Genomic DNA, 144,179 nt, shown 5'->3' on the forward strand with positions numbered 1-144,179 from the left:
TTGTCCTTGTCGCATCTCCCTCTTCTCCTCCTGTCACAATTCCCTCCCCAGTCTTAAGGGTTTGATCACTTATGATATACAGTCTGTGCAGTCTGTGTGGAGGAACAGGCTGTGTTAAAAACGTGGTGTGTTCTTAATCGCTTTAGGGTTGACTAGGCAGTAATTCTCAGCAAAGGTGGTAGAGCACGATGCTGCTGTGCACTGGTGTCTGGCTGCTGCTCTGCTGGAGATCCGTGAGCAACAATAGCATTGCAAGTCCTCTTTCTTCTTTCCTGACAGCACCACAGTACCTGTGGCTTAATCAGTCAGTGTCAGACAGTGTCACAGGCTCTGAACGCTCCCCTAAGCAAAGCACAGCACAAATGCCTCCCTGCTGCTGGTAGCTTAGGTTACCATTACTAGGCTGAGCCGCCTGATGTAACACTCCAGTGCTCCAGACAGGCTGAAACCTTCAGAAGTGTTGGCACCAACATGTGTTCAGACCAAGACACCTCTAGCCCTGGGCCAGGTGGTTTCTGTGATCCCAGAACTCTGTTGGAGGCTGCCACCACAGCTACCCTGGTAGTGACAGCACAGACGGGAAGCAGAGCTGCTCCAAGAGGGTTGACGAAAGAAAAAGATGATGGTTGTGATCCTTGATACAGTTTTAGTCCCATATGTTACAGAAAAGCACAGATTTATCTATATTTTATATGAAAATATTGCATGCCTCTTGGGCTATCTGATTTGTAACTTTTTTCACGGGTATGATTTAAATCAGAAAGGATGAAGGGGGAAACCTACCCAAAGTGAAACGGTGGCATAAATAAAAGCTTTAGAGGAAACAATGGACTAGCTGACTATAGGGAATAATTGTAGCTCCATCAAAGTTACAGTGGTTTACTATTCCCAGCAGTGAGTCTGGTATCAAAGGGAATCCTAAACCTGAAGCCCTTGGAAAGAAGTGGGTTATCAGCAGATACAAACTCATTCATGTAGAGAATAAAGAGAACATTTTGCGAGTGGGACAGCCTGGTTTTTCTCAATTCTCTTCCTGGAGAATAACAGCATTCTCTTCCTGGAGCACTGAGTGGTTAAGCTTGGCCTTTCACCATGTTAACGCATTTTCCTCAGGGCCCTGTGCCTTCAAGATATGAATATATATTTTGTTGTTTGTTTGTTTGTTTTAAAAAGCATTATATAAGTTACATCTGTTCAGACAGGAAACTGATGGAAAAGTTTTCAAGTTCCATAAGTGAGGTAGAGCTGTGGTGTTAACACTGGAGTGAACCATGTTCACCCATGGGCACTGAGTGAGTATTCACAGCACCTTCAGTAAAACTGTGGTGTTTGAATGCTTTACAGAATAAAGGCCACCAATGATAAACTTCAAACACTTCATGGGCCCCCTTGATGCCGTATAGGCCTTTGCTGTGCATGGAAAACAATTACTTGGAGCTACCCTGCTAGTAACAGCACAGACTGGAGGCAGAGCTGCTGCCATAGAGCTGATAAGAGGAAAAGATTGCTGTGGTGACTGATATAATTCTAGTTGCATTATGTTACAGAGAATGAAGAAAGTAGGTTTAATAAGCGTGGAAACGCAGAGGAGCAATGACAACTTTACTTGATGTGTTCCAACTTGGCTGGGTCAGTCTTCCACCAAACAGAGGATCATTATGTGCAGGGCAAGGTATTTGGGGGCTCAGATTTTCATGAGGGTATTCCTTCTCTGGCCTTTTTGAACCAAAAGCCTTCCTCCCCTGGGGTTAGGGGTGTGCCTCAGTGCAGAGACTTGTCTTCCATAGCGTGGTCCAGCACTCAGAGTTGCCATCATATCATGCAGCAGGAAGACACATCTGTCTCCTACAAAACATGTACACAAATGGATGGAGAAATCAGTGGCACATTTTTTTTACAAGCACGAGGCCATTCACCCATTTGAGCTGTTGCAGGATTGAGATCTTGTTTAGAAACAAGATATTCAGTAAAAATAGTAAGTTAAATTTTATTTTTTAAAATCCTATACAGATTGTAAATATTTTGGAAATTAGAAAGGTACAAAAATGCTCAAGTTCTGCATATTCAGAGGCTTCAGCTTTAGTAAAATGTTTTATGAGGGTACCTTATAATTCATTTCAGTTGCCCCAGAAGTAAGAAGACAGTGGTGTTTCAGAGGCTGATTGCAGAGGTCATAACCTTCTGCATACAATATATTGAACAATTCCATCATTCCTGCCTTCAAAGTGAATTTAGACTGACATAGCAGAATAGAAAAAAAATGCTTAATAAACTAAGGGTTTTATTGCACACACACAGTCTCATAGGTATGCATTCAGCAAAGAGTAGACATGACTTTATAATAGGTGCACTAAAAAAAGCCATATGTTTGTATTAGTATCCCCTTTCAGTACAAAGCCCTTTCCAGTTATTTTACTCTCTATCCTCATCAGCTTTACATTTGTTTGACTATAGTATTACCTTAGTAGAGAAACTTTGTCATGCAAAGTGATAAAGATGAAATTTTAGAGAATGAATCTTTTATGGGCAGTGCACTGAGCCAAGTGAGGGAGTCAGGAGACAGTGCCCTGGCAAGCACTGGCCTGTGCGTGTCCTCTGGCGAGGAGAGAAACTTTCCGTTTTGCTGCCCCTCCAGCCTCCTCAAGAGCAACCAAGGCAAGTGCTTTCAGGGGCCAGCTCATCAGCCCAGATGCTGAATCAGCCCAAGAATATTTAACTGCAGCAGAAAAACGGATCACACCAGAGGGTTTTCTCCTTGAAGAGAACTTCACCCCGTTCTGATTAGAGATGGAAATTTCTGAGGTATTCTTTAAGAGGTCTCAGCAGTTTTAGTGTGGTCCAAAATGGAAGTCGTGGTCATGCATTTTTCAACTCAGGCATAAACATCAGTTAACCCTTTCATATGATAAGATTTGTAAGGAAAATCTATCAGACTTTCATCCCTTTGAAAAGAACCATAGCAAAACTATTTGATAAAAATTCCCAGTCTTTAGTACCCTCCCATTCAAAGTACCCCCTATGAGAAAGAAAAGCTTTGGTACCCCTAATTTCCAGATGAGCAGCTGAACTCTCAGAGGCTTAGACCAAATCCTCCAGGTTATCAGAGTGCCTCAAAACATTTGAGAGCCTAGGCCCACCTGAGCCTCTAAAAGCCAAGATGAAGGATGGGAAGCAAAGCCTTAAATCCAAGGCCTTCATGACTTAAATGTTAATCATAAACACAGCACCATCCTTGCCCTATAGAGAAGTTCCTCACTGTAAATAATTCTTCATAACCAACAAAAAGCTAATTGCTTTTGCTTTGCAGTCTCGCTGTTTTGTTATTATGTTGTACAGCCACTGCAACCTTACTTTTCAGCCATATGTTGTCAGTCATATTTTTGCCTCTTATAGCATTACTGTCAGGCTCTAAGCCGTTTATGAGTCCCTGAAATGTGAAATCATGGTCTTACTTAGTTTTCAGCTAACACTACTCCTTAGATACAAGAATATCACATTTACCATACAGAGAGATTTATTTAAAAGCCAATTGTGAATTACACTGAGGAATCTTCAGTAAACCATGACAATAAATAATGAGAGGATGTTTGCCTGTAGGACTTCCCTAATGAGTTTTGGTCTTAGGAAGGCATTCTGTTTGGAGGTCAGATACTTTTGTTTCTTGAGATTTTCATGTTTCTCCCAATCTAGCTGGGCTTTCTGTGAGGTTTCATTAATAATTGACCGTGGTGTCACTAATGATTATATAATGTGGAAAGGCATGACCATGGACATGCCTAGGGAAAAATAATTTTATGTACAATTCTAATGTCTAGTGTTTATTTATTTGTAAACAAAAAATGTTAAGATAGAACAGTATTTTGGAAGTAGACATAGACAAGTGTGCTTAGAAAGAGACTATGGACAGTTGTGAAGCAGAAAACAGTATTTTGGTCCATGTTCCTTACAGAAGGGTTCTTTCTCTGAGTTGCACCTCGTTGTATTGTTAGTCTTAGGTTCTGTTCTCAAATGAATTTTCCTAAATAAACTCTCTCACTTTTGTAACTGTGGCATTTGCATTAGTTCACCCTCCAAAACCCATGTTCCTTTGAGAGTGCCAGCCCCAGTCTGCTCCTTCAGTGGCACACAGGATCTAGATAATACAGGATTGTTGCAGCTATGTGAGTGAATATTGGTGCTCCCAGTATTCCATCAGTTCAAACCTTCATCACTCTGTAAGGTACACAGAAACAATTTTCCAGCATGGTATTTTGGACACTCTATCATAAGGAGATCTGTGCAACAGGAGTAGAAGTATTTACAAATATACAGGTATATGCAATGCATGTGTGGGAAGAAAATCAGTAGGGAATGTTGTACAGCTTATTATGTTTGAGGGCGATGGATGCAGTTCTGCTGATGGTCATTGAAACCCCTGGTGTCCTGTATTACATCTGTTCATATTTCCTGGTAGGTTTACCTAATGCTTGTTACAAATAAGAGAGCGAAGCACTTCTTTACTTGAACAGTGAGAGGCACGAGTGTAATTACCTAGAGACTCAGGGTCCTGAGCTGGTTCATTGGGCCTGGAGAGTTACTTACTGGATGTTTCTTGGATTCTTCAGAATAAATGGATATCCAGGTAGTGGGATAGGAAAATCACCAGACCTAAGGATTCCCCTAGGGACTAATCCCCATCCATCTTAAAAGGTAGCAAGAATGTACATAAGGCAGGCCACAGTTATCAGGAATAAATGTGTATGGCAAATAGGTCTGGTTGGATCTTTCAAGCTGAAATAACCTGCACTGTGGTTCTGAATAACTATCCAGGAGGAAGTCTTCCTCCCTAGTTGAGATATTTCATCTCTGCTCATTAATAACCCACTGTCATACTGGGAAGAACTCTCCTTAAAGCAGAGTAAAGGGGAAAAATACTGTTGTTAGATTCCTAAATTAATAAAGCCCTCACCTGATGTAAAGCAGCCCAACCATTTACTTAGTGCATACTGCAGCATGTCCTCAGTGGAGATGCACAATGGGAAAATCTGTGTTTGCCTCAGCTGCACATCTGATAGCCCTTAGGCAGAAGACAGGTTTGAAAAGCATCTAACCAGGAGCTGCACACAGTGCCTGGTTCTTCAGGTAGTGCAAGGTTCAGCAGCCAAGTTAAAAAAGAATGCACAGCTCCTTTCCTCCTTGCCTCCGGCAACATCTGCTCATGTGACAAAGGGAAAGCTCAGTAGTTCTGCACTTCAAATACTAGTTTGATGTCTGACTTATTATCAAAGTGCTCAGTAACTCTGTGCTTTGCACTTACCCAACTGTTTTAATCTCTCACAGTGCAAGCAACTTGATAATGTAATAATCAAACAAAAGATTGATGGAGGATGTAGCAAGCTCAACATATCCCTCCAATTCTTCTACTGAGGAGTGATGGATACTTCAAGAAGTGAAGAATTCCCCTAGTGGCTTCATTGTTTTCCAGGCATCTTTCTAGATGAACTTTTCCAATGGTAAAAAATCATTACAAAATAGAAATGCAATCTCTCCAAGGGCTAACTAGGAAACCCAGTCTAATATATGGTGCCATAATGCAATAATGAATCCCATAGGCAAACTAGGAATTTTTGTGAGGAGAAGAAATAGGGGAAATGTTACGTTAGGAGACTTAAGCCAGTGTTATTTTTAACCACCTTATAATTTGGGATGTTACAAACCAAGGTCTGTCCAAAAGCTAGAGCCTAAACTGCAAAATGAAAAATCCTTGAACTCTTGAAATGTGAGCTCTCATCTATATTGTACTTTTCAAAATGAAATGGCAGTGCTGAAAACACTGGTATATCTCTGATCTTCAAATCTTGAACTGGACTCAAATTTTACCTCTCAATCATAGCTGCAGCATGTTCTGCTTCTGTTCCTTCCAAGGTTATTGCAGGGTGCATAATTTCCCAGTTACATGGTGAAAGAGGCTGGGGGTATTTTATGGCTACATCAGAAGAAAGTCCCTTCCCAGTCAAACTGAAGCTACATCAGGCCCTCTGATGAGCAACAAAATAATGCTTAAACTTACTTTGCCAGAGGAAAGTAGAGGGAATTCAGGCTGGTATCATCCCCTCTGAGATGGCTTATCAGGAACTTTTATATGCAAAAATATAAAAAATTCCAGACCATCAGAAAAAAAAAAAAAAATTAAAGCTTGCTACTGGAGGAGAAAATGAGTGAGAAAAAATAAATCTTAGTCTAAAAAGCATATTTCATTTCCAGCATGACAGAGAGGAAATAGTTATCTAAATTATAGTTTTAGAGTGAGAGTTCAGCCAACAGAAGGTGTTGAAAATGAGAGACACTTGAAAGAAATATTATTTGCTTTCATCTTTCTTAGGAAAAAAAAACAATTGCAATCAATTATGTTGTAATTATAATATTGGCTTAAAACTATTTGTAAGATTACTTTGCATTTAATAACAGAGTTCACACTAATAGAAGATAAAAGCTCAGTTTGCCTACTTTGGAAAATAAAACTTAAGAATTGCCTTATTCAAATTGGAGTGAATCCAGTAGTCATATGTGTAACAACCCATAGGGATAGTTCAGGGCAATGGAATTATCTTCTGCTTTTCTTTTTGTCTTTGTAATCAAATTGATATGGACAAATCCATTTTCAATTTACTATTAATTGACTCCTTGTAAATACTAAAATTTTTGGCAGTCTGGGATCAGAGCATTTCTACTGTCCTCACAAAAGAGATTATAACAGGATTCAGTGCCCTGCAATAAATCTAAAGCCAAGCCAACACAACCGTACTTGGCAATTGTACCAAACTACTTCCCAGCAAAACAGTAAACTGAGAAAATCCCACTGCTACTAAAATTGTACTAGATGAAGATGAGGGCTCAAGTCCTTGAATGGAACATGCATAGTGTGAAAGAGTTTCTCTTTTCAGAAGATTTGATAAAAATGACATTGTGTTTTACCTAAAAAAATTAAATGTGGTTTTAATCCAAGAATTATAAATTACACAAATTTAAGGGTCACTGAAAAAAAAAAAAGGAACTGGAGAATATAGAAATCAGAAATTACTGTAACTTTGTTACTAGACCACAACCACTCGCAAAAACCCTTTTGGGAGAATGTCTGGGTTGCTTGAACCACCCCAAAATAGGTGATGAGACAAGGAAGAACTAAAGGTGTTTGTTAGTGAGCCATTGTGTTACCTGCAAGCTCACAAGAGTCAGCCCACCTTCCTTCAGCATCCTTTGAGGCAGTAAAGTAGTAATGTGCCCCCAGTGTACCCACTGACCCACCAGCTGACTGAATGGGCCTTAAAGCTCTCTTTTAAATCTTGTTCAAGTTGCTATTATTTCCTTCCTTTTTGTGCAATAAATGCTACACTGCTAGGAACCTGATGTGTCCCCGCCTGGTATTGCAGCAGTCGTTATTAGGAAAGAACATATTTTTCGATAGATAGATAACATTATATATTATTGTTTATACATTTATTACAATTGTATTATTTGTTTTTATAAGCTATATATTTATATGCATATTTTATACATTTGTCTTTTATATTACTTACATTATTTATCTAATGGTTTTTTCCTTATATTATATAACTTGCTTTATATAGTGGGTAAATATTATATATGTATCAAGTTATATTATGTATCAAGTTATGTGTTTACTTCTTTATATTTTTATTCAGTTTGTATACATATAAAATGACAACATGAAGGCTTAGGTCCTTTCCACCTATTTGGATGGGTGGGAAGAAGAGGATAGGTGTTGGGAATTCTTTTTTTTTTTTTTTAATTGAGTCAGTAATAGCTGATGCTGCTGTGTCCCAGGCTAAGGCTGTCAGGGAACTGGAGCAAAAGGTTTGACTCTGCAAGCAATGCAGCAGCAGCAGCCACCTCTGAGCAGCAAGCTTGTGCTGCTCTCACAGGTGGGTGGGTGATGCTGGGGGTGTTTGGGTGGTTAAGCACAGCTTGGCCTTGCCCTGGTGCTGCAGGTGGGAGCACAGTAACCCCAGGTGAATGACCTGCGACAGCAGCCAGCCAGCCCCTGCCCAGGGATGCCAGCTCTGCCCCAAGGGATGGCTCTGCCCCTGCTCTCTGCAGGGGGACCAGCCCTGCCCCAGCAGGGCAGCCCACACCCGGCACTTCACTTGCCCAGCGCAGGGCACGGCTGATAAGGAGGAGGCTTTTGATGTTGCAAAATTCTCCATCTGTTCCCAGGATTTCTAATTACATGCAGCTCGCTGTGCACCTCCAATGAGCCATAATTGGTAGGCGTTTGCCTCATTAATCATTCGGGTGCTGAGCTGCTCCGTGCACAACCGCAGCAGTTATGGCCAAGTGCACGCAGCCGTGCCGGGGTTTGTGTCCTGGACCATTGCAATTTTTGGAATTGTGGTGGATTCCGAGGACATTTGCAACTACTGTAGCTCAGGGGCCTTTTAATATCCTGAAATGCCACAAGATGGCACTGACTGATTCCGAGGACCCTCTGCCCGACTGTCCTGCTGCCTGGGCAGTGGCTTTGCCATGGCCACAGGTGCACTTTGGGCTTCTCAGGGCATTTTTTACGAACTAGCTGGTGGCCAACAGCACTCAGCTTTTCATGGTTTGTTTTGATCTGGTTTGTTTTAAGCTGTGGCTATGAAATGCTATGATTCTGTGATGCTATGTTTGTTTGTTAAAGGCCTGAGCCAAACCATACAAACAGAATATGAAGCCCAGGCTGCACAAGTCCGCCAACAGCTGATATTTGTTATTTGTTGTTAAATTGGGTGAGTTCTTATCAAAAGGTAGAAACTAGCAGTTATGGGACACTAACAAGAGTAAGTTCCTCTCCTCAGGTGAAGCATTTACTGAAGCAGTACTCGTAACTCTGCAACTTTGTGATGTGCTGCTGTGGTTGCTTCTTTCTGGAGTCTCTTCCTGCTATCATACTGATGAGTCCAACACAGCTGCTCATTTTGCAATGTTTCTTAAGCCCCTACTGTACTTTAGCATTCAACACTCATCTCTAGACTCGCCAGCTATCCCCAGCTGGTTCATAAAGTCCCTTGCTGCGTTGCTATAATAGTAAGGTATCGTTCACTACTTTTGCCCAAACCGTGCCTTTCAGGCTGGCTGTAGCATCCTGAATGCTGCTGCAGTGGCTCATCTGACTGATGAGCAGCAATAACTGCTTTTGAGTCCCTTTGTTGTTACACTGGTTCTGAGTTTCACCCATGTATAATGAATAGCCTAACAAACATAATGTATTATTTCATTCCTTTATTAAGTCATTTATTACACTGCAAGTTCTTTAACTGCATCAGAAAAGTTTCTGGATAAAAATAATTTAATGTCATGGTGTAACATTGGGCTGCTTTTCAGTAAACCCATACATTGCAGAACCTGCCCAACACTAAAACAATAATTTTTTTATTCAAGAAACTTCTAGTCAAAATTCTTATTTTGCCTGGAAATTGAGTTAGTTTTGGTTACCGAAAGGGAAAAAATTCTCTTTTAAATACCCTTCTCATCTATGAGAACATACACAATGGCCAACACTGAAATACTAAAAAAACTGTCTTTCTTTAAAAAACACAACAAATCCCACATTTTTTCTGGGTTTGAATCCAACTCTTAGTCAAAAGAAAATATAGAAATAAAAAACACCGACAGTACAAACAGAGAACAGATGTTTACATTTAAACATATGCCATTCAGCAGTTAAAAAAATGATTCAGACACCAACATATCAAAGGCATATTACTGGCATATGGTGTCTGACATGCTTCTGCAAATGAATACATACACTGGCTTTGATGACAACCATGCAAATTGTATCTTTCCACATGAACAGTTTATCAGGGAACAGTCAGATTTGTGCCTGTACATGAACATGTATTTTGGATTTCTTCTGGATGACACACCACGTTGTAACCATACAGTATGTCAAATCTGGAGAATGTGTGTCAAATCATCCTCCCTCTTGTTTCCTTTGAGACCCAGGGTAAGACTTTAAAGCATGTGAGACCCAGCAAGCAGGTCTGCTTGGCAACAAGGGCCATCTGGCAGCTGTGCTGCACAGGACTGCATTACAGCTCCAGGAAACACTCCTCCTTCTGGGACAGCGACCTTGTCTCCAAAAGAAGGGCCAGGGCAGAGAACCCTCTAAAACAGCTGGACAACACAGTGGCAAGTTTCAGCCAGCCACATCAGGTTGGTTTTTTGCCCTCTGCACTGTAGTTTTGCCCTGATTCCTTCAGTCCCTCAGCACCACTGAGAGTACAAAACCCAAGCAGAGTCTCCCATCAGTTGTCACAACACAGTCCTCATTTGGTGCATTTGCTAAAACCATTCCACACCAGATTAACTCACCGCGCAACGGGACCCAGGAACAGCAGAGCACAACCACTGAGCTGCTGAGCTGCTCTCCCAGAGGCAGGCGAGCACAGTGAATTGGACACAATGCACTACTCCCAATGCTCTTCTCAAATCTGACAGCTTGATCTCCTTGGCATATGGTTGGCGGTTCCAGCACATGGGAGGTGACCATTTCACCATAGGAGAAATAAGTGTTAAAGCTTATTAATATTATGGGGAATAGTCAGGCTAATATGAGGTTACACGTCAAGGTATTGTCTAGACTTCAGCATGTCTCAGGGGAAAGAGCATCATCTCGGGCGCTGGAAGAGCTATGCTGGCCAAGATTTGAGGTACCAACTCACAGATTCTGGAGGGCCTCCAGGATCAGATATAGGGTTAAGAAAACTTTTAAGATTTCAGCTTTAGAGCACAATACCTCAATTTTGCCTGTGTTCCTTTCTAGAAAGTCGTGAGGACATAATTGTTCAGCTCAGAGCCTGTGAAAGCGAGAATAAAATAAGCAAAGGTCATACTGAAGTTTACACAAATAGCAGCTGAGGAAGGTCAGGCTGTTGAGAGAGAGACTTTACTGTGCTCGTATACGTAAATAAACAAGGAAAAAAAAACCAAAAAGCCCACTTACTTAAAAAAAGCTAAGTTAACCCTGTAGTCCTCGCTCCCCCAAAACAGGTCCAGCTCCAACGCTGATTTTGAATTCAGGGACACTACCTGATTTGTGGGTCCTAAATACATATCTTTCTCTATTAAATAACTAACATATTTCTACATCAGAATATCCTTGAGCCTAGCAGTTGATTCATCATTTTAAACAATCACAATTCAACCAGGGAGAGTTTCCCACGAATGCCCTAAATCAGGAGAAATGCCAGTGTTATTCCTTCTCTGGCTACATTTGGAGCCTAACGGGGTGCACACGCTGGTCCCACTGATGCCTGGGTAAGGCTTTCAGCTCATAGCTGGCTCACATCCTGTCACTTCAGAGCACAGAGAGCAAGCTGTCCTCCCTCTCTGGGGACAAGAGTACATCTGTTCCTCAAGCCAAGGTGCTGAAGACAGGCAGCAGCTAACCAGTGTTCAGCATAAAACTGCCAAGCAACTCAGGCTAGCCTCAAGTTGCAGGTTTGATTGCAAGAGCTCTGCCCTGACGTTTTCTGTACTTCTGGTCCCAAGCTTAATGCCCTTAAATAAAAATACTGTTAGTGTTCATAGAATTTCCAGTTTATTCTATCAGCCTCTCCCGTGTGTTCTCTCTGGTATAGAAAAGGGGGGAAAAAATAGCCATATATTGTCTTCTAGTCACTAGTTGGTCCTCCTTTAAGGACCTTGTAAGACATTTTTTGTGTATTGTTTCCCTGCATATGTGGGCAGCTTTACTACTTCATCCCCCTCAGGACCACTTAACAACATCAGCAAAGCAATTAAGTGTAGTTTTCAGGAAAATGCCAGAGGCATTACACTGTCTGGATGGGAGTCTCAACCCAATTATTTTCAGCTAGTTGTGAACTGTGGAAAGTGGACTTTACTTCATTATAACTTCAGTTCCCACTGATTAAAAGTCTAGTGTGTTACAGACGGTAAGGAAAAATGAAACAATTAAACTTTCCATCAATAAAATTGCTGCATATTCTTCAACATAGGGGTTTACTTCTCTCCAGAGAAGTGATTAAAATGAACTGATTGAACTATAATTTGATTGACTGAAGAGCTGCAATCTATTGCACTAAAGCTTAAATTCCATCTTATTGCTCTATTTAACTCTGAATATAAAAAATTACTGGCGGTCTTGCAAACCCCTTATGCAGTCATCCAGCTGAAATTTCTTGCTGCTCACAGGCTGCAGCAGGTTCTGTTCTTTCACTGCTGCGTCTGCATGATTCACAATGGATCGACGTTGAAAAAGACACAATGATACCTAAGAAATTACATTAATACAGCCATAGAAAAAATCAGAAAAGGCCTGTTATATTATTAGGTATCTTCCACCTATTACATAATCATCTGGGACTTCTAAACACAACCACAGATAAAGTTAACCCAAGACTGGAGAGAATAACTGACAGGTTATATACAGTTGTTACAGCAAAAATTAGCATATTCTCCTGACGAAAAATGCAGCTGTTTTGCACCTTCCTACTGCAGAGCTGTGTTCAGGAAGGTGTGAGGCTGCCAGATGCCCAGGTTTGTAGATGTGCATGCCTACGTACGACTCTTTCCTTCTAGGAGAGACCAGAGGTGCACGTTGGGTCTGGCCTTGAGTTTAAGTTGTGCTGGCTGTGAATCAGGATGCCTGGGTTCCAGTGCAAAGACTGTTTCTTTGGACTAAGGACAAGTTTTTATAGTTTGCTTAGACTAGAAGGGCTTCATCTGCACAGATGAAGAAGCGTGTTGTCAGGGACTCCTATTGCACAGTGAGGTCTGACAAACACCACTTAAGAAACAATGAGCTCCTGGCTTCTGTCAGTTGGCTGCTATGATGTTTTGATACAGGAAACACAAAGAATATCGATGCCCCTCTGAAAATTTAATCAAAATGCCATTTCCTATCATGAAGTTGCCCCTCTGTTGTATGACACCTGTCTTCTCTATTCCCACCTTTTTATTTGAAACAAAGCACAGTATTTGGCTGTACCATAGTAGCATTGACTAAGAATATAATATAGTATTAAGTCACAGCAATAACACCTTATATTGGTAATTAAATGCATCAGGCTGGGTAGGATGTGTGGTTAAAGATGGACAACATCTGGGTTAAATACTTAATGCACTTCCTCTAACAGGCAGCTCAAACTCCAAATGAATTCAATACATTTTCCCACTAACATCACCAAGAATCAGGGCATGTACTCCTTGATAATATTTACTACTGAGCTCAGTTTGCTGTGGAGCTTTGCACTTCTGGCTGTGACTGATCTATGAGGTAGCTTCGCAGCTGATCAGGCCATGTACATGATTTGTGCCAGCTTCAGCCCTTGCACACTGCCCATCTCAGTTTTACAGGGATGTCAGACCACAGGCAAGGTCTACTAATCCACTAAATTCTTTGGCCTTGTTGTTTATGCATAGGGCATACCACAACTCTTCCTGTTTGTTAGCCAAAAGCCACCAGAACCGTAGGGGAGTCACTGAGGCAGTATCGATCTGAAAAAATGCTGCCTCCACCTAATTTAGAAGGAACACCTTTGACAAATTATATTTGGCACTTAATGATTGTCTTGCATTATTGGCCTTTTCTTTTGTTTCCTCTTTTGATTCCTAATTACTATCCATGTTATCCTCTACTCCTCCTCACCATAGGTAACTTTGAATAAAGCTGTGCAGCAACAGTACAGAAGCCTTTTAAAGGGAGACAATAAGGCAAATACAGAACCAAAAATTTGTAGGTGTCTCTGGAGGCTGTAGAATGTTTGCTATGTTCCCTGAGCCCAGCTTTACACACACCAGTGTAGTTTAAATGCCTACTTAATGCTTTTTAGTCTTTCATTTCTTACAAAGACAGATAAATTCTCTCAATTATCGCACCTTTGCATAAAAGCTGCAGAAGAAGGTGCTGTGTAATTAATATCTTGCTTTCTTGCAGGATGAGAAAATGGCAAAAAAAGGAGCCCCGAGTGTGAAACTAGCCTTGAGACTTCTCTAATTCCTAAATGGGAATGGCTGTTTGTCTTGCTGACACGAGTCGTAAGAAATCTGAGGAGAGGGCAAACAACATCAAGAGCAGGGCAGGACCTTCTTCCAAGCCCAGCCTGTGTTGGCACATGAAGGAGGAGGCACAGACATCTCTGGTGACCCAAGGAATTGCTTAATGTGGTTCCCTAGAGAAGTGTCAGCCAGTGCATGGACAAGAACTGGCCAACAGTTCCAACAGACCCTGCTGGCCTGGCACACCAGGGGAAAAGTGAAGAATGATTCAAGCTGGATCTGTTTTCCATACCCGTTGGCCTCCTGGCAGATGCACAGGAATAACCATTTGTAACTACCAGAAAGAATATAATTTTGCTACAGATGCTGTAAATCACACATGTGACTTCTCTGTCTTTATTCTATTATGGAGAGGCAATAGAATTTTCTGCGTTTTAACAACAAGTTGATTTCAAAATCTCCAATTACAAAAATACAGAAAAATGTATTCATCAGCAGATTTATGTTTGGAAAAGAACAGCATTTTAATTACATAGATACCGTAACTCCCCCCTTTTATGGAGATGTGATTACTGCAATTTCTTCATTAGGTAATAGCTTCGCTATTTAAGAAAACATTATTTAAAAGGCATGGTGTTATCTATTTATTCCACACTGTTAAAACCCCAGCAAAATGTAGGCAAACACTTGAATACTTTCCTCCTAGCAACCAAGGTCTCTCACATCAGAAAAGCAGCATATTTGTCTTTTTTCTGTACCTTATATTAACCCAAATTTCTAGTTTGTGACCCTTTGGCCATTCGATATCATCAAGTTCCTGGAATATAATTTTAGGCAAAAGCCTAAACCAGTGACTAAATCATCTCTTTGTTCAGTTTCTAAAACAATTTAATTTTTTTTTTCCAAAACACCACACAAGTAACAAGAGGGCCCTCAGCTTTAATGTTACAGGAAAACCATCTACCAAACTATCCAAAATTACTTTGTACCAAATTCCACATTGGATACATCCAAATCCCTATGTGAATGCCTCCGTCAGCACTACCTGAATGTAACAGGGACAGATTTTCAGACTTTTGCATGTCCACTTGTAGAAATATCACAAAATTAATTTTTGGCACTAAACTTCTTTACATTTACTAACCTGCTGCGTGACTTAACTCTTCAAATTACAGCAGCATTTCACAAAGTGCTGAGTTTCTGCAATTCCCACTACAGTGAGTATAAAACACAGATACTGAGTACTCCCCTGGGATTTAGCTCTGTCTTTCAAGGCTGTGATAACGGTGCTGTTTTTGCTGAAGAAATTAAGGTTTCAGATCTCTTAAGGTTTTTGTGGAATCTGGGATCCAAAAAACCCCAAACAAACCAGAAAATACACTACCAGAATCCTCTCATTCTTTCCATCCTTCTTTCCTTACATAAAGGTAGGTCCTCCTTTCTTTCTTTTCTTATCTAAGGGAGATCTATGGTCTCCTTGCTAACTCTTCAAGAAAAACAGAGGAGCAACAGGGAAATCTGTCTTCCATGGAAAAGATGAAAGATACAGCTAAGTGAGAGGATGTGTCCTTCCCGACACGGTGTGGTCAAAGAGACAGCTCCCCCTGACTTTTCCCAGAAGAGTTCACAGAAAAGTGTCCAGAAAAGTCCCTGTTCTCCCCAGTAGCTCTGTGAACAGCAGGATATGCTGCAGCACTCTGGGCTGCTGCTGCCGTGTCATTTCAGTGCCTCTGAGGTCAGCTGAGCGCGTTAAATTAACAGTGTTCCCAGGCAAAGCAAAACGTCTGGGAACAGGATGGCGCAGCATAATAATGGGAAACGAGCGGTAGATCCACACCTACATGCTAAAGGATGGGAAGGAGTGGGGGACACTGATGTGAATCTGACTTATGTGACTTAGTGCCAAATGTATGTTATCACACAGATCTCCCAGCAGATTATGTGTCTCTTCACCCCCACTTAACATTTTCATAGCTTATTTCAGTATTTTTGCCTTTGTTTCACCCATAATAATTTATTTATGAGTTTAGGATTATTAACAATTTGAGGCTTCATTATAAACCATCCTCAGGGAATCTCACCTGCCTCATCCCATTACAGTATTATTCCCTAATATGTAATTTATATTTAATAAGACATCAATTGAACATCAATAAAATAATAATGAATTAATAAAATATAGCTTCCTAGAAATACTAGTAGCTTAAGTATGTATGCAAAAGGCAGTGCACAGTCTGTGGGTCAGCTATCAAATCTCTCTGAGACTATTTCTCAGAACCATTTAGTATTTAGAATATGATAATAAGCCATAAAAATATTTAATTGCTATGGTCTTCAAATAGTTCTTGTGATAATTTTGACCCATACCAACCTGTGAACCTGAGCTGGGAAGTAACCAAGAGTTCCACATATGAAAGCCATCTTCAAACACTGTATTGCCTAAGGGGCTCCGTGTTTCCACAAACTGAAATGGCAAAAGAATTTTAGTTTGGGTAAATATTTTACTTTAACATGACCTCTTAAACTGAAATGTATTTTTCTACACAGAAAATCAAAATAAGTCTTTTTTTCTTTTCAAACTGACTTAAATATCTGCCTATGGACACTAACATAGCATAGTTCGACATTACTGGTCTGGTGTTCTGTTTTAACAAAATACCAACCCAAAGGACAAGCTTTGGCAAATGCTTCTATGCAGACAGAAATGGCATTATTTCACCCTGAGGAATTTCAGTAAAGGCTGTGCTCCTATCCCACCCTATCGCTCCACAGCAATGATTATCACTAATTAGTGATAAATTCCTCATGAGGGGAAGAAGAGGGGCAGGCACTGATCTCTTCTCTGTGGGGACCAGTGACAGGACCCAAGGGAATGGCCTGAAGTTGTGTCAGGGGAGGTTTAGGTTGAATGTTAGAAAAAGGTTTTTCACCCTCAGGGTGGCTGGGCACTGGAACAGGCTCCCCAGGGAAGTAGTCACAGCACCAAGGCTGACAGAGCTCAAGGAGTGTTTGGATGATACTCTCAGGCACAGATGTGACTCTTTGGGATGGTCCTGTGCAGGGCCAGGAGTTGGAGTCAGTGATCCTCGTGGGTCCCTTCCAACTCAGCATATTCTGTGATTCTGTGAATATTCACTGACTCTCTTTTCCTTTTCATCCATAACACATTTGTCTTTTTTTTAACTGCTCAGGTCCACTCTTTGGCTATCTGCATTACACAAAAGAGGATTATAAGGCCAACTGTCCTCGGGCATGCAACATATGTTCAAAATTACAATCCCATTTGAAACCTCAATGCCACTTGGGATGTTTACCAGTCCACTGAGAAGTGCTATTCAAATATAGAGAGGTTCCAGTTTAACATTTAAAATTTGTTAAGCTCTAAAAGGGCCATCAGACACTGTGGTCTGATCTCCTACAAGAGATTTTTACTCTGTTACTTCTATACCAGTCCCCACAACACCTATTTGATGAAAATACGTCTTCCTGAAATACTTCCAAATTTATTCTGTAAATGGAAAATCCATCGTCTCAGCGCTTTACACGAGCATCTATTACTCCACACTTAAAAGCATGACTTCTTCTCAACTGAACTTGTCAGGCTGTCACTCCCACCCACTGACTTGTAGTTCCCTCTACACAGTGCTTTGGCAGCCCATATTTTGGTCCCAGGAGGGTGCTGGTACACCACAACCTCCATGTGCTGGACTCATCAAAGGCACGAGCAATTCTAGCACTCAGAAAGACACAAGCAATTGCGTCCTTATGGTCACATCCTTGGCAAGTCTTTTTACCATGCAGGATTCATCAAAGCTCAGAATGGAGGATATGTCCTATGTTCTTCCTGAGCAGACCCAAATACATTTCATTTTGGGACACTCTCATAGGGAAATGATGACTAGTTTAACACAGAGAGCACCTTCCCACACCTCTGAGGGGTGGTTCTAATTTTTGGGCAAGCCGCTTACCAGAGTTTCCATTTCCTGCCATGCAACCACAGTCAAATTTTGAAAGAAAAATGCCACTCACCTCTCTTTTTAAAAAACTTCCACTATGGACCAGTTTCACTGCTCTCATTTAAACTACTCACTGACTTGAAGAGATCAAGTTGAAGAGATTCTTTTCATGAGTAAGAAACAATAAAGTCTTCTGTTTCTGGGTGTTCTTTGCAATGGATCCTGTAAAAATCAAGATAAATAATGTACACCAATTCACCTTTAGTGAGCACACAAACAGTCACCCAGAGTGACAGCTATCAGTTTGTCTCCAGTGAGAGCTGTATAACCTCTTCTGTAAACATGATGCTGAATAACGATCAGTCTCTTATTCCTTGTGTCTCTCTAGTGTGACAGACCCTTAATTATGGCTATTACATTAGTAATTGCTTCAGAGAAATCTACATGGCTAAAGCTGTGTTCTCCTCTGGACATCAAAGACAGTATCAAAACCCAGCTTAGGAAACTCCTCAGAAACATCTGCTGATGTTCAGCCCAACTAAGGAATGCTCTACTCTGTACAGAAAGCACATACCTTCAGCTCACTGTCTCCTACTCCTGGATGATAAGGCAGCCTGCAAAAATTGATACATCATTGCAAAGGGAAAGATTTACACCTGAAAGCACTGATAGAAAAGAAAACTCCACCTCTCATTAAGCTCTGAAAAACTACTAGAGATTTTGGTTATCTCACCCAGACCTCTAGATCCTGCAGAGTTCACCCATCTTTAATAAGTCCCTGACTGATGTATTTGCAACACAACAATGCAAAAGCAGTATTACAAATTATGGCTGTGTAACAGAAAATTGAACTAGAAACCACCCACTAAGGCACTGTAACACCAGCATCTGTCACTGCACCATAAGCAGAGCTGTAACATTTTAATTCTTTATGTGTAGCACTTATAAGCACCCTTCAGATATAAACATGCTTCTACAGTAAACTGTAGAAGGATCTCAATGCAAGTACCCCAGAGAGGGAACAACAGGGCAGAATCAAGATTCAGGTTTGCACCAAACAATAAATAATTCATAAACCCTTTACATGTAATTCTTACATAGCAGTTACTAGAAAATTAATGTAACTGCCTCTCAAGAGAATTGCTAGAAAACACTGTTATCTTCTGTAGGTATGTACATGTAAGCTAAAGCTCAATCTATATAAGAGGTGATGACACATCTTATGATGACTTATTTGGCTTCAACTTGTTTTGGAATATGTAGCGACCTATTGATAGACAACCTCTTACAACACTGTCTATGTGGAAAGTAATGCCTGGCAAATTATCCATTCTTAATAAAGCTCTGTGCTTCTAAGTATATTACTGTTGATGCTGCTCTTGATTTAGATTCAGCTAATTTTTGTCTAGGCTCAGCACTGTGCCTCATCCATGTTTCTCCAGCTCCCTCAGGATTTGGAAATACAAATTTCTACTTAATGAGCCTATTAAAAAATTAAGAAATGCATATGCAGCACTGCCCTTGTCTATCCATGAAAATAACACTGGTTCAGGATGCTAGAAAGGCATATATGTGTACTAAAAGCATAGATTCCAAGATGAACACTGTATTATCTACAAGCAAGTTATACTGTCCTAGAAGAACACTGTCAAGGTGTACTACCACACTCGAGTAAGCCTGTATGTGCCATGCAGGAAAAGAATATTCAGATGAACCACACCTGTAAAGGTAAGTTTCTTCAGAACTTCATAGCACTGTGGTGATGATACAAAAATCAGTAGATTTGAAACACCTATCTGCCTGTTCCATACCTGTACAATAATCATTATTTTAGATGATTCTAAAGGAGGACTGCATTTCCTGCAGAGTTCATGTCACACTCACTCATCAAGAGCTGCTGTAAGCAATTGTGATATACAAAGACATGTATAACCTTAGCAGCAGTAACATTTCTGTGTGAATGCTTCCCTTTCCAAATATCTTTTAACCAATACCACATCTGCTGCTCCATAAGCCACGATCCTCAGCTGTGGGAGCTTAGCAGCTTTCCACTCATTTAGTTATCTGTGGGGACTGCTAAAGACCAGGTCTCACGTAATTCTGAGTTCAAGAAAGTGTTCTGAAAAAGGACATTTAAACTATTTATGATCCTTGTAGCAGTTCAAATCCTGCATAGTATTTTTGATGAAGCTTTTTTACTCCAAAAATCCACAACCTAAATGAAGGTCTGATAAAACCCCTCTGATTTGCCACGAAAAATCGATCTTCTGCTGCCCAATTCCATTCTTAATGAAAGAGACAATTTAGAAACCTACAGGAACATGCTTTATTGATTCATTCACAAGTCACTAAAGCCTGTGCCTGTGTTCTCTTCAATAAGACTAACCACATAGTGCTTCTCATGCACTGAATTGCAGGAAAAGACAATGACCTCAGATCTGTTCTGCTGGAAGTCCAGTGAGACTAAACACGCCCAATAAATGTAAACACAGTGCACCACTAAGTTAATGATAAAGGTGTGTAGGAGACAAAGAGACTTATATTTCCTCTTTATTATCCCTTCATTTGAGCCTCTGCCTTCTTTGTAATCTATTTACCCAGGACAGTTGTGCCCAGATGCACACCTGTTTTTTCATGGAGGTGCTTGTTTTTCTCAATTTTGTGGATGGGTTAAACAAACCAGGAGGAGGCCAACCTACATGTGTGAGGTCACACAGTGAACTGTAATCTGAACTGCAGCAGATGCCTGAATTCATTCAGGTTCAAGACCTAATTTGGCATAAACCTGCAGTGTAGCTGCACTGCACTGTATCTTTTATAAATATGTCTTTCAATAATCTCCCACTCTTCTCATGAAAGCAATAAGAAGCAGTAAGAGTCAATACTGGGCAAGCTTTCCTATTTAATTCCACTAATGCATTTCAGCTGTGACCTGTGGTAATTTGGGCAATCTAGTACAGCTGAATGCCCCATAAGAATTTGGGATGATACACCGTCTACAAGCAAGATACAAGGAAGTACAAGAGAGCAGCTGGATACCAAGAATCATCTAGAAGTCAGAAAAAAAAATGAACTTAAAAAATAGAGATTAGAAAATACAGGAAAACACATTATCAAGAAAATATGTTTTAGACAGTCCTACAGGTACTTTCAAGTACCATCAATTCAACATTCATGTCCAATTCAAAACATTACATCTGCTTGTCCTGCTCAAGGAAATATGATACACTCAGATTTAGTATCAGCTTTTATGGTAACTACAGTTACTACAATTATTCCAGTAGAAATACCTCAAAGTATGGCATGATTTCAGGTTCACTCAGGTTTTGCCAGAAACCCAAAGTCTTCTTCCTTCTACCTTATGACAGAATAGATTTTAGGGAGTCCATTTTTCTTATATCACTCTAATATTCTTCTCCCTTTACATATGTTTTTGGTAAGTGTCCACAGACCCAGTCAATAACACTCTTCACTGCAAAACTTGTCTGTTCACTTCATGATTTAGTGGTTTTAGTACAATTCTATGTAGAGAATGGCTTCAGAAAGCAGCCTCTGCTCTCAGGTAGCTGTTACTTGGATAAATAAGGTAACAAGTAATTTAGTGGTGTATAGAGGAATTAAAATATTTTGTTATGCTCTTTAATATTTCCCCTAATTCTAAAATCGGACAAAACCCCAGCATAAAAATCACTTTTCCCTTAGAATTGTCTCTCAGCAGGGTAGTGTGCACAAGTTATCGCTTTGTGCCATACTGTATGTTCAAAGCCATCAGTACTCAATGTGCTAAGAAGTGACACTGAATCCCACAATCAGAAATAAAACCGAAAGTTTCAAAAAGATTTCAGAATTTAGATGCATATAAATAGCTGCTTTGAAGATGGAAAGCATTTTACAGATTTACATTTTGGTCTGGTTTGAACGGATAAACAGACAAAAATATGTTTTTAAAAGGAGCAATATGATTTCCAGTTTAACACTTTCCAGAATTAGATTGTAAGAAATACTAGGAGCGACAGAAAGAATAATTTATATTCACTGTACAGAAAGCTTGTTTTGCTTCTGCTTATTATTTGAGCTTCTGAAAAGCATCTCATTTTATAACCTTAACAACCATTAATGTAAGCCACAAACTTTCTGCAAATGTACATTTCCACTATCACCTTTCCCAGCTAAAAGGATTCAAAATAATCACGGTGCTATCATTGTTAAGTCAAGAGATTCAGAGGGTTTATCAAAGGTTTCCTCTTCTTTTGAAACACACAAGTAATGTTGCCAAAGATTTCATACACACTTAGAATTAAAAATGTTGGGAAAAGGGCCCTGAAAGGAAAATTAATTGGAAAGATCCATTCTCTAACACTGCTTCCTGTCACTTCACTCCTAATGACTGAAGTGTTTTTATAGTTTTCTGTGTTCTCCCTTAGTGCTGTATAATTTGATTTCCAAATCCCCTGAGAGCTCTGTGACAAACCTCCAGGGTGTTTCCAGGATGTAAAGGTCAGAGCTGAAGACAATGGGGATGGGGTGTGCAGAGGACAAGTCTCAGAATCTCTTGCTTCAAATCCGTCACTGACACAGAAACCAGGGTCAGTAAAGCACAAAGGGGAGTCTCTTATAGGAAAATCTTAAAGGAACCTCTTAAAGAAGTTAAGAGTAGCTGCCAGCAGAATCCAAGTGACATCCCTTAAATCAAAGGAAGAAGACAGCTTTCTCAGAGATCTTCTGCATGGAAATCAAACAGGCTTCCAAATTTCTTGAATAAAAATCACTTGGAAGCCCAAACTGTGGCTTGCACACGTGTCTCATGTATAATGCCTGGAATTTCAGGAAATCCTCCTGTGCTATATTCCTGGACTTCTTCCCAACCCATGCTCCAAAGAAGTCTTTTCCCAGTCAGCTCCTTCACTGCCCTCACAGCAGCCTCCAATTTCTGACAAGACATTGCTGTTTTGGGCTAAATATCATATGACCTTCCCTATGCTGGCTCCATTACTGTTAAATTAGTGCCAGCCAATCTCTATCTTAGGGTTACCTAACAACCTTATTTTCCTTTTTATTAGTTAATTAACATAATCACTTCCTAAGAACAACTGTAATGCTAGTTAGTGGAACAGGTGCTGTAACTAGTAAAAAGTCTATAAAGAGAAAAATCAATATCCCACCAGATGTATGTAAAGGATGTACCTTCCAACATCACAAATTCCCTTTTGGGGACCTGAAAATATTCTTTGCTGCTTTTGCATGATTTGCCTCAGTTTTAACTCATTTTTTATTCTTTGTTTAATCAAGTTCTTCTGTAGTATAAACATGAACATCATTATGCTAATTTCTGCACTAGACATGCAAATATATAAACATTTGTGTGCCAAATTATTAAGGTTCTGTCTATAATGTTATGCCCCTATTTACTATCTATATTTTATGTCTTATGGATTTCTAAACATTTAAATTTGTATCAGTGCTGTCACATATCTGCAAGCAGAGACAGTTTTATGAGCACTAAAAAAGCTGCAACACACAGCCACTAAATACTAATGACATAAATGGTATCCACTAATGGTCTCTATTTTTATTACAATGCAAAACTTCAATACATTGCAATTACCATTGCTCTAAGGCTGAACCATACACACTGTATAACGCCAACTTCCATCTCCATAGTATAAAATGACATTATTTGTTGTTCAGCCCTGTACTGCAAATGTTGACTGAATGCCCAAGTCAGCAGTTGTAGCTAAAATTCACTCTATTTACAGAGTCTCACTGTTAACTAATACCCTAAATTGTCAGATATGCCAATGCATTAGACATTTTTCAAAGCCTGCTGCACTAATAGCATGTAAGCATAGCACATGTCTTGTTGTACCTGTCAACAGCCCAGTAACTTTGCAAAGGTAAAGTGTGTCAAAAAAGGGAATTATCTTCTTATGCTTCTCTGTTAAAAAAATCTTTAGTGAGTGATTTTTCTAAAATATTGCAATACAAAAGTGTATTCAACGAAGCTTACTGTCTTGTAACTGGGTTTCTATTTTTCCTTTTTAATGTTAAATTTTAAATTCTTCATTCATAATTAGAACAGTGCCTCCTTTTACTTCAGCTATCAAAGAGACAAAAGCTTGCTCTTAGAACTTTGAGACAGTGGAAACCTCAATGTTGTTCATAAAACTGGATGAAAACAAGTGCATGGCAAAATCTCTGATACATGAATCAGGGGGTGGAGAGGTAATTTAATTTCATCTATGCATTTTGCTTGCCAGAAACTTTCACCAAAAAAAGGAGAGCTAAGTTCATCTCAGACTTTCTCACGCCAGTTCATCTCACATAAAACAAGTCCAGTTGGGTTCCCTTCCACTGACTTCAAGAATAACCTCCAGAAAGCCAAAACTTTTGTTTGAAACAAGAGATATTTTTTCTATTTCCGTGCAGCTGGGAAGTCATTTACACAAGGAAAACACTGGAGACAAAGTAGGTGTCAGACTTGGTAGCTTTTTACATGCATTTTGTGACACAAGGCAGACAACAGAAACGTGCACACAAAATATTTCTTTTCAAGGGCTGGCTAGTGAGAAGAGCAAAAACTAGGAGACAATAATGTAATTATTACAGAGTTACCAAATACTGCTGGTCCTTAAAATACACTCCAATTATCCCCCATAACTTTAAAGCACAGAAAACCATTCCACCAGAAAGCAGTACTTTCTTTAAATGTTCTTACTCAGTTTGCATAAAGCTAAACACACATGACTAACTACAGAAGAACAAATGATTTGAAGTACATAGAATAATAATACCTAAATCTTACAACTGAGGATACTGACAGAATATTACTTATTTTTGATTCTTCTTTTCCCTGCCAATAATCTTGAACAAGGCAAGTGCTCTCTAATGCAATCTGAACCCACTTCAGTCTTCTAATATTTTGACTAAATAGGTTTTAACATGGATCCCAGCTAACTACCTCTGTTCTACAACTGCAGCAATAAAATATTCCAACTGAAAATTAAATGGCAGTTTTAATTTCAGAATACAGGATTTCTCAAAAGAACAAATTCATTACTTTAAACATTTGTAGTAAATCCCAGCTTTTCTAAATAAGTAAAATATGCTAGCTCATTTTCTTAACTGGGATTTAAAAATAATAGCTCCTTTTTGCAATTCAAAATGGTAGGTGAGGGGTTAATTTTTAATCCTCTTGACACATCTTAAAACTTGAAACAAACCAGACTGACTGACTTCACAATTGCAAAAATTAAATATTTGAGTATATGAAAAGCATTTTTTTTTAATTAATTCCCTGCTTTTCTTGAGGAAACTGTTGGGTAACCACAACCCATTCTGAGGAGTATTTTGGACCTTTTGAGATGCCCTCTTTGACAACCTGTATTGTTCACTGTAATTCTTTCTCCTTGCTCAACAATCACATTGTAACAAAGGAGGCACTGAGCTCTTTTTAGTAAGACCTTGGACAAAATCTGAGGCCTATCAACTTGAAAGAAAATGTTGACTTTGTTTCAGTTTGTAAGAGTAATGCCTCCAACAAAAAAGTAGTAATAGGCCACAGGTCTGCTAATGTCAAGCCAACAAGTGCCCAACCCATTTTTTGTCATTTTGGTTTTTTTACTGTGGTTTCTTTGCTTGTTTGGGAGATATTTTTTTGTTTCTTTTATTCTCCCTGGCTGGGGGTTTACAAGTTTGCCTGTATATCTCTCTCTGCAACAAAGCCCAATGTCATTCCCCTAACAGACCACACTTAAGTGAGGTCCCTAATTAAGAAAGCAGCTGCCCTAGAAACCCTGTAGTATCAAGGAGAAAGAAAGAGACACCTGCAGATGCCAAGTCAGATGGTCTCTACACGAGAGTGCTCCCAAGCTCCTAATGTAGATGCCTTAAGATAGCACAGCTTCATAGTCTGAAACCAGCCCAGGATCTAAACTGTCCTCCCCTAAAAGTCCGTTTCTATTTCAGCCTAAAAAGTGTATGTTCAGTGAGGGCACTGAAATAGAACACAGGGAGGAGCACAGCTGCTGCCTGGAATCAGAGTTACAAAGGTCTCTCTGGCTATTCTGTACGTTCCCAGAGTATGTCCGGTGGGTTTCCAAACTTATACACTTGACAGCTGCCTCTAGGCACCTCTCCCACCCTGTTGCTCAAGTCTCATCTACAGGAAAAAGAACATAAGCTCTTGTGGAGCATATCTCTGCCTGGTTATGCTCCTTCACTGAAAAATATAAACAATCATGGAAAACAACTAGAGGCCCTCTGTACTCTTCTATGGGTGGTCAATCCAGCCCTAAACCAAAAGCCTCTTGCCCCTGTTACCTGCTTGGAATATCTGGCTATAGTTTTGGGGGGTTTTTTAACGTGTAAAGACACTATTTTAAAAAGCACTCCAGGAAGGTTGGCTGCCTGTACCTGTGTTCCTTCCAATGGGAATGGGGTGGAATATTTACACCTAAGGCAATGGGCTTTCTGAGGTGTTTCTTCTGATTACGACAGGACAATGAAACAGCTATAATATCTGAAAGCTTTAGACTTCTGTCTTGTAACCATGCAGATGAATAGCTTCAACCTTTGCAAGAAATTGCAGTATGAATGTCTGTTTTATTCCACAGTTGTGTCAGAGCAGACTATTAATAGAATACTGATAAATGCTACAATAGCTATTCTTTTTCCTCCCCTTTTGCTTTTATGCCATTGCCAATACCTATCCTTTCCCTGGTGCTGTCAGCTGATGCCTGTCTCATAACTCTTGGGGTAACAGCATTAGAAGAAAAAGAAATTAAGTTCAAATAAAGCTGCCAGGTGGAATTCAACATTATGAGATTATGGACTGAATTGTTTTCTGAAGCAGGCACCTATATGCAGAGTTATACCACTAATGACCTACAAAGAACTTACATATTAAAATTTAATTACTATAATATTATTTAAGAGAAGGGAAAAGGTACTAAAGCTAGATGTATTTCTTTTTCTCGTAGCTATGTGATTTTTAATGGCAAGTAATAACTACCTTCATCTTCTCTGTACATTTCCTAGGGACTGTGTTTGTGGCACCACACATTGCACCGTGCTCACATGAATCCAAAAGGGGTTACAAAGTCTTTGTAAAATATGCATGTGACTAATAGGACATTTACCCAGGCCTTTGCCAGTCTGTGTGCCATTCTTGGGCACACAGCTGCATTTGTACAACTCTCTTGTGTTCACTCTTGTGTAGTAAATCTAAAGAGATTGGGAGCTGCAACCATTGGTCCTGTGAGTAAAAATAAATCAGTGACATTATGAAGAAGAACAGACAACATAAAGACTACACAATAACTATGAAGAAACCTAAAAAGTTGGATTTCTTGCAAATACTTGTACGCCATACAAGTGAAAATAAATGATTACTTCATTACGACACCAACAGCCTCAAATTATCAGTGTAGAACTGTTTGGATGCCTTTGTTCAGTAAGTGAAATTGTTTAATATATAAAAGTTATCCATGCTATAATTTATGTCACAAATCCTAGAACCACAGTCAGATACTTCATTCCAATTGCAGCAACTGCCATTGCCATCAGAAGCAACCAGCTCCTTAACTGGCTCTTTCAAGAAAGCCAAATAATGAAGTGCCACAGAGAACAAATATATTTTTTGTTCCCTGAAGCAATGTCTTCAGTGAGTTAGAGGAAACAGCTTTGTTAGAGAAGCCTCTAAGGCTGCAACTGATGTTTTGTCTGCTTTGAAAATTTGTATTTTCTATAGTTCTCAGACTATTAAGGTCAGAGTAAAAATAACACATGTAAAAGAAACTAAGAGAAACAAAAATCTCATTTTCTCAAAAATATCTAAATAAACTTGGGAAGAATTAGAAACATCTAGATGTTTTTCCAATCTGAACACAATCCAATCCACAAATATTTTGTTCAAAAGGCTCTAACATGTCCACAGTTAGGAGTTACAGTTCTACTGAGTAATAAATATTTATCTTGTAAGACCATGGTGGCAAGTACTGTTGAAACATGCATGCACACATTTTAGGAATTGCTAACATTTGCTCATTACTGGAAAGCCATCTTGGTGAGGACAAACAATCTTATAAAAATGCTGTAATAAAACTAACAAGGAAACTATGGATACAGTATGTGTGAAGTGAGATAGTCAAGGAAATGAAGAAATTATGTGGTGTTTTCAGGAAAGCTGAGTTGGCTGTGGTTCTGATAGGTGGAACCCTGGACAACCACAGACATCACAGGGAATCCCGTGTGTTTGCCCACCAAAAGAAAACTGATTAGTGGGAATTTCCATGCACAAAGGACTAGACTGGACACTAAAACTGTATTAAAACATTGTTTTGGGACTGGAAAAAAACTAGCAATGTCAGTGGCTGAATGCCAGCGAATGCAAATTGTAGGAAATCAGAAGGATGCAGCAGTTATGGTGAAACAAATATCAAAAGATGAAAGGAGATCTAAGGACATCTAAGTAGGTCTGGGAAGGCAGGTAAAACTGACAAAGGGTGCATAAAACAGGAGCTGATGGAAGAGAGGGACTGGCAATTAGTACACAGAAGAAACAAAAAGAAGCTGGAACCTTTATCAGGAGACTTATATAAAGTGATTTGTAAATATATCTTGGTGTGTAAAAAGGCACTGGTTTCTCTTCAGCTGGTTTTCTTGTGTACTTATCTGCAGTTTTAGACACTGTCAGTTTTGGAGATTACATTTTATGCATATTAATCTTCCAACATATTGAAACTTTTTTTGACCTTTTCTGAATAATAAAAGGTATTTTTATGTAATGTAGTTTTTTTCAATCTTTGTTGTGATATCAAATACCTAAAAAATGTTGGTCATACTTCCCATAGCACAACTATTTCAAAGAACAAACAAACTGAGAGTAAATAAACACGGGTGTTAATTTTAACAATTAACCAAAGGGACACTCAGAAACTGTATTTTAAATGCTTAGAAATTTACAGTTTCTCTCAGAGAAGTCAGAAAGCCAACACTTTTCACATCCCATGGCCACTTGCATCGATACCTGCTCCAAGAAAACTTGAAACATTCAATTCTGCAAAGTCAGGCTGACAGACTTGGCAAGCCACAGTGGAGAAAGTGTTTGTGGCGTTAAGATCAGCACTGTTGAAACCTGTTCCTCACTTCCTGCCTGCTGGCTCTGTGGAAGCCTGGCTGTATTCCTATGTATGTAAGCATGATACAGAGATGGAACATGGCACTAAACAAGAATGCTGTTTCCCCTCATGCTTTCTCACAAAAACTACCCCCTCACATGCCCCTCCAACCCCTACTTCTCCTTTATGGTGGCTAAATCCAGCAGTCACAGCCTTTCCAGAAAGCTGTGGCAACTCATAATCTCATAACAGCACCTGACAGCCTTGAGAAGAGGTGACTGAGAGAGGAATGTCTGTCAGCATCTGAAGGGAGGGTGTCAGAGGATGGCTCAGTGGTGCAGAGCAATTGGACAGGAGACAATGGGCAGAAACTGATGCACTGGAAGTTCCATCCAAACATGAGGAAGAACTTCTTTACTGTGCAGTAACCATGCACTGGAACAGATTGTCCTGAGAGGGTGTGGAGTCTCCCAGACTGGAGACATTCAAGAACCATCTGGACACAATCCTGTGCCATGTGCTCTGGGTTGACCCTGCTTAAGCAGGGAGGTGGGACCAGATGACCCACTGTGGTCCCTTCCAACCTGTGCCATCCTGTGATCCACAGATGTCCCTGCCACCAGATCATTCACGTGACTTCAGAAAAGCTCCAACTGATTCCCTTATCCTGCCCCACTTGTACTCATGTTGCAGACATAGCATCCAAGGTTCCCTTCTCCTCATCCCCACTTTTAAAGCTAGAAGCAGTTTGAACAAGCAAAACACTGAACTGAGAGCCCACTGGCTAACATCTGGTTACTGTTTGCATTCAGTCTTTCCAATCTGTGTTTAGAGTTAGCAGGAGTTTACCTGCTATAGCCCACCTTCACCTGGAACCTTCTTCACCTCTCCCTTTCATATTTACCTTAAACCCCAAATCTCTGAGATGTCTAATCATGGGAATGGATCAGAATAGATTTAAAGAAGTCTGCACAATGAAGGTGAACAGCTACAGAGCACATAGCTGTGCACTAAGCAGTAAGCAGCTGACTTAAATGCAATAGTAATGCAGAGCTGAATTTTCAGATGCATCCCCTCCACTTGCTATGTCTTTCCTAGTAATAGAGATACTGCTCAAAAACATAAAACCTAACTAGCTGGTATAAACTAACTTTACATAAGCAGTTATGACCTAAACAAAGTTTGAACAGTACATAGCCTCTGGGTACTCTTTTGAGTACATTTTGAGTTTAAATTTAGATTTTTATTGCCCTTGGAATGCTGAAATAAACTTTCAGTCCCACTGGTGCAACTCCAGGAAGAGACTATATTAAATTTCTCTGTTCGTGAAGGTGTGTGCCTTCCTTCTATTCATTACCAGGCATGCAAGTCACACAATAAAGCTGAGCTGGTTTTATTCTTATACAATGTGCACCTTATTATGGTTAGCAGAATTCTGCAAGGGCAGTTCCCATTAGCAAGTGTTATCACGTAAGAGCTGAGAATCACATCAGGGGGCTGTGGGATTGAAAACACAGATCTGACACACACTGGGGCCTATCAGGGAATGGTCACAGATTTAGTTCTTTACTTCTCTAGCCTGGGACAGATATCCCAATTTTCCCTGTTTCTGCATAACAACATTTAGAACTAACTCAAATCAGACTAATCAGATTACTAAAATGGCAGTGGGAAAACAAAACAGAAAAATTAAACATCTGAGTTTTGAAAAGCCAAGCCAAGGATTTGCTTATTTGACAAGGAAAAAAAGTCTTGAATACCCTAATATTAGTAACATGCATGAGCCTTATGCATCTAACATTTTACTAGCGAAAGAATAAAGTAGGCATTGTTAGGTACAAGTAGCATTAACAACTCTAACATGGGAACAACCTGACATACTAGTAAAATTAAACATGTATTGTTTTGTCTGAGGTTTCTTCATCACTTCCCAAAACAGGTCTGTCTTGGAGTCAAAACAATTTAGTTAACTGGGAACAGGGAAACATTTCTCTTACAGATCACAAGGAAAGATTCACCCATTCCAGTAGTTGTTTAGCTGTGTAACTGGAAGAAACATTCCTTGTTTCAAACATACAAATCCATAATGCTGCACAGGCCCTGGGCAGAACATTTAAGGTAGCAGTTTTAATATACGATGAAGCAGAGACTCCTACACAGGAGAACAGGTGCAAATCAACACTTGCCTAAATAAATAAACAAATAAATAAAGTAAGTTGCTTTGTGAGTTTAAAGATAGGCAGATTTCAATGAGCTGAAAATAATCTTCGGGACAAAATAGGAGTAACCACGCCTATGAAAGAGAAACTATAACTAATGTATCTCTTGATGCATCTTATCATTATCTTATTTATGTTCTCTTCTCAAAATCTCATTCAGTTCTGTTTTTATGTCAAGCAAAGGTCGTCAGTCTCCAAGGCACTGTGCCCTTGCCATAAGTTGTAGAGCCAGATTGGTGGCAGAAACACATCTGTCGGGGGGAAACTGGACAGAGGTTACCCAAATCTTTACCCTGCTAATAGCAGCTGCAGCTGGTATGAAATTCATGTTAACTTGGAGCATGAAACACTTTATCAATATAGTTCTCCACTGAATTATTTGCATTTCAAGGTGGCATGGAAGGGAACACCTATCGTTCTAACCATGTTCATTATAGCAGAAGAGAATTTGTGATCTAACATCTAACAGTAAGTTTAAAGAAGAAACTGTCATTTTGACAGCTCATTTTTGAGATTTATATTTTGTCGTGGGTTTATGGAGTTTTTTATGTTATTTAAAGACAGAGAGGAAGTTTGAGGAGAAAGCTGGGAGATTGTTTATTTTTAGACAGTCTCAGCAATACAGTCAAACTGACAGTGTTTCTCCGATCCCCTTTACCCAGAGGAAAGTTTGTAATTATTTCTTCTTTTTCCATACAACATAAATGAAAATCACTTAACTTTTCCTTCCTCTTCAGCTCCTAACCTATTCAGCCAAAACTGGTTTAGATGAACTTCTCTTTTGCTGGGCTGGGGGGGAGTCTTCCATCTTTTGGCTTCACTTCTAGATGTTTCCAAAGTTGTTTTTTCCACAATAGCCTGCAATTTGTGGTTCTGGCCCTTTCTCCTTTTCTACAGTATTTTGAAGTTTAATTTTATATCTTTTACAAGGCTTTTGATTTATTTTTTTTTGTAACTCCTACTGCTGCTTCTTCTTTATGCTTTTATAGGCATTGATAACATTATGAATTACATTATGCTGCACAGAAATAAAGCTCACTAGAACTGAAACTCGCTGCCATTTTTTTTCCAGTTTTTGCAAGGGGTTGAGACTCCCTATGAATTTATTTTAAAATCTCCTTTAATCCCCCCACTGGACTGATGTTTCCTTTCAGAAAAGGAAGACGTTGTTCCAGCCAGAAGAAATGACATAGCGTGAAGGAAGTGAGAAAAAAAAAGTCCTGAGTCATGAAAGCAAAGAAATACAAGTGAAACAGACTTGAGAAAGGATTAAAATCCACAAACTGGAAGGGACAGAAAAGTAGGATGGAGCTCTAATTGAAAGGAAATAGAGGACTGACTCTACGTAAGAATTAGGTAGATCAAGGAGGGAATACTTGACCAAGGGAGAGCTGAACAAGCAGATAGCTCTCACCTTTTAGCTCTATTCATTATTCTCCCTCTGTCTTCTGTTCCCAGGGAGAGCTGGGAGCCCTTCTGACAAACTTTCTCTGGCCACAGTCAATGTCGAAGCTTGAAAGAAAAGTACTCGGGACAGGAGCTGCTCTCAGAAGGTCACACAAACACTACCTGCATGTAGTGATGGACCTGCACTCTCCTTCCAAGGGGGGAGGAATATCTGGGCTCCAAGGAACGTAAGTCAGGTCTTGTTCCCACCTCACCAAGAAAAGGGAAGACCTGTATCTAAAGTCTGCCAGTTGATGTGTTTTGTGAATAAGTGCTTCCCTTCTTTCCTGGTACTCTGGAAGTCTGACTGCTGTGGAGGCAAAAACCCACTGCTAAGAGCTGGGCACACTGCAGCTGTGTGTCAGCAGAGCCCTAAACACAGCCATCAGTAATGAACCCCCACCCTGGACCACTGACCACAGCCCCCGTGCCTCCCTTGTGTGCAGCCTGGCTGACTCCCTGCAGGCCTTTTTGTCAATTAGAGAAGCAATTTTGGTTTTTCGGTGTTCATTTACCTCCTTTCTCCTCCTAAACACTATTTTCAAAAAATCCATGTTTACAGTAACTAAGTGCACTGTGCACTCATCAAAATGAGTACTGTAGTTAAATCAGGGCCCATGGTTACAGATACACTGCTCAATCCACCATTTTTGACCATTCTGTCATGTGAGCTAACAGCACTTAAAATGAGAGTTGTGCCAACTAAAAAAGCTGAAAAGGCCAATATTTTCTGCAATTATTCCCAGAGAATGCCCAATTGGATTTTAAAAAACTATGATCTTTTAATATTCATCCTTCTGAATAGGATGTTAAAAAGTAAATTCCCCAGAGCATCATGGCTATACTTTAAAGATGATTCCAGCAATAAAAAAGATTTCACATGGATAACTGATATATTTTCTACTAGGTGGAGGGGAAAAAAAAAGAAGAAATACCCCAAGGTATGACAAGTTTGCAGTATAGGTGATATATGATAGTAATTGACATCCTAACAATAGGAGACTATAAAGATACCCTGAAATTATTTCCTTTTCTATTTCTTCCCTACCTGCTCTTCCTCCTCTGTTTCTTCAGTAAGGCAGATCTACCAGCAAGGCAATTTAATCTTCCAGGGATAAAGAAAGGCTTCCTTGTCTAAGAAAAATAAAAACTTCTACTGGTCAAGGACAGAAAGCCCAAGAGAAGGAATTATCTACTGACAGTGAGCTATGTTTTTTTATCTCTAGGAACGGAAGCAGCAGTATTCTGGAAGAAACAACATTGATTTAGCTAGAACGTAAGGAAGACGTCTTCTGTTTGATGTATGCAGCCTTCTGGACAAGGGTAGGACAATACCTTGTATTCCCTGAACAAAATACCTCCTACTGCGTTTTCACTACCATTTACTGAGAAGAATTTTATTCCCTTGTAACATTTAACTCTGAACCATAAGAAACTTCATGCTCAGTCATGAGCCTGGATGGATGCTTATGTAAGGAACTACCAATAGGATAATTCTTCTGGGCTCTTATGCCATGTATAACCGGGACAGGGAAGAGTCGTTGTCCCATCCTGTATGGATAATAAATTAATCCACGCCAGCCAAAGAAACAGGTACAATTTACCTCCTTGGTAAAACAGATACAGAAACTAAACCTCACGTATTGCACAGCTTTACCATGCAGAGCAACCTTTTTTTAATGGTTTTTGCTACTGCACTTCACAACATAGCAGTATACCAGTCAGGGTCAATAACAACCAATGAAGTAACTTATTAGTCAAAGAAACAAACTTGCTAACTTGGGCTTATGTGTAAATACAGAACAAGCCTCTACATTTGTCTTCTTCACAAATGCACATTTGCCTTCTTCACAAATGCACATTTGCCATCCACCTTAGAAGCAGCTGAGTATTCCTTGTGATTCCTTCTAAAGGAATGTTCCAGTTTTCAAAAGGCCATTTTATCTGCTAGTTTAGATATAAAACAACTCTTGTACTTCTGTTATCTAGCCTGAAGGCATACATAGCCAGTAAGCTTATGCTTAAGTGCTTTAACTTTGAGAACATGAAGCACCTTGTTGCTTTCAACTGGATGAACATATTTTTCACATCAAGCACATTTTTAAGTGTTTTGCAAAACAGTAGGCTTCTCAACAGAGTAACTAGATATATTGGTATCTATCTCCATCCTCTCCTGAGGAACCAATCACAGATATGGGTAGTCAGTACTTCATCCAGAATTAACGTATTACTGGTTTCCAGCAGAGACCATAATACTGTGTATCAACAGGGTTCTTCTAAACAAGAAAAAAAAATTAAGTTAGAAAAGCAGAAGCACAGCACGAACAACCTATAAAAATAGTGAAAAAAACTGGAAAGGGCTACTAAAGGCAAGAATTATTTTAAGTTAATCTCCAGGATGATAGGCAGTCAACACACAAACAGGCAGGCACAAACCCAGTTACCACACTAAGAGGCTCTCCTCATGACTGGCAGTGCTCAAGTATTGGGCCTTAGGAGAAGAAAGATTACTAAAGCAGTTAAAACTGAAAAGCTGCACAACTTGTAGAGGAAACTCAGCAAATGAGCAACTGCAGCAGAAGGAATGTACAAAATATGTCTCCAGATATAAAGGACTGTACTTCTACAGCACATTACTGATGTTGCAGGCAAAGACATAAACTGCTGTGGCAAAGGGTTTAAAACTCTGCCACAAGTGGTCACATGTGGCCAGGGCTTACCTCGCTTGCTCAAAAGTGTTTAGTGCTTCCTACCGTGCAATAGTCCTTCTGCTTCAAGCTTGCAAAAACACCTTCCTGATGTACAGCTGCAGGAAGAAGTGTCTTGCAATCTTCCTCTGGCCCTGAGAACATACATAGGGTTAGTCCAACCTGGCCACAGTGTAACAGGAGGAAAATTTCCATAAACTGCAGGGGCTGAGTGAAAAGCACCTGAGTCAGACAGGAACTCACTCAGCTGCACTGTGTACAACAGCCTTTGTGCAGAAGCATTCATTAGACACTACTGTAGGTACAGTAAGACAGAAACACAGTGTGATATGATGTGCTGTCACCATTAAGGTAGGATGTGACAGATACATTTGGAAAATATAAAATATGTTCACACAGCTTCAAATTAAGTGAATACATGTGAAGCCAACGTGAATAAACAGCCCTGCCTTCTTTGGAACGTGCTGACACTAACAGCATTGATCAGACCACCTCCTAATTATATCAATTTACAAACAACACCCCAACGTTGTATTTGCAACATCTTTGGCTTTGTTCAAAGCACATTACAGTAAGGGAACATTAAAAACATACTTAAACATTAAACTAAAATTACCATTTTGCAGTTGATCTGTGGTTATACAGAACTCATCTTTGCAGCTGCTGAAGTGTAACCAAAGGGATTTGGCTCCATTACCACTGTTATGAGCATAAAGCAGTCACGACCAAACCTGTGGGTAGGGACTATTTGGCCTAGGGAACCCGAGCATCAGTTTGCCTGGTTTCTGAGGAGTGAATACGATGACCATCTCAGCTATAGAAACACACAAAACTGTATCAGAAACAAAGTTTGTATTTGTCCTTTATATTCTGTTCTATACATTTTTGTAAGCACTTTACTTGTTTTGTTTTAAAACAGCTCTAGAACAGTCCAACTATTTCCATTCCCACTTCCCAGGACAAGTCTTCAAATCTTAGGTACCCTCTGAAAGACTGCTGGTAGACAGAGGGGAGATGGTTTCTTCATAAAACCATCTATCATTTCAAGGGAAAATAGTAACAGATATTATTTAAATAAATACCTTACTTGATATGTTAATTTCAATGGATTTTATTCTTTTTCTGCACCTTTAATATAAATATTTTAAGCAGGTAAAGTTTGCCATGGGTTATGCACCAAAATCCCTACACTGATGGAACTTAACATGACCGTCAATATAGCACTGGACCAGTTTGTCCCTGTGACATTCCAATGATTTTCAAAAAAAAAAACCACCAAAAACCAGCAAACCTATCCTAGGCATCTTATTTTTTTGGACAACAGAATCCTTCCACCATATGTTTGCCACTAAAGCTATTAAATGCCTCCATACTTGTCCATAAGCTTTACACAATCTTGAAAACATGGCCAAAAGAATTAAGCTGTGTTATGTAAAGTCACATGAAAAAAAAATAAAATGGGAGAAGAAATATGAACAGGTTTCTTCAAAAATCCTAGTAATCCAAATAATCCTTGTCTCGTGCAAGTGTATCTACTGTTTGCAACAACTGAGGAAATGGGACTGGGATATATTTCTGTAACAGCACAATTTCCTGGCTTCTGCCATAAGATCCCATGGGCAGAATAAGTTGCAAGAATCTGCACTGCAACACAGCTATGCAAATTTATGTCAGCAGAAAATCTCATTTAATGACCCACTGGAATTTAAAGCCATATCTTATAAAATGAGCCCTGGCACCTCTACTTTAAAAAAGAAAGATCCTTTCACAGGTCAAAATGCTATGTTAAACCAGTGCTCCAAGACTCAGTGATGTCTTACTTCAGGATGGGAAAATAATTTAATTCTGAGTTTGGTCAGAGCTGTGCAATTTTTCATGTGCACGATAAGCTAAGTGCAAAGCTGATAAGTTTATGTATATTAATGGTGGTTAATTACTAGCCGGGCTCTCAATTAGCTTAATCAAGCCACAATAGGGACCTGGGAATATTGCAGGAAACTCAGTGAAGATCTCTGCTCAATACATCACTGCAAGAAGTTGGCCACATGACAAACCTCACAGCTACTCAAATTAGTATTTCTGTTATGTATATAATAACTGCTGAGCCTCATCTCACTCTTCTGGATAGAGCTGGACCTGCCATTTCAAAAAAGGCATTTCAAAACTAGAGACTGCAATTCTCCGGGTTGTATGAACAATTGAGCCTCTGGAAAGGCTCTTTGAAGACTAAAATAGTGAGATTAATCACTCAGAAGACAGCAAAGGAACAATAAAACCAGATTAAAAAGAGAGACATCAGAAGCTTCTCCTTCCCCACACCTGAACAGACAGAGTCGTAGAGAAATTCAACTCTATTGACAGCTGGGAGATGCAAAACCAAGAAATTGTAAAAATATTCAGAAGGGAATTATGAGTCCATGCCAATCAATAATTTTAAAACATAACTCAATATGTGCCAAAGAATTCAGGAGAGTCAAAGTAAGGAAGGATAACTGACCCATCTGGTCCTGTGGACCAGATTTTAAATATTATGAAATCAGGAATAGTACCACATGCATGGCAAAGTACAAAATACTTCTCCCTTTTTTTCCATGGAAATGGTATTTATAAGGTCAACATAGCAGGCAGTCTGACCAATATCCTGTAGTGTTTTACAAGAAATTTTGAAGGAAAGAACTGTAGAGTTAGTAACATGACATGTTCATAACTTTTTTTTTCCTGAGACTCAGTATTTTTATTTCACAACAGAAAGAAATATTGACCTGCTTTGGTGACAGCAACACCAAAACCAACTATCACGCAATTAGTGGCATGGCGGTTTTATTATCAGAAAAGATGCAGGACAATGTTAATTTCCATTTTAAATACCTTTTTAAAAGGGTTATTACTACTGGAAAAATCGGAAAAAACTGTCAGTACAGAAGCAGCTCAAGGAGGATGGCCCTGACTTGAATGACCCTGAAGCTCAAAACATTGAAAACACATTACAGTTATTAGCATGAAGCCCAACAATGAAGTGAGAATTTCCACTACAAGCTGCATGACTATTAACTGCAAACAAAGCAGGAGTCCTCCTGTGAACCTCTAGTCCTTGAATGAGTGTTGTGTAGATGAAAAAAATGCTGGAAATATAACTGAAGTTGAAGCACCAATATTTCATTTAACATACTCTACACGACATAAATTACTGATATGAATGACAATTATTCACATGTTCTGTCTTCATTTTGCTCAAACTCTTCCAGCATCTCTTCCTCGTGTCTTCTTTCTTCTGATAGCTTAGCAGAATTACAGTCAATTAGAAGGTCACCAAAAACAAGAGTGCTGGGAGCAGCATGCTGCAAGGAACACTCAGTACTGTTTGAACCCGTTTTTGTTCGTGATCTAGGCAGAAAAGACAGGAGACCCTTGGGAATATTTTTCCAGTCTACATGCCCATGCAATGCTAGAACCATTCTCCAATAGCTCCACAATTCCTTCCTGAACGAAAATTTTCCAAGCAGGGCTTTTCAGCATCCCAGATACATCCTGGAACAACTGTTTCATTTTAGGAATCCCATACCATAAGAAACTAAGTGCAACTGGTGACATGTGACAGAGCTCATTATGACATCTCCCCACCAGCACATGAACACAGCTGCAAAAAGGCAAAGGGCATTATCTTGCTCACTTGCCCAACAGAAGGTGCAAAGCTGTCATAGGGCAGAGGGAGAATGCTCTGCACCCAGACACACACAGCTGTTTACACTGGAATCAACACTACTGTTGACCCAGGGCCACCAGAGCGGTGGCACTCCACTGCCCTGTACCCCAGGAAAACATCCTAGGAAGCCTGGAGGTGCTAGTGGAAGGTGGGGAAGTGTACCTAATGCCAATACACCCTGTGCAGGCAACACTGCCTCCAGCCCATACTGGGTTTTCGGTGAGTGCTGAAAGTACAGAGGTGCAAATGCCCCAAGACACAGGGACTGATTACTGCTAGCCTTGCCCAAACCCTCTCCTCCCACAGCAAGGCACACAGATTGTTTCAGTCTCCACAAGAACACAAGGCCTCTTTTCTTTTGGGGCAAGCAACAAGAGAGGCCTTTTGGCAACTCTTAGCTTGGCAGAGCATACGCCACACTTCACCCACTGACTCTGACCAAGTGGAGGCAAACAAAATAGTTCTACAAGTTTTCCCCCACCCCTGGGATTTCTGCACTATGAGGTTTCCCTCAGAACCTGAGCTTTCCCCCTGCATATCTCACTGGAGATGACTCCAACAAAATGCTCCGATGTCTCCACTCCCAGACTACCCTTCTTTTTAAGCGGAAAAGAGTCTCAGAGGTCACCCTCACGGACACAGAGCACAGAAGGGGTATGCAAGCTGCTTAAAATCTGCTCACCCCCAGTCCTCACGGTACTGTCCCCTCCCTCCATTGCCTCTAAAACCCCACCCGGTGGCCGGCCCAGGCAGTCCCGCTGCTCTCCCCTTACCTGTTGCAGCCCTTCGCCCTGCTGCAGCCAAGGCTCTCCAGCACTTGCCGGTCTCCAGCTCCAGCTCCCAGGAAGGATGCGGGCAGCGAGGCGGGCACGGCGCTCCCTGCCGGGGGCGGCACTGCCGATGCCGATGCCGCAGCTGGGCGAGCTGCCCCCCTGACCCCGGGCAGGGCTCAGCTCTCCCCGCCCGGCAGCGGCTCTGCCTCCGAGCCGCGCAGCCGCCGGCGGGGCTGGAGGGAACCGCCTGCCCGGCCATGCACGAAGCCCTGCCTCCGCTGGCTCCTCGGGAACGGCCGCTTCCAAACGAACTTATTGGGCTTCCAGCTGTACCTGGGGGGCAGACGGAGGGAAATTATGTTTTGCAGTGTCGAGTGTGCATTAACTATTCCCAGAGCTAACTGCATTTGACTTGCTCTTCTGTTGGACCAAACTCGCCGTCTCCTGCTGGAGTCATTAATCTGTACATTCGCATCGTTTGCGCATAAGAGAGTTCGTTTGTTTCTCCCTTTCCACCCCCTTGCCCCCAACACGCACTCCCTAAAACCCCAACAATTAAAAATGTGGATTTTTCCTTTAATTCCCCTACATTGTGTAATTATATTCACATTAGAAATCAATCAACACTGGTCATTACCATTAGTGATATGCTCATAAACCAAACACTAGACATGCTAATGAACTGAATAAAACATAATTTCTTGTTGTGTAAACTGATGCTCAACGCTAATCAGCAATAAATTCAATCAGACATTACTTACATCAACTGAAAACACATTAAAGCCGGGTACGGAGCAGCGGCTGCTCAGTTCTGAGGGCAGCACGGCCCCGTGCCCGGAGCAGCCCAGCAGTGCCACGGCCGCGGGAGCCCCGAAGGGACACGGCCTCGCTGCGAGGGACCCCTCGGTGGAGGGGCCGTTCGTGGCTCCCGCCCGCTGTTCACGGGTCGTGGCGGGGGCACCGAGCAAAGCCGGTCCCTTGTCTGTCCCCAGCTCCGCGCAGCCCGGACGGCGGTGCCCGCAGCCAGACACCGGGGCCTGTCTGGCTCCAACACTTAAAACGGCACCTGTGTCCAATTACTTCCCCCTGGTCACCCCTTCAGAGCCCGTTCTCCTCCTAGAAACCGCCCGCGGCCCTGCGGGTCGCACGGCCCAGCATTGTCCCAGGAGGAAAATAGCGTTGCCTCGCCCGCCCGAGTGCGGGCGGTTTCCAGGAGGAAAACGGGCTCCGAGGCGGTGCAACCAAACGCCCATTTGACATTTCTCTGCCAAAAACACGGGGTCAAAGCACCGGCGATGGCCCCAGGCACGGGTACGACCGGCCGGCCTGGCGGTGCCCCGCGCCCTGCCCGCCCTGTCGGAGAGAAGGCTCCCCCCGCCGCCCGATCAAGGGGCACCTTCACGGCCTTCTTCTCCCGGGGCCGGCGCCCTCTCCCCTGATCGCCGGGGTCATAGGGATGGCAAAAAGGGGCAGTTTTTAAACACGGCCCGTTTGCTGAAGTAAATAACCGGGCAGCAGCCCAGACACATCCCTCGCGCTTCCCAACGCCGCCGTCGGGGGAGCTCCGGGCGGGGCCGGGGCGGGGAGGCGGCGGGACCCTCCCGCCCCTGAGGAGAGACGGGGCAGGAGTAAAGTCCCAGTCCCAGGGCACCGGTATGGGCTCCCTGGCCCGGCGGGGCAGCCGAGCTCCATGGGGTCCCCGGGCCGGCGGCTTTACCTCCCCAGCAAAGACGCTGTAACTCACGCCCCTCCCCGGGGCCTCCGGCGGCCCCGAGGTGCGGGGGACTCGCTGAGCGCGGTGGGGGGGGGGGGGGCGTCGCTGCGCGGGCGCGCAGCAGACGAGTCTGTTTCAAGCAGCCACGGCGGCGTTTTGTAACAGCCGCAGAGCAGCGATTTGCTGCGATTGGAGTAATGTAATTTCCAGCTGCACAATATTAATGAGACGCTCAGAACCAGGGGAAAACTTTCAGCGGAAGGTGGCGGGTTTATTTGCTTCGCGTTAAGGGAGACGAGGGAAAAAGAAGGGGAAAAAAAAAAAGACAAAAGACAAGCATCAGCATCATCAGCCCCCGCACCTGCGGCGATGGCCGGGGGTCCCCCGCGGCGGGCCCGGCCGGGAGCTGCCGCCTGGCCCCGGCGCGGTGAGGGCACAGGGCCGCCGTCCTTTCTCTTGCAACCTATTAATTGTTGTTTCGTTCCCCCCTCCCCTTTTTTTTTTGCCTACTTTGCTCACTCGCCGCGGTCACGGGAGGAAGGAGCGGCTCTGCTTGCCTTGACCATACCTTTCGCTTGCGGGGGGGGACGCGAAGGGGGCGCGGCTCTGACAGCCGGGCGGGTGGGAGGCAGCGCGGTGCGGGAGCGGTGAGAGCCTTCAGGGCAGAGCAATGAAGTCTCGCATTGAGAGAGGAGCGTGCGGCCGGAGAATGAGACGTGTGGGCTGTCTTGGCCAGTTTGTAACTCCAGGTGAACACAGCCCAGCTGCTTTCCGTCATTATTCCTTCTTCAGAAATCTCCGTTGTTCCCTCGCACGGCTCCTGGCCAGCGGCAAGGCCGAGGGGGCTGAGGAGGGCCGGGCCGCGACTCCACCTCTCCTGCGAGGCGCAAATCGCAACATGCGCCAGGCAACCGCGGAGCCAGAGTCAGTTTTGGCCCCCACACCCCTGGGCGACAGAGGAGCAGGAACTGAGAGCAGGCTGGTGTGTTCCTCTTGGAGTCCAAGGGCCGCGGCCATCCCCGGCTGCGGCTGAGCCCGGCCGGCCCCTCTCCCCGCCGCCGCCCCTCCGCGGAGCGCGCTCCCGCCCGCCCCGCCGGTCTGTTTCCAGGGCAGAACCTGTGAATAAAGCGAGAAGCGTTGCTTATTGTGCTCGTATTAATCCCCCCCCAACTGCTTGGAGCTAATTAAATTCCTCCGCGGGAGCCAGGGGTTCGTGCGGCTCCGTCAGTGCCGCAGCCGGGGCGCGGGGCAGCCCCGCGCCGGCCGCCGCCGCGCCACGCACACAGCCCGGGGGTCGTTTCACCGGTTTATTTCACATTAAAGTTTAGATACAATCGAAATCCTCGTACGCACCTTTTAATAAAAGTAGTAATCTCTTTGAGTACTGCAAAATTATAGCATTTACATCTTTAAAAGACGGTAAACAAATAATACTAGCGAATCAATAGTACCAGCATCGAGAGCACATGGTCGGTTGTTTTTAGGCGGCCGTATAAAATGCGATCTTGTTTATAGAATATAATACAGATAAGTGCTATAAATAAGTGGATATCAGAGTCGGTGACAAACTTCCTAGAGACGGGTCCGCTGGGGCTGCCGGCACCGCCCGCGGGGCTTGCGGGACCCGCGCGGGGGGGCTGCGGGGCAGGGGGGCGCGGGGGGTGGCCCGCCCGATCCGGTCCCAGCACCGCAGCCCCAGGACCACGCCGGTCCTGCCCCCACCTACCTGCATTGAGGAACCTTATTTCTGGTTAAGAAAAATAAAAGTCCCATTTAAACTTTATTGAATTAAAGCAAAAATTAATTTTCGATATTCACACATTATATTACAGAGTAATAGTAAAAGTTCAATATACTTCCTGGCGTTTGGTTGGGCCACATTGTACAAGAGCAAAACAAGCATCAAAACATTTAGCAGCCTTAAATTTCACAATCACTCAGAATTACATAGAAATATTGAAATACTCTAGTCAGCCTTGGCTGTGAATAGTTCTTCATGTAGAAATTTTTCCTTTTGCCAGCCAGTACACAGCAAGAATTGCATTTTCCCTTCCATCATGGTATCCATGTATTCAAAAAATACTTTGCTTTTTTTTTAAAAGTTAAACTCAGAGAAAGAGTCAAGATTAACATGTTTTAAAAACAAAACTACAAAATATGCTGTAAAGGACAATGAAAATATCTAAAGTCTACTTGTGTGAGGCAGAAGCCATGGGGGAACAATGGCAGATTACACCAGTGACACAGAGATGGGAACTAATTTTGTGGGAGGAGAGAGAAGAATATAAATGGGGGTTTGATCAATTATAGTGTCTCCCGCCTGTTGGCCGCAACACAACAAAAATAAGTAGTAATTCTTCAAAGCAGATGTACACAAACCTAAGCAGGATTTAGCTTCTTTAATATCTGAATGTAAAAAGTCTGCTGTCCATGACTCTTTAAACCCAGCTACGACTTGGGAATTTGTAAGAGATCTCTCCCTTTTCTTGGACGAGAAGTGATTTAAAGTGGGAACACTAGAAATCCAGAGAATGTTGAATACTTCCAGCCTCCCATCAAGTTTCCTCTCTCCAGTTTTAGATAAGCTCCTTTCTCCATCTGAATCAGGACTCCATTGCTAGCAGCTTCTCGGGTCACATCTTGGTCCCCTGCAAAGGCAGAAATCACTGGCCACCCATTTAGCATCAAACTCACCTAAAGAGCAAGATAAAACAAAGCCCTCTGTCAATTAAAGTCAGACAACGACACCGCTGGGGCTCGCCTAGCAGGAGAGATACTTAGTTAAGAAAAGGCCTCTTTTGACAGCTGAAACTCCAGTCCCATAAAAAAAGAAATACCAATCTGAACCCAGCTAAGGTATGTACTCTAAAGGAAGAAGTCTTTCACCGCTGTTTTAGACCGACAACCACATCAAAACACCCGGTGCATATAAAGCAGAACATTGATCCTATTTTGGAGAATTTCAATAGGGTGCCTGTGTTTTCAGGCTATGAAAAGAGGTCTGCTCGTACTTATTGAAAGATGGCTTTATGCGAAACCTCAGAGACAGCGAGCAGCAGAGCCACAGCCGCTGGAGTCAGCGCCTTTGAAGTGTATTCAAGAGGTAGTTTTCCTTTGTTAGGCAGCAAAGACAATATGATACAACACAGTCAATAAGCTCTGCTCAGCTCGCATTAATGATCCCGGGACTGCATACCCCACATTAATAATACACTACCTGCCGAATCTAGAGGTGTGAAGCCACTTACACCAGAACAGTGCTATATAGCTGCACATTCACCTTTGCAATGTGCATTGCTATGCAGTCATTCCTGTCTGGGTTATGCTACCTGGCTTCAGGCCGGTAATTTATTAACCCTATGTAGAGGTGTGTATGCATCGAACCACATACAAAAGGCACGTATAAGGTAGCTGCATACACATGCACAGATTCATTATTGCATCCATGCCATAGGCACCTCTGTGAACCCCAAATCCCTATGAAACCTTCTGCCATCAGAGAGCGAGTGAGGAGCCCACTGGGGGCCGCGGTTCCCACGGGCTCTGTTCAGGGATGCTCCCGCCGGCGCTCCGCGGCACTGGGCAGCCCGCGGGCCCGGGCAGGCTGGGAGGGGGCGGCAGGCAGCCGTCAGGCGATCACCTCCCGTCCCAGGACAGCTCATGCGGGCAGGGGCCGAGTGGAGGCCTGGTGGGGCTCCGCGGCCCTTCGGGCACCGTCCCCTCGAACGGTAGGGACGCCGCAGGTCTGCGCTCCCGCGGCGGTCCCCGCACGGCCGCCCGCACGGCCCCGCTGGGCCGCGGACCCGTCCACTCCCTCCCGCGGTGCCCGCGGAGGCAGGCGACGGCGCTCGGGGCTGACCTGGATGGTTTGCCTGTTGTACACTTTCACCACGTGAAAATTGAAACTGTAAATCCCTTTCCTGGGCGCGATGAAAGTGCTCCGTTCCGAGTCGAAGTTGCTGCCGATATTCACTAGTACCTGGAAGGGAAGGGCACCGTCAGCACCAACCCGGGGCCACCGCCGTCGAGTCCCGCTGCCCCGCGGCCGCCCCCGGCGCCCCCCCTCCCGCGGGCAGGGCCCCGCGGGGCGGCGCGTCCCCGGCCCGGCCCCGCCGCCTTCCCCGGCAACTTCTCCCGCGGCGCCGCGCCCGGAGCCCCCCGCGCCCTCCCCACCTGGTCGAAGTAGATGATCATGGTGCGGTTGCTCATCTCAGAGGGCTCGTGGTTGGTGCTGCGGATGGCGGAGAAGGCGACCTTGGCGCTGCCGGAGCGCACGGAGATGCCGAGCGCCGTGCCGGTGGGATCGGAGGTGGGGTTGGAGTCGCACACCACGAGGCACTTGCCCTCCAGCACGATGGGCTCCGTCTCGTTCTGCCCGCACGCCACCCACGCCGCGCCCAGCAGCAGCCCCAGCCCCAGCCCCAGCCCCGGGCCCCGCATGGCGCCGCGCTCCCTTCGCTCCGCGCCGCTCCGCGCCGCGCCGGGCGGCACGTCCAGGCTCCGCTCCGCTCGCTCCCTCTGCCCCGCCGCGCTCAGAGCGGGGCCGGGCGCGCCCCGCCGGCTGGGAAGCGGCCGCGAGGAGGAACGGGAGCGCCGGCACACATAGCGCGGCGCGGAAGCGCTGCGGGTGCGGGAGCGGGACCGGGCGGAGCGGAGCCGCCCGCCGCGCCGCGCGGGGCTGAGGGAGGCGGCGGGAGGCGGCGGCGCTGCCGGGGCTGCCGGCGAGCACAAAGACGGCGCGGGGCGCGGCCCCGCCTCCCCACCGGCCCCGCGCTCGCGTCAGCGCCCCGCGCCCGCCCCCGCCGCGCCCGCCGCCGCCAATGGCCGCGCGGTCCGCCCGCCGCCGCCCGCCGCCGCCGCTTTTGTGGGGCGGCGCGGCCGCGGGCGCGGGAGCAGGTGCCCGGCAGCCGCCCGCAACGCACCGCACCGCAGCCCCGCACCTCGCAGCCCTCACCGCGCCGCGCAGGTAGGAGCGCCGGGGAGCGGCGGGGCGGGGGGCGCGGGGCTCGGGAACTCCCGCGGAGCAGCTCGGCGCGGACCCGGGTGTCAGGCAAAGGTTTCCGCGGTGCTCCTGGGCGAGGCGGGCTGGAAGGGAGCGCGCTGCTGCGCGGGGCAGAGGCCTGCCGCCGCCCCCGAGCAGCTACAGCATCACCCGCGGTGAGCCCGCGCCCGCCTCGCCGGAGAGCGCACCGAGGGATGGGACGCCACTGGTCCCCCTCCCCGGGGTGTCCAGGCTCCGCTGTCTCCTTCAGCCGTCTCGTTCGCATCCCGGGGAGGAACAGACCGCAAGGCTTCCCGAACAAAAAACTCTTGACAGCGTCCAGAGCCTTTCCTGGCCGACAGAGCACCCCGCTGTTAGACAAAGTCGCTACGTGCCCTGCCCACGGATGGGTCCAGCCCGGAGCGCGGTTGTAGGGCTGTCGTTGTTTCCTAAAGTGCAAAGATTGCTTTGTCTCTGTGGACATCTGACCACTGTTCGTTCTGGATGTGCTGTCAAAAAAGATCATCACCCGATATTGTAAATGAAGAAATTTACCGATGAACCGTTAGAAACAAACGACTGGAACAAAGTCATTTTCTAACTGGCAGATCTGTTTCTAAAGTTAAAACTTATATTCAGAGATAGAAACTTACATGGAGTTTGTAGCATTCTCTCTGGGAAACTGAATATCATCCAAAACTGGGCTTCTCTGCAAATCATTATGAATTTTGGTAACGGCTTTAGTTTATTTTACTGTGCTGTTCGACTGTGGGGTTCATAAGTTTTTGCCTGGGAAATCGATCTCTCTTTCTGAAAACTGCTTAAAATAAAACTTTCTTCATATTACTGCCCTGCTAAGTAAAATGTGCGTCTGTAAAGTTACTCAGAGTGTCTGCGAAGTGTCCGGGTTTGCCCGTGGGTTGGTACTGGCTGGCTCTGAGGGGACGGGATGTAGCGGTAACCAATGGCATCGGGAGCCTCCTCAGGGAGGATCAAAGTACCACGCACCTACTTCAGACATTCAGCAGTGAAGCGCTCTGGAAACCAAATTAGTGGCAAAATGATTATAGGGGAAGGAGAGTGGTCAGAGGGGAGTTGGGGGGATAATAAAATAGAAACAAAAACTCTCCTGAGAAGTAGAAAATGAGATAAAAGTGAGTGGGCGGAGTCACTTCATGTAAGACATAAGCTTAAGATTTGCAATGTGTTAGTACTGTTGACGGTCTTAACTGAGTTCGAAGTCAGAATCAGAAACTTTAAAATAAAATTAATATTTCTAAGGGTACTAATAAGGTTAAAACAAATAAAAATCAAGCAAAAATGAGCATTTTGCATCCTTGTTAGAAATGACGAAATGACAAGGGGGAATGGAAACTGAAGGAGCAAGACTGCCCTTTTAATTTTTTTGAGGGCTTGACTCAAAAAAACCATACCTGTTCTTTCAACATACATGGCTCTTTGTTATGTAAAAAAATACTCATATATTACTCTTGTAAGACACTTCTTGTGCATAACAGAAGTCAATTCTCTTGTGCTACAGAGCTCTTTATTTTTGGCTTGTGGATTTGATCCAGGAGAGTCTTCCTTACTGAGCTGGAAGTTGCTTGATGTTTAGTGGTGACCCCCCTGGCAGGAAGCTGGGTGGGCCTTCCACCCCCAACCACCTTGACCACTTTGAGGGCTTTGATGGACGGAGTTACCAGAAAGAACGAGAACGGGGGGGCCTGGAAAAATGAACAAATTGCTTTACCAGGAGCCCTATTCCTCACACAGGAGGTGGGCAGGCAGGCAAGGGAGAGATGTAAAGATTCCTGTGCCAGTCACCCTCGTTGCCACTGGCTATCAGTCTTGCACACTTGACTAGCACCGTAGCACCCAGCTTCTGCAGTTCTGGCTGGAATAAAGTAACACCTGCCATGCAAATGAGACATGACTTCATTTTCATTAAATGTCACATGCAGTGCTAGGCAGTTGTGTTGATTCTCTCTGTATTGACAACAGTCTCTGACTCGTACTGGGAACAAAGAAGAGAGACTCAGCAGGAGGATGTAGGGACTGATATATAAGAACATGGCGTAATTAGTGATGTGTGGCAGAGAGCTCCCAAGCTAGGAGTCGAGATCTGCAAATTCAGATGTTTACAGAGGGACAGGAATTATGTTACCCATCTAATTACAAACTGCCTTGTTAATCAATGTCATCGAGATACAAAAGGGCAATTGTCATTGAGATACAATGGAAATGGTGTCAAGGTATTTACAAACTAATGGATGTTGTAGCTGTTAGACTGAAACTAAGGTATTTGTCAAGCAGAGATCTTTGATGTTTGCTTTTAAGAAAAAATTTCTGTGAATATGGAGAAAATATGTAAACTGTGCATTGTGTGGTAACTAGCTACTACCCTAATGTTGACAGATTGACCACAGACTCTTAGTTTGTAGAACTCCTCTAAATGTTTCACCCAAAGAAAACAAACAAGCAAACAAACAACTTGGAAATAATCTGAAGGGAAGAAAATAATTGAGTGATCTACATTAAGTTTCTGAAGAGCGGCTTCAGGACTGGATACTATCCTGCTCAGATCACAAGAGGGTTGCTTATTTTGTTCCAGAAAAAAAAACTATGGAGAGCCAGCAGTAAGTTTAAAGCTCAGAGGTACTGAGCTGTTATGTGTAGAAACCAAAATATAGTTTACCCACAAAGCAGTTTAAATCAGGAGCAGCAGCAGCATTACCTGCCCTCCATTAAACTATCAGTGAGCCTTAATCCTGTTTTAGGAAAATCGTCCTTAGAAACTCAATCTCACTAGACATTTAATTTCAGCTTCACTTATGAAGAAAGCCTCTAAGGGCGAAGGCATCAGCTTCTCCAAAAACAAGTGCAGAGAAATCTACTGGAAACGTTTATTTTTCCTTTGAGAGAATAATTTAGTAAGAGTTTAGCTAGCTGTGTATAAAATCACCTTTTCACTGACTACTTGCCTTTTGATTTAATCCTTCTTGAGTAAGAAATGCAAAGTCTGGCCCATAACTGGATAACTTATATGAAATTCAGTTTGTTCACAGTTCTGAAAATGCAGTTTGTTCACTGCTATATTAGCTTATGAAGTATAAACAGCAAAAAGCAATTCGGGGATTTATATATGCCCCTATAAACTTAAGATACTTGTCTTCCCAAGCATCTGCTGGGATTCCGTGCAAAGTCCAAAGATGTGTGAAAATGAGATTTAGTGCAAAACAACTCTTGCTGGTCCACACTGTGGCCTATCTACAACCATCTGATTTGCTGTTATAAGAGAGGTTTGCATGTATTTATGGTGATTTGCTTATGGTGTCACCTTCAGCTTCCACAGCAAGCAGTTAAGGTAACTCAAAGAGCAGACTGAGTTCACTGAGAGAGTGCACAGCAGGAGCAGATGAACTGCTAGGGTGCCATCCAGCAGAAATTATCTGTAGTGTTCCACACTCTGTAGAATGACAAAGGCCAGAGACTTGCTGTGCCACATGCCTGCCAGTGCAGGTCATACTCAGCAGACAAAAGACAGAAAATGGCACAGACAGGCTGGTTCGGGTGCCAGGAGGAGAACACCACCAGCCAAGGGAATTCTCTCATGATCACTTGTGCTTGCAGGGGAAAGAGGGCATTGCTGAGGGTAAAACCCATCAATAGATGGACAACTAGACAGTGCATATGCTTTCCAAGGTGTGCACCTGACAAAAACTGCCAGGTGAGCATTTGCCTGTACTCATATCTAAATGTTCTGTAATTTTATTTCATCAAATGAAACCAGATTGCTTCTCAACATTAATCATGCATTCCTTCCTACAGAAAAAGAGTTCTAATTTTTACTTTCAGATCTCGCTTCAGGCTAGACAATATCAAACAAAATAAGCTTAGTGTTTTCCCTGAACCTCCATGTGTTTTGAAATGTTCAAAAAGATTGTGATAAAATGTTGAAATAAAAATTTGACTATTGCAGTTCAAAATAATGGCAAACCCAAGTATCAGGAGTGGAAATTTTTGGTGGATACAGGTAGTTGCAAACTGAAGGTCAAAGGGGAAACAGTTACACAATCTTAACCAAAGTGTGGATTGCAGCAGTAAATTAATATCAGATTATCTACCTTGAAGCATCCTTGGGCTACACATGTATTTGAGTTTGTATAATTTGAAGAATAACAAAATTATTAAGCTTATTAAGATAAAATGGATAAATGTCACCTGCTGCATTTTACTGACTGCCTGCATTACAGTATTTGACTTCTGATGTCCCATATATATTACATAGGGCAAATTTAAAACTGGGAAAGAATATTAACTCACTGCTAAGGACATTTGAAAATGCTATCCTTAAGGCAAATGTTAAACATTCTGGTTTATACAACCATAATTGTTCATGTGTAGTATAGAACTCTCAAGCTTTTCTTTTCTTTTTTTTTTTTTTTTTTTTAAAGTAACATTGGATTTCAGTCTTACCTTGAGATGTCTGTTTTACAGCTGTATTTACTGATGACGTGAGGTGATTTATTACTTGCATGGGATATCAGCAGATTTTCTTTCAGGTACAAAAAATTCCTAAGTGAGCGATGATGCCAAGGTCGGGAGCTTGATTTGTTTTTCTTGTCACAGACTTCTGTCAGAACAAGTGCATTGTTACAAGTGAATAACTCAAACTGGAAATTAGTTCCCATTCAGATAGGTAATTATATTTTAACAGGGCAAAATCCCAACGCAAGCTGCCAGAGAACACTCAGCTGAAGCCAGCATGGACTGGAACAGCATGTGTGCTCACTGTAATTGTAAATGGGGCCACCTCGGTCATGCTGCCTCTTCAAACTTAAAAGAATTAAGACCAAAGCTGTCCAAATGTTAACTGAAACTCCTAATAATTAAGGGTTATTAGGGGCTGTTGGCTGGCCTTATTTTCTACTGCAGTGCACTTGTATTTGTGGATTCTATTTATACACAGAATTAAGAGCTCTGTTTGAACAGGTAATCCAATCCCCTCTGTGTAATTTAGCCAATGATTTTTTTTCCTGGCCCTTAATTTTGGCTATGTTTCAGGGTGTATGGTGCAACTGCAATACTAAAAATAATCTCATTCAATGTACTTTGTCTGAAAGGATAAACCAGGCCACCTTACAAATGCTGGGTAAAATTCTGATTTTTTTTTTCCTTATGGAGGAAGCCCCAGAGGTGCTGAGGGGAACTTCTTCTGTGTGCATCTTTCCCTCTAGTGGCTGCTCTTCTTGGGAAAAAGCAGCAACAGCAACACTTCAGCACTTCCATATTGGGTACGAAGTGATGGGCAGGATGGAGGAAAGGAGACAGGCAGACAAACTTTTAGGTACCAGAAAATTCAAATCTCGTGATGAGCTGTATGAAGACAAAAGATACAGTAGCCTTGGATTTGACAATATTTTTGTGAAAAAATGCAATGTGTTCTTGAAATATTATAGTAATTGTGATCAGTTGCATACAAGACAAGCTTCTCATAGTCTCTCACGCTGATCCTTTTTGTTGGTCTATTATATTCCTAGTGCTTGCAGGACTCACAGAGTCGGAAAACACACCAGCCCATAAACCAGCTCTCCCTCTTGTATCCATTCCATACACTTTTCTCCTGTCTGCTACATGCTTTCTCCCCTTTGTCCTTTTCAGCAGCATTAAACCCCCACCAGGTCACCATGTTCGTTGCTTCCTGTTCAGCTATTCCTTGTCTGGGATTAGTGTCTATCATACACCCCAGCACCCCTTCCCAAATTGCTATCAAAGGGATGACTTAAAGCCACAACCATCAGGAGAATGAGGTGGCTGAGACAGCACTGCAGAAACACAGATACCCCCAGGCAGAAAACAAGGCTACAGGGGTACAACCAGCACATGGAATATTTCATTAGGACTAATTTCTTGTCTGCATGCGGCAGTGCCTGGTCACAGGCAATGAAGACAATGCACTGAATTGCATCTCTGGCCAGCCTTTCCAGGTGTTGAACCAGTGACTAAAAAAACCAACCAAAGCCAAAAAAAAAAACAAAAACAAAAACAAAAACAAAACCACAAAAAAACAGAGAGGGAGGAAAAACATGCTGGAAACGTTCATATCTCACATGGATGCCAAACTAAGAGAGTTTTCCAGCCCTTTAGCTGAGATGTCTTTATTCCTCTTTGCTTACTCCCAACCCTTTACTTTCTTCCATTTTTGCTAGTTTTATAGCAGAGTTGCTCTCTCCAGCCATACTCATTTATTCTGGCTCAGAACAGAATGGTCCAGTCCTTGTAACCTACAGTAGCTTGGAGATTCCCTTAGCAGTTGTCATTTACTGCTCTGACACTGTATGATAACAAAGGCTATTAAATACCTTCTCTTTTTCGCTGCACATATTGGACATATGTGGTACCTGGCACAGAGACCATTACAGGGCATCCTGGGCATCCCAGGGCACACTTCCATCAGAAATCAAAATCTGACAGGACAATGATGACTAGCAGATCTAGGGGGTTAACTTGTAACCATAAGTTACCAGCAATTAAAATCCTGACATGTTAATATTTCATTGAGGGCTTCTTCTGAGTAACTTATTTGTTATTCAACCAGTTAAAGTCTGTAGCCTTCCCAGAAGAATTTAGACCAACCCATGGTTAAAAAATAAATCTTTATAATAATGGATTACTTACAAGATCTTTGAACTTCTACTGGGACAATTCTTGCTGCAGTTATTTCTCTCTAGGTTTGAATGGGAAAATTATTAGTACTTATATCTATTTTCAGCAAAAAAGTAAAACAGTAAATTCCATCGAACACTGACTACAGCTACTTTTTATCGTAATATTTTACAAATTCCCCACCAGTGAGCTCATTAGTGTAAATGATAGAGCCTTATCTCAGGTTTAAAGTCAGCATTTTTCCTTAGCTACCAAGCAGCCTGTTTTCTTTTGTGATGTGGTAATGGAGGACTTTACTCCAGAGAGCAGGGAAAATATTCTTCTCTCTTCTTGCAGGGCAGTTGAGTAGGGCTGGTAAAAACCAAGCAGACTGAATGGGATTTCAGTGCTGTTGGTATCCTTCTGGAAGCCTTTTCTAAAAGGAGCAGAGCCCTTGTAGAGGAGAGCAGTGCATATTGCACCACAAGCCTGTTGTGAGGGGTAGATGTCGGGGGATGACAGAGGAGGAAAACTGTTTCTAAAGAAAATAATAGGTTCTCTCTATTCTACCCTCCAAAATCTTAGTGACATACAAGCACTACATAACATACATGGTGGTATCCCAGGAGAGCTTCCAGTGCTCCTCACCACACACTGGTACCTCACCAGAGCTGGAACACTTCAGAGTCCTGCTGGGAATAGCCAGGGGTGGTGGAGGTCTCCTGCCCACTTTCCAGGAGCATCTGCAGAGGTGGTGGTGAGAGGAACGGGGCTGAGCTCTTACTGGCAACTACAGATACAGATAACACTTAAAAATATTCAGTTGAAAATTATTACTTCAGATTACTTTAGTGGCAGAGAGAGGGGAATGGGAGGGCAAAACCCTGAGTACCAAATTCTCCTGACTTTTGGCTGAAAACTACTAGCCCAGTAACTGTAGGGTAAAGCTGTCAGCCAGCATATGGACACTGTTCCATACTGATTACTGAACTCTGCTTTTAATGTATAGTGATCTCTTGCATTCATCACAGTGCATCAAAATAATGTAATGAACACAGTCAAGGGCTGAAGCTGGATTGCTCAGAAGGCTCAGTGGGTTCGAGTGAGCTCTTCAGAGCTGGGGGGACTTGTCATTATGTCCAGTGTTCATCTGCTGTTTTCTGAAATCATAATATAGCAAAATTCCATCTTCTGAGCACTCGTTGTATTTTAAGGAGCTGTTTGTGGCTCTGAACGAGCGCCCACCCCCCAGTACTCATTCAGGCAAAATCCCATTTGGCTCTCGGCAGCGCTGGGGAGCCCAGCTCGTGTGTGTGTGTCTGCGTGTCTGTGAGTGTGTCTGTGTGTGTGTGTCTGTGTGTTCCCGCAGCTCCGGGGCTCCGAGCGGGTGCTGGTGTGCGGGCTCCCGGCAGGGGCCAGAGGGCTGCGGTGGCTCTGCTCCGACCTCGGCAGCAGGGAAGCTCAGGGCAGTTTGCTTGAGTGACACGAGAGGGAAAATCCGAGCTGCGGAGTGGAGAGCCTTTTCTGGTGAAACGCGAGCAATCTCCAGCACTGCAATAAACAAAATAACAAACAAGGGGAAGTGGACACGTAGATTTTGACAGTTTGAGTTAATAGAGTCTGGAGGAACATAGCTGTTTGTGCCATCAACTCAGCAAAGATTTCTGAAGGAAACCTTCTGTACCTAGAGCCAAGTGCAATCTAGTTTAAAAAAAAATCCTGGAAGTAAATTGCCTTAAGTTGGGGAGGAGAGAATACATCTCATAGAAGACAAAATGTCTTCAATTGACTAATTGGAACAACATATTAAGCTGCGAAACAAAAAGTCATTGTTAGTTTGGCTGGGGCCAAGCAGTGCATTCCCTCCTCTCAATTCTAGATTTCTGATTTTCCAAACAGCTAGACCTGTGTCTCCCCTGCATGGAAACACAGCTGCCCCCTACAACAGCATCCTTTGGTGTCCTGATTCCCTGTAAAGCTCCATCCAAAGCCTATCAGACTAAGAGTCCATTTTTTCTTTCATCATCTCTCAACCTTGAATTTACCTCACCATTGGTGGACTCAGATGTTTTGTCATTTCTGGAGCTGCAATTGCACTACAAGATTAGGGCAGAAAAAGAATAAAGAAAACTGTTTCACATGAAGAGGACTTCTAGATTTCCATTTCTTTTCAGATGCACAGAGCACAGGGAAGTGCCTATATGCTGCAGGAAGCTCTGGGCTGTTGCGAGGCTCAGGGGAGTAGAGAAGGGATTTTTTTGTTTGCTGAGCGACACAAGGACCCCCTCCATGGTACCAGCGTGAAGGGTGACTGGGCTATGTAGGCAGATCTGCTCTTCCTCGAGGGCTAAATCTACTTGTTTTGGAAACTGCTGATATATGTGAACTTCAGGGGAGATACTAATTGCATTTCATGTAGATGTGGTTGCTACTTGAGCCAAATTCTTATTTACACTGGAGTAAATTTTGTATATATATTAAATACCAGAGAGGTGGGAAGAATTGTTAATGAAAATGGGTACCTAGTTCTTCATCAACACTGCCTCCACATGTACATTTCATCCCCTGAAACAAAAAAAAATCCAAGTTAAGCCTGTCACAAATATATTTTCTTACATATTCTTTCCTCTAACTATATCCACAAGCAGATTGTCCATCAGTGCTGCAGGCAGCTTGTGACAAACTGCTGTTTCAGTAATTACTGAGGGTCTGTATCACATTTGTGATGCTGTTCACCGGAGGGGGGTTCAAACCTAGAAAGACAGGCATCATCATTTTTCTTCTGAAGCTGAGACCAAGACTGAGTCACTGGGCTGGCCACTGACTGGCTCAGCAGATCAGCAGTGGCACCAAACATATTGTATTTATTGAATATTATGAGGGGAACAATGAGCTGTAGGATGGTAACAGCAGTGATACAAAGGGAGCTAGACAGCACCGGATAAGGAATCCAGTCAGGTATTGGCCAGTCACCAGGATGAGTATATTTATAACAAAGATCATTTGAGGGTCATAATCGGGACATAAAGGGAATCTGCTTTGTTTGCACATCATCATCACCATTGTTTGGCACATCTGTAGGGTACAAAAATGCTCATGTATTTTCCAAGACTTTACTAAAAAGAACGTTTTTCTTTTTGCACATGGTGACTTCTTTATTCTTTTATCAAGTAAGCTGGGAGTTCTTCATTTAGGTTATGTAAAATATTTACCCACGGAGAAGCTTACCTGCATTCAATGACTCTGCACCACACCATTTTTTTACAGGGTCAGCAAAATTCTTAAAGGTTGGAGTGTAAAAATTGTGTTGCACTGCATTTGTGCATTGCCTTTCCTTTATCCAGAGAAACTCACCTCACTTGCCTCCGTCCTTTTGCATAGTAGGTTTTATTTACAAATTGGCAGTAAAGTGCTGTAGTCTCTTTGACAGTTTGCAATTAATTGCACACAATCTGTTTAGGCTTCAAGATGCACCGTTCATAAATGATGATATATTCCAAAAGGCAGCCCAATTGGCTGCTTTGCATATTGCATATATTTTTCATATTTCTGAGACAGGACATATGCAAAATCATTTTACTGTGGCACAAACACAGGAAAGATTATTTGAAAGAAAGGCCAGAGGCCAGAGGTTCTGTATCTAATTCTTTCACTCACCCGCTGCAGACTGTGGGTAAGTCATCTAATATTTCTCTGCCTTTCTTCTGCATCTGCACAAGGTTGTTTATTCTTCTAAGAGCTGGAATTCAGTGAATGAAACTGTAATTTATTATTATTAATATATTCCAATAAATGATTGCAGTGCTTTAGCATTGCTTTGAAGTCAGTCAAGTATAAAAGAAATAGAGAATTGTAAGAAACGGCCGTTCAGTCCATCTGATACGTGTGCATTGAAATGCTTCTTGTGGAATGACCTCCTCCGACCAAGAAACTGATACAGGAGTATGTGCTAAATGGATCCCAGAGTCTTGAGAAGCTTCGTCTCCTTTCCCTTATCTTGTGTAAAGAGTGGCACGAGTCATGTGACCCAAATCAGTAAAAGCAACTTTTACAACATAAAGCATTTAAATATCCCAGTAAATATCTTATATTGACATCATACCTATCACCATTCTTACAACAAGCTCCTACCTATTTTCATTTTTTTCTCTTTCCTCCCACTCTGCCTTCCTGTTTTGAATTAATGGACAGCTCCCAGAAAAGCAACATACACTTTAATGATACATGTAGTACTATAATTGAATCAAACTACTTTGTTTCCCCAAAATGCTATTCTTTATTTGCTGGCAGGCTACTTGTTTGTGATCCTAACATTGTCAGTCACATCAGGAAAGCCTTCTCAGTCATAAAATATCTACTGTAGAGGAAGTACTATTGGTTCTGTATGGGGCTTTTTAGCGGTAATTATGTACAGCTTTTAGTAATTTTGAGTCACCCAAGCATCATTGATAACAAACCATTTGCAATGACATGCAATGATGCCTGCACAGTATTTTTACAAGCAAAATAAAATAAGACATTTTGGTGGTAACATGTAAATTAGCCTTGAGGCTTGCAATGTAATGCTCATCAAGTGTGTAACATTTAATTACAAGACCACTGAGCATGAGTGAGATCCCCTGAGCTTTTCATCCCTACAATAGAAAGATTCTCCCACTGAACTGACAATTTGGATCCTCTCATCAGATGCGGAGTGAAGTTGCTCATCTCTCAGCAGGCCAAACTGGCTTTTAAGGGTCTGATGTCTTTCAGGACCCTATTTAGTAAAGTACTTCATGTTATTGGTGCTTGAGGTACCTTGTTGAATCCCATCTGCAGGGAACTGAGAACAGCAGGCACAAGGTATAACATACCATTAGCCCATAATCAGAGGGATTTGCACCTAAAGTAGAAGAGCTCAGTCTGGGCCATTCTGATTTCTACTGTAATAAACAAAATTGTACTGCACTTTAGGAGTTAAAGTGCAGTGTCTTCATGCTGGTTGCTTTTGACATACCCAAATGTACAGCAGCACAGAAAACTCCAGTGATTCTGTGTTCTGCACTGAATTAGTGCAGTTTGCATCCACTTGTGCATGGAAGCATAGATTAGACCTTTCATTGGGTCTAGCCTACATCACTAGCACAAACAAACCTAAAATATTATTTGTCTCAGCCTTTACATCTAGATACTTCTGAAAAGGTAGTGAATGGTTTGTTGGGGTCCAGGTTTCAAACTAGGTGCCTATTTTCTTCATGACCTCTGAAATTCACAGGGTGGCTGGTGTGGCCAACAAGGGAGAAATGCCCCAAGCCAGATAAAATACACAGACATAAGTCCTCCAAGCCCATTTAGGCCTACATAACTGCCTGTCCTCTGCAGGAAGCTTGCAATCCTTTTGTTGGGGCTGCCAGTGGAGATGCCTGGGGGTCCACTGACAAAGCAGAGGACTAGCAAGTGCCTAAGAAGATGCATGTTCTATCTTTGATGAGCTACTCTAAAAAAGTAAAGTAAAAAAAAAACCAAACCCAACAAAAAAAAAAACCCCTTAACACCACAGAAAGATAAAGAGCAAAATATACAAATATGATAAACTATATAACAGTGTAGTCTTGCTCAAAATTTTAAGGGCTTCCTCATTTTTGAGTTTTGAATACTTCAAGCTGACAAAATTAATATGTAAAGAGGAAGGAGAGTTTAAAGTGTTTGATTACAAAAATTGATTGAAATTAATTGAATTAACTTCTTGATTACAAGAATCAAACAGAAAGCTATTTCAAAATCCAAAATATATGCAGTTTTCCAGTAAGTTTGAGAGAGAAAACATTACTCTCTAGTTTTGCTGGAGATAGGAGTTTCATTTTCAGTATCTGTCCAGTATAGCAAATGTATTTGATAACTTACTTGTTACAGACAGCATTCATTATATGTGTGTTGTCCCAGTTCTCTAGACTCTGGAAAATGAGAAGCCTGAAGAACTGGTAAAGGAATATGACTCGATCTGAGACAGCTACTGTTAATGTTCTGAAATGTCTTGCCTTCCCAATATTGAAGTGTTACCTTTTTATGCAAATGGTAGTCACAAAAGCATGTTCAATCTATGCTATTTCATGATTAGTATTCTCATGTCCAATCAATAAATCCCCAGAGTGTCTCCCTGAAATGGCCATGTTGCTCAGTCTCTCCAGTAGGGAGGTCTATTTAGCAGCAAACCAAAATGTGGAATCAATACCCTGAGAATAATCTGCCCACTTATCCTTATGAAATATTTGTATTTTTCCATGCAAGTTCTGACAGACCAAATGACTTTTCCAATATGTAAGGGTTTAGTGCCTTGTATGGAAATGCATCAACTACACAATTGCCAGCACATCTGAGAGGATCTCTCAAGGTCACTGGTGAATTGACTGAAGAGCTTCAATAAAACTTAAAAGTCATACAGATACAGAACACTCACCTGAATGGTTACAAACTGCCTGTGAGCTACTACAATTTGTAGGTGAGGGTAGTCTGGGTAGGACACGGAGCTTTCCTCTCCTGAGCTTGCTGCACACAGCTTCTGTTACATGAGACAGAAATGGAACACCTCTCTGCTGTATGCATACCTTCCCTAGGGAAGGGGCACCGATGCCAGCTTCCTTTTTCACTTGTTTTTACCTGCTGCGTGGTTTGCAGCCCAGTGCAGCACAGGACAGCAGCCACTCCTCAGTCTGTCCCTTGGGCAGAGAGCAGGTGCAGGGGAGCACCGCTGCATTCTGTCCCCCAGGTATCCCTCTCTGGTTTTAACTGTACCATGAGACCATTTTTTCCTTTGAAAAGTAAATACAATAACATTGTTATTAATAATTTTAATAATAATGGTGATTTAAGAGGACTTAAAAGTTATTCACAATTACTTTCTTTTCTTGGCTCTTTTAATATAGTCACAAGAATACAGTAATCTCTACATGTCTCTTCTGATCTGGAATATATCTGTTCTCATCCTGGCTTTCAAAAGGGAAGCCCTCAGCAAAGGGTCTGAGGTTACATTTTCATTTTTAGCTTGGTTTCCTAAGGAAATGAGGGTCATGCCATTACTGTCTGTCTGTCTGTTCTTATTTTTCTGTCATATTGCCTTACAGGAACCTTTGAGCCTGTCAGTCAACCTCAGTCAGAGTAAAAAAATCTTTGTAAGTCTCAAGAATAAATACATGCCTGTAAGACTTCATGGACACTTTTGGTTGGGGAGCAGAAGGACACACAAATTAGAGCTTTTGCTGAGCAAAGGTGAGGGAAACACAGCCAGTACCATCTGCTTGGCAGCAGCTGATGGACAAACCAAGACTGGCCACTCAGCAGCATGAGGATAAATTTGGACAAGCCAGAGCAGAGACAGTTTCTTGGCTGGCAAGGGTGCAACAGTGACCCAGCTGCTCCCATGAGTGGGAGGCTCCCAGGAGTGCAGGGCACCTCTCTCCCCCAGGCACATCTCTACTTCTGTGCTTCACAGCTGCAATTACAAGTCTGTCATCAAATTCTGCCTTCCCTGCCAAAATAGTCAGGATGTTTTGCAGATTACACACAGCAATACCATTCCTGTCCTAGAGAGATTACAATTTAGGGATATAATTTATGTTCAGTCCTAAAACCTACTAGCTGTCTAAATTTTTAGTTACAAACTGGAATATAACCTCACTGTATGAAAAACATCCAGCTGTTCTCAGATAGGGTCTGATCCTTTATTTAGTGTAGCTGAAGTAAAGCTTTCCCTGAGTTTAGTGATGCAGGACCAAACTTGGGCTGTGCTGCCTTGTATTTGGTTAGCAGCACTTGACAGGATAATGTAAGTGCATTGGTTGTACATAGTTCATACACAGCAGCACTGTGTGGCAGGCAAAAGTAGTGAGAGAAATCCCCACAAAATTAATTAAAAAAATGAACAACCAATGACAGCTAAGAAAAAAAGCACCATGGAAATCCTACAAAATCAATAGATTATGAAGGGTACTCTGAAGCTTCCACTGCTATAATCTCAAGGCTTTATTATCAAATATCAAAAAATCATTACTGCAATATCAAAACATTCATAATAACAATATAAAAACTCCACTCAATCTGTTCCTGCAGGGATCTGATCTAAAATCCACAAGAAAAAAATATAGTTGCTGTGAAAATGGCAGCTAGCCAGTTCAATCAGTCTGCCAACCTGGTTCTATAATTGTACACTAGCCACTGCACCTTGGTGCCACCACTGTAGATAACTTCAAAAGAAGTGCTCAGGCAAACAAATCGTAACTAAATCAGACAAAATATGAAATCTTTCAGGAAAGCTCATAACTGCTGTTATCAGGTGAGCTATTTGTGGCTTCGTGTCTTCTTATCCATAGAGTAACAGATTCCCTATCGTTTAGAAATTATAACTTAAACACCCTGCCTTGCATCCTCCTGCAAAAGACCAGTTCTTACCAAGTTCAATGTTCTCCAGATTGCCTTATTTCAAAAGCAAGAGTCACTCCAGATTGCATGGGAAACCTTCATCTTTGCTGCCTGTGGGAATGAAGTTTTAAGAATAACAGGTTTCTACATGGAAGAGTTCTTTTGTTTGAGAGTAATTCCGTACCTTTACCGAGTACTCATGCATAGTATTTTCAAAACTCCTTTTGGAACCTACATACAAATAGAGCCTGTAGTTCATAATGGCAGTATTTGGTAGGGGGTGCTGGGGGTGGGCAGGGAGCATGGGGGTGAATGTCATTCTACATTTTCTAGTATAACAAAAAAAGAAAAGAAAGCTTTCTGGTCCAGTTTGTCCAGAGTGATCTGCTTCATTCTTCACACTTGAAACCCCAAATCTGACCTGAGATTTATAACCCCACTCAGTTCTTTACTGTGCACCTTTATTTTTCACAGATTTATGGAAGTCTCCTGTATTTGGGGACAAATCATAAATACATGCTAGTAACAGATGTCTGTCTTTTCTTAAGCTTAAAATAAGTAAAACTCACTGTAATTCCATTATAAGTTGTAAAATTCATACCTTCTTTTTTTGTGTGGCTTTCCTCTTGACTGTGTGGGTAGCAGATGGCCCTTCTGAATCCCAGAAAATGCACAGTTAGCTGACTAGACCAAAACAAGAAGGTTTAAAAATTGAGGGATGTACACAGGAATGACAGGGTTAAAGCAGGATGCTTTCAGTTGGACAAGCTCATGTGAGCTTACTCTGTGATTTTACATTGTGGGAAAAGATCTGTGGGAAAAGTACCCAGGTCCCTCTCCCCCCTCCCCCAAAAACCTGAGATCTTTGTAGGTGAGGAATATCAAATCACAGTGGCATGTGAGCAGGGTGCAGACCTGGCTTGTATGTGTTATATACTGCCTACATGTCCTTGGCTTTTCTTCCGCTACAGGCAGACTGTCTGAAGTCACCCTCCAGCCTTTCAGCTCATAATCTACTTCCTGACAATAACTAGCAAAAGACTAACATTGCACTTGGCTCTGCAGTAGACTCCAAACAGCCCAGAGGCACGGCAGGGTCAGCCTGCTGCGAGGCTGTTTGTTTATCTTGGTTGACATTTTCCTTTGTGGAGAATCTGTTCCTTGTTATTCAGTACGTACAGCCCTGCACATATCCTGTTTGACTGTCTTGGGATAAAAGTGGGCATTTTCCCGTGTCAATAAATGTTGTGGTGTGAAGCTGTGAGCTGGACTCTGAGAGAACCATCCCCTGCTGAGTATCTCACTTTTGCATTGAGTTTTCTTTGTTAATCAAGTACAAAATAAGAAGGCTTTCTGTCTAGCAAAAACCCATCATTAATTTTTCATGTGAGCACTAAAGTCTCGAGCACAATCCTTGAGTGGCTTCAAAGAAAAAGGAATAATAAAACCAAAGAGCTACATTTTCCTTTTCCTCATCTTAGTTATTTGATATTTTAAGAAAACTTTTTAATGCAGAATTACAGTTCTCTCAGCTTCACAGTGACACATTCATTCTGAAAACTACATTTGACCTTCAACTTTGTCCTTCATTAGCAGGATTACACCTAAACACTCCTTCATTTTACTGCAAATGAGACAGATGCAATGCATATTCTGTTCGGCCCCAGCATTAGGATTATCCCAAGAGTGGCATTTATGTTCTTATAGTTCCTTGGTATAAATAAATATCAAAGTAGGAAGACCAATCTGTACTCCACCAGGAATAATAAACTAAAATAATATGGCACTGATTCTGTTTGGGTTGTCTAAATGTGTTTTTATGATTGTATATGTTTATGGCTTTCTCACACAGCCACCATGAATTCCAGGCAATTAAAAAGGACATGAGTTCTGAAGCATTTTGAAAGGGGCTTTGCTTTCCAAATGGTGTGTATTAAAAGTAGAATATATTTTTTTGACAGAACTACTGCAAAGTCAACAGTCACACATTTGCCCTGCTCCAAATTTCTTCCCCTTCTCCCACCTGAAATAACTAATTAGAATATTTCTGTAAGTTGAGAAGAAAGGCAGGGAAAGATTCCTTTTATGTTTGCACATGTATTAGATGCATTGCTAACTTAAGTCTCAGCCTGCAGGCCCCAGGTTTGAAAGTAGCTCAGAGGGAGAATGTAGCAGGTCTTGTATAAGGTGTATCAACCCACTGTACCATCTGCTTTTCCAGGGTGAACCAGTCCAGTGTCACCACTCCCATGATGGAGAACAGTCCTGCTGAACACTGCCTTGTGTCCACCCCTACTTGACTGAGAGGCACAGATTTTTCAGTTGTAGGGGTAGAGAAGAACAGTATTTAATTGGATAAATGAGTAACTCTGCTCTAACCTACCTTGAACTGCTCGGTCTGTGTGGTATCATGAGTTATCCAACAAAGAAGTAAAAATACAAGTAGTGAAGAAACAGTACTTTTGATCAGACCGTTAAATATTTTTTGCTTGCTTCTGCTATTTACATCAATTCAAATGGAGTGTAAAGGGCCAAGAGAAGAAAAATGTCCTTAAAAATTTTCCAATTATGAACTAAGTCCAGGTTCAAGTGGTTATGTTCAAGAAATACTTTGGAAGACTAGGGTAAACTGGATTTGATAGGTACCTCAAACAGGTACACTTTTAAAGGTATAAATGCATTTTTCCTCCCTCAGGTCAAACAATCCCTAACCACATGACTTTATACATGAAAGAAGGTGAATAAATGGAAGAGAGGGAGAGATAAAGCTCGATATTTTGCTGCTCCACAAAGTCTCCCACAGCTGTCAGTGGAACAACTTAAGAACTTGGGCTTTAACAGCATAATGTTTCAAAATTTAGCCAGATTTATCATGAAAGGAGAGTTTATTGAAGTGTATGGCTACAGCAGTCACTCACCTGTTCATAACACATCTGGAACAAGCACCTGAAATCTCTGCAAGGGCTGGAAACATGGCATAGTAGTTTCATAGATGGCACAACCTTTAATACACAATGGATGTGGGCAAACATACATAAAAATTCTGGGCCAAGAGTCCTGAAACTCTTTCAGAGTTCACAAATAGTCATATTTTGTGAAAAAATCACTAAAGATTTCTGCTAGTTTGGTCATAAGGTGTTGCCTCTTCTGCATTGTTCACTGTACCTTTGGTCCATCCACCTGTTACATAAGTATTTTACTGGGTGCACAGTCCCAAAGGGAATTGTTAGCCCATTGTGCTTAGGTGCAGAATGTCAGCTGTTTAGTAGAAATGTATTATCCTGTCATTATTAAACATTTATTTTTTGTAGCACCAAGAGACCAATCCTATCAGGTTTCCTCTGTTAAATTTTCAGTGAATGATAGTCCCTGACAAGCTGACATGAATGTGAAAGGGCAGGAATTGACACAAGCTTCCGGTGTTTCCAGAGGAAGGGTGTAAATCCTGCCCAGGGGACTCTTGTTTAGCAATAAGATCCCTTATGGAGATAAAACAGGTGCTCCTGAGGCAACCTCTGGCAGCAGCAGGGCAAAGAAGAAAACCCTGATGAGCCAGAAGTGTTTCCAAAGGCAAGAAAAAGCAGTCCCATCCCTCTGGGGAGGTTGGGAGGCAGGAAAAGAAAATAAGCAGAATGGGGGAAGTCCAACTTATTATTTGAAAATTATAGCCCAATTTTCACACGTTTAATCAAACCAAGCTCTGAGCCAGCAAAATTACCCATCATTAGTGGACACAGCCAAGGTGGCTGTTCAGTACCAGCTGCAGCAGCAGAACCAGCACTGTCCTGGGTAAGAGCTGCACTGCAGGAGCCCAGTTCTCCTCCTTGACTGGCTGGAAAGTCTCTGGCTTGTCTATTACAGCAGGAAATGTTTTTAAATCTGAACAATGCAGGAGATCTGAGGGCAGGCAGCACAGATAATGAAAAGAAAAAAAGAACTATTACTTGCAAATGATTGTTGCTTTGTCACTTTTCCTTAATTTCCTCAGTAACTGGTAGAAACCGTTCCTTAGAAAATATTTAGGAAATAACATCCATAACACTATTTCCCTGTCTCCCTTAGCTATTGTTTCCATCCTTTTACTTACGATGACAGGTGAGTTTCAATTGTAGTCCTTTTTATGAATACTCACTGTATAAATTATGCAGAATAAAGTCTCTAATTTCACAGTAAATTTCAAAGATTCTTTTCTTCTTGTGGTGTGTAACAACTGCATAATGTTTTTATTTAGTTCTTCAAAGGCTTTATGATCAAAATTTTTGTTTTAAATAATGCCCATAAAATCCCTACATTCACTTATGAAAGCAGAAGATGAAAGAATTAAATAACAAGGTTTAATCTTCATTTGATTTGTTAGACTCAGGTAAATAATACTGATGTCCACACTGTAATTTGAAAGGAAGAATGTTTTATGGTTTTTTTACTTAAGTGTGGTCCATGGCTAAAACCAACTGACCATGAGTCAGACCTTCACCTGCTGCAAAGTATTTTTGAACTTAATGCAGAAAAAGCAATGTACATCAACAATGAAATAAGGTATTTTCAAGGCTCTGATTCTAAAAAAAAAACCCTTTGTTGATCCACACTGAAATTAGGGAGCTGCATCTAGGGGGCAAGGATTCAGCTGTTTGGATTTTAAGGCTCAGAGCTCAAGGTTGGGAAGCAATTTCCTGCATTGCCATTTTCATTTTTGAGCTTTCCGATCTGTTTCTCTTGAATACAATAAAGAAAACTTTCCTCGTTCCACAAAAGATTTTTGACTGTCAAACTTCTTGTCAGACATTGGTATGGAAGAGGTCTCTCAAAGCCACGAACTCTAATAGTAAATGTTTCCCTCCAGTATGTAGAAGACCAGCTTCCAATGGATCCTTATTTATGTAACATGAACCAGTTTGATCAGGAGCAGTTGAACAAGGCCCTGGAAAAATCCATTGCTTGATGGCTGGTAAATTAGTAAGGATGCAAAAGGTATACATTTGTGTGCCTGGTTAAATCCAGTATAGAGATCTGAACAGCAGGTTCCTGTGTTTCTTGCATGAGCTCCCTGACTCTGTGCTGCTCATCACACCAGTGCAGGCAAAAGGCTTTGTACAATCAGTATTTTAGCTCCTACAGGACAGCTTTGGCTTTGAAATTTGGTACTTTACAATGACATGCCATTTATTGGAATATACCTAGTTGTCCTGAATTGCAAGTTCTACTATTAAATCCAAAAAAATTAAGATGGCACCAAAACAGAGAAATATCAAATTATCCTGAAAATCATGCATAGCTTCCTTTTGTGCTGAATGACAATTAAACTGCTGAAGGTCAGCCCCAGCCTTACAGCTCTTAGGTTTGGATTGCTGTGCGTCACAGGCCTTTTCACGAGCACCTGACAAATCTCTCTCATTAATAACAAATGACAATCTCGCTGGTGCTACAATACATGTTACATTTAATCAATTTGCTATTTGTATTCATTATGTACATCTCCTATTTTGAGTCATGAAAAATTGAGAAGTAATTACAACGCGGAAGAGCATCACGGATAACAAATGAGATAAGATGAGAAAAAGTACTAATAATTGGTCAGTTGTTCTTGTCAGTACATTTAAAGTAATTAAGGCAGGAAATGAGATAAGACAACTGTATGCCTTTGAAGTGAAACAGAGCATCAGGATAACCACTGGTATGGTACACTGATTATGAGAAAAATTCAGTCATCTAAACATGTATGGTAGTGAGACAGGCTTTAAAGAGTTGTTTAACTACAGCTATTACTTAAAGAAGCCAAAGTAACTTCCCTGAGTGAAATCTAATTGTAGTGCCTGGTAGCCTGATCCTGCTACAAGTCTGCCTGTCAACATCTCCATTATAGCCTCTACTGCCAGGGGCTGCTAACTCATCTTTTTTACATTTCAACAGCCTCAAAGAAGGCAAATAAATTAGTGACTCAGATGTCTATTTCTGTACTAAAAATAGGAAGACACATTAAACTTTTTAATCAAGAGAATACCAAGATGATGACAACTTTTAGGTTTTCAATTGCATTTTCTTCTGAACCCCAGGATTACCTTAAACAATGGAAAGGGAAGAAACTGTGTCTCTGACACAGAGACAGGCTGATGCAATTTTGCACCTTGGTAAGATTTTGAAAAGTGGAACAGCCACCCTATCTGCTTTTAATGAACAACTGCTGAGTACTTCTACCTGTTAGTTCATAGGGCTTTTACCAAACTCAGTAGTCCACATTCCCTGTTGCTGTGATAGACAAACACAAAAGAATGCAGGTCCACCTTAAGAGACAATGCACCTAATTGAATCTTGAACAGAGCTTTGAGGAACTTACATGTCTACAGCCGATGCAGCAGTCCCGGGAAGTTCTCTGTCCAGCCATTTCCTCTGGGCCCCAGAGATCCATAACTCTCTCCATGTGCCAACCAGGATCAAACTGAGCAGAATGCTCACATCTGGACCCAACCAGTGCAAGCAGGAAGCACCCAGGCTAGTCCCAGTAAGCACCCTGGATTTAGCTTCTTAAAAATGCTATCGTGAACCCCACTTCAAATTAAAATCTCTAACACCTAAGACAGTACTCAGAAGAGTCTACTGGTCACAGGTAGTATTCTGTGTCTGTATGGTAGATCATCCTGAAAAAAAAAAAGCAGTTAAAATTAATACATTAAGTTCTTAATAACTACTTCTTGTGCTTCAGAATTAAAATTCATTCTTATAATCATGCTTTAGGAGAGGTAGTGGCCAGAGGTTCCTGCTATGCAGAGTCACAAGTATAAACCTCATGCCATTTATGCTTAAAAGGGTACGTTTAAGGTTGGATTCAAACAGAAAACAGAGTAAAGACACAAGAACAGAAAAAAACATGGCTGACAATCACTTTCTTGAGAAAGAGAACCACAGTGACAATGGAAGGCAAAAGTGCTGAGGAAGGTGATGACTGAATTGCTGTGACATCTGGAAAGTAGAGTTTGGTCATAAAAAAAGGCTCAGCATTAGCAGTTATAGTAGCTTTTCTTTGACATTGCCCCTGAAGTTTAGAGGGAATATCATTGATTTCATAATGAAAGCTATTCATTTTGCAAAGGTTTATTGTAAAGTGTCATGAGGAAAGGCATCCTCAAGATAGTAAGGAATGTAACGAAAAACCTGCAAAAAAAGGTGTAAAGAATTCTAAATCACTGCATTGCCTAGATATTAATGTAAGTAGGTACTAAATGCACTGGCTGATTAATGCTTCATTCCCCTTAAGGAAAGAGAATTAATAAAACAATATTTAAAGAAATGCAGGAGTGAATAAAACCAGCACTAGCAGCACAGTGATTACATGGGAAACAAGACTCAGTAAAGCTAATGTGCTTTCTGAGGTAGGATTTGGTGCAGAAATTGACAGCTAAAGCTATTCAAAGAGGTAACACGAAGCCTTCATTTCCTTCAAGTAAAACATTTTTTAATCACCTAAGTCCCTTACCAGCTCTCTGTGTGTCTATTCCCCATCAGCAGTGGGGCGCTAAAGTTCTCGGCTTAAGCCGTTCCTGAAAAAGAGTTTCAGCTTATCAGGGAGCTTTTTTAAGCTGCCTGTTCAAAAGGATTGCAACTGTTTATTTGTCACCAACCTGCAGTCAACAGAAATGATAGGTTTTTGTGAAATCATAGAAGTATAAGTTTTTTGAAGAACAGACTATACATGTATGTCTACTCTGAAGACCCTCTCTGAAGGAGAACAAGGATGTCTGTGTGCTGGATACAGGGCTTTGTAAACAAGGCTCCAGACAGTTCATTGGTATAAACAAAGGAGTAAAGGCAAAGCTAAAAAAAGCAAGTGATATTCAGGACAGGATTTTCTAGACTGGTGTGAACTTCAGATGGAAATAGAAGAGTTTCTGCCAGGCCAACAAGACCTCAATCCCTGCTGGGTGTCTCAAACTGCTGCATTGGTGCAGAGCCTGCTGCAGCTCTCTGCAGGCACAGCAGTCCCATGGCTTGTAGGGCTGGGGCTGGAGTAGGTATATTTTCTATGCAAACACACAACAGATATTTCAGGTATTACAAATATTAGGTGATGTAATTATGTAACTTAGGACCATGCATCCAGGCTCCTAGATTTATTAATATGTGGTAGGTCTTGTGTTTATTTAGAAGGAAATTTATATATCAAGCACTCTGAGTAGTGGTATGTACTCAACTGCTATTGACTCACAGCTGGTTGGAAGTAATTATATGATTTCTCAATAAGCATCAGAAGTCAGCCATAAAGTTCAATTATTTTGACATAAGAGATCAATACCAGGAATCTGAAGCAATTATAGGCCCATGATTCAGAAACTGCTTGGCTAAAAATGATCATGTGGTGAATCAGTCCCTGACTACAGCTACAAGTTCAATTGGCAGTGTGGTTCTTCACATCAAAGCACATGTAATCAGTGGTTTATGCTACTAACATAAGGTGTTATTATTTTGCATTTCCAGAGCACACCGCGCACCATGGACAGCATCCTGGGCTGAACACGTCCTTTCCCAGAGTAATTCTGAATGTAATATTGAAATCTGTCATCATTCATATGTGAAAAGCACAAGAGATAACAATGTACATTCACTTCTTTTAAATCAGCATCAACGTGTTGCCTCTCACATTAAATATTAATCAAACTTCTGAGTCAACAAATTTCATCACTGAAGCAAACAGAAGGCAGTACTAGGATGCCTACTGTCAGGGCCAGTCCTGAGCAACTGTGCTGGATGCTCTTCCAGAGCACTCCTGCTGCCCTTTGCCTCCCGGAAAGTGGACTGGCAGCAAGCACTGCTGTCACAGCTCAGCTGAGTGGCCAAGTCATTTCCATGTGCTTCCCAGCTCCACACCCCACTGCCTCCTGCCACTATCCCACAGTGACACTGCAAACACCTAAAAGTGTCAATAGTACAGAGGTACCATATCTCTATAATGATTGCCTTGCTCCTGGTGTCTTCTCCCACTTCCTTTGCTGGAATCAGCAGACAGCTGGCACTAAACACCAGGGGTTTTTCCTGGGTATGATAATGATTTGACATAAAAGATAATGTTAGACACAGTTAGGTACAGATGTGACTTTGGCAGTTCCCCTCCTTTCCCATTTCCTTCTGCTGTCTTTAAAACAAGTCTACAGCAAGCAAAAATGAGCAATGAATGTTGCTGCTCTCTGTTTGATTTATTTACTAAGTGGTGCTACATCCAAACAGACATTGACTGCAGTTTCATCTGAATGGACCCAAACAGGGTCCACCCTTAGGAAACAGAGATATTTCCACTTCTTCATTCCAAGAATGTGGAGAACGGTTCTGAACTATAACACATTATCTTACAATGCAAAAGAAGTAAAGACGTGTAATTTAGGCTCCAGTATTTGTGCTTAGGGTCACAGCCTGGGCTGTTCAGTAATATATTAAATAGAAGATATCATGTCTAAAAATTTGACTAACCATAGGGCTATGCTCAAAATGCATTGCCAACAAAACCCCCCACACCAAACACAAGGATTTATTTTAGTAGGTTCAATAGTTCAGATATTGTTCACCTTAGCGATGAACATGTATTGTGTCCTTGTGAAGACAATTAAGAATTTTTCTGTGTCTTTCTGCTGGTGACAGTAATAAGAGACCACGGCTTCAAAAAAACAAGATGAAATACTTTCCCTTCTTACTTTCTGTCCTAATTCAAAAGTCATTTTTATTTTAAATGGTTTAACCAATACCAGAATAGCTTAAACACAGGAAAAAAATGTAATGGTGTTGTTTATATTTTTCCCTTACCAACAGTCAAACTCCTCACATTTTATTTGCAAACTATAAATTTTGGTGAGCTTTTCTCACCAAAAATAACTCCTGAAAAGCAAGACAATCTCATATCACTGAAAAATGTTAAAGAGCACCCTTCAAGTTTCCTGGACAGCTGACCATCAAGAAACCAGAGCTTTCTTTAGAAGCAACCAGAAAGACTGTGTGTAGACAAACACCTGAGCAGCATAGCCTGTAAGAAAAATATCTTAAATCTTTTAAACATTGCATGTAATACTGTTTTGTATCCTAAAGAGCTATAAAGGAAATTACTGATTTTACACGAGTATCATCACAATACCAGCGTGGTCTTAATCAGTCATCATAATAGCACGTCTCGTTTGCAAGTGTGGGTTCATTAGCAGGACAGAAATATCCCAGCTTGTTCAGACCATTCAAACTGTGCCTTAAACCAACATGGTTATGTGCTGGTTGTGCTATAGGGACATCTCAGATTAGAGCTTGGCACTGTTATTTTCCCAAAGGCTGCTGCTGTGAGTACACAGGCTACTACCCCCGTGTAAGTGCAAGGTGACAGAAACAGCTCCTTGTTTCTTTTGAGCACTCCTGAGAGCAATCCTGCTTGGAAACTCCCAGGCTCGTTAAGGCTAAAGCATGCCAGGAATCCAAGGCCAGCCAGCTCCTCAAAGGAATCTCAGGCTTGGCATTATGTGTGTCCTTTGTCCAGGGACAGAACATTTGTGTCTTGAAACTGGAGCAACCAGCATAACTCGACAGCCAAACCAGGTCTCGCTGCCTGGACTTCTTCCTGGCGCCTCTGCCACCTGTTTCCACGCCAAGGCTCATCTGCTCCTTGCATGAGGCATTCCAAAACCAAAGTCCTTTCTGGCCTTTCCCCAATGAGCCACTCACTCCTAAGCTGTCCCTGATCACTGGGGCACAAATAAGGCAGCAGAAATGAGACTTGGACCACCTCTGTTAAAAGGAGGCAACATCTCCTGCCACTTGACACTAGCATACAGGTTTAGTGCTATCCTGTGTTTTCTGCCATGTTTTTTACTGATTCATAAATATTCATATGTGTATTTTATTTGTGGTGGGGTTTTTTTGCCAATTTGTAAAATTTGAGGTGAAATTATTTTACTTTTTCCTTCCTTGGGATCTGTGGAAGGCATCTGTGCCATTCTGCTTGTGTAAGTGCTGACAAATCCATCCCTTGAGAGACAACTAATTAGTCACAGGGAAGTTTAAGTCTTGTTTCTTAAAGAAGGAGGTAATGTCATGGTGGCAAAACCTGTCACCTTTGCCTGACCAACCTGAAGGGAGAAAGACTGTTATTGCACAGTCCAATCCATTTGTGTGACAGGGAAAATGATACTGGCTTGTCTAGGGTAGAAAACGTAATAATCTAAAAATATTCAAAGAGAAATCATCTCCAAGCAGTGCTAACATTTTCAGAGGCAGCTCTCTCTTCCAGTGCCACAAACGAAACAGATTATCAGCAACTAAGTGATGGGCAGTTATTTAATGAGTTAATCTCATTAGGATATTTGAACTCTCAGAAGAGAGTTCATTAGACATATAAGAGCTTTGAAATAAGCCTTTCAAAAGGACTATTAGAATATGTTAAAATGTGGTTAATACACTGTAGACTTAACCAGCCTGTCTGGCAGGAGGAAGACCAAGAGGTCAATGCCATAAGCCCCACAGTCATGGCAGCCAACGGGCCCCAGTCACCCCTAGAGCCCATCAAGTAACATCACTAACAATTTGGATTCTTGTTTCTAAGGTTAACTTTGCCATTCTGTACAATTTCACCTTGCTTTCCAATTTTGAAACCTATGCTTTTACCGGATTTGGATAGTCAAATCTGGACTAGTCTTATTTTGTATATAAAACAAACAAACAAAAAAAACCCAAAACAAAACCCCCCAACTGTAATAATAGCTTTAAGTTACTTCACCTCACATTCTCCATAGTGATGGAATCCCCTCTAATTCTCTCTCTTTTTTTTTTAACTAGAACATAATGCAAAAAAATGCAGACTGTGATTAACTACATTAAGAACAACAGCAGTCTCATCTAGAAAAACATCTTGTCATTACTTCGATTTCAGTGGGATACCACAGCTTACACAATTGCACCTTTGGAACTTACATTCTATAACTGGTTTCTGCTCTTTATATTTACTTATATTAGCTTCAATAAAATAATTCACATTACTAAAGTGAATAGTATTTGACCCTATAACATTAAATGAAAGGCATTAATTGCAGAACCTAGAGAATATCTTCCAGCAATAATTAAAACTCAGGAATAAATTTTTCCATCATCATATATCACACTGAAGTTTGGATACCTAATGCCTGATTATTCAGACCTGCTCTACAAAACAGTCGAGAAATGTCCACCACATAATTGCTAATGCTAATTGATTTAGTCTATGGTTTTAAAAGCAGCGATATGAAAGGTTCCAATTGTTTAGAGTGTTGTAAAATGTGACTTAAGTAAGGCATTTTCAGGAGTTTGGGGAACATTATTAAAGTTCATTTCCATTGTGCAGCTGCAGGAGCTGGAATTATGGAAGTGAAGAAGCTGTAAAATCGAAAAGGTCAGTAATGACATTCATCTATTCCAGCTGTCAAATCAAGGGAATGTTAACAAAACTAGTCTCTGGTAGAAAAGCTAATTGTCTACTTGTGTTTTGGCTGCCCCAATACACATACTCTACTGTGCCTAATCCATAGGAAAGACCACACTGGAACAGTATATCATTTTTTGAACAGGCTTCTTGTAAACAAATAAACCTAATTTCCCTGAATTAGCAAGCTGTAATGATTCTGTAACCTAAATCAGTCTACAAAGCAGCCAAAAGTTTCAAGTTTAAAGAAAACAGTAGGTGAGTAAAGTTCACTTGTAATCCTGGAAGCTGAGTTTTCAGAGTGCTGAGAGTACAGGGCAAATTTTAAATTTTACACCGATGCAGTCCTGCAAGCAGCATTTCAAAAATGTCTCCTGCCAAGGCATGTTTTATTACAACAACATATAGGAAAGTTTCTTTCACAGACCAAATCTTTTATAGATGACCTGGATTTAATGATCCCACAGTGTGAGGGACCTTGTCTTCAACAGCCCATTCCCATGGGGTGAGACAGTGCAAATGTAAGACACCTAAACACAAATCATCAGTGGAGACTGAGTCTAAGACCTTTGTTACGGAATGACAGGCTCCTGCCACATGCAGAAAGAGCCCTCATCAAGAAACAGTGAGAGACTTATGCTTTTTATGATGCACCAAATCCTGTCTTATGCAGAGAATGACATCCCTCAGCAACTGAGGCCAAAGAAAAGGGCCCGAGACGTGTAGCATGCAACTCATTCAAGGGAATCCAGTGATTAACCTACACAGTTTTATTGCAAGCCCCCCTGGCTATTTTCTGTTGCTCTCTGGGTTTGTATTTTCACCCTATATGCTGCAGATGTTACCAGAGGTTTATGAGGACTGCTTGAACAACGCCACACAGCTGACACTCGGTGTGAAGACAGTATTCCCACAGTGCACATATACACCACCTCAGATTTTTATTTGTCCTGTGTTATGTAATAAAAATGTGACAGAAAAAAATCCAACTTAACCAGTGGCAACATAATAATGGGTCAATATGTGGGTTATTTTAAAAATCTTTCTGCTATCTCACTTGTTTCCTATGCAGAAGTGTTGCAAAAGCTAAAAACAATACCAGCAATTCATGAAATATTCAGGTGTACAGTTGCAATTCTTTAATAAATGGGAGTGACCTTCAAAACAGACATCTCAAAGATTAAGAGAACTTCTCAAAAGATGGCATTTGTCACTAATCAATGGCTTGAAGAACTTACACTTTTCCTAGCAATGAATACAAAAAAGACCTTTCAGGATTATACCACTTTAAAAGCAAATCATTCACAAAACCCCCACAAAAGAACATTAATGAGCTAACAAAACAGCAGAACAAAACATCACACAAGGCAATTGAAAAGATAAATCCCCTTCTGCCTATCAGTACCTACATCCATATCTGGATTGGTGGAAAGCCACTGACACATCCATCTGCTGTTTCCAGGGGCTGGACAATGCTTTTCAGATTAAATACATGTCTTTTATTGTGATACTGTACATCAAAATACTTATAACATTTTACAAATGGATTTCCTCTTTCATAGTCACACAAGTATCTTGGCTCTAACTGGGTCACTATATTGGAACAGGTGTAATCTCAGCAGAATACTGTAGGAAATCTGGGCTACATTAATGGCTGATCCAATTACAGCGGAAATCTCTAGAAAACCCAGATTTATTAAGAACCAGGAGATAATTACAATGTACTTCTAGGGATGACCAGATGGACAGACCAGTCTCAAACTCTTTAAGGGCACTGGAGCTGAACAAGAGGTGCTTATGCCATTGCCTACGTAGTTGGAGAAATTCCCATTCTGAGGACATGGTGAAAAAGCTGGAGGCTCACTGCAGACCCCTGGGGGGACTCAATCCCAGCACATCCTAGCCCAGGAAGTAGCATGGCTTACATGCTGCTGTGAGGACAGGGTGACAGAGGAAAAGGTCTCCAGGAAAGAATGACAGCAGGAATCAAGAAACCCCAGGCAGTTTTTTGTCCAAGGAGACTATTTACACAAAAGAGCTCCTTATGACTTAATATCAGGTCCTCTTGACAAGCTGCATTTTCTCTCCTGAATAGGAAATAAATGCCACCTCCCAGATGCCCATCTGATCTGACACTTAGAAACACAACCATCTACCACAGGCTTGGACCAGAAAAAGAGAATGAAAAATACTTGAAAAATCTGAGTATAAATAGGTCTTTTTACCAATCCAAAGGCAAAACTTCATAGCAGCCTCTGTGATTTTGGCAACATGCTTCATCAGAGGGACCGGCCCTTGTCTCTAGTAAAACTATTCCTGTGAGTCGTCCCATTAAGGTAATTTGGATCTAAGAAGATGTCTGACGTTAAGCATTTAGTTAGTTATGAACTTTGCTGAATCACGGTCTTTTTTTTTCATCTAAATATTTCCCTAAGAAGATACATTAAACAGTAGAAGATAATATTTCTAATTTATGGAACTTCCTGCCAGCTTCAAGCTAGTAAATATTTACATTTTAGCCACTGATAGCTAATGTGACACCTGTGCTATATTTTACTTTCAGTGTTAACATTCTTTCTAGTCCATCTTTCATTAACAAGCAGTATTTAAATATATGCAAATTTCATATTTTAGCTGATGTTTTAGGAACATTTTTAAGGTCACCCTGTTTGATCTATCACATAGACATAGCAAATTTATGCACCATATATCCTGTCTCTACTTGTTTTTTACCTACATCTGTCTTCTCTGATTGCATTTGAATGAGCTTATTTTTTATTTTAAATAAAAGATTTATGCCTTAGCTGTCATTTTGCCTTTATTTGAAAATTTAATTTTGTTTCTAGAAGTCTAGATTAACTTATTAGATTTAACTGTCCTTTGTGCATTACAGCAATAGAAGAAGTATATTTTCCCCTGTGGGTAGAGTACATAAACAAAATGCTCTTGACTTAAAAATAAAGAATGTTATTACTCAGACCAGTACAATACAGTCCAGGATACAAAAACTGGTGTTTTCATTTTTAATAATAATAGTGAAAAATGGGAATTGACTAATAAATATGACAACTCACAAATCCAGCAGCCTCCAAAACCTGGGAAGTGCTTTGCAGAAAAGGCATGCTCCCCCAAAAGTGTCCCCTACACTTACGTTAGTGAATATCCTTTCATGACACAGCACCACTGGGACACCCAACTTGATTCCTGATACTAATGGATTTATTTAAATGAGGCAGAAATGAGAAACTGCACCACTGTTTCCAGTTAGTCAGAGGGCTGTTTATTGATTCCGTGTGGTATATCACATCTTCAGTGTGACACGTTCTTTAGCATCTCTCAGCAGTGCTACATTCATAATATTTTCTCTCAAGTCCTGGAATTTTAGGGCTTTCCTGAAGGGATAACTATCTCATTGCAATTGCTGCCTGTGGTCCTAGCAATGTCCCAAACAGCTGAGTTCTCTGGAGCAGGGGGGGCTGGGGCTTGGGGGAGGTTAATATTTTCAAACATGTTCATACATTTTGACACTTTTCCCCCATTTTTCATTTCTAGAAGTACCTGGGCTTCTGACCACTTCTCGTATTTTCTCTTCACACTGTGACATCCACGTAGACCCAGACAGAATCTGGTTTTAATCAACCTCTGCAACTCCTATAAACACTCAAACCCTACAGCTTGTGATTCTGCACTTCAACAATATTCAATGGGAACAGAGAAAACAAAAAGCTGAAAGATAAGTATTTACCTATGTTAGTAAACCTTTAGTCACAAAGTGGCAAACCTTGTCCTGGCTCCCTTTGTTAAATACTGAACATCATGAAAACAGGTCTTTTGAGGAGAAAGGAGGAATTCCTTGTACAAAGAAGACAATGAAGGTACCTGATGGCTTTTATCATTCACAAAATATCACTAAGAGTTCAATGGCACACAGGACTACAAGGTCCCCTACTCCCCCAGTTCAGGGCAACACAGCAGCTATTTAATATCAGCTATATTTATAAGCTATTTAATATAATGATGAAGAACAGCATGGCTACCTACTCTTAAGGAAGGTAGGACAGGGCAAAGCTGAACCTGTTGGCAGCCTTCAATCTGTGCCACTATATGCATAAAGTGCTATTAAATCCAAGTAACTGCAGTAACTGGTCAATCTTGACATCGGCCCAGTAAAAGTTAAGTGAAAATTCCACAAGGCACATCTCCATGTACACAAAGCCATCAACACAAAAGTGGAGCCTTCCCAAGATTCTTGGAAAATCTTATCAGCTCAGAAACACTCTAAGATACATATTTTAGACACAATCATTAATATGAGCCTCCTTCTGTCCTGTCCTGCTAAAGAATACGTGATCTCTGTGGCACGGAATCACCACACCAGTGGAGGTACTGGGCAGGTAACCATCCAGCAGGGAGGGCTTACACTTATCTGCTCTACTGGTAGCAGGTTCCTCTGCTGAGGATCATGAGTAAAGCCATTTCAGCCTATTCCTTCTGCTCTGATAGCAAAAATTCATCAAGGATGTGTTACATTAAATCTTAAACGGCCTTTCAAAACATCATACAGGACAAAAATAAAAGGCTAATACCTGCAAGGAAGCAAACTGTGCAGTACACACTTAAAGGTTTCTTCATCATGCTTAAGAAGTAGAATATATTATCATGACAATTATTTGTTACAGATAGCACCTTTGAACACCAAATAAATTGTACAAACCACTGCACCAGCAGAGCTGAAAAGACTGCTCCTCCTTCAAAGTGGTGTGGCTTTAATTTAACAAGTAATTAATGAATACATAAACCCTGGACAGAACTTTAATCTATCCCAGTGCCAAATAATTAATCATTCATTCCACGTTTAATCCTGCTCTGATAAATGTAATTAATATTTCACCATGACACTGCAGAATAGAACGGTACCTGGGAGCAGAGAAGCCTTCCATTTCTCCTTTGTTGTAACTCTGAAGTGATAGCTGCTGTCTACAACTGACAGGTAATCCAGAATGCAGTGTTCCCCCGCAGTTGTAAATTAGGGTTTATGCATGGCATATATTGTGATTGTAATGAGCCTTTTCTTCTTCTGACCTATAATTAAAAAAACACAAAGCAACATCAACAAAACAAAGCACAACAACTATGAAAAATAAGTCACCTGAGTTTGGTCAACCATTTTTCTGACCTGACAGCGTTTGGGAAACCAGAGCTTGCAGTAATGTTTTGGTCTATACAATGTCACTGACCATGTGCCAGGGATGTGGATAGAGAACAAAGCATGTGCAGATTGTCTGCTTCTGTCCACAGAGAGCAGTGCTGTGAGAAAAAGCAACTGGATGAAGATTTAAGTCCTAATTTTACTGCAGCAAAACACTGGCATCTTTTTTGAAAGCTTAAAGTCTAATCAAGAAACGTGTTGATGTGTACAAAATTAAATTTCAGGAACTCCTCTGCTGATTTTTTTCAGGGTGACACATCTCAGGTATCCACATACTTCAGCAAAGAGTTTTGCGAGGAAGAATGTATAAGAAACAAATTGCTTCGGGATCCTGCTGCCCAATTACTCAGAAAAAGAGAGGCATCCCTTCAGAGTTGTCTCCTTGCTCAGCGTTCTCCAGTATGGCTACAAATTCTTCTCTCTAAACAAATGCTAACTATACTGTTATAATTTATTCTCATTCAAATGCAGAAAAAACCCCAAACCCCTTGATCAAGAATGCCAATCGTTCTGACAAGTTTTTACAAGAAATCCAGCTCGTGGCACAAAACCTTCCCAGCGTCACTTACTGATGCTCAGACAAAGGCAGCTGTAATATGTCCCCTTCCTAACATGCTATATCATGCTCCTATCCCAGCTATCATTAATCCAGTTCTCCATTATGTCCCAAATCAGTAAAGAGACAACTTTCAGGTGGGGGGCTCTGGCGAAGTAGGACTAAATAGTGCCACACAGAACCAGGCAGTTTTAATTTTGGGACCTGTCAAGACCTATTTTATGTGCAAACTAATTTGCACACCTGATAACAGCTTATCTGAGGTGACTGATATTTTTAACATCTAGATGGCAATTCGAGGCAATTATGCTGGACAGCATTAACATAGTTACAGAGAACTTCAATTTAGGATCATGGTTTTATCACCTGACATTAATTTCAAAATACTTTGCTTTTCATTAGCTCTAAATACTTTTAAAATGCACCTAACTTCTTCCTACTTGAATAGAATCTACAGCTGTTAGGAACCTGAGTCATACCCCTCTTTCAGAACACTTCTCAATGCTAAAATAAGACCAAAGTACCTAGTAAATGCTAGTTTTGTAAGAAACAACTGACCTGATTAGGAGCAATGAATCACTGAGGCAAGTGTCCTGCCTCAGCCAGCACCTGAAGCTTCAAAGGAATGCCCTGGCCCCACAATAAAACCTAAACCATAGGTTTTATTTTTCGTGTTTCCTGATTGAGACAACAGTTCTTTTGCACAGCAGACAATTTAAAAACTGATCTATGCCACATCTTTAACTTGTGCTTGCAGCAGTGGATGATATTTATACCCTTGTACCAATAGTCACATGGATTTGTTGGCCAGCTGCTGCACTGTCACCTCATTTCTGAATCCCACAAGGAAACCTTTTCCATATTCATGAACACTGCATTAATTTCTAAGATCCTGGAAACCCTCACTGAAGCTATGTGTTATAATCCAGTTGATTCTTTTTTTTTTTTTTTTGCTCAGGATCAACAAAGCCTTAATTCACTGTAGAAACAGTGTCAAGTGATATTTCATATACACACGATATTATCTCTTTGCTATTACATGTGGATTTTATTTCTATTCATTCATTCTAATTATTTAAAATAAGGGGAAGATTAAATTGATAGACATGAATGTACCATTCTACATTAGATTTTACGAGATTGCATTATGAAGAGTAACTCTTGTAGGAGAAATATATTTCTACTTTATAAGAAAACCAACGTTAAATTGAAATGGTAGCTATCAGCCAAGGCTAGACCCTTTCATGCTAATATGACCTTCAATTAGTGAAGCACACATCTTGAGACCCAGCCATTTTATCAGACACACAGGATAGGATAAGGAAATGTTGGTATCCTTGAAAAACTCTACTTTGAGGTGACCTTCTACTTAGCCAAGCTCATTATGCAAAACAAAAATAATTGTGCATCTTCTTCCTGGTCTCACTTTAGAAGATTTTCAGCAAACTTCAAATTACAAATAATGATTTAACTCATGGATTTATGCTAATTCATAGCAGCTCAGACAGTCAACACATGCATCCTGTACAATTCCCCTGAGGCACTGGTTTACAGAGTTTTCTTTTACTCAGCAGCAACAGCTATTAGCTTTTACTTAAAAAACGCTACACATCCACTTGGGTCCAGACTTTTTAAATAGTAGATACCATTGTGACACCCTGAAACAGCAAAGAACTCAATGGTCCCCCACAGTAGTTTTCTCACTGAGGTGTCCAAATAGCAGCAAAGTTCTGCTGAAAATGTGGCTAACTTCAATGCTGAAGTAGCTGAACATGAGATTCTTTTAGTGTCATCCAGAAATAAATCACCTTCGACATGACAAACAAGTGGATGTATGTTATACTCCATTTGTAAGCTATAATATGTTCAAGAAGTTTGTTGTGCTAAACAAATGTTTTTCCTAGCCAGAAGGAAAATCAATGAGATCAGCATGTGGAATTTTCTCTAATTTTTTCATGAGCCCTTTCAGCAACGTGCTGTAGGCAACAATAGAGTTCCATACAATGCTTATTTATAAACAGTTGTATTTCTTTCAAGTTGCATATTAGAATACAGAGAATTAAATTAGAGAGATGCTTAAGTACCTAAGTAGAAACAACAAATACAGGTAAGAGATCTTAAGGTAACTGGAAGGTTGACTATTAGAAAGCAACTACAAGGACTAAGAGCAGTACAAAGTTTATGAGACTGGAAAGGATTGTAAATCATCATAAGTCTCAGAACTGAAAGACAGAACAATTGGTGAAAAAAGGAGGTCTTCCTGAAAAGATTAGAGAACTGGCAGGAACAGAGGGGGATGCACAGGGAGAGACAGCTGGTATATGTTACCAGTGCTGACTGAAGTCAGGTGAGATATAACAACTTACATAAAGGGATTTGGCTGTGCAAAACAATAGATGGGATGAGATAATAGGTACAATGGGATCACGTTATATTGTTAGTACAGGAGAGAGAATCTGAAATAAACTTTCTTGTACAATACCTGTACGCTTCCCTTTAGCTTTCTGGCATGATCTCGGTAGTCAAATACGTCACAATACTTTTTTTTATTTCTTTCCAAACTTGTCTTGTCTTCTGAAACTGTTTCATTTGTACCCCTCTTTGGCTGTGCTTGTCATCATTTCTCCACATTTCTCCAGCACTCCCCCAGTCAGTTGAGGATGGAGACATTCCTGGGTCTTTCAGCATGTTCATACAGACCTTAGATTGGGGGTTTGGGTTGTTTGTTGTTTTGTTCCGATTTGGTTTGGCTTTTTTTTTTTATTTGTGGGTTTTTTGGTTAGATTGGGTTGGGTTTGTTTGTGGTTTGTTTTTTGGGGTTTTTTTTTTTGGCTCTTTGTTTGTTGGTTTTTACTTAGTTAAGCTGTTTGAAAACAAAGCACATTTTGAGTACAGCCTTGTCACCAAACAGGACAAAAGAAATTCACCCAGCACCAATTTGATGTGAACAAATAGACACTTCTTTATTCAGCTTACTGGGAACACGGGGCATTGCTCCTCCAAATTTGTTCCACTTAGCAATAATACCCATTCATTTTTATACCTTTCTGTTACATAAGCCCATTCTTCCATTCATTTCTGTACTTCTTTTCTGTTACATAAGTCCATTCTTGAATTTAACCTTTACAATGATCGGTTCCATAGGTTATATATCTTTACTCAAAACCAATCACTGCTTAGTTCTACTTAGCTATACTGACTGAAATTCTTGATACTCAGATCAAGATGGGAAGGATAAGGGGATTTCCAAGCAGTATACATGGTCCAGTAACTTCTTAGTGAGGTATCTGTGGTTGCATACTTCAGATATAGCACTCCTAACAATTCTATACATTATGCTTCACAATTTTCTACCTTTAATCGAACTACTCCTTTTATACAATCAGATCTCGATTATTTTACTGCAACTACTACTTCTGTACGATCAAATTTCAGTTATTTGTGAGACTTTTGGCAACAGCCTTATGCTGGTGTGCTTAGTCAAATAGCTGGGCACACAGTCCGCTATTTTTGAGTGCAATTTGTTAATATTTGCCACTTTCTTTTTCCCTAAACGATATCAACAGCCAGAGAAATGAATCCCTGGAAATGCCTTCCCTTTCTCCCCCTTTTTACCTCTTTTCCAGTCAATGAACAGGCAGCGAGCGGCGGTTCCTGCAGCACCAGCACCATCTGCTGCCCCGCCCCGGCAGCACAGAAGCCCCACGGAACTTTCCTCGCTGGAATGTCCAAATAACAGCAAAGCAAATTTATTTATTTATTTATTTATTTTTGGGGGACAGCCCGATCCGCAGCGTGCCCTGCAAAGCTCCTGCTGGCCGAGCGGGTCGGTAATATTTACGTGACATTTTCCAGCAGAGCGGTTCTAAAATCCTGGCTTTCTCTGCTGTAGTGAAGAAGGATAAAACCAACAAAGGAAAAAAACTGGTATGATTCTGATTAAGTGCAGTCACCAATGTAAACACTGAAGTGGGAGACTGTCACTTGCTCCCCAGAAACACATCCGGCACCTCTGTTGGAACATCTTACGGGGCTGAGAGGGGTGAGATACAAGTGTGGCAGCAGACCAGGATGGTATATTAAGAAGAGTGTAGCTGCATTTCCTAGAATAATATTTCTAAGTCATGTCTTTAGAGTAAAGGAGTGTCTCGTCTCCCAGGATTGTGTTCTGTCAAGCTGTCACAATAGCTTAATTTACAACTAATTAAGACACATTCACTGTTAATTTTGCATGCAAACACAAACTTTGCTTGCTTACATTTGTGGGAATACGCTTAGGGTCTTTTTAAGAGGAGACTTTTTTTCTCTTTGCCACAGTTTGACAGAAGTCCTTCTGATGTCTTACAGAGCAGCAGTGGCCTACAAGACCAGAGCCTGAGAAACAGCCCCACAGATGGAGCTGCAGGGATCCTTCATTTATCAACTACATGATTAATTTGATGTGGACCGATACTTGCTCTTGGCTTTGCTCTCTTTGCTCTTTGTTGTTTTTTTTTTGTTGTGGTTTTGTTTTTGGGTTTTGCTGTGTTTGGTTTGGTTGTTTTTTTTATTTATCTTGTGTTTATAATATCTGCAGTAGATTCTTTTATGTATAAAAACATAAAATCGTGTATTGTACACAGGTAGTAAAAGCACTGATTTGCTACTGCAGTGTGTTTCTCAAACTAGCTGAGTTCATTTAGGCAATGTACTTTATCAAAGCTGTATTTTGCCCACAGCAAAACAAACTGTCAGCTGTTACAGAGGAATAATTATTTTTCATATTAAAATGTGGCTATATGACAGTTCATTGCATTCATTAAACAACTACCTATTCTTCAGTCTGGAATCAGAACTGCTTTCAGAGAATATCCAGCTTGCTACTGAAATGATTTAAATAGGTCGAGTGTAACACTGTAAATATGACCAAGGCAAAAAGCCAGTCAATAAAACTGTCAGTTTTACCCTAATAAAGGAGGAAGGCCTTTGCTATTTCTCTGTAGCAGACAGTTTATTGTCCAGCTGTATGCAACAGCTTCAGGACATCTGGCCACTTAATCACTGAGTATCAAGTCCAGAATGCCAAAGGAGCCACAAGCAAAATAATAATCAGTGGTCTAATTTTCTTTAGTACTGAAGACCCTGCACATAGCTCTGACATCAACAGATGGTTTTGGTGTGAAATACACGAGATTTCAACATTCCTGGTGGCTGTCAGAAAATGACAAAGAGTTTTGATGGAACAACAATCTGAAGAAGCACGTATTGCCTAGGCGAGATTATATTGCTTATATGGTGGGGCATAAGTCTGGGAAAGACAGGAAGGCATTTATCTCTGCCAGGAGATGGTCAGCCTTGTCCCAGTGCCTGCCTTAAGCCACAGTTGGAAGCAACAAGACCATCAGTGGTCCCAGTTGGAAGCATACACAACAGTCTCAGCCAAGGCAGGGTGGCTGTTAACTGTTTCTGCTTTGAAAATAAGGTACCTGGTTTACCTGTAACCTAATTCAGAGACAAAAAGGATGGGCTCAAGACTATGCCAAAACAGTGTGGTCAATGTTCAGTACTGCTGGTGTGTAAGGAGAGGGTGTTCTTTGCTCTAGTTACCCTAGAAGCAGCTCCTGCCCAGACTAAAACATCCGAGTTACACAACTAAGTGAACCAGCTCCTTCCCCCTGCAAAGCCTTCTGTAAGGCCTCAGGTAGTCCTGTGCACATAGAAATCCCCTTGCTTTAGCAAACACATCAATCTCTCACTTTCATTGCTACAGATTAGGGCTTAAAAATAGACTTGACATCAGGATTTTCTGGTTTATACAACAAAGTTAAAGTTCAATATATTGATATGAGCTGTAAGGCTTATTTCCTTCAGGGTGCAATCAAAACATGTGGATTTCTACAGCTACAAGTGCACAGCTTTGGTATGACTGCAGGTACAAAAGCTGCTGTGGGAGCCCACAGGCAGCTGAAGTTGGACAAGACTGAGACCATACTGGTGGGCAGTGTTGGCCTATCTGTGTTTCCACTTTGGGAAGGGATGCCACATCCTGTGCTTTAAACCAGGAGAGTTCTGGAAAGCAATTTTGCATCATGATAATGCCTGCCCTCATCACCATTTTCTCAGGACACATTGCTCCTCCCTGTCTGATGAGTCTATCAGGATCTGTGTTATCTCACAAAAAGGACAGCCATGGATCTGGAAAGCCATGAGGCTTAAGTGATCTACTTCCCACAACTGTGCACTCAGAGGGTCAGTTACAAGGAGGTTGGGCTAACACAGACACTGAATCTGCTGCAGAACTGACAGGAGGCAGTTATCAGCTCATCTGTTTAGTTGTAGTAAATTATCACTAAATCCCCAGACACCCTCGGACTATAGAGCTTTCCAAGGTACCAAAAGGGAAGCATTAATACATTACATGGAGGAGGAAAACAAGAGAAGGACACAGAGTGTTAGGGGTAAAAATAGGAAAAAATCCCCAATATCCCTTCTTTTCAGGTGAGTCCCTCCTCTACTGAAATACAGAGCTGTCCTCTGTCACCTACCATGTTGTTTGTGCTTGTTCAGCTGTGGAGAAATCCGTCTGATGAAATGAAACATCTCGGCCCAGAAATGAGGTAGCTGCTAAGTGAGAGTACTGGCTTCACACAGCCATCAAGGCAAACGCCTTAGGACTGAGCTGTTCAACCTGCAATGGAAAACAATTTTGCTTTTTTTTCTTCCCACTGGGCATAAGTCTTCCCTGTCTCTCTGTTGTGCTAGTGAAAGCAAATTTCACTGGAAACTGAATCCATTTACAAATATTTTGACAGATTGAGACAGTTGCTTAGGAAAAAAAATGATTAAATGTATGCAGATAAAATATAGTGTCATGTGAACAGCTGCTGCACAGACCCACAGCCTGTGTGGACATAATTTTATTTATGCTTTTTAAAGTCTATGTGGGTGTCCCTGTAAAACAGAAAGTGAACATTACTCCTGTTGGTGATAAATTAAAGAAAAATCTCAGATGATTAATCCTCCAAAATGTGCAGTCTTGACTTTTTTTTCTTTAAGTTTTTTGTCAGGAAGATATACATGCAAAATGGTACCAACACTGCTCTTGTATACACTCACATGTCCCATTCTATAGATCTCATTGGCAACACCCTTTGAGGCTGTCTCTGTTTCTGACTGGAACAGGTCATTATGTGTGTGCCTCAATCCATCACTTTTGAAGTATCCTGCAAAGAGATTGCCATTAGAAGCCAGTGCAGCAAAACCAACCATCTTCCATCTAAAAAATGACTTGCATTTTTGTATCACATCTTATTTTTCTATTTCTAACATTATATTACCTATCTATATAGTTACTCTTCTGCAGGGACAGAGACCATGCTGTATCTGCTTTTCCTGTACCAATTACTGCTATTTTAAGATGACTGTGTAGAAATGTCTGCAAATAAATATTTGCTGAAAGTTCCTGATGCCTTCCCCTGACACTGTCATTGGAACATTATGACTATAAACCCCCTTGCCTATGGCAGTTATAATTGATTTTGTTTTAAATTCTGGACACCTGAGCAGTGAAACACTCTAAGAGTTCCAAATACCAGGATCAGCCTATAAACAAAGGGCAACAAATTTCAGATGCAGCTGTTGCACTGAGTGATATGAACGGACAAACTGCTTCTCCATAAATGCCAGAACTTGCTATAACCTGTCTTGCCAGGCATTATATAGAGTACTGACAATCTGCACAAAGCTGTGATGCTGACTGCATATATACAGACACACTTTCTCACCTTTTCAGAACTCGAGATACATGTTTTGACACCCAAATTCACATACTCAACCCGACACTAGAAAACAAAACATCATTGGGGAGGAAATAATTCAACGTCCATTGCTCTCTGAGAGTTCAAATAATCTTTTCATAGAGTAAGGTTGCAATATCTATATAAAAAACATGCTAGTTCAGCTGGATTCCCACTTAAACAGAAAATGAAAGCACAGGGTGTTCAGACAGCAACATGAAGCTGCCTTGCACACTCAGAGCCACGCTGCATGTGAGCTACCCCCAGCATGACACAATCCATGAATGAGAGGGCAAGGTCAGCAGGTTTGCTGACTCCTGCCTGGCCCCAGCCAGAGCAGGGCAGATGATATTCAAGGCCCTCACAGTGTTGAACCAGCTCCTGGTCTCAGACAATCAGCACCGTAAGACACCTTTATTCTTAAACACAAGAAGCCTCACAGTACCCAGCATGAGGTTGTAAAGAATTTAGAGGTGAAGGGGATATGCTCACCCAAAGGCAAATCCTGCAAGGATAACTTGGAATAGTGCTGAGAGTTTTAAAGAGTAAACCACCCCACAGCAAAAAAGGTGATAATAAAAATAATCTATAAGTGCTCTATTCAAATGTACAAGATGTCTCTTACTGCTTATTGCCCTTTGAGCATTTTCCTTGTCAAATTCCACTTTGCAACCGACGAAAAAATATCCACAGCGTTTCATAATGACAGGGCACAGCTACTTTAAGGATGCTGATGAATAAGGAGGCCTTGAACAGCGCTATGGTCATGCTTTTTTTTGTTGTTTGCCACATCAGAAAACAAATGCCAAACCACTTCATTCAGGGTCTTCTATTCATCAATCCCTTTGAAAAAAAGAACAGGAGCAAAAGACTGGGACTAGAAATAACACTGTGTGGAACAACATTCTCAACACCAGTGCCAGCTTACTGGGAGCTGCTCGTGAACTGGTACACCAGCTGACCACCATGCCCTGCTCAGGGAACAGGGACTATTTGGCCCTTATTTTCTTTTGCATTGAAAATTTGGTGAGCAACAACTGAGCATATATTTAAGAAACCTTTTCATAGCACTGGACATCAACAGCTAGATTATATCTTTGCGATCGTTTGTCTTTTGGAATTGTGGTGCATTTGCTGACCCCGATTAAAAGGCTTTTTTTTTGGACCAAAGTGGAAAAAGAAGAAATATCTACATATTCACAGAGGATGATAAAAAACATGTCACATCACAGCAAGGAGAACAAAGGCAACAACAGCAACCTGCATACCCGGCAAACCGGCACCGTGTCAGCAGTTACTGGGGTCTGCCAGGAGCAAGGATGGGGCTCAGGAACACAGAGCAGTCAGACTGAAAACCACAAAGCAGAGTTTACCATCTGATCTCTTGAGAGGAAAATACTGCAACTTCTAATCTTACACCAACAGTTTCAAATTAATTTCAAAAAGAAAGCTTTCTGAACTATGGAATTTATTTTTTTATCACTTTGTTTAAAAATACTAAGCAGGTGCATTTACCACAAAATTTCTTCACGATAAGATGTATTCCAACTTTATGAAGAAGCTTATACTGCTGCTAATTAAGATGAATAGTTTCAGGAGATTCTGAGAAAAATAACACCTATACTCATAAAACTTGATGACAACATCTGATGTGTTAGAGAGAAAAGTGATTACTCTAATGCACTATAATGCTTGATACATAGTCTCACAGCTCTCCCCTGCTGTGCTTTGTATAGCCTATGAAGTCAACAAAGCACTGATAAAGAAACAAATTAAAGGTAGGATTCACATGATTCATACTTCAATAGAGAGGAATTAAAATAGATAATGGCTCCAAGACAAAGAGGAAAAAAAAAATAGCTTTTTTTTTTGTAGTATTTCAGCCCTGACCCCATTAGAACTTTGTTATACTGCAGATTCATCCTCTCTCTAATTAGTCCATACATTAAGAGTCACCTGACTTTGAATTATGATTTACATCTACAACATAAAAACTTGGTACTGTTATGTGGCAGTTGGATATAGAAAAAGTTGTATTCTTAAAGTACATGCTTCAGGAGCAAAAAAAACTATTGTAGGGAATTTGCAAATACCTTTGTGGAGCACTAAGTCCCCTGCAGGCTGCTGCTGGCATGTGGCAGGTCCCGGCAGTGGAGCAGGATTTTCCACATCCCTCACCTCCTTCCGCTGTCCCTGGTTATTAAATTTTGGAAACACTATAACCATCTTCCTCTTCTGCCCACTCTGCAGGAGGCTTTATACTTTCTCTGCTTTTTTCCTTGTCTTCTATTTCCTTTCTTTCTTTAAACAAAAACCTTGTTGCTATTGGTTCTAATTTTAATCATAAGAGTTTTCATGAATGGTGCTTTCCATCCATCTTGAACACACTGAGTTTCTTGGTTTCATTCTGCAGCTGTGCTGGCCCCTGCGTGGTGCCTTCTCAGCCTTGTAATGATGAACAGCCACAGGGGAAGGAACAATTAAAATATACCTGGATTGTCACATTGATTTGATAGGAATTGTTTACAAATATACTTGTGGCAAATGAATATATGTAAGGAACATATCCCAACACAGGATCACGGTTGGGGTGACATTTGTTATGAGACTCAGAGAAGTAAGGTGAATTGTTGATTCTCTTAAATCTCATTGACGTTGTTTGCATGGCCTCCTCAATCCATGAAAGGGTCTCTCACAGCAAATGACTCCAGGCACCCACACACAGCTTTATGTGATAAAAAGAGTGCCACCAAGTGAAGGCTGAACACCTCTGTGGTGTTCGACTTACTCAGATGCCACATTGAAATCCTTGTTGAGGTGGAAAGGCAGAACTCAACAGCACAGTCACAAAAAACATCGGTCACTCTCATCTCCTCTCAAGTGTGAATCATACCCATGGTGAAATGAAGTATTTCAGGTGTTTAACCCTTAATAAAAGAGCAAGAACTTGGACAGCAAAGGGGCTGAAGTTCAGGAATTTTCTAAGTGCACTTGGCAAGCTTTCAAACCCACAAGGCCCTGTTCTGGTAACACACCACACAGGCAGCTGAGCCCACACACAACACAGAGCCAGTTTCTGCTGTCCTAAACATTGCATAGTTGTTCATAACAAGCCAAAGCACATAGAAGGGTACCAGAACACAGACACATGAGTACTGTTACACTCTTTGTGTCACCTTCCCAAAATGCTCAAGAAAACCCTCCACGTAAACAGAGGTGGTGGGGTTTTTTAAAATCTATTGAAGTGGGGGAGAAAAGAGAAAAATAAACCAGTTGGCAAATAATGTATTTGAAAAACATCATACCTTGGTATAAAGTGTAGTCTCTAACTACAGATCTGCATTCTTAGCAAGCCTGAACAGCTGTCCTTAAGCTCCTCCTCATCCAGTGAAACAGCAGGGACCTCTTTGAAAATTTCTTTCCATGGACTATTCTCACCTGCATCCTCCTCCGCTCATCTCTCTCAATTTCAAAGAAACAAAGGAACTGAAAAACTGCTTAAAGGAATAGGTGAAAAGCAGAATGTGACCGCTTTACCAGTGCCACACACTAACAGGAATCTCATCCTGTAGTCCTTTGTTTCTGAGCACAGAACGGATTTGCTCTGGTGGCAGCAGCAGCGTGTTGCCAAAGCTGCAGTGGCACCAACAGCCTTGAGCAGGGCAGAAAAGCACAAACACTTTTCCTGTGAGAGACCTTGACAGCACTGCCCAGGAGCCCCCAGCTTTGAGTGCCATGAGAAACAGCTTGCTACTTTTCTGTACAACAAAAATATTCAGGGCTACCAGCTGCTGACAAGGATTTGCCAAAGACATCAGCTTTGCTGTTTAGACAAGACACTGGAGAAGCCACAGTAAACTCTTCAAAGGCCTTCTGAGCTGTATCTTGCTAATTATGGCTGAATATATAAAAGTCATCATTGTGTTTAAACATCATTTCTGACACAGAATCCTGGGCCTAGTTACACCTTTTATTTCTCCTGTGCTCAGCACAACACAACAGGATACATTTTAACTAGTTCATTGTCTAAAGCATCTATATGTATATCCATGGCTTGACTACAGGATTGTTCTGAATATATTCTGCGTTGCATAGCTGGGCACAACAGAGAATAATTGCTCAAAATGTGCTCTCCCACTCCAAGGTAAACACTAAAAACTGATTTCAGTAAATATTTGCGCTGTGTTATAGCAGTTGAGTATTTCATATGCTCTGTGTTAGGCAAATGAGCTGTCCCAGGGTATTAGGTTCATGGACTGTTTGCAGTTCTATAAAGCTCTCATCGCACCTACTCACTAAAATAATTTGGGATATTGAACTATTGAACATCAAAAAGGGCTCTGCAATGCAAACAGCCATAGTCTTCATTGTACTGCTTAGAGTTTGTCAGCTGTGAGAGCACTTAATGGAATTAAGCTGAGTGGGAACAGGTGCTCTGCCTCTGCCCTGTGTGCCAGTGAGGTGTCCACACGATCCTGGGACAAACCACAGAAACCTGAAACTGTTACGGGCAACCAGGAACTGGAAACAGCATCTTCGATGGCTCATTCCTTCAGCTGCAAAGGGAAACCTTCAGACAAACCTTACATAAATGCACAGCGATGTCCCTTTGGTGACACAGGCACTTCTCCTCACCCGATATCTGTTCTTGGACCTCTTAGATTTATTTCTGGAAAATAATAAAGTTAATCCAAAATAATGGCGAAGTCACCTTCCCCTGCTTGCCCCATCTCTTTCATGCAGTGAGGTCCTAAACTTAGCAAAATGAAGAATATCTATCAGCAAAGCAAAGGAGCCAACAGAAGAACTGGAGATACTTGGCAGCCTGCTGCAGGTCCCAGGGCTTGCTCTGACTCTCCTGTCTCGACTCCCTAGGGACAGCAGCAGTCTTTCAGACTGTAGGTACCGAACTGAGAACTTGGCTGGGGACAACAAAATGAATTCTTCAGTCAAATACTGCTGAGACGGGGGTAAGGATGACTTCTCTCTCTGTCCCAGGCTGCCCACATAGGAGAATCCACTCCCTTGTTCACTAAGTAAGTATGTAGCCTTCCCAAGTAGCACATAGCACCTCCGTCCCAGTCTTCTGAGGAAAAGGAACAGAAAGGGTGGAGAACTGTTGCTCAGCTGATGTCTCATCTCCTCTTTCTCAAGCCTTCTCAGTGACTTTAAAAGCCAGCAAAGGATAATTGTCTTTCTGGGAAAAGCTGTGGCAGTACATATAATAGAGAAGCAGGAGATGGCCTTTGGAATCTGCAGCACTCCAAATACTGTAAAATAGATGCCCAGTCCAAAAAGTAACTGGAACACTTTTGGAGCCAATGTCCAAGTGCCAGACGAGAAATAAGGGATGATTTTCTCTTTTCCAGATACAAAGAGGGCAATACGCTTTTCTCTCTGAAGAACGAGTTGTTTTGTACAGAAAAAACAATTCCTCATTGCTCCCATGAATAACATTGTCAAGAATCATAGAGAAAAGAAAACCAGCTCTTTAATACAAAAAAATAAATTCTGATACTTGGGATATGTAGGTGGTTTGTACAAAGATGCACTCTAGAAACTAAATAACAGATGACCAAATCAACTAGGAGGATACAATGGTGTGCTGGTAGGCACTTATCTAACTGAAAAGCAAATCTTGACTTTCTATGAGGTATTCTACCTTGTGCATTCTTGCTGAGAAAAATAGACACTTACCAGCATTTATCTGTAAAGGTAACCCTTGTGACTACAGGACTTGCTGCAGGAGGAAAGCAGCAAGGTCTGTTGATGAGGTACAGAGAAGAGGTATTGCCCCCATAGCCCAGATTTCCATGAGCAAATCTGTATCTGGTTCAGAATCCTTTACCCTGCAGATAACAAAGACCAGAAGAGCAAAGGATAAAGAACTTACATGTGGAAACAAACAAAAATAGACAAGGACTCTGTCCTCAATATTCAGGTCAGAATCTAACTCTGCCCAAAGTTCAGCAACATCCAGCTCTGGGGTTTTCTTCAAATCCAAATCTGGGAAAAAGAGAGAATGAAAGATCTCATTATGTGTGTCCATTGCATGGAAAAATCTCTTCAACACACCATGTGAAATGCTTTATATTTTAGAAATCTATCAACCAGATCTAGTGCACATTGAAGTTAACAGAAAGCCTCCCACAGGCTTTACTGGGCTTTGGTTTAGGTTATGTGTTTTAATTCTTTTTTCCTTACAACAGAGAAGCACAGTAAATTATAGAGGTTCTCCTTGCTCTGTTCCCCTCCAGGCTACAGGCAGCATGCACAGAAGCTGCTCTCCATCTTCTTCCATGTTCATCTTTGATGGGGGCTCCATTAAACTCTCCCAGTTGTTACTGCTCAGAAGGATTTAATGACTGGTGTTCAACTCTAATAGCACTTAAAAATAGCATTTATGGAAGGAATTTATGCTAAAATGGTTTTATGACTTGCCTAAGAATGTAGGAGCAATGATAATAAACCAGACAACAATGCCTTTTTTAATTCAAACTCTAAGGCAGATGTCACTACTCTTAATAGTTAAGACAAGTGAAAATATATTCTTGAATCATAATCTCTCATAATATCATTTTCACAATTAAAATCCAGAGGAAAGAAAAAGACATTTTCCTGTACTTATCATAATAGAGATTATACAAACAGAAATGTGCTGTTTAAATTTTTTTTGTAAGTTTTAGTGAATACCAGAAGAAATCAATATAAGCAGTGTTTTGTGATCAAACTCAACCTTTCCAAACTTCTGTGTAATGCTCTGGAGGCCATGACTCCTGAATGTATGCAATCAAGTATTTTAAAAGGCCAAACACCAAAACTTTGGTGATTAAATACCCCACTTAGCCCTGGGAGAAGCATTCAACATATGTTTCTTCTGTGGCATTAAACATTAATTTTGGGTCATCACATTCATAGCTTATTTTATTACTTTAAAGCAGCATCCCCTAATGTATACAATTGCCTGAGAGAAACCCTGAAAATGAGGACTGATATTTGGTGGGAAGAGACATCAGAAAGATCATTTACCATTTTAAAGTGCAGTAGATGGATGACCAATGAAATCATCCATTCCAAGGCAATTTTCTTCCTTTACTACTAAAAGGTTTCATCCCCTTAGATAAGGCACTCAGTTAAAAAAATGCAGGCAGTTCTTCATGATGATGCATTAAACAAGGTTTGGGGGTTTTGTTGGTTGTTGTTTTGGTTTTTTGGGAGTTTTTTTTCTGAATACATTTGAGCATTACTGGGTTTCTAAGTCAGAGAAAAACAAAGTTTCTCTCAGAGGGACATTTTCAGGGAGGAAGCAGAGAGACTTCCTTTGTTTGCTTGCTGTCAGAAGGTTTAGTTTGATTAAAGTATAAAAACAAGCTTCAAGTAGTCCTATGAAGCATGTCTAGTCTCATCAGCATTAGAAACATTGCTCAAATCAAATGTATTTAAGAATCCTCATGCAACTCTTTCCAGCCAGTCTCTTGGTTGTCTTGTCAGCATCATGGGACACACTTCTAGCTCTGTTCCATGTTTTGACCATTTTCAAAAACCTCTTGCCAACCGTCCCTTGCCTTAAATTCATCTCTACCCAACTGCTCCACCAAATGCTGCCTTCTCCCTCCTGCTCCATCTCTCTGCCACTGTACCCACTCTTTTCCTGCCTGCTCGGGGCTGTAGCCACAGCTGTTCACACAGCCAGGGAGCAGCGCCGCTGAATTTTGCAAGAGAAGAGCAAGTGCAGCCCTTTGCTTTGTTAAGAGACCCTCTGCATTATTTGTTTCAGAGGCAGCCACCTTCACTCTCGGATTTCTAAATGGGACAGGGGAATTAGGCAAGCGTGCAGGCAGATGCCTGTGCAAAAAAGCCCTTTCTTATAAATAAATCTTCCAGATTTTAGTTTGCAAATTAGATTAATAATGCAATACTGGATAGAATTTAGAGAAACTTGGAACAATGCTTTACAAAAATAAGGTAATTAACCCTGTAGCATATGAAAACACTGTCTCAGTATTAGTGCATGTCTCTCACCTTAGTAACAGGAAGAAGTATATTTTTTTTCGTTTTGAACATATCAGGTTCTCAGAAATGTAGACTACCATGCTATCTAGTTAGTGGCAAGGTTTATAGCCTCTAAACATCAGAGCATCTGCTAGGTACTTAAGGATTTATTCACAGGCTGCCACGATGAGGCAGTAGCAAGTTGTGGTGAATTCAGCACTTAGAGCACAAATGATGCTGCTGAAGTGCTAATTAGTGCTAATTTGACTTGGCCCATTTTGGACCTCTGACAATCACAGCTCTTCAAAAGCAAACAGGTCTGGCATATGCTCATCTAAGGAAAATTTCCACCTCTCTATTTCCCCATCTATTATGATATTTCTAAGGCAATACATTAAGAAATTTAAAATATCTATGTTTTCCTAAAGTAGTAGCCCAGGCCAGCTGTCTCTGCAAATTGATTTCTAGAAGAAAATGTTATGATATATTAGGCTTAATGGGGATTGTCAAAAATATTAGAGCAAAGCTAGGAAGAAAATATGTCACTGAGTATAGATTTGTGTGTTGAGTTACACACTTGTTCAGAAGTTAATAAAAAAAATAATTTTTTTTTTCCTTCAAATAAGCAAAAACTGTTTCCCAAAGAGAGGGTCATGAAGAGAGAAGCCAATTTTTCTACTTTTATCCTCTGCCTTTGGGCCTTGATAACTGTACTTGCCTTCCCCCCATTTTCAGTAGATGAATCAGGCTAGTGAAGAAAAACAGCTTAGAGATTCAGTAGGTTCATCCTTTGAGAAACAGGATGCAGTAAAGTGTCTTGATCAGGAATATTTTTTTCTACTAAGATGAGCTATATAATTTGGTTCCTTAAAAAATGGGACTTTGAAGCTACACTCTGCCTCCAAATACTTGTCATTTGACCCAGAAGGCAGTAAGTGAAAAATTCTGAACAAATAAATCAAAAAAGCTGACATGCTTTTCCAGGTGGTAAAGCTTTTGTGTGCTTGCAAAAGACTTGATTCTCACTGCTTTTGATCTCTGCAGAGTGACAGACCAACAAAAGCACTACTGGGTGATCGACAGTGTAGCAGAATGAGGCCAATGGAGTCAATACCCAAAAGAAGAGAGTAACTACTCCAGTGATTTCTCAGGTGGATTAAACGCTGGGCACTGTTTTCTTCCTTATCTAATGAGAAATCTAAAAACACTAATAGAGGAAGAATCTTTTTTTACATATACAAACTCACACACTGGTGATAATGTCCTGCAAATACAATGATATTTTAAGTTTTCCTTAGTGTATTTTTACTTTTTTTTTCTTTACCCAGACAACCAATCCCTCCTAATGCCACACGGGATAAAGACACACAGCCTGGAAACTCTTTGCAGGGGACAACACGTCAGTCATTCTTGTTTAGCCCTATTCCAGTTTTCTGTATTACTGTACAATCTATTTCTGTGGCATAATTATACCCGTGGAGTTCCCAGAGAGCAACAACAGGGAGAGTTTATATATAATATTATCCTTTCTTTCTGTTTTCTGATGGATGATGTCACATTTAAGTGACTCCAAAATCAATCCAATCTCAAAAAGCAGACAAATATTGCAATAACAGAAAGACTTAGAAGACTTAGAAGTCTTAGAGGAAAAAAATAGGTTGCTACTTGTCTTTTGGTGACCATAGAAGACTGCTAAATTACTTTCCTTCATGTATTTGATGGCAAACAAATTTTTGAAGCTCTGATTTTATGTCTGCAGATTTGAGGATTCAGCTGCAGCAACTGTGACTTAGAACAGGTAGTTCAGAGCAGCAGGAAAGGCAACGTACTTGAGAAATCTTTCACAAAACAACACCCGTCATCATCTACTATTAATGTTCCTAATAGCATATTTTCCTTAGAGTTGTCCTGTGCAAAGTAACATTGTTGTGACTTCCATAAGAAAAGTGGTTTTAACTTGCAAAATTCCTGTTGCGACTTAGGGACACACGGGCTCTTCACCCCTCTCAGCACCAGGGGGCTCCTGGAAGTGAGAAACTGGAGTCCACCGACTTCTCAGGAAAAACATTTTAAACGTGCTCTCTGCACAAGGCCTGTGATGGTGTCTGTCTCTGCAGCAGAGGTACTCTGAGATCAGGGCTGGGCTCTGAACACTGGCCCAAAGTTTCTCATCATTAAAAAAATTCACTACTGAGATGTGCAAAGCTCTACTGTGCACATCTGAATGAATTCTCTTTCATCTTCAAACTGGACAGTTCAGAGAAATACCATTTTTAATTAGGACTAAAACTTTCATCCAATGAATATCCCGCATGTACAATTAAGACAAATTTGACAGCGGCGCTGCTCGTACCAACACATTCTCAATCCCCTTTCTGCCTTTCACTAGTGTCTCTTCCACACCAGTGTTATTTGTTTAGCAGGTAACACCTATTTCTAACACTGCTGATGAAAACTGCACAGCTGGTGCATGGGTGTACAATCCACACATGTGCTGACAGGACTGAATGCAGAGTGAGTTAAACTATTAGCTGTCAAAGACGATTAAGAACTGTGTGCAACTTAATTCAAGCAAATCAAACACTGCTGTAAAAGTGCCTCAACAGGAAACAAAGATTTAGAATAAGCTGATAAGTGGACATTATACACAATGAAAAACTACTAGAATTTTGGGATATTTTGTTAAAGGAATTTTAAAAGAGGCAATAAGGACAAATTACTACAAGGATACTTTTAAAAAAAAAAAAAATCAAAAGCAGCCCAGACAACTCTCAGATCCAGAGTGCAGCAAACCATTTGCATAAGTAATTAACAGTTTTCATGCACAATTACCTTGTTATTCAAAATATACTTATGATTACGATGCATTTAAGGTGAAATTTAATGCTCTGGGGACAGCCTTTGCACAGTTTAGTGCTATTAAATGCCTGTTTGCTGAGGTGTTAAGAGATACATTTCTTAATGGATGAATTTCACTAGAGATCAGCATTACCCTTTGTTGATGCAGCTCCAGGTTGATCAGCCCTGGAAACTGGCTACATGTAATACAGGATAAATAATATTTCTAGAGACAAAACTTGGCACTGTTTCAGTCAGTTTTTTTAAGAAAACTACAGTTTTAATTCCTTTTGTGTGCGGGTGAATTTTCCTCCTAAATAATCAATTAACATGAGGATGCTTTCAGTCCCTATTGCAACAGTAAACCTATGGCTGAAATCATTCCCTTAACCTGTTCAAAATGCGAGTTTTGCTTCCATAAGTATTAAAGAACTAGTTTTAAACAGGTCTGCAACAAAATGGACTGCAAAAAAAAGATTGCTAGGGCAAACTACAGTCTCAAACTTTCCAATATTTGCCTCATGCATCAAACAGGTTTCCTTAAAACAATACAGCTACTCCATGCATTCCAGCACCAGCAGCACAGGCCAGACTTATCAACACAGGGGAAAAACTGGATCTTAACACAGAAAAAATATTGTTAAATAATTTTAAACTAAACATCTTGTGCTTGGATTTTTAAAGAGCTCAGAGTGTGTGTCAGATGGGGGATAATCCACAGTGATATAATGATACAGTTAAAGTGCAGTGGCCTGCCTCCACATCTCTCTCCATTAGAGCAACTTTCCTCTTAAGCTGTCCTCTCTGGTTCTCAAATGCTTTTGAAGAAAGAAAACTAAAAGTTTTTGACAGTGCTATTAAGGCAAGTAACTTGTGCTTCCAACTCCCTTCTCCTTGTGCCAGTAGGCTGACTCACCTCCAGATATATATATACACACAAGGAGAAGTGGTTTGGGTGCTCTCTTCTTCTCCAGGTACCTCCAGCCACATCCTCACAGATTTTCCCTTCGCAGCTGACACATACCAGGTCTGTCCGTGGTCTGATGAAAACTGAGTATTGACCCAGGTGACATGGGAAGCCTCTGGGAAAGCTCTTAGTCAGCCTTTTATCAGTCACTTTGGTTGACTGCAGTGCCTCCTTGCTCTCCATGTATTTCCAGACTGCTTTTTAGCATTATGATGTACCAGGTATTTCTTCAATAACAGCAGTGGAGACAAAGCTGAATGTTGTTGATAATTTCTCTTTATTCTGTTTCTTGCTTGGAAAAAGAAACCAGAAGACTGAGGTCAACACTCTTCCACTGCCTCTCCTCTGAGAAACACCAGGGGGCCTGCTCTCTCCAGGGCCAAGGGAAACCCAAAGCATCTCTATCTGTTTTAGAGTGCACACACTATTTGGTCACTCATTCTGAAACCAGCTGTGGCATGGCTGCTTGGGACTAGGATACATGGTTTAAGAGCCAACTGCAAAGCCTCTCTCTCTCTTTGGGATCTCCATTGTAGTAACATGTTACACCAGCTCCATTTTGAAGCTTAAGTTTGATTTGTCCATGGCAAAAATAAAATAAACCTGATTACCGAATATGCACGAGCATATCTTAGTATGGTCAAATTATACTTGTATACTTATATCATGATTACTTACTAACAGAAAAAAGAGCGATAGATTTTGATGAGACGATGGAGATGTTCCTTCAAAACAAAGAAGGGCTTGCACCAAGGGTGCAGACAGTATTGGTACTGTGTGGAATGCTATAATCAGTCATGAATTTTGATTTCTTTCTCTTCTCTCACCTGTTGAGCAGATATCTCAGACACAACCCACCTCCTTCCTCCTTTCCTGGTTTGTCTGTTTGGATTGCAGATCCATGAAGAAAGAATGTTTTATCCAGTGGCAGTATAACACCTTACACAACACAAATCTTTTATCTGGAACCTGAAGGCCCCCCTCAGATATACAAAAATGTACAGGAGTGCAGGCTACAATGAAAGCTGCTTGGCATGATGGCTGAACAGAATACTGAATGTACAAAGAATGAAATGTTCAAAGCTTTAGTTATCATCAGTTAAAGAAGTAAACTCCTCCCCTGCAAAAGTACTGCATAAAATAACCCTCACACCATTAGAGGGACTCCCATTCAGCTAACTGTCACAGTATTGTGCATCCTTGTAAAGCTTAAATGGTCCTTTTCCCCATGAATTCAGAGAATTTTCTTTTAGCTGCATATGTAATTTTAAATAATTACACATGAATAAATAAATGAAAATCAAAGAAACTGCTTGTGCTTAGAAAACCAGCTTAATTTGGCATGCTCTGCTGCACACTTCTGAAGGCTCAGAAGCTTTCAGACCCTGCTTAAACCAAATGCCTCCACACTGTGCAAGTAATCTTTATAAAAAAATATTAAATTAAATTTGGCACTAAGTGAGGTGTGAAATTCTTAAGCTGTCTCCTAAAAAAAGAGACATTGGGTTCAGAGGGGGACTGCCATCTTCTTGCCCCCAAGCACATGTTTATTTAGAAAGTAAAACTCACAACCAACCATCAAGTTAGGTGGAAAATCAGTGTTGTTACAAGTCCCCCTTTCTCTCTGCAAGAGTCAGCACGCTTTTTAAACTGCTCTTTTGAAATCCACTCATTGCACTGATTCAGCTGAGCTATTTCTGCTTATTCTCTTCTTGGAGCAGGCTGCTCTCCAAGGTGCCTCTGCTCACTTTCGCTGCTTTGTGGATCTCCCAGAGCCTGCTGTGCCATTTTCACTGCCCACTCTGGAAATAGAAAGCCTCAAATTTTACTGATCACTCCATCCAGTTCCTTTCAGTAGCTATCATATATCTCCAGGGTAGCTGGGCACCAGTTATGTCCTGACCAGGACATTTAATGAGGGGACCACAGCTCTGCAATGCCTTTCCTCCCTATGGCCTGAACCTGCTGAACAAAGGAGGAAATGTTGAGTCCTGAGGACTCACTTGCTCAATTTTCCTCTCACAGAGGGGGTCTCACAGGTGTTCAATGTGACAGTGATGCCAGTTCCTTGAAACAAAATCATAACAGGAAATCCCCTAATCTAAACCCAAAACAAACAATTCTAAAAAAAGCCAAATAAAAAACACAGAAGGAAAGGTGTAGAAGTCTAATTTATATGATGGCACACAATTTCTTGGAACTATAAACGTGCAAAGCCTGAAATCAAATACATTTAAAGTGTAGTATAAAAATGGAAATAACTAAGGGTTATTGGCTATGAAACCTATATAAATACTTGAAATCCTCAACTCTGAAACACATTATAAACACACATTTAGAATGGAGACATGAAGTAGCTCAGAAGTTTTAAAGTTCTACCACTTTCAGGACAGAACTTTTAGAGAGCTCTGAACTGCATCGATTAACATTTCAAATCCACGTGAGTCTCCCTGGAGTACATGGAATCAGCTCTCCGTCTGTACAGTGTTTTCTACTTACAGGAGCTAAGGATCTGAGGACCAGACGCTGCATTGGCATGTCCACTTCATTTCAGAAGGAGTCTGACAGTGTGGTATCACCTAAATAATGAAGTGCACATCTGGCGGGAGATTGCTGAGGTTGGCTAAGTTTGTACAAGGTCAATTCATCCTCTAAGCTTCTGGATGCTGAAAATTAAGCAAGAAGTTTACATAGCAACAAGCAGAACCAACTGATTGATCTCAGGGCTTGTTTTTCCAAGTAGCATGTCCTTTGTGAATCTGTTTTGATTGCATAAAAATGGGAGGGAGTGCTATTGTGCTGCTCTGAGCCATATTTTCTGAACCTTTTCATTAGCTAATGCATACCTATTCTAAAATACAATGCTTTTTCTTTTGTAAGGAAGTAGAAAAACTACAATGAACCACACATGGCACATCAAAAAGTGTACATATCTCTTCACAGAAGAACTACCCCACTACTATGCTTTGCAAGTTATAGGCTGGTCTTAATAAAGGGTGGATAGTTGTTGAAGCAAGTGGAAATAACACAGGATCAGGCTTTGGAAAATTTATTTAGTTAGTGTTTTCACTGATTTTCACAGAAGGACAATACCTGCTAAATATGAAATTTGAAATTCAATATATTTACACATTGTTATCGTCTTCCTTTACAAAAAATTCAAATATAAAGTTCTAATATAAAGTTTCATCTGGAAATTCTTTCTATGTTAAAAAACCCCTGACATTTTAATAAAGTCAGAGTAACATAGAAATGAGACAAACATAATGAGAAATTATTTTTATCATTCAATGGTTCACAACATTAAAAAGCAATTTAGAAAGTAAGGGTTGTATGTTGAAGGTCAGATCTCAATGAATTTTCTCATTCTAACAATTCTACAAAGTAGCCTTTCTTCAGCAGGTGGAAGTCAGCTACCTGCATCCCATCTTGGTGCTTTAACTGCAAGCAATCTTTTCATCTGAGTCTCTAGCATTTAAAAATAAAAAAAACCTCAAATTTTTCTTATTCTCCAGTATTTGAAGATATTAACTTCTATTTCTTTTTTGTTGTTGTTGCTTTGGTGGCTTTTATAATTTCTCCGTTTGGCAAACGCTGGTTTTTCATCAATGCTCCTGTCAGAGCATGAACCAGCACTATTCTCTGTCTCATGCAGTGACAGAGAAAGAGGAGAACTCACCCTCAGATGGACACACATACAAACACTGAACTATCAGCAAGAACACCACTCACTCTCTCATTGATCCTCTCCTCCCGCTAGCTTGTTCTTCTTGGAAGGGACATTGTCAAGTAGATACCAAGGGAAGGGATCAGAAAACACTATCAGAGTGTTTTCTGACAGACATCAGGACTTGATAGCTGAGCTCATGTGACTGGGGCTGTCTCTTCCCACAGAGCAACTCAGTGCTTCAGCCATCACGAGCCATTCTTTCTGATCTCATTGTTTCTTGGCATCTCTTTTCTGGGGTTTTGTCCTGAAGTGACTGAAAATCTAGAGGAGTATCTTAACAGAGAAATCTGAAACAAGAGAAAGGTTTTCCTTTCTTGGCTTTTCCCATTGCTCTCAGCTTTATATTGCCAACCTGTAAGAAAGGTCAGCCTCCTCTGCACCCAGGATACTGTAACAGGGACTATATTACTGTTGTTCCCATTTAAAAAAATGGCCTTTTCAATGAATTGCCTTTTCTAGAGTAATCTTGGTTTTAGGATTCAATTAAAAAAAAAAAAGAAAAAGGTTAAAAGTCCCTCTGATGACAATGGAAAGTTCTGATATGTTGGCACAAGTCCGTTATGATACCAAAGTAACATCCCACAACCCAAATGCAATTTGAAGTATCTCTCATCTGTGGTGTACTTGGTTGTTTATTTCAGAGAGCGAGTCAAGATGCTTTCTTCCTGTGTGGCTTAAGAGCTTCCTATATGCCTTACCACAAAAAAAGATGTTACTGATGTAACATGTTACCATGGAGAGGAGCCACTTCATGCTTTGCTCGTGTTGCACTTATTCCCTTTGTTTTTCTACCTTGAAAACAAGGACATTATATTCTTCTTATATGTGGAAAGCACAAGCACATTCACTTTAGCAACACTTTTTTTAATTCTTTTTTCCTCTCAGAGCAGCAAAGAAGGTGTACTGTCAGATCAGTTTGTGCCAATATTTGATTTCCTTCTTGCCTCTAACTCGGTCAGCAGCTATTATTTTGCTTTCTTAATAGAGACAGACAACTTCTCTTGGCAAGCTCATTGCAGGTCAATCTCTGCTGATGTCTTTCTTCATAGAAAAACAACTACCTGGATGGGGAAAAACAGCTATTACCCCTTTTTAAAAGAGGTGTCAAAATCTGGAGGTTCACGCACTGCAGCACAAGTCCTGCAGTGTTCCCACCTCTGAGCCCCATAGCTGTGCTACAGCCTTACAGCCCTGGGGACTCCCCTCTTCTGAGAGGGGTCTGGAAACAACTTGACTTTAGTAATGACTATCCTAAAATCATCTTTACTTTTAGGTACTTTGCATTGGCTTCTCCACAGTGCAACAAGGGACCTGAAACAGAAGGATGAGGGAATTTAACAAGTGCTTCACCTTTTCAGGCTTCTGGACAGCAATCAACAACGCTTGGGCTGCTCTGTCCATGTCTTCCACTCAGCACATGAAAATCCCTGGGACAGGGTCTCAGCTCTGCAGAGTTACATGCCAGCAGCCACGAGGTGGCACGCAGAGCAGAACAAATTTGTCCTGTCTGCGGCGGCACCAGAAAAGTGCAGCAGTGCCATGAGGATCCAGAGAAGGACATCCTGGCTTTTGTCAGACACCAAGAGACTGGACCTCTACTTGACACCTTTACCTTCTGTGCCTGGCCTGCAGCTCACTGCTCATCTGTTTTGCTGGAGACTGGGCAGTCAGAGCAGCAACACTGGGGAATGACAGCAAAAGGGATTATCAGGGTGATGAAGGGGCACAGACCCCGCTTGACGGGAACATGGGCAGAATGGCTGCTGCCACTACAGGGGCAACCAGTCAGCCTTATTATTCTACCTATTTTCTGAAAGAGAAAAGCTGGTTGCTTATTCTTCCAAAAGCTCTGCTTTGGGAAAAGCTGATTTCACACTGAAGCACAGTATGTGCACACCAGCTGGCCATGGCAAAAGGGACACTGGAGGTAATAAATGCTATTTTTTCCCTCAATTAGATCTAACTGCAAAGAAGTAAATGATCTTCAAACTGTATCAAGAGAATAAGTCCCAATTTGCCTTGGTGTTGGGTGAGATAGCCTGTTCTAGCCAAGAATCTCTTGTGCACAGTGTACGTGTTTAATTACTCCAAGCATTTCTTCCCATATTAGATACTGCTACCCACAAATTTGAGAAGAAAGAGGATAGAGGCTGAATATCCTGCACTCACAGCCTACACAAGTCAGGAGTATGACCCAGACATCCCTACATGCAGGCAGAGCACTTCACTGCTGGAAGAAGTAGCCATTTTATATTGCCAAACATGCTCACACAGGAACAATTATCTTTGGCAATCTGTAACAATAATTTTAAAATGTTCTCTTCAGTATCATCACTGAATTCGAACTGTAATTTTTTTTTTTTTAAATCCACTGTCATTCTCCTTTCTAGCTCTAATTGTCTGGACTGCATCCACACCATGAAGCAGAATTGTGACAAAAAAGCAATCACCCCAGAGATTTCCTAGAAATTTGCTTTCTAATTGGGTTGAAAATGCCTTGGCTTTCTGCATCACATTTTGCACATAACTGGGTTTTCTATGATCACAATCTATGAAATGCAGAAATGCAATATCGTAATTATTTGTGTTGTCACACCACAGCATCTTATGTTGCTAGGTGCTGTACATAAATTTAGGCAAAAAAAGTGTCACGTCCTGTGCAAAAGAAATGAATACATGAGGGTAAATCTTAAAACAAACAAACAAAAAACACAAACAAGCAAATAAAAAAAAATGGAGAGAGTAAGATAACCTTGAAGTGAATAGGTGTTACTCTATAAGCATGATTTTGTAATTCTACTGCAAAGAAAATAAATATCATCTGCTGATGAAAATCCAGACCTTTCCAGGCTGTTGTTTACAGACATATCAATTGTCATGTAACATCTCTGCCCCTTATTTACTCATTGGTAGAATGGAAATAATACTTACTATGTCTTCCTCGTGAAACATGATTAAATGCTCATAGTGCTTTGCAATCATTTGTTTGACAATATGGCTGTGAAATACCTTTGCTAAAGACATGCTATGCTGTAGGTATAGCTGATACAGTATTGACTAAGCTCATCTTTTCTGGTTTTAAAGTTTTAGCTAAGCAATGCTTAATGAAATTTGCCAGACTAACTGCTCATGTTGTCTCTGCTGGTAATGCAAAAGCAAACGGCTGTAAGTACGGTACCCTGAAGGCAGACATTAGGAGTTTCTCTGTTGAATCCAGCAGAGAAGTTTCTTGCATCTCCGTTGAATGCCATCACGCTGTGATTAGTTAATCATTAAGTACATAGTGCTTTTAATTAACTGCCAACTCTGCTTGGGCATCTGTTCTGAAAATCACATCCGATCATGCTTTTCCCAGTCTGTGGCTATGGAGCTCTTCAATAATACAGTTGTTGCTCCATTCTCCAGCTCTCTCTGCTACAAGACAGCTCAAGTCCAGAGTGTCCTACATGAAATGAAATATAAATGAACTATCCTTCCAAGGGAATAAAAGTAAATGGGAATTAAACAAACTTATTTGCCTCAATAGGTAATAAATGCCGCTATTAAAAAGCAGATCAGGCCAATTAGCAATTTTTTTCTGGAAGAAAGAAGAGGCTGGAGGAATCTTTTTATTCTTCATTATCATCACACAATTTTAACAGCTATTTGTTTAAAAAAAAAACCCAAACAAACAAACCTAACCTTCAGTTGCAGAAAATAATCCTTTCTATTTTATAAGGGGCAGTGAAGTCAATAATAAATACAACAGATTCTGCAAAATATTTTGTTTGATTTAGAGTGAAACATACACAGTGCAAACATTCCCTTACAAACACTGCATTTCTCCATCTACATAGCTCAATCTCTGTTGTCTTCAAAAGCTTAATTTAAAGTGTATTTTAAAAGGAATCATAGGATGCCTTAGGTTGGAAGGGACCTCAAAGATCACCTAGTTCTAACCCCTCTGCCACCCGCAGGGACACCTTCCACTAGATCAGGTTGCTCTAGGCCCCATCCAAACTGTCCTTGGACACCTCCTGGTATGGGGCACCCACAGCTTCTCTGGGCAGCTTGGGACAATGTCCCACCATCCCCACAACAAAGTAAATAATTTATTCCAAAGATTAAGTCAATGTCTTTGCAGCATATACCTGATCTTTTGATACAATATCAGCAGTTTCAGAGAGACCAAGAATTGGTTGGGTTCTTCAGCCTAAACACGGGGGGCTGGACCCCTCAAGAGTTCTGCCCTACACTAGAATAGACTGACCTGCCAGGTTAACAACAGAGCAGGTGTTTCATGGCATGAGAAGTAGCTGTGCCAGTACACACCTGCTCTGTTATCCCAGTCAGAGCTGGTACAGTTAGCCAGAAAGCAACAATCTCAGTGAACACTCTCATGGTCCAGGTGAGATGCTTGGTCACTCTACATATGTGTGTGGGCCATGTAAAGGCTCCTGGATGCATGGCCATGCAGTAGAAAAAGCTGTAAATGCAGTCACATGACTCATTCTACTCAAAACTTCTTGGTATAAGATGAGGACATGCAGAAATGCACTGTACAGTACAGAGGACCACAGCAACTTCCCTTGCTGCCACTCCCACACCAGTGTGTGCTATCTCAGATCCTCCATCTCAGAGCTGCTACTTACCACATATGAATCCAGCCTAGAAAAAAGAGACAATTCATAGAGTGCCTATTATTTCTATATAGAAATGTATGTCAAGGAAAAGGGCACTCTTTGTCAAGTGCTGAGAACAGAAAAGAATAAACCACCACTAAGCTTTAAACTTGGGGTTCTTTCAGGAATGGAGTTAAGAAACTCCTATGAACCTTGCAACATAGAATGAAACACTACAGTTAAACAATAGTCAGCCTATAGGACAGGCACGTAACCATTGTGGTTGATGTAAAAAACACTCACTGGCAGATACACATTTTACATAATAACCCTTTTTCAACAAGTTCAAAGCAATTCTACTGTTTTCTTTAAAAATTTCACCACAGATGTCAAGATGTGCCAGCACATAGAAAAGAGGTATTTCATAACAATATAAAAACATGCATTTCTTATTGTTTCCGTGCTGAACTACTCTGAGGGCAGCACTTTTATATACGGAGTTCAAGGTATTCCTGGGAACAGGCTGTTTTCTGATGACATCATGAGAACACTATCACTCAGGCAACAACTTGCTACTATGGCAACCACAGCTTTTACAGATGCTGAACACCAATGAGGTTAAAAACACCATTTGGAGATTTGTTAGTTAAAAGTTTCCCAATATTTGATGCAAGAAGCAATACAGAGTCCATTGCAGATACACAGCATTGTGCAGTTCTCTACCCATTATTGGAAAGCTGAGAACAATCAGTTTTATCTTCCAGACAAGGGGTTCCTGGGGTAATTGCACTTTCAGGTACATCCTTAAATGCACTGCAGACAGAAATGTGCATGAGCACTAACTTTGTGATTTGGAGGCAGTTGGAAGAAAAGGAGTGCTGCCTCATCTGAAAAGTCCCTAAAAATGTAGACATTTGGACATCTAGAGTTTTAATACTCTCAGAGCAGAGACCACACAGAACGTGAAGACAGTCTTTTGTTATTATATAAAGATACATCTTTGGGAAACTGGTTTATTTATTTCCCCCCCGACTGTAAAGGATTATAGAATATGAGATAAAAACATCTGGTTTTGTAAACAATTGCTATCTGTGCTGAGACTACTGTCAGATGAAATCAGTCAGTTACAAAATGCTTTAAAACTAAAAGCCACATGTTTCTGTTCTAGAACTTTATGCATTTTACTAACTGCAGGCAAATCTTAGAGGTACTAGAAAGGTGTCAAATTAAGGATATCAACCTGGCCAGTAACCTGTCCTCTGCAGGACATTATATGATTCCATAACTTCAATCACAGGTTTGTTCCACTGGCGTTATCCACAATCTATACAGCAGAGATTTGCAGTCAGCATCCCAGTAAATCAATTTCCTGAATTATAAAGGGTCCCAAACACTCTGAAGGGTCAGAACCCACTCAAACTTAACTGAATATCAGCAGAGTTTTTTTTAATTTTGCAGGAGCAAACCTCTACTCACTTAGATCCTTCAGGAGTTGTACATCTGCCAGGCTGGAGAGCTGCTTGGGGTGGCCTGGCCAGAGAAGGAAAAACAGCAGCAGGAGAGGGGTGTACAGATTTATCCTTGCAGCTTCTTTTCTTGGCAACACCTTACAGTGAAGGTCCTCAACTAAAACTGTAAAAAAGTGGAATTTAACTGTGTGTGTTAAAAATGCAAAACCTAAGCTGTACTGCTTATAATGAATTTGCTGCCACATTTGAACTAACTGGCCACTACTGGCAGTCTCAGAGGAATATGTAGCCAAATTATAACACTATTTGTGGGATGGTCTCAATAATGGGATATTGAAATGCAACAACAAGCTTTAAGAGTTGCTTCTGTTCTGGATTTGTATGGAAGTCATCTAACTCCAGGGCAATGAAGACAACATGCTTGCAATACATCCACCCACTGTACTCTAATGTTTTTTTCCATGTATCCTACTGGGCATTTTGTAGTGTTCAGGACATTTCTTTTTAGTCCAAGAGGATATTAAGGCCATTGCTGGTTTTCATTTCTGCACGTTAACCAGCAATCCTGGATCCTACTGGCAGCAAGCACCCTCTCCATGCAATTCTCCCCCATCATCTGTGAGAAAAGAGATGTGGAAGAGGCCAATTACCTTTTGGAGAGAAGAAAATTACTTGCTTATAATTGAGTTCTCTGAGCATGGTGTCCGCTATTAGAGCCACACTCATCCTCCCACCTCCCCCTGAGAGCTGGGGTTTTATTCCTATTTAAGTTCTAATTATTATAATTAGTCTGAAAAGGATTTGGGAGTTAGGGGCTATGATATGCCATATAGACCCCTTAAGGCATCTTTTTGTACTAACTCATTATGACCAGTTCTAAACTTTACCATTTAATCTAGTCATTCAGTACCCAAGGTCACAACAGCTGAGACCCCCTGAGCATCAATCCATAGAGACTCCCACCTTCAGAGAACTACAATTAAAAGGTAAATAATTCCCTTGCTGCCTTCTCTGTGAGGCAATGCTATAAGTCAGAGAACAGGATCCAACCTCAGCCTAATTACTACTTTGGCAATTTACTCAGTTGCAATGAAAAAGTTGGCGAAAGCTTTTTCATTTAGCAAAACAGAAACACAAGGCCGGCTACAGGTCATTTGAAACTGGACAACACTCAGCCTTGCAACAGTCAAGTTGTAAACTTTGTCTGTATCACCCAAACTGCAAGAAATTCTGAAAAGCTATACTCCAAGAAAGTCAAATCATCATCACAACATGCAGACCACAGAAGCAGTATTCTTCACCATGCTAATAAAGATGCAATCCTTTCCTTTGTTTATTCATTCACAAAACTGTTGAATAAATACAGTATTAGTTTTAAATTATTTTAATCAGTCTATGCTTAAAAGGATTTGAAACACCCAAAAAGTTGAGCTGAAGTTGAGCAAGTACACAATCTTAAAAATACCAATACCCAAAGCTGACAGATTCCAAGAAATTCAATAGATGTTGGTATTTCCTGAATGACAGCAGCCTACAGGCCTGAAAACTGTAAAGCAAAACAGTTTTTCATAGGGCCAGAAGCTGGAGTCATAGACCAGAGTGGCTTGGGTTGGAAGGGACCTTAAAGATCATCTCATTCCATCCCCCCTGCCAGGGACACTTTCACTAGACCAGGTTGCTCAAAGGCTTGTCCAACCCAGCCTTGAAGACTTCCAGAGCTGGGGCATCCACAATGCACTGTGTCAGTACATGGAGAAGGGGGCAGTTACAAATACTTCTATTGATGATTTTTTTGAAAGATAAGTGAATTACACCTGCAAAGATGTATCAGAAAAACGCATCCACAATTCTACCAACAAAATACGCTGTACTACAATGTAATGTTTGCTAATTACACATGCTCTTAACCACAAAAACAAGTACAAAACTCAATAGCTGTATTTAATTCTTAGTAAAACAGTGGCTCTTTGAACCAGAATTCGGAAAGAGCAAGTAATAATACACACCAATTTCTAAGTAGATAAATCCGTGTTTAGTGCATTAAAAAAAAATTGGTAAATTAACTGTCTCTAGATGCTTTTAATGAGCAAATTACAGCTTGATACATGTTATTACAAGTCTGTTACAAGGTAGCAGGTGAAATGTCCATAGTGGTTTGGTAGTACATACTGACATCACACCTGAGGACTGGACAATTCTTTGATTGCAATGCTGGGGGGGATGGGGTTTTGGTATTTGTTCTCATTTTCTGCTAGAACTATGAGTGCCAATTCTTCAGCTTGAAAGCAAGCTGAATCTCTGTCCTGGGATCACAGGTGTATCAGCATCAACACTGTTCCCCGCCACACAATGTCCTCCTAACCAGGCACACAAATTAAGCACAGTAGGTAATCTTTGCTCTGAAACAGGGTCCACAAAATGAATTATCTTCCTCCCAGCCAACATTAGTATCACCCTAGGGACCAATATGAAGAAGTTTGCACTGTTGCTGTCTGAGCTCTGTGTTTGCAGGTGACAAATAGACTTCAATTTCTAATGTTGCTGGGTCAGAAATAGCCTTCTAATTTTCCTAAATTAAATCATAGGCTACTGCCATATTTGTAGCCAGGTATATTAACTATAGAAGCAATATTTCAGCTGCTATTTCATCCTCCAAGAAAACAAAGTGGGGGAGAATGTTGAAGGACAAAGGTGGGGGAGTAGGTCGCATATTATATCTTAATATGGACATGAAGATGCTCTTGTAGCTGTTCAAATGGATGAGGCCCCATATAAGAATTGTGGCAAGACTAAAGATTAGCCCCAGCCATCATGTTACTTACAGTTCCTGAAAGTCAGTTTTTACTGGTGGCCATTCAGCTTTAACTACATTGTCAGAGGCACACAGACCTCTGGGGGCATCATTTAGCAGAGTAAAACCACTTTTGTTTCCACCTATTAACTGAGAAGGTTGTATGTCATGTGCTGCTCAAAGTTTTCCAGCACCAGAGTCAAAAGTTAATTTCCTCTCCTAACAGATGAGAAACAAACCAGTATGTTCTGTATTTACCACTGGCAGCAGCAACACTCCACACAAGGGTGCAGGAGCCTGGGCAGATGTGTAGTGCTCCAGGGTGGGTTGTGAGCTCTCTCAAATCTCCAAGCTGCTTCCCTCCTCCTGCTAAGGATGCTGACCCTGAGAAATTCAAAGCCCAGTGATGACAGTTAAAAGGCGCGCAGGCAAGAACTGAGCTGCCCTGTGCCTGGGATATGAAGCCATGATCCCCAACCCCTTTGAGACTTTCCTTCTCTTACACCACCAGCACCCAGAGAGATGCCTGCTCCCCTTGCCCAACTCTCGGCTGAGTCCCTCTGCACTCCCACCATCTTTCCTCCTAAAGAAAGGCACAAGCCCCTCTAGCCCATCTCCCTCTTCTGATCTCTTCTGCACAAGATGTGGAATCCACTCTTTTTCCAAGACATACAGGCTTATGCTGACATAGATAACAGCCAACTCAGTCCAACCCTGCTTGCTTCCATCCTTCCTGCTCTAAACTTCCTGCTCATGAAATTTGAAGGGGGGTGGGGGACATGACACAGTTGTGGGCTCCCTTTCCTCCACCCAGCCCAGCTCTGGTGGGAAGCCAGGCTGAACACTGAGCCCCAAGGACTGTGGGGAGCACCCTGCCCACACCCGTTCTCTGGGGGTGACACACTGAACTTCCCTTCAGTGACTGCTTAAAAACAAAAGGTTATTTCCCCGCAGGAGAAGTTGTGTGTGGAATGCCCTGCATACACATACGGCTCAAGCAGACTACAATTATAAATTAAAGGGGAAAATTAAGGTGCCAAGTCTTTGGTTTGTATTCCTGGCAGCAAACTGGCAATGACATGAAAAGCTGAATTTTGGGTTTTTCCTCGTACATGGCTTTTACAGAAGGTTTTACTTTAAATCAGAAGACAAACATGGAAAAAAAATCTTACTAATGAAGCCTGTTTATAGTGTGTTTTCCCATGCTTCATCCTCTGTTGTACTTAATGGTCACCTCAACCAGAACTGCACAGATTCACTACCAGGTCTTCTTGTGAAGTGTTTGAAGAATCTATACCATGTAAGATTGTAAAAATGATGCCTTCCTTTAACAGTGTGGTTAGGTTCCCATTAAGTAACAAACATATTATTTAATCTCTCTGGTCTGATATCTAGCATATTCTATAATCATTGAAAGCCACAAGTCTCTCCCATGAAGTTGCTCTCAGTACATCATATCCCACAGCTGTTAGTTCATTGATCTTCCAATAGCTCTGGGAAAAGTCCATTGCTATAGATATCTACATCCCAGAGGAAGCACTTTTGTTTGAGCTACTCTGTTTCATCAAGGTATTAGATGACCTGAAGTCCCGGGGAGAACAAGATTAGTGAATCCAGATTTTTGTGTATTTTACTTCTGACATTCCCCTGAGAGATGGTTGTAGGTGAATAATTCTTCTTTGTGTCAAAAGATGTATTGGTTTAATTTAATGCATTTCTGCAAACATTCACCTTTGAGACCCCACCTGGAGTACTGCACCCAGCTCTGGGGCCCCCAGCACCAGAAGGACAGGTTTGTTGGAGCAGGTCCAGAGGAGACCACGTGGATGATTGGAGGGCTGGAGCACCTCTCCTGTGGAGGCAGGCTGAGAGAGCTGGGGTTGTTCAACCTGGAGAAGGCTTCAGGGAGACCTTACAAGCACCTTCCAGCACCCAAATGAAGCCTACAAAAGAGATGGAGAGGGACTTTCTACAAGGGTATGTAATCACAGGGCAAGGGAGAATGGCTTTAAACTGAAAGAGAGCAGGTTTAGGTTAGATACAAATATTCTTCACTTATAAGAGTGGTGAGGCCCTGGCACAGGTTGTCCGGAGAAACTGTGGATGCCCCATCCCTGGAAGTGTTCAAGGCCAGGCTGGATGGGGCTCTGAGCAACCTGGTCTGGTGGAAGGTGTCCCTGCCCATGGCAGGGGCGTTGGAAACAGATGGTCTTTAATGTCCCTTCCAACTCAAGCCATTTTATGATTTGTTCCACTCCACGATAGCTACCATGTTAACATCACTAACATGCCTCCCTTCTCTTTGTGTCCTCTAGTAGCCAACCTCTCCTCAAAACTGCACAGCTTTGTGAGTGTGTGGCTCTGAATTCAGCACTGCAGGACAGCATTCAGGGATGGAAACACCTGCTGAGGGGCTCCTTGCACTTCCTCCCAGTCTGCCTCAGAGTTCCTCTGATTTCCCACCTTGCTGTCTCTTCTACCCTTAACCTATCTTTTTGGAGGTTACTTACATAAGTTGTGATTGAAGTGGTTGAAGATGATGAAAAACTAAAATAAAGCTCAAACAAGGGAAAAATGCAAGCTTAGGAGAAAACCATCCCTCACTAGACATGAAAGAAGCTCCAACTTCTGCTTTCAGAAGAGAGAAATAGTCTACAATACCTCTTCTACACCTAAAATTTAGTTAGTTTTTTTCTTCTCTTTCTCTTTTCCCTTAGTCAACGAGGGCTCAGCTCTGACACAAAAATTGCCTGTGCTGTACCTTTGGTCCTAATCATATTTGTAACAAGTCTCCAAACTTGTTATTTGTAGTCCACTCTGAACATACAGAGACTAAATACAAATCACCCTGAACATCTATATAATTGCTCATTTGTGCAATTCTTAAAATCTCTCTGGAAACAAGACTCTAAAAATGCAGAAAATGTCGCTTTTATCATGACCAGCAGCCACATGCTGTTTTCTAAACACCAAGCGACAGGTAGAAAAGAAAATCTGTTATGTACCCCACAGTAGTAAAGATTCTTGCATCAAAATGCTGCTTTTTGGTTATTCAGCTGCAGATAAAGGGATAATATGTTTATCTGATTGTATAAAAAGTTAAAAATTTGTTTCCAGAAAGGATGCAAAGTAGAAAAAGCATTTACAATGTAAATTTATTTTGAAAAACGTTTTACAATCCAGTACATACACTGAAGGCTTTTGTAGCCTCTCAAGTTTTCAGTGTGGAAAACACACACTGGGAACCTTTGTGAGACAACACAAACAGAAATGTAGCTGCTTAAATCATTTCCCTGTTCAAAATGCTTTTCTACAGTAAACAGTTTTACAATTGCCCTCAACTTAATTAAACTTAATTTAATGGTTAAGCTACTGCCCCCACTGGAGAAAGTAGACCTTGCCCTGCTACAGTGGTAACTGCTCAGTTAACACTTTCTGTCTGGTTGCCAGGACATCCTTCCATGGCACAACACAGTAAAAGCCAGTTTATTTCTTTTGAATCCTGTAACTATCTAACACTCTCTCTAAAATCAACCATCATTAGCCATTTTAATACAGGACTGTTAATATTAAATTTGAGATGAGAATGTTACCATCAGGTAGAACCACTATCGTTCAGCTGCCATTCATCACCACCAGGACCTGTTTGCCTCAGCAGCTCAATTACCTTTGAAATGATCATCCTCCTCTCCTCACCTTTATGAAATCTGGCTGGCATGAGTTAGAAGACTGTAGTGAGGACTGTTACAGGCCAGCTGGACAATAAAATAGCTAAGACATCGAGTGTCTTTACCAGTGAGTTATTCTAAGCATAGAGTAGAATAAAAATGTGCAATTTGTCTTTTCAACATCTAAACTGGAGGGGAAAGAAAGGAAGAGGGAAATAAAAAGAATTAACTGAATTTCTCAGATACATAAAATCTAATGGAAGAGAAGATCTAACTATGGTTAATTGTCTTAATCATAGGAATTACACTGGCTATAGCTTCAACTAACTTGAAAATAGACTAATCTTTATTTTTCTCACAAACATACATAGGCTATCACAAGTAATTGCAGAATGCTAACTTACAAAAAGTTGTGACACTTCTCACTTAACATTAACAGAGTCCTTGAGACTGTTAAGGAGCTTGAATGTCAACCTGATAAAGCAGAAGGAAAGAAAAATGAAATTAATCATAAAAAAAAGCTAAACATTTACCTTTATCAACAATTAAGAAAAAAATTGCTGCCTTGCATATGTTTTTAAGGACAGACCATAATAAGTAAGTGCAGTTTTCACAAGCATAGCATGGCAATACATAGGCTATCACTTAAAAAAACCTTCTCATGAGGAATTAGCCTGAATCTCCACCATTCCTCCTCCTATCCCAGTTCCTAAGTCCAAAGAAACATCAAGGATGAGCAGTAACTTGTAGGTCCGAGCTGAGTCTCATCTATAGCAGGTGTTACCTGGGAAGAGCATATTCATGTGTAAACCACATCCACTTACCTTGTGCAGTGACCATTATGAAAAGAGCTGTGACTTCAACAAGTTCCTCAGAGAATGTCACCCTTTTCCAAATGCACAGATACCAGAGACTCCAAGGCTCTAGGGATAGCTTTCCTATGTCTGAGGAAAGTAAAAACCAGAGAAACCAAATTTCTCAAGGTTTGACAAGGGTGTTAAGTGTAGGCAGTTGCTCCAGGTTTTTGATTCATTTTTTGCAAGGATAAAATTTCACAAAAGAATTGTGAGAAAAACAAAACCACAAATGCAGAAAAATAAAAATCTTAAGCCAAAAGAGTTTCTCAGACAGTGATGATTTCGTTCATGGCTGAGGATGTATGGGGGCTGTGCAGGGTCAGGAAGGTTTTTATAAAGCCTATTTTTTTGTTTGCTTATTTCTTTAAAAAAGCAAGAGATATTGTAGACAGCAGAATGTTTTTCTGTATAACATCTTTTAACTGTGCTTCTATAGCATTCGTGGGGTTTAATGTGCATAAAGCACCTGGTAAAATAGGTGCATGAAAACTGGGTCTAATTTCATAAACCACAGGGATTTGGAGACCTGCATGAGAAAAAAAATGTGAAAATGTAGATCTTTGCTTTGCTTTTAAACAAGCACTACAGCACCCACTCCACATGCAACACTGAGTAAAGGTCTGGTGGCCTCCCAACCCATACAAACTGAAATTAATTGCCTCACTTGCCTTCACACCAAAATCCCTTACTTGTTGTCACACTGATGCTGGAAAATAAAGGAAATAAAATCCAGTATTTGCTCACCTTTTGTCGATGTAAGGAGCAGCACACTGATAAGGTAGGCAACGTATTTATTCTGCTATTCAGTTGAAAATACCTACTAATGTCTTACACTGATGTTTAACAGCTTGCTGGTGTCACCCAAGGTAAGTGCTGTTATAATATATCTAAAGTATTTTTAAAATCTCCAGAAATTACATGCATTATGACCACTCAAACTTTTCTAGTTTGATGACTCTGAATATCTAAATTTATTTTTAACTGCAGCAAATGGCTACTTAAGACCAGATTTTCTTCCTTCTCTCTCCACGCTTCACACACAACAAATTCCTTCTCCACACCCCAGACCTGCCTCAGGATTCCTTGAGTTTGACACATAGATTGGATTTTTAGTTATGTAGCACCTGCCTATTCTAAGCATTAAGAACATATTTCCAATTAATGTAAAGAAGCATCAATATTAGACTAAGATCATTACAGGGGTGCTGGAAATAACTGTAAGAACCTCTAATGCTATAGATATCCAAACTGAAGAATTTACCTTAAACTGACAAATAAACAGCCTTTATCAGCCTGGAAATAAACTGTTTTGACTCAAAGAGAATATTAGCTATGCCCATTAGTGTGAGTTAACATTTTGGAGCCGTTAGTGTTGAAACAGAGTGGGTGGCTGTTTTGCAAAATGGCTTCTGTTAAAAAAGAAATAGATTTTAAGAAAAAAAAATCATTTTCATCCTCACTCCTTTTTCAGACCCAACCAGAAGGAGGTGGCAGAGAGTTTGGAAGAAAATATTTTTACATAAAATTATCTGAGAAAAAAGTTCTATTAATTAAAACTCTGCAGAAGATGAAAGCTTCACTTACTGAGACCGATCCAAAGTTATGTCCTGTGTTCCCTGCACAGTTTATAGATATTACTTTAAACATGACAGATTACAGGATTCTGCCCCTACAGCTAACACTGAGACTGCGAGGGGAGAAAACCATTTGACCTGGGGAACCAAATGTTTTGAAAGGCATGTGCTTACATAATTTTTAATCTGTAATTTGAATTAAGTGTCTATTTTAAAGGGTATGTTCTAGAATTATGAAAACACAGTATTATTCACAATTAAAAAAGAGGTTGGTCAACCCTAATTTACATGCAAAACTCAATTCATTTCTAATTATGAGAGCATGACCAGTTCTTAAACAGTACATTTTCTCCACCCACAATTCAAGCACACCCCTGAAGCGTTGGTTTCTTCTGAGGAATGAACACAAATTTCTTTCTGGTTGCATTTAACAGCAATTAAAAGGGCGGCTGCACCCACACACTGCCAGTAATGAGCAGGATTTAAAACACAGTAAGAGGAAAAAGATCAATTTCATCATAACTGTCCTATAGTTAAAGGTACAGGAAAGGTGTGTACTTTGGCATTTTAATTAATGTCATTTGTATGGAGGAATTTAATTCTATTTAATTTTATTGTATTTTATTCCTATTTAATATTTAAATTCCTTGGAATGACTATCCTAAATATTTGGTTTGTAATTGCAGGAGCTGCTAGAATGGAGACTGGGTAGCCTTTAGAGAAAAGGCTGTGTGTTCCTCTGGCTCACATTGGCAATGGGAAGTAATGCAAGGTGCCACCTACATGAACCAAGAGGCCAACCCACCCTGCCTGGCCCAAGAGGTTCCAGTGAAACCACTTCAGTGACCATCTGCCAAACTTCATCAGCTTCCTGCAGCCATGAAGAAAGCAGGTTCAGACAGGAGGGATTATAAAACTTATGTCATTTTTATGAGGATTGATTTACCAGATTAAGAAACTTAATCCATTTTCCTTACTGCAGCAATTACACTGAGTCTGAAGAGCATCCTCCCTCTGCTTTATTGACACAGTTGTTTAAATTTAAATTATAGCTTTAGAAATTATTCTTGAACAGTAAAATATTCATTTTTCTTCTGTCTTTCATTTTAATATAATTAAGAGATAATGTCAATGGAACAGAACCTTGCCAGGAGATAATGATCTCATGCTGACAGACAAATAGCAAGGTGAAGAAAACATTTAGAGAAAGCATATTTTTTTAATTTAGTTATTTAAATGACTACTATACCAACTGATCAGCATCTAAGTACAACAGTCTGACAGACTGGTGAAGTGACAAACCTGGTACCATAAATGTTTGTCGATCCACATTCTCATTGTCTTTGGAGATTGTAGTAGCCAGGAAGAATGCTTGCTTCCACCCTAATGGAATGTTGTTCCTTTGCACATGCAGGCATCCTTTAGGACATTTCCTTTTGGAAACCTGTCAAATATCAATAAAAGGTCCCCTATCTCAGTGCTCACCACCATTTCTCTTACAAGGTCAATTCTCTTGCAGCATCTGATCCACAGTGCTGTTTGTTCAACATCAGAATGATATTTTTCATATCCTGCTGGAAGAAAGATTCTAAGACCTACCAGTAACATGGAAAATCAGGTCTCTACACTGAATACTCAGCTTCTGGACTAGCAGGTTAAACAAAGTGATGATTCATTCCTCTATCTTCAGCTTTTTGTTCATAGCTTGCAATAGCAATGTCTGCTCCTCAACTTATCAAACCCATGAGCAAAGCAGTGGTTTAGCAGGTGAATTCTTACTAGCATTGATGTGTTTGCATTTCTTAGACACCATATCCCAGTATTTGTGATAAAACTGTTATTGCTTTTGACAAGTGACATGTATGTGTCACTACGCAGTCACCTCTCAATATTGGTGGACATAGTGGATCCTACATATTGTCCACACTTAGGCAGGCACAAGGTGGCCTAAAACACTAATGACTCATGTCAAATAAAAAAAAAAAAAGAAACAAAATTGTATAAAAAGCAAATTGAGGCCAGTAAGGAAAAAAAATCATAAATCATTAATTATGGTTATAAACATAACACTAAACACTGTGGTGTAAGTGGTGTAAGATACACACCATGGCAGAAAAAAGGATTTAACATTTGGCAGCAGTAGACAAAATGGGAGCATACAATACTATGTGCAAGGGCACAAGCTAGTATTGGTCTTGGATGAGTTACAGGGAAAGTGAATATTAAGTAGGCATTAATAGCATTGCCCTGCTTAGCGATACACTACAGCTGGCTCAGGTGCTTGGAGTTTAGGAAAAGTGTTTAAAATATTAGAAGAAATACAAAGAGGCAATAGAGGAATTAGAGGGTAAGATGTGTGAGGAGAGACTTCGGGAGCTAAACTTACATAGTCTCAAAGAGAGAAGACTCAGGGGGCCTCAATCACAGTCTATAAATACCTTCAAGGTAATAATATAAATGAAGGAAGGGAATTCTCCGGTCTCAGAAGATAGCAGGACAAGGAGCAATGGCCTGGAGCTAAGGAAGCAGGAGCGCGGGGTAGGTTCCAGGGAACAGTTCTTCACTCTGGCCTCCGCTGTGCCAGATGAATCCACTGCAGGGAAGAGGAATTGCTCTCCTTCCACCGACTCTGGGGCACGTTGCCCACACACATGCACACACGGCACTTGATGCATTCAAGATGTTTCTAATCAGCCAAAGATCCCACTCCCCTCCCAGACCTGTGCAGCACTGAGCTGCACATCAGCATGGACAGAGAGCCACACATGCTGTGGGCTGTCCCTGTCTGCGTGGACTCACAGGTCTCCTTGCAAACATGGAGTGATTTCAGAGTGAAGGCATTCATTAACCTGGCACCACTTCAAGTGGCATTGTGTTTCTCCATTGCCGCACTTCAATACACCGGGATTTTTTCTAGTCATAGAGCATTGTTACAAAGGTTGGTTTTGAATATTCTGCAAAGGGTGAATAAAGCTCAAATCACATTTTAGCTGGCAAATGGGGTGGTTTGACTTCCATTTATCCACTTGGTTCAGTGGAGAACAAAAAGTCACAACACTGTACCAGTTAGACAGAATAAATCCTCATGCTGCTTATCCTAGGATACATCCGCGTGGAGACACAGTAAAAAAACGTGACTCCTCCATTTTTTCAGGAAAATCTTTTTCTGTCATGGGAAAAGACTATCCCAACATTTTCATCTTTTGTGGTTGTTCATAACCAAATTCCAGTTTCAGTTTCTCTGGCTATTTTCTTATCCTCCCATCTACCTGAAATTGTGATGGTGGCAATTCACAAGCTCTGACACAAAAAAGACAGAGAATTCTGCAGATGCAGAGAGACACCTGCATCCATCAGAGGCCAAAGTTCTGAAAATGAGGAAGGACTAGAGTGACTGACAATAACTTGAAGTTTCTGCAGAGGCTTGACTGACTGACTGACTGACTGACATGGCTGGTGACAGAAGAAAAAAGCAACTGAGAGAACACAAGCAAAGCACAACAAAAAATAATCATGGCAGCAGTATCAAGTACTGTTCAAAGAATTCAAACCAGAAGAGTAAATAAAAATGCCTCTTACTCCAGTGACCTACAAAGAAGTTGGTCTTTCTTGTACATTAAAGGATGGCTTCCCCAAAAATCATCTTCTGGACAGGAAGAAATAAACCTCCAATTTCTAGGAAGACCCTTGCAGTTTTTACTGGACACAAACGCAGAACAAAACAGAAGCCCCAACACTGCACAACTTCTTTTCTATCCAACCTGTTTATATTGCCCTTCCTCTGATTACAGGGAAGGATTTCAAGCAAAGGGATTTGATGTGTATGCTGTAGGCACTAGCAATATTAATTTTATTTAACAAGAGTTTCTCTGTTTTGTTCAGAAAACACCATCCCTCCTGCATCAAGCTCCCCATCTACCAAGCTAACATATTAGCTCAGAGCCAGAGAGGAAACTAGGGTGCAGGTACCACATCATTGTTTTATACAGAACCAGAGCAACCACCTGTAAGCTGGTAAGTTACATTTCTCCTTAAATCAACAGCAGAGAGAGATCAGGAAATGCTCTGGATGTGTATCAAGCTGGATTTTTAAGCTTCTCTGCATTTTCTAATTCGACATCTCCTGAAATTGTGCTTTATGTTTGCAACCTTGATGGGAATTTGTGTCTTGCCTCAGCCCAAAAGCTGCCATGCCTGCTAGCAAAAATTTATGCTTAAAAACAAGGAAGATGTTATCAACATCAGATGACTTAATTATGCTTGGACACTTCACATATGGTGCTCAGCAACTCTGGAAAAACAGACCTCTCAGTAGGGCACTGACATACGTGTAAAAATTCCATAGGCAGATTGTCCTGAGATGGTAAACCTGTGAAAGACTCATTACCTTGTTAAACACAGTCAGCTCTTACTTTAAAAAGGGAGTCAGAATAGAACTCTTCTACAGAAACCTACTAAAAGGTGCAGCTTGTGCTGTTGTGTCCTCCCTCTTATTAAAAAAAAAAAGATTTGAGCTGCTGTTACGACAGATATGCTTGAGGATTTCAAAAACTGTTTTCTACATTTATAATTGAACATACTTAGCAGTATCAGCTCCATTGAGGGCTTCCCAGATCGTATTTGCGTGCTGCAAGTTACAGTTTAAGTGTACTAAAGTATATATTTGTGGAAGCTACTATACCACATATTGACTGAAATCCTAGGCAGCTTTGTAAATACACATTGAAAAAATTATCTGTCTTATTTGTATGTTGTCAAGAGACTGGAACCACTTCTGGGTACATAAGATACATTTTTAAAATTATCTAATTATGTACAGTATTTAACTTGAAAGACCTGTAGCCATTTTGGCCTCTTAGGAAAAAGTGCATACATGTTTTATAACTCTAAAATAATGATCTCTAATAAAATATTAGAAAGTATTACAGCCTTAAAAAATTACATAGTCCAAATTAGTCTACATCAAGCAAGGCATATGTGGCATCTACAAGAGTTTAGTTGGTAACACTATTTTCACTGTGATTTGCTTCTGTAGTAGCAATTCTTTTCCATTCTTTTCCATTAACTTCTTTTTTTCTTTTTTTCTTTTAAGGGTAGCAAGTAAATGTAAAATCACTTTTGCTTTACATATTCAAAAGCAGTGAAAGAAAATCTCCATTTTGGTATCCATCAGAACAATATCAGTGACCATTGTTAATATTTATACTCAGCAAGTCCCAGGGCTTTTCAATACACATAGAACAACACATAACTCAGTAGTAGCTCTTAACAAAGGTCAATTTTACTTTCTTCACATACCAATCATTGAATACTTGCCTGTCCTAAGTCATTGCTCTGTAAAAAAGGTAGCAAGAAAACAAGCAAGCATTTTAAGGTAAAAAGCATCGACCCATTATTAGAGTTCTTTGTTTTATTATTGTGCAATCCTGCTTACCAACAGCAGGGATCCAGAGCCTATCAAGTGATGCAGACTGATGCAGAACTATGTCACTGTCCTCTGACATCCAATACTACTCATCCTCCTCCTTGGAGTGGTATCTTCTATGCAACCAGATTGGATTTTTATTTAAGACACATTTTTAAATTGACATCTCTAATCAGAGGCTATCAATGTCTACCCTCTACAGTGCAGGGCACATTTCTCAAAACTGGGAAGAAAAAAAAAAAAAAGGAGAGTAGCAAAATATGGGAAAAGGGAGACACATGGAAAAAGAATATGGCCCAGTAAGTACTGAGGGAATCTCAAGCTCTGGAGACGTGCATTCAACTCTCTGCTCTGCCAAATTCCCTGCATAATGCGAGGAAATCAATTAGTACCTTATCTGTGAAATGGGGATACTCAATTACACACAAGGGGATTATGAAACTAAATAAATAGTCACAAATTTCAAGTGTTTTAGACAGCACAGAAGTAAAAGACAAACAGTACCAAGAGAGAAGCACATTAAGATTTCTATTCTACACCACGCACAACGAAATTCATCCAGTGATCTTCCTGCAACAAAAATAACTCCCCTACACCAGCACTTTCAACTACCACTTCCAGTGGTCCAGAAAGCAGCTCCCACACTGTGTCCCTAATGACCAGCACCTCCAGGACAGGTAGCAGCATTAACCAGTTTTAACATGGATAACAGTAGCTTACCCAACCCAGAAGCTGCAGCAACATTTCCTTCCTTTCAAAAGTTACCAGAAATGGGAGAGAAGTCGTCATCTCCTCCGCTCCACAGGCATGAACGAGCTGCATCTCCAACTGATGGAAGCTGGAAGATCACCTGCGAAAGGACTTGCAGTGAAGACAGATTTAACCACAGACCCTTGTTCCAATCTGACTTAGAGAATTACTGAGCTGCAGGTTAGACTACTGTTTCTGTAAAAGTAGAAACATCTCAAAAGATTTATAGTGGAAAAAATAGGCATAACAAGCATCATTAAGAGCTCACCAGCTCCTAACAGTGAGCACACAGTGTCAGATGGGCTACTGTATTTAGCTTCTGGAGTTAGCCTGGGAACCAACCTACACAGCACCATGTGCTGCTGCTGGCAAATGATCTTTTAATGGCAACAGCTATATGGGGTTGCTTCCATTCAGCTACTGCATTGCAAAATGATGATAAATGGTAATGAGAAATTATTACAACTATCAGAAGTATCAGTAAATATTCCTACTGCTTGGTATTATAAATCTAGAGAAATCTTTAAGACTGATGTCAAATCACATGACACACAACACACAGTTAATTTACAGTTGATAACTTGAATTTTGGGAGTAAATTTAGCACTACTGGAGCAGGAATCTATTAATTCTTTAGCATGCCATAACTATATTTAAGTCAGCTACGAAGGAACTTTAAACATATGATACAGTAGTACTTGACAGTAAAAAATAGTTGAGGATTGGTGCAGAGTGTGTTTAATTTTCTTTCCAGCAATTTATATCCTCTTGTTCCATCACTCCACCTCCAATGGCAGAAGTACACCCATATTTTCAGTAAGAGCTTTTGAAATCTTGCAAACATTGAACAATTTAGGTTAGAATGGATCTCTAAAGAGCAGCTACTGGGAGACAAAGAAGTAAACACACGAGCTCCTTTTGAGATTAAACTAAAAACACCAACCAATCACCTTCTCGACCTTTCCCAGCTCACAAACCTTAGGAAGCCACAGTGATGACCTGGCCTAGTCAGTGATGCTTCCTGTTGCAGTAGTGCCAGGGAGGGAGAGCTCTGCCTTTGTGTTCTTGCCCAACCTTTGCTTGCACCCTGTGCTCTTGGGGCACAGGTGGGATGCAATGAGAACACTTTCCAAATGGCTGAAAATTGTTTCCCTTAACAGTGTTGTCACTAGGGTCTGAAATCTAAAGAGCCTCTGTACAGGATTTTTACCTGCCAAGAAAGGTCATTTATTGAAATAAATCATGAAATTACTTTTTTTTTTTTTTCTTTTTAAGAAGGTGCCAAAGACTTTACTGACAAAATGTTTCCCTTTTTGTTTGTGGAGGTTTTTTCAATTTTTTTTTCTTTAATTTTCAGTCAGCTAGTAAACCATGCAGACTGCTGGATTTTTTTAAAATAATATAAAAAAATATAATCCAGTGTTTTCAAGCACCAATAATTCAAACGAGGTGTATAATGGGTTACCTTTTACTCCAAATACTGCTGAGAATGCTGTAGGCAGTCATCAACTTGAAATTATTTTTATTAAAGAAGGATGTGTGTGCCCACAGAACACAACTGAAGAAATGTCTCTAATGAGGCAGTATGAAACCATTTAGTGACAACTATGTTTGAAAAAGCAAAACAAAAATTAAAAGCTCTTTGCAAGACTCTTTATTGCATTCTCTTCCATGCAGGTATCTGGACCTATCTCAGAGCAATATTAACACTGCCTGAGCCAACAACAACACTGCTCTCTCCTCGATGCCTAGCACAACTCTATAGAGCTTAAATTCTCTCAACTAGCATTTACTGTCATTAGATCAGCTTTCAATTATCTGAAGTTATGACAACAGCATATTAAATTAATTCCTTTCTCTTTTGAGCCCTGAAAGTAGCTCAGGTTTTGATTGCTCTGTTCTTTTAAGAGTGATCACCTCTCAATCCATTACTACAGGGTTCTGTAATCATTCTTTTAATCAGGATGAGAAGCTGATAAAATATATATATTGAAAACACTATTCTTACAAATTAAATTTTCAACAGGTTTTCAAACTATAATCATTACTGGGAAAGGACAATGTTCATTTAGACTGGGATATAACCAGTCAAAATTAGAAATAGTTATTGTAAGGCTGTTTTCCATATACCCCATGAATCCAGACTACAGACCAGCTGCTTGGTATAAGAGTAACTCATCTGCTTTAATGCTCATCTCTCTCTCTGAACAAATTGGTCAGAGATATGGATGCATTAGCAAAATAAAACCATAAGAGGGACCTCTAAGGGCAACTGAACTAACCCAGCCCCCTGTGCCACAAAATGTCCTGGTTTCACTCTGATTAGTTAATACAACAGGTCCTGGACTGTAAGCTTAGAAATTTGTTCAGAATTGGACTAATTTTTTTGTTTTATTGATACTCCATTTTTCTGTTCACTTTTTTAATAAATTCAAGCTGTAGGTGCTGTTATGTGAATATCAAACAACCCACCTGATTGCACCAACACCCAAAGGTTGGCTGGTAGTTCCACATATGTGACTTGTTGAATTTGCTGCTGTTTTATCATTACCGAAGTGCAATTAAAAAATCCTTTTCAGGAAATTACATTCTTGTATGTCACAAAATCAGTGTTCAAATTAATGTTAAGACCTGGAACCTTCAAAACATGAAGTGCTCTTGGCTCCTCAGAATTCAGCACCTGAAAAATCAGCACAGAGCCCTCCCAACAGTTACATGGAAAGAATTCTTAAATCATCACAGCTTGTGTTCTGTTTTTTCCACCTTCTTCATGGCACATCCCAACCTTCTGATTGTGACCACCTCAGGCTCATCCTGGCCATTCAGAGTGGGCAATATTTTCAAAAACATGTAGAAGACCAGAGAGGTTGAGCCATGAAGACCTAAATGGATGTTCTCAACAATTGTTAAAGAAAGTTCAGAATATGCTTTCAATTTCAGAAGAAGTAAGATTACTGACCAAAAGGAATAGCCACAGAGTTGTAATTGTTTGATATTTCACAATATTTGGCAGTGATCTGTTTCTAAGTCTGCTGGTATGCAGGGCAAACAAAATTAAGTAAGTGCAACAAACTGGCTTTGCTTTTTATGAGCCTTACAGAAGAGGTAAAATTCCTATTGGTTTATACATATTACAACATATTTTGTGGTCTGAAATATTGTTGCATATTTACCTCTATTTTATCCTTAAAAGAAGCTGGTGTCAATTCTAAACTTTAGATCAGAGTGCTTCTGGTAAGTAATGAGTAGTTTTAACACTTGATCAAAAAAGAAGAAGCAGATTTACTGTGTACTATAAAGGAATATATATTACTTTATAGTATGCATCTAACAATAGCAGTTCTTGAAATTGTGACAAGTTTGAAATCAGAAAAAAGGTGGAACTTGGGGAAAAAAATGCAATCGAAAATGTATGGCTTTGTGGAAACTTTAACAAAACTCACATTTTCCCACATCATACAGTTTTGACTAAAATCTTTTTGCAGGGAACAATTCAGAAAAGCTGTCAGAACACAAAATAAAGACCTAGGTTAGAAATCAGGTCCACTTCAATCAAGATCTGCTCAATAACTTCTCTCTCTAGTGACACACTGTATTACGTAAATACAAACTCTTCAGTACACAAATGCCACACAACCAACTTACATTGCTAACTTACATGGGCTCAAAAGGTACTTTACCTCAATTCACATTCAAATCATCTTGTAAAGCTTTCTTTTTCTTTGGAATAAAGTTGGGTTCACTGTATGTATCCACCCCAAAACAATAAGAAAATACAGAAATCTGACAAATACAACTTCGAGAATTGTGGCCTCTTAAAAGCAATCAAGATCAGCAATTATGTTTCATGGTTATGTATTCCAAGTATCACTGTGTTCCAGATCCTAAGGAGATACACAGTGGCAAATGGTCAGACTCAACCATCCTGCTGTACAGTGCTGCATAATATGTCATAGTTTTTATGAACTCATTCTGGTCATACTCAAAATCCTCTAAGGCTAAGACTTACTGCTGTGTGAAGGTGCTTTAGTCAAACTTTAATGCCCACTATGAGCCAGCAGCGAGGTTTGTGGTCTGTTAATGCTTCTATAATATTTTCTATTGTTCTCAAAAATCCTATTCTATCAAAGAATATTTTATCCTGCCTGAAAGATGAAGTAGCATTTGGAGTTTTTATAAGATTTCCCAAATCACACCTTCCCTTCCCCTCAGTCTAGTTCTTTTCCTGCTAACACACCATCCATCATTTAATTAGCTATTGTATCTCTTAGACTTGATTGCAGTCATCCTACTACTGCCCACCCATAAAATTGCTGATGCTGCTTGAAATACATGGCAGTTACCACTGAAAAACAACATTAGTTCACTCTGTCCTCTTTCCTCTTCTACTTTCAAATTCTCTTCTGCACATGGGTTACGAACCCCTGGCATTCACAGCTCTTTGTTGTTACAAATAAGAGCAGCTCCAATTTGAACAGCCACCCATATCAATTCAAAGGCAAATTAAAACTTAATACAACACTGATGCATTTACTGAAGTCTATACTAGAAGTGGTCAACTTTGACCCCTAGGAGAGACATTGACGTTATTTTTAGTTTGGAGGCCTAAAATCTTAACAAAAAGCAGCTTTGACTACACACAGCACAATAGTTGTAGCCACTGCAATTAACAGCTCATGAGCAATTCCATTATATAAACGACACTGATAAGCTTCCATTTTCATGGCACTTATATTGAGTTTGCATAGCAAGGCTTTGGTGGTGGGGGTCTACGGAGGTGGCTTCTGAGCTGCCAGAAACTTCCTCAATGTCCAGTGGAGCCAAAGCCAGCTGGATCCAAGACAGACACACTGCTGGCCAAGGCCAAGCCCATCAGCCACAGTGGTAGCACCCCTGAGATAGGAAAATTTAGGAAGGGGGAAAAAAGACTCACAATGGCAACAGCAGCTGGGACAGAGAAGCAAGAATATGTGAGATGAACTCTGCAGATACAAGGGAATGAGGAGGAGCAGGAGGTGCTCCTGGTGCTGGAGCAGAGATTCCCCTGCAGTCCACAGTGCAAAACATGGTGAGGCAGCTGTGTCCCTGCAGCCCATGGAGCTGAGGGAGTAAAGTTAAGCCTGGGAAGAATGGAGGGGTGAGGAGAAGGTGTTTTAAGACTTAGTTTTTATTTTTCATCATTCTACTCTGATTTGATTGGTAATAAATTAAGCTAATTTCCCCAAGTTGAGTCTGTTTTGCCTGTGACAGTAGTTGGTGAGTGATGTCTCCCCATCCTTATCTTGACCCATGAGCCTTTCATTATATATTCTCTACCCTGTCCAGGTGAGGAGGGGAAGTGATAGAGCAGCTTTGGTGGGCATTCAGTATCCAGTCAGGGTCAACCCACAAATTTAAGCTGCCACCATCACAGCAATTCAAGAAGCATACTGTGTAAGGCATCAGAGGTGAACCAGAGCAAAAGAACTGTAAATACTGACAGGGAAACCAGTCTCCATAAGAAATGCTGAGTACTGCAGTGTGAAATTATTTCACTCAGCCTAGTCAGAATTGAAATCACAGACTCCCCAGCCCTCCAGCAAAGCGGGAAAAGGGTTAAATTTGCACAATTTGTACAGTGCAAGAAGATAGTGCTGAAGGGAAAAGAAAGATCTCATAAAATCCCCATACACAGAGCTTCACGAAATAGCTTCTCTACAGAGATCCACAGCAAATTCACAGCACCAGATAACATAAAATGGTCTAAATATTAGTTCAAGTGGGGATGCAAAAGCCATGACTCAGCCTTAACTTAGCCATAATTCAATTTCTCAGCCTTCTAAGATGCCTTCAAATAGAAACCCCTTTCCAGGTTGTTTAGAAGAACACAGCATGTACTGAAAAATGTCCTCAGATTGGTGTTACAATTAACAAGAAAAGCTGAAAGTCATGCAGGCCATTAGCAAAAACTGGAAAAGAAGAATGTGATTTAGCAAGAGCTACCAGAACTGTGATGGAAGATTTGAGAAAGAGCAGTTGGCACATTACTGATTAATACTATATGTTGAGCAAATTTCCTAAACTATTTATACAGGACTCACAAGCATAAAACATCCATTTCCTCTTGGCTACAGGAATTCAGCAATGCTGCTTTCCCTGTAATCCTCCCTAAAATGTCAAAGGTAAGCACGAAAGAAATGAACAGAACAAAAACTGAAACATTCAAGCTCAGGAAAAATGATGCCATGTTGAAACAAGCAAAACCATGAGTGCAACATTAACTACTATCTGGTGAAAGAGGGAGAACAGACATGTCACAGCGGGGGTAAGACAGGCAGCCAGGGTTTGTGGTGGTACACACAGGACCCCAACAGCACCTGCCCTTCACCCCATGTGGAACACACCAACACAGTGCAGACACTCCCTGACTCATGTCACAAACTACCTACAAATACCTGAGCACTCATAACTCTAACAAACTTACAAATTTCATTTATAAGAACACAATTTTACATTGGGAAGCACTAAAGCCAGTATGGGTCATACAAAGCTGTATAGGAGGTATAGAGCTATAAAAATACCTAAACTTGAAGAAGGCAAACCTACCCCTGGAGTCACACCAAAACAGGCACTGGCACGGTAACCCTTAACTCTGCAATAACCACTACAAGCCTTGACTGTACATCAGTGTAGACCAATTCCAGAGCAGAAATACAATGGAGATGCCCAACTTGAATTTCATATGCACAGAGTCTGGCAGTGCTTCCTTTCCAATCGTTGCCTTCGTTAACTGGTGAACTGCCATAACCTTGAACAACAAAACCACAAGAGCTTGTGATAATTAAGTTTTTCCAAAAAGTGTTGGAGTCCACAAACAAAAAACAATTCATATTGTTTTTCTAAGCTGAAGAAACTGTTGATGTTTATTTTAATCAGAAACGCAAAAAACTTAGAACATCACAAGCAAGCATTTGCATTAAAATTCAGTCCCCACAAAGGACAAAAAAAAAAAATAAAATCAACCTGTCTCCAAACCTTCTAAAAATACTTTTTTCATTCTTTAATAAGATATAGTGATTATTTTGCACTGTAGAGCTGGGTATTTTAAAGAAGTGTCGTGATTATGCTGCACCTACGTGCATATATATAATTTATATAGTTAAATCTTTGATCTTTTGCAAAGAGATTCAGAGTTTTTTGTGAATCTTTTCCCTGCAGTTACAACTTCAGTTGTTTCTTTACATCACCACCAGATGGGGCTCACTTATAGCTGAAATCCTTGAACATTACACAATTTTATATTAGACACAATTTCTATCGTACACTTATGTATTTCTACTGCATGAACATTCATTTTTCAGAGTATATTTGCACACTTTTCATCTCATGAAAAAATCCATATTTTTAATTTACTGATACAACTGGTTATGGATTTTTAAAACATTTTTTTAACAACAACATTAATCTCAGAACTATTATTACGTTGTGTGCCCAGTTTAGATCAAGTTGACAGTATTAAGAAGAGAGGATATATTGCTTGAGAACTACAGTGCCAGCTTTCTAACTAGTTACCAGGTTCATGGGATCTGTGATGGGAACTACCTCATTACATGCCTTAGAGGTACAAAATGCTTTCAAGCATGCTACATCCATTCAGTGTAAACAACAGCAGTAAAAATCAAATGCAATGCTTTTGAGCAGTATTTCAATCTATTAAGAAACCTTCAATATTATTTTGATGTACCAACATCCTTCCCTCCTCTTTTATTTTTTTTAAGGTCAAAAAAGGAGGAGTGAAACCTCTTGCTGTACAGCTGGAAATTCAGTCAGGGAAATGCCCTATTTTTATCACCTACTTTCTCTCTTTCTGAAGGCTTTCCTTGCTACATTATTTTCTCCCCTCTTCCCAGTTATACATGAGCAGTAATTCCCCTAGAAAATAACTGAGCTTCCATTTTAGCTATTCAAATTTCTCAGGATGGATTTTGTGAGTGCAGAAGGGCTTTAGCCCATTCTCTCAGTCCAAGTAAGCAGCCCTGGGAACTCTCTGGTTGATGTCAATCAGAAACGTACCATGCCCAGGTTAAGCAGCAGCAGGGACCCTCAAATGCCTATTTCATAGGAAGTTGACATAATGGCAGACAAATAAAGGAGATAAGAATTGCAAAATGGGAGAAAATAACTTCAAGTCCATTAGCTGCCCAGCCACAGTGCTGAAAATATCAAACTAAAATTAAAACAAACGTAAATTCATTTCATTATTGACAGTTTAGAGTCATAGATTATAATATAAAAAATTCTGTGACTTCATATTTGAAGACTCCAGGGGGCTTAATCAGACCTGGCTTCTGCACAGGCTAATCCTAATTCTGTATTAAAAACTGTATCTCAAACACAGAGTGCCTCTGACTACATGGTTTGGCAGCACCCACCTGATTTACATGGTGCCTACTACCATAGCTCTCCATTGATATTTTTCAACAAACATAATCACAAGAATATATTTTCAGCCAGTGAAATTTCAGACAGCAATTGATTATCTCTCAAGACTCATCAGATTTTAAATAAAACCTGTATGCAGAAAAGAGTCTTCCATACATCACCAACACACAGTGACAAAAGGCAGCCCTGACCAGCAAATGCTATGATGCCGGTTCATTTCTTTAAATGGGTGCCCGAAATGAAAACCTCATCCTAAGACAGGACTCAACAGAATCATACAGACTTTTCAGATCATATCACTTGTTAAGGAGATTGATTATTTCAGTCTAATATTTTAAATAATTAGATACTTAAAAAAATATTAGCCTTCTTCTGCAATATTTCCTTTTAGTGGATGCTGGATTTACCCCTGACATTTTGAATTTAATATCACACTAACATACTTCTGAGAACAACCTCTGAAACTGTGAAGTTAGGAAAACAAACACTATGGAAAACAATAATTCAATGGTAATGCTTCCTAATTTCTGCCTTTCACAAAATATTGTTAGCTGTTACACTTTAAGAGATCTTTATTTCCTCCTTGATGCTGAAGAAATTTTCCTGGCTGCTGAGGTAGAAGGGAGGTGAAGCAGTTTTCCTGAGCAGGCACAGACCCCCAGTGTCCCCGGCCCTGGCTGCAGGCCAGGAGAAGGCACAGGGGCAGAGTGGCCCAAAGTCACCAGGGAGAGGAAGCAGACGGCTCAGCAGGCACAGTCTGCCACAAATATCACCCAGTGCCACTCCTGGCCGAGTGCTACAGCTGGGCAGAGGGAGTCAAAAGCAAAAATAAGGAGTAACAAAACAGAAAAGAAGGGAATTAAGGTCTGATAATCCAAAATATAAGAAAAGAAGGGGAGAAAAGGAATTACCTCCTGCTTAGCCAGCTCTCCCAGCAGGCTAAAGTAGTGGACGAAGCTACTTCACAGAGGTAAAGAACAAGAAGAATGAAGTGCTGGGACTTGCACGAACAAGTAACAGATATCATCACATAAAGCGTTGAAAGACGTTCAGAAGCTTCAGATCACATGGACTGCACTTGCTTTTTAGATGTTTACATGAACCAACCCCAGCTTCTCAAATCTTCCAGGTTCTTTCACTTCCGGTTTTGAAGTGTAATGTTTGTGGTAACACTGACTCACAAATATTCTGTTTCTCCCAAGAAATCCAAGATGAGGAAAAGAATGATTTTAAAAGAGATACATGGTCAAAAGTTCCTGTATAATTCCTTGAAAGGTTAATTTCCATCACATTTCAACTCCTCAACAGGCAGGTGGTTAAAGATTCTTAATAGCAACTGTCCCTTTCGCTGGCAACACCATTTTAACTAATACATTGTTATTACAATGGATTTAGAGGGAAAAAAACAAGGTTATTCTGCAGCCAGTAGAGTAGCAGAGAAAGCTGAACACAACCAGTATTTAACATTGAAAAGTGAACTAGCAGCAAAAGAGCTGCTATGGAGCAACTCGAGAAGTTGGATGAATTTACTCCACTGAACACCTCCAGTACATAGCCCAGTTTATTCTGACTTCAACTACTGAATCCAGCAGGAGAAGAATATTCTTTTCTTTTATGCTCTAGAGTAGCACAATACAGACCCAAATGTATATCTTTGAAATACAACCTTTGTTGTGCTAATGGAGTATGTCTAAATGGTAACCTGACCCAATCGCTCCCATTTTTCATAAAACATAAACATGTTTTTCAGCTTTCATACTAATACTTTTGCTGCCTTGATCCTATGAACAAACCCAATCAGAACCATTGCATCCAATGCAATCTGTCACAAATTTTTGTTTCACGTTTGCATGATCAAGACCTTATTTCTGTCTCTAAAGGCTGCAGAGTCCTGGTAGACTAAGTGAGATCCAGACAGCTATTCTTAGCCCCATCTGTGACTTTCAGTGTAAGGCTTGTGACCCAAATGCATTCTGAAAATGTGTTGTCTTCTGCTGTAACAGTGCCTTGGTAAGGTGAGCACCAGGAAAAGGTTAGACCACTGCTATAACAGCATTTATAATTTAGCAATTAAGGCTGGTGGACACAAATTTTTGAATTTGCTCATTCTTCTGGCTCCAAAGTGCAGGAGAAGAGTTTTGGCACATCAAATAAATTTTAGCAGACTGACCTTGAACATTCATTCATTCTTACAGTACACCAGCAGCTGTAAAGAAACATATTTAAACATAAAGCCCTTCCCCGAAGAGCTTACATTTGAATGCTTGACAAGACCATGACGAGCAGTAGGAAGGCAGAGGGATGCACACTGAGAAAAGGAAGAGTCGCAGTAATAGGATCACAAGACAACTTCACTTAGCAAGGGTACAGTTTGCAAGTCTATGAGCTTTCCAAGAACTAATTACTGCTCTTGTGGGTGAAAAAAATAAAACTGAACACTTAACAGTTTTAAATGGAGCTGAATAAATGTGGAGGAAGAAATAATGTTTGATGCAAAGTGTGAAAAGGAAAAGGTCTCAAGGCTCATATAATTTACAGAGGAGGCAAACAAGAATTGACAGGTCGCAGAGATAGGCCAGGGCAGAACTGTAAACAGTTCTGGAGAAACAAGAACAAGCTTCAGCATTTCTCATAGAGCAGAATCTGAACGGATCAGAAAAAAAAAAAAAAGGTAAAAAGTTAATTTCAAGACAATATAATAAAATATTAAAAAGGCAAGTACTGAAATGTGGCATTTGTACTGAACACACTTGATTGTCAGTGCAAATGCCATAAAGTTTAACATTTTAGCTTGAACAGATGCTTAATTGTATGCACTTAATGAACCATCATAAACCAGGAAGATTCCTGATATGGTTGTAAGCAATGTGTTACGCAGTGTAATGGCAGGGAGAGATAAAGGAATCTCAACCTGATTACCATGAACTGGGTATGGCAGACACAAATAACCAGAGAGCTGCTACGGTCCTGATTTTTAAAAAACCTTTAAAAGTTTAAGCAGGCAAAATCATTTTGTCTGAAAATGACAGCAAAAGTCCTCGATTTCGGGAGGCAGCACTGGCCTTCACTGAGGCAAGAAATGGACATTGTGTTACTTCTAATACAGTCCAAGGATAGTTATGGCACAACAGAGTGGTACAGAAAAGTAGTAACCCTAGAAAGAATTCCCAAAACATGAAGAAGCTGTCTTTGTTTCTGTCCCCTTCCCAATGTGACTCATATTAAAGGCTTATGACACTTTTAAAGAGAATAGTGGAATATTTTCAGAAAAATACCCCTTATCACAGATCACATCTAGTTCTCTTCATTTACAGAAAAAATTAAAGGCAAAAAGCCCTTTCATTACTGTAAAGTGTCCTTAGTGTCTTCTGAAAATTTCACATTCAAATGTAATGACAAAAAGCATATACTTTAGTTTTACCCATTTTACATACTTTCCCCTATTAACTTTTGGAAGAGTTTGTTAAACTAAGATCGTATCTAAAGAAAAATTTTAATGACTCAGAAGCTTATGTCGTTGTGGTCCGCAGCTCTAAGAGAAAGCAAGTGTCCTAACATGCATAGTCCTAACCTACAACTGCCCCTTCAATAGAAAGCCATCAAGAAGTTAAACACAGGGAAGGAAGAAGTTTTAAATGTGTGGAAGGAAAACCAAGAAAACCTATAGATGCTGCAAACAAAAAAATAATGGAAAAAACAAGGTCAGATGCTATCAGAGTATGAAAAAAATGGTCACTCGAATGTCTCCTGGGACTTGAGCCACTGTGCATCACAATGCTACTCATCTTTGCAAACAAGTTGTTAATAATGTTTCAAGAGTAATAGATGAGCGGGGATGAGAGGGCATTGGCTTTCTTTTTCAAAGTTGTTTGCATTTGTGAAGTCCAAACCTGTTCTAGCAGTTTCTCCCATGGCGCAGACGGAACGGCACACCTGCCCTGCTCTGCACCTCCCTCACAGTCCATCTATCCCAGCATAGCTTGTTCTCTCCACACTCCTCCACAGCCACAGACCTACACATACAACTCTGCTCAGGCACTTTGCCAGGGAGATGTCTCAGCAGCCAGTCAGGAGAAGAGAGGTTGCAGAAAAGGGGGACACCAAAACATAGCACTCCCAAAATCTCCACTGGCCCTCAAAAGTATGCAGGGAGTAGGTGGGCTCTGCTCAGCACTTCTTTTCCTTCCTCTGCTGAAATACAGGTCATGCCAGTACTCCCCTTCCAGTTCTGAGGAAGGGGGATGCACAAGGAGTTGAAATGAGGTATTACAGAGTAAGTTGTAATACCAAAAGATTCACCACAGGTTTCCAGGACCGACATCTATTACTTTTGGTATCACCTAGATGCTGTTATGATTTCAAAATATTGCATATTGCTGCATGAGGACGTTGCACAGCACCTCTGGGCTCAATCAGCAAGACCTTGATTTTTCCAGCCTCTGTTACAGAAAGCATTAGATTTGTATCATGAACACAAGCACATTATGAATAACTACATTAATTATCTGGAGAAGTTAATCGAAAGGTTGCACACTACACTCTCACTGACATTGTTTAATCTTTATGTGCATTATGCATACTAAACAAATCCACAGCTCCCGCACCAAACAGCCAGAATTCCAGAACTCTAAAGACAAGACTGCTGAAGTAGGATAATTTCTCGTACTTGAGGTTCAGCATCTGGCATTTTCTGAAATCTTCTATTCTTCTTTTTTTTTAAAGGATTCAGCTATGGAAACACAGTTTGTCAAAGGGCTATTGATCTGTGTGTACACCCCTCCTCCCACTTAAATGAGTGTGAGGGGGAACTGGGGTGCCTGTTAAACCAAAACCACTTAAATACATTTAAAGGTACCTTGTGACACGCACTTTAAGGAAGGGCTGCTCTGCATGTTTCCCGGCTCGCGGCTCCTTGATGCTCACTGCCGTGCTGCAGGAGGCATCCAATCAGAGCGGCTGCCACTGAGGGCCAGGGAGGCGGCCGGCGAGTTTGATTTTCTATTCCAGCGACAGTGCAGGGGATGTGAGGCACTGAGTGTGTATGGCACGAATAATGAGTTGTACTAATTCACAGAAACTCACTTTTTTTTTTTTTTTTTTGCCGTCACACACTGCTCCTTTTTTCTATAGACCAAGACTTTGAAAGTTCATTTTTATGTGTCATTTACTTCCCCAGGGTGTAGAGCCTGCTAAAAATACCACCATTTCTTCTCCTCTGATAACAGATTATTTATGCAAAGGCAGAATAATTATTCTTGACATACTGGAAGGCTCCCCCCTCCCCGCCCCCAACTAAGGTAGTTTCATAAAACACAGAGAAGGTCAATATTGTCAGCTAAAGCTCAACATTGAACATGAGTCTTTCGAACTCAGAATGCTGGAAGGCTTGTTAAAGGAAGGAAATTATTTTGCAGTTGTACAGGGCATTTGATTTGAAAGCATGAAGGGAACGCAACTGGGACAATGAGGTTTCTGTAACCAGTTACCCCATTCAACCCTGAAGAAAATGAAGAAAGATTTGTATGGTGTAGAAATACAGTAGCAATTAAAATAGACAGAAATATATGTGGGGGAAATCCTGACAACTGGCATCAAGAGGTTAACTCTTCTTTTCTTTTTAATCAGTAACTAGTTCTGTCATCTTTTGGTTCAGTGCAAAATCTCCCCAGAGAAGTGCCTCCATTCTTTGAATGTCCATAAGGCAATTAGGTTTTACATTTTTAAAACTGAAGGGTTTTACAGGATGAACCAATTTATATGTTTCCATAATAAGAAAAGACTCAGGGCTACTGAAATATCTATTTCAAAATGGCTTAGGTGGTGCATTATTGAATCCTACAAAGCCAAGGGGCTTCCAGGTCCCAGAGTCTTTAACAGTCATTTTGAGGGAACTACCTGGGCAGAATACAGAACAGCTTCATTTTTGGAAACCTGTAAAGCAGCCATTTGCTATTTGGAGTTCCTTCGACATGGGCAGTACAGAGCACTGTAAAGAGAGGTCCTGGCTTGAACACAGACACCCAGAGGTAGAAGGGAGCTCCCACAGCACTGGGTGCTCATGTTTCTTGGCTCCTGAGCCATTTTATTGTCTTAATGAATGCTGGTCAAGTCCCAGTCATAAAAAACAATTGGGTGGATATAGCTGTGAGCAAAAATGGGTGATAGCTTTCAAACTGGAATAGTGTAACAGCTCTATCTACCAATTAAAGCCATTCAGTGAACAAATCTGATGATTAACTGGATATGTAATTAAGGCTTTATTATTAGTCTAATTGGATGGTTAGGGGAATTATTAAAGCTGTTAAGATTCTGTGTAGCAAGCTGACTGTGCAGTACAGGCAATATGAAATTCAGCTCATTACAAGCAAGGCCAAATGAACATATTTTAGTGGAAATTTGAGACAGCTGCATCCAAGTCTTTCAAAACAAACCCAAACAAACCTTAAAGTCATGAGTTCAGCTTAGCAGAGAGAGCTATAATGCCCCACTTGAACATTCATGACGACAACCCAAGCACAGACCCATTTCCAGGATCTAAGGAGAGAGGACAGCTTTTTCTGTGATGTTGGCTAAAACATCCACCCTTCCCCCCGTCCTCACCCCCGTCATTTCTGACACCAGGATAAGGAGGGATTTTTACAACAGAGGCATCTGACAAGCTGGGCACTGAAATACAGCTCCTGAAGTGTTATGAAGAACAGAAGACTAGTCGATTCCTGAAAGAACTTGGTGTTCCAAAATCTGGTCTTGGGAACTTAGAAGAATAAGAGGGAAGGTAAATGCAGACCACTGTACAGACCTAGCAAAACACTGAGCTTTCCATGACCATTTAGTCCATGTTCTACCTGTCCCATGTCAAAATCTGGACTCAGCAATGGTAACATGCCAAGCTGAGAGCCAGGCCTCTCGTGTCCCTTACCAACAGCAGAAGTCACTCATTCTCACTTCTCCTTACCAAAAATTAATAATAAAGAAAATTATAAGGAAATTCCCAGGCTTACCTGGTGACTGAGAAGGTAACTTAAGCAACATTTAGGTAAGTGGAATTATGATTGTTGAAGAGTTTTCTCCATTGGCAGACACAGATTGTGCCAAGTGAAGCCCCTCAGTCCTTCATATCACCAGCCCAAACACATAATAAAATTCTAACAACAACAGAGATATAGACAACTCTTATGCCTGCAATTAATACCAATGGAACCCCCCCCCTCCCATGTTTCAGATGTAATCACACTGCTTTAAAAATGCCAAAAGCAAGATGACACATGATCACAATGCTTTTGCATACAGACAGAATATATCTAACTCTCTGTGGAAACCAGCGATAGATCTGATCTGCTTTAACACTCTGGATAAGATGAATCTTGTAAGTGACTGTAAAAGTGATACAAAATGCTACAGAACTCACAGTGTGTGTTTTGGGTCTGATTTAAGTTCTTCTCTTCCCCTGTATGAGTTACATGCTATTACTGCTACGAAAAAATTTCATTCAGACACAATTTCCTCAACTCAAGACCATGTAACCAACAATAGTTTTCTCTGGGAGAAAGCCTGGTATGGACCAGGCATCAATATCTCCAAGTAAATAAACAAAGAGAAACAAAAGAAAACAACAAATTCAAAAACATTATTAATTCAAAAAGTATTAATTGAAAAACTTGTTTTCTAGAATAACACAAAGAAATTGTAACTAAAATTAAATTAGTATACATTAAAGAAAAGGATGTACACTAGCATTAACAATCAAAATCTAAAGAGACTCCATTTTATCTATACATGTGAGATCAGGTTTTTTTCTGTTGTCCATTAAATTACAATGCTTTCTACTTTCATATGTGAAAATGTTTCCTTATTTTGTAGAGTATCATGCCACAATGTTTCCTTAATAAACAAGCAAACTAAAAAAAAATAATTTCACAATTTGAAATAATTTACTTAATAGATTAAAAAAACCCCTAAGAACAAAAGTTCACAAATAATCCAAATATTTTCTCAAAAACTCAATTGGAATGCAATTTGAGTTTTTATATTCAAATTGACACACACAATTATATCTTACATATTAAAATACTGTGATGTGAGAAAATATGGAAGGAAGGAGTTAATTACAGAAAGGCACTCAGTCACAAAAAAATACATTAGAAGAGCACGTATTAGGAAGGCCCTTGGAGCAGCTGCAGTTAGAAGAACAAAGTTCAAGAGAATATGTTTGCAGGACAATATGGATAGAGCATTGTTTAAACAGAAAGAAACCCTAAAGCATCTCATACAGGCGACTCAATAAAATGACATATTAAGCTCTTCAAAGGAATGTTCCTGCTTGTCCTTGATAAAATCTGGGGCACACACACGCACAAAGAGGTGGAAAAACCATACTGCACAAAACCTTAAACATGGGAGAGTTGATCTGGGCCAGATCTCCAGATGTACCTTGTGTTACCAATTTTCTCAGAAAACATTGGAAAAAATATCTCTTCCAAGTTACTGCAACATTTCAGTTTTATTTATTTTTCCAGTAGTTAAACATTTCATTTTTATAAAATCCTTTGAAGTTTATATAAAATAAGCAATAGACTTGTGTGAAAACCACTGCCACAGAGTTAATTATAAGCAGGCACTGAGCTTTTCCACAAACAAAATTGTTTTCAGTTCTTTTAGACTCTGACAGGAAAATCACAGGCTGATGAAAACCAGTTGGTAGCTTATAACCCCCTTAGTCCAAAAAATGGGTGTGCAAATCTGTACTGGTGTGTCTTCATAGACCACAGTGATTCTGAACTGCCAAAATTGAAGCTTAAACAGCTCAAAGAAAAACATCATCCTGTAAAATGAAAAAAACAAAGGAAAAACAAATAAACCAACCAACCCCACAAATTTTTACATTTTGGTGACAATTCATCATCTCTGGGGTGAGGTGAGTGTTTCTGAGGTCAGCCTTCCACGACATGAAAGTAAACTGGAAGACTTCTATGTATTTTCATAAGAGGCACATAAACCTCAAGAGTAAAAAAATATCCAAGGCCACTGGAAAAAGAAAATACCACTGGTATAAAGATTACACTGCAACTTACTGAATAAATTGCAACATCCTTCAAGAGAGAGGTGAATCAAATCTGCTATTTCACTATTTTATTCTCCTATAAGAAAGATGAAGAGCTGTCATTCATCCAAGCAGGATGCTAATTTTAAAGGAAAATAGGAAAAAATCTTACCAATAATATTCCAGAACAAGAAACTTTTTAAGTGTCAGCCAGTTTTTCTCCAAGAATTTTGCACTGGGCTGCTGTAAGCAGCACCTACACATCATGGACAAGGCTGGGCGGGTTTCTCCTGCCCCTCTATTCAATAGTTTATAAGGGATTGAGAATCCCTAATAAACAGCAACTTCATTAGTACTCTCATTATCATTTAGAAAACAAGGACTGTAAATTCCACAGTGCGTATTTTAGCTTGAACCTGATTTGTAATATTATACAAAAGCTTTCTGAAGTGGAAAGTAATTGCATAAAAAATAATATTATATTCTCAATGAGTTAATAAAATTTTATTCTCAGTAGAGTCTCTAAAAATACTCTCAGTGATGCAAATATCCATGGCAAATAAAGCACACAGATCCAAAATTTCTAAGGCTGTACAAAATATTAGGCAGGGTACAGGGCCAGCTGGAGGATGCCATTCATTAAAAAATGTATGTGAAAATTCCCTGTCCCAAAGGCTTCTCATAGCACTTCTAATTTTATTAAAGTTGAAAGAGATTTCATTCATTTCAAGTTTTGGAAGAAATCTGTAGATGGAAAGAGCGCCTTAAGAGAAAAAGAAAGAAAATATTTTAAAAACCTATTTTCGTCCATTCATACTAATCCTAATTCATCTTTTTTCCACATAGGAGCCTGGAAAAAGCCCAAGAACAAAGAATTGACATCCTTCCACTGTAGACTGCTCTGCATTGCTGCCTACATATAGGTATGGTCTTTAGTTAACTCCAAACAAGTTCCTTTACTTATTCTTGAGAAAGCCTGATTCCAAGGTTTTGAGGTAATGCTTTGAGAACTACACTAAATGTCTCTGTCAAGCTGCTGCCAACTTGCTTGTATTTCTGTCCTATTACACTGTAAGGAAAGCACCAGTCACTATCAGACATACAGGGCCCAAAAGCATTTCAAGTACACAAAATAACATGATTTAACCAATGCACACACAGTCAGTTTCCTATTTTTCACAAAGTCTGATCGGCATTGTGTGATACATACAGAAAATTTAATATTTGAACTTCAAAATTAAAAAACTACCCGTCTGAACGAATGGGTAACTTTTTTTGGGTTTTTTGGAACTTTTTGTATTTGGAATCACTACTTGTAGCAATAAAAAAACCATAAATCTTACAGAGCTACAAGAAGAGGTGAATGGGATACAATAACCAAACAAGTACCCTGAAGCACTGAAGGTCTGGGACACTGATGAGAACTGCTTGCAAGTTCATACCCTTTACACAGCCCAGTCTCTGTGCAGGATGGATATCAGAGTTTTCAGCTTCATATTCTTCCCCCAAAAGCATGAGAAAGTGACCAGTGAGAAAATAAAAGCAAGCCTAAAAAGGGAATGCACAGTTCTTAAAATAACATCTTGAAAACTTAAGACTAAATTGATTTTTTTATGAAGTAGCAGAACTACAAAATAAGTGGGAAATATTCATATCTTTTAGCTGTCCCTCAAACATATTTACAGTACTAGCTGCCCCCCTACACCCATAAAAATAGGTGGCGATCACTGCAGTAGAAGATGAAAATACAACTATCAAAATAAAATTATGCTGCTGAGACTCTACCAGAACCATAGAACGTCCTACAGAAAAAGGAGAAGCTTCTTCAAAAAACATGAATGGGTGGATGATGATCACTGTGCTATAAAAATCCTGGAAAACTACATATCAATAGTAAATGCATCTTCACATAACATTCAGCTTGAGTAGCTATTAGCTATAGTTTACAAGCAAGGTAATTGAGAGCTGCTATATAGAACACTACCATCCATGATTTTAGGTGGCTAGTGTAAAACCTGTCAGCATCCAAGAAATGACTGCTGGTATACGCCAAAAAAAGGAAGCTACTCAGAAAAGTGCCAGTGCTCAGTATTTCCAAGAGTGTCTCATAAAACTGTGAAAATAGATGTGAAATTACTAGAAATCTATAAACAGCTTCTTAATCACTAGATTTGTATCATTAACTAAAGTAATAGCAACTATGTGTAGGAAAAAAACAACACTTGTTCAGTCTGCAATTGTACATAAGAAAGAATGGTCAGAATTATTTTGATTGACACCAGTTCCCAGAGAGAAAAAATTTCAAGTCATAAAAATCTAGTGAATATTAATTACTCGTGTAGACAAGACTTTATTTTTGTGTTGTCCCACTGACTTTCAACACAACTTGTGTTTCTCACTCAGGACAAATCCTTGGAAGTCTTTCTATTGACTGCAGACTCATCTGGTCT

At 40.7% G+C, this 144,179-nt stretch overlaps 1 protein-coding gene and 4 long non-coding RNA genes across 7 annotated transcripts; 1 reads left to right on the forward strand and 4 right to left on the reverse strand.

Annotated features, from left to right (window-relative positions):
• Nucleotides 1-1,619: 1,619 nt before the first annotated feature.
• On the reverse strand, nt 1,620-16,873 carry LOC108498053. 2 transcript variants are annotated; one of them, XR_001875050.1, is made up of 4 exons: nt 16,373-16,873; nt 10,354-10,838; nt 6,050-6,114; nt 1,620-1,845 (listed from the first exon to the last, which is right to left on the reverse strand). It is a non-coding gene; the product is annotated as an uncharacterized LOC108498053 (long non-coding RNA). The 2 variants fall into 2 exon arrangements; XR_001875049.1 differs by having other exon boundaries at nt 10,354-16,873.
• A 26,059-nt stretch (nt 16,874-42,932) lies between these two features.
• On the reverse strand, nt 42,933-46,077 carry CBLN1 (cerebellin 1 precursor). The gene is made up of 3 exons (XM_017816348.1): nt 45,811-46,077; nt 45,497-45,616; nt 42,933-44,331 (listed from the first exon to the last, which is right to left on the reverse strand). Exons 1-3 carry the CDS (start codon nt 46,075-46,077, stop codon nt 44,140-44,142), a joined length of 579 nt encoding a protein of 192 aa, XP_017671837.1. The 3' UTR covers nt 42,933-44,139.
• A 474-nt stretch (nt 46,078-46,551) lies between these two features.
• On the forward strand, nt 46,552-86,358 carry LOC108498057. The gene is made up of 3 exons (XR_001875052.1): nt 46,552-46,603; nt 77,619-79,674; nt 84,179-86,358. It is a non-coding gene; the product is annotated as an uncharacterized LOC108498057 (long non-coding RNA).
• LOC108498059 lies at nt 47,330-55,037 on the reverse strand. 2 transcript variants are annotated; one of them, XR_001875054.1, is made up of 5 exons: nt 54,708-55,037; nt 53,925-54,006; nt 53,297-53,345; nt 51,095-51,251; nt 47,980-48,342 (listed from the first exon to the last, which is right to left on the reverse strand). It is a non-coding gene; the product is annotated as an uncharacterized LOC108498059 (long non-coding RNA). The 2 variants fall into 2 exon arrangements; XR_001875055.1 differs by lacking the exons at nt 47,980-48,342; nt 54,708-55,037 and adding an exon at nt 47,330-47,655 and having other exon boundaries at nt 53,925-54,563.
• On the reverse strand, nt 59,893-86,455 carry LOC108498058. Its single transcript, XR_001875053.1, has 5 exons — nt 86,356-86,455; nt 78,984-79,148; nt 67,989-68,289; nt 62,259-62,341; nt 59,893-60,051 (listed from the first exon to the last, which is right to left on the reverse strand). It is a non-coding gene; the product is annotated as an uncharacterized LOC108498058 (long non-coding RNA).
• Nucleotides 86,456-144,179: the final 57,724 nt, after the last annotated feature.

The sequence above is a fragment of the Lepidothrix coronata genome, unplaced genomic scaffold, assembly GCF_001604755.1.
Source record: "Lepidothrix coronata isolate B3197 unplaced genomic scaffold, Lepidothrix_coronata-1.0 Scaffold54, whole genome shotgun sequence".
Classification (NCBI taxonomy): domain Eukaryota; kingdom Metazoa; phylum Chordata; class Aves; order Passeriformes; family Pipridae; genus Lepidothrix; species Lepidothrix coronata.

Bases quoted from the DNA above. Each gene is read 5' to 3' on its own strand.
- CBLN1 (XM_017816348.1), bottom strand. From the start codon at position 46,077: ATGCGGGGCCCGGGGCTGGGGCTGGGGCTGGGGCTGCTGCTGGGCGCG. The intron at 45,617-45,810 runs GTGGGGAGGGCG...CTTCCCTTCCAG, and splicing joins TGATCATCTACTTCGACCAG to GTACTAGTGAATATCGGCAG. The intron at 44,332-45,496 runs GTCAGCCCCGAG...CTTGCTCTTTAG, and splicing joins ACAACAGGCAAACCATCCAG to GTGAGTTTGATGCTAAATGG.